We start from the raw sequence: 144,179 nt of genomic DNA on the forward strand, positions 1-144,179 counted from the left end.
CTTCTTATTTACTTTTTTTTTTTTTGCATATATACACGTGCAATTTTTAATTAAATTTTAAGTTAACGCTGTCACAGGATAAATACCTTGAATGTGACCCATGACATCACTTTTCCCATCTTAAAATGATAGCAGTTCTCTATATTTTTAGTCCTCAAAATTTCAAGGCTACAATACACTGAAACTGGATCTCTTGAAGCAGTATTGGAGGAGAAAATGAGACTAATATAGAAGTTTCTAGAATACCTTCTTTTTTTTTAAATAGAAACTCTTTTTGGAGAAAGGTTTGCATTGACTGTTTGGAAGTATAGGAATACCACAATGACTTCTCATTACATAAGACTATTCAAATCCATACCAAAGTGCAAGCGTTTTGAAATACAGAGGGTATAAAATTCCTCAATCGCTGCAACATCTTCCTTTTTCCCCAAAAGACTGACCAGTCTTCTAAATTCTTGAATTTCTGACCCTCTGTAAAAAATGTTATTTATTCTCCCTTTTTTAGTGCTACTATCTTACATCTCTGTCATTTCTTACAAACATAAAAATAGTTATATTGACCTTTCAGATGAAAGATTAACTATGACCAGAGTTCTGTCTCAAAGGTGAGCAGCAGAAAAGGCAGGAGATATCACCAGCACAGAACAAATATGAGACTATATTTAACAGCATTCACTCTCAAGCTGTTTTAAACTGTGCATCAGAGACTTAGTTAGCTAGAGGTGGTGATTTCATACTTGTAGAATGTTTTTTCCTCCATTAGCTTATGAAGAATTTTCTGAATGCAGATAAGTACAATACTGTATTAGTATACAGAATACAGTATTAGACCAGGAGTACAGCTGTGTGGTAGTTTGTTGTAAGAGAAGCCACACAAGCTACCCAATGGCATGACATGCAAATACAATTATTTCCTTAACTCCTCTCCTAGACCCAAGTTATTTGCAGTTACCCTCAATGGATTTACTTATGTACTTAGTTACCCCATCTGGATTCTATTTCTTGTTAAACCTTGAGTGGATATAAACTTTAAGCATCTTTGCAGTGTCTTTGGCACCAAGTTCTGTTTGTTTACTGATTTTTCTGTAAAGAATCATCTTTTAGCACTTCTCTTAGATGCTAATGGTCTCATTTGATGTTCCCTATTTCATATATTAGAATGAACTTTTGACCTATCTGTACTGCTGCTTCACCAGGCTCAGAATTGTAGATTTCTTCGCTATCCCCTTCACTTAGCTCTTTCCAAACAGGGGAGTTTACCACTCATTCCTCACGTGGAAATTGTTTTGTGACTTTGGGTTGTCTTTCCTAATGGCCATATTCAAGATGTGTTTGAAACAAGAGTTTACACTCAAAAATAATTTTATTTTTTATTTGTTTCCTTATAGTTTCCAACTTTTGCTTTGATTTTTTGACCACTACTGAACTGGTGCCGGTTTTTCATTACTACAAGGTCACCTCTGAGGTAATAGCCAGTGCAGGGTGCATATGTTATATGTTTGCTTTTTTTTTTTTGTTATATGTTTTCATTTTCCATGCTGCTGCACAGTTTCTTGATGTCATAAACTCTGTTTTTGAAGGTCGTTTTGCAGTTCTGCACAGTCTGGTTGTATGTCTTTATTATCTAGAATAACTCCTTACTAAATCCTTACTATCAGCATATTGTCTGCATTTGTTGCTTACATCTGGTTCAAGACCAGGTTGGATGGGGCTTTGAGCAACCCGGTCTAGTGGTAGGTGTCTATGCCCATGGCAGAAGGGTTGGAACTAGATGATAACATCCCTTCCAACCTAAACCATTCTATAATTTGTGAATATGTTAAACAGCACATATCCCAGCACAGACCATTAGTAAGCTGTAGTGCACTCTAGTGACCATTTATTTTTACCACATTTCCTGACTTTTACCCACTTATTTATCCATTCAAGGCCATTGCCTCCTATTCTTTGGCTGTCTAGTTTCTTTAGAAGTCCTGAATGAAGGGATGCGCAAGAGCCTTGTGGAAATCCAGTGAGACTGACTTATCTTTATCCACATGCTTGTAGATCATTTCAGATTATGTCAATAAGTTTATAAGGCAAAACTTCCTAAAAATAAAGCAATTATTTCATTCCCACTAAATCACATTTATGAAGGTATTAACTAATGCAGTTCTTCACGGTGTTTTCTACTAATTTGTTAGTAGTTCTTCAGAGTTCCCTTTAGAAAAAATTTTAATGAATTGGCATGACATTTGCCACCTTCCACCTTCAGGTGTTGAGGAAGTTTTAAGAGACACCAGTATTAAGCCATTGCATTCATAAATTGTCTTAGAGTTCTTTGATGAAGAGCGGTAGATTCCCACAATTTGTTATGGCTAATTTTCGGTTTGTTCCATGACATCTTCTGCAATGACTTTATCTGATGAGTCCTCCACAAGTAAGGATTAGGGCATGGGGAATAAAGTTTCTTTCACAGTACAAGACTAATGTGAAGAATGTTTTTTTAGCTTCTCTGCAACAGCCTTGTGTCCCCTGAGTGCTCTATTATGTATTTTGGCCTTGCAGACTCTCTAGGAGCCTTTTTTTCCCTTTTGTATTTGAAGAAAAGTTCAGTACTGGATTTTATCCTTTTTGATATCTGTCCTGAAAATTATTTGTGGAGTTCTTCATTGCATTCTGCATTTAATCTGCTATAATGTTTTTCTCTGTTTTCTTAAGTTGAACATGTTATCAGAGTTATTTGAAGTCTGTCTTCTTGTTTCTACTAAGAAATTAACATGAAAACACTTCAGGCTTCAGAGCCATCAGAAAACTATTTACCATTGCAAACTGGTTCTGCTTATACTGTGAAGAAAGAGGACATACAATGAAAATACACATAGAAGAATCTATTTTCATTTTACAGGGTAGGTTTATGTTCTGATACTAGTTTTTCTGAAGAGGATTTCATTATTACTGTTAGCTACTTGTAAAGACAATACTTAAAATGACAGTTATGTTAGAACTTTGGGCAGATGGCTAAATCTGATATTTTTAAAGCTCTATATATTGTTTTACCACACTGCAATAAGTGTTGTTATTTCTACCAGTGTAACAGGGTTGGATGCAAACCTGAGAGGAGATTTTTTTTTTTAATATTAAGAAATTTAAATTTCTGACATGGTATTAAACCACAGTGTCAATAGAAACAACAACAGCCGTTCATAATTCTAAGATAATTGGGGGAAGAAAGTTCTCAAAATTTCTAGATTCAGGCTTTCTTCAGGCCTGAACCTCTTTCTGTTTCCTGCATTAAATTAGAGGATTTTATTATCATTGTTGATGGTCATTTTTTCTGATTGTCCATTACATATTGGAGTGTCCTTAAGTAAATTATCTTAATTGAAGCCACCGTGCAACAGTGATAATTGCTGGGCCTATATCGGGGCCAGAAGGGAAAATATGTTGTAGGTACAAAATGAGACAAAGAAAAAAGAACATTCTAAAATTATACCATTGCTAACACTCGTATTCGTATTTTAATTTTCTGTATTTATTTTTGTTGTGTACATTTATTTAATTCACTTTCACCTCTGCATAATTTGTTATGCTAAACTGTATACCAATTCATCATTTTTCTTTTAGCAAAATGCATTACCATGGCTGCATAATGTGCACAGTACATCTATACTTCCGAGTAACGAGGTTTGTAACATTTTTTTGTAATCCATTATTGGTACATTGTAATACCACTTAATAGCATAACACATGTTTTAAGCCTCTTCCAGCTGGCATGGTCAGCTACTGCTAACTCCCAAGTTCCCAGATAATGTGAATTTGATGATCATTCTCTGTTGCAGAGATACAGGAGTGCATAGAAATGGAGCTAATCACTAGTTCTGTATCTATAATGTTCCTATAAAGATTTGTCACAATGACATAGATAGGGAAGGCCTGACTCTCATTTAAAATGCCAACTCTCTACTTCTCTGCAATTTCAACCCTATTTAACACAAACCAGAGGATTCTGATGAGTACTAGCAGAAAGGAAAATCAGGCCAATATGATGTGAGAATATGGAGAAACATTAATGGACTTTAACTTTTTCTTTTTCCTGGTAGACATAGCAGTGACTTACATGTGTACCTGGGTATATATCTGCTGTCTTACTTTTCAGACGGTCTTTGCAAATTTGTGTCATCCAAGTATAAGAAGACACTCATAAGATTAATAGATTAAAAGAACCCCTTGGTCAATTAAAAAGACAAAATTTTTTTTCAAATTTACGTATGTGTAAAGACTTGAAAGACATATTAATGATGGATAATATGAAATCTCCAATGCTAGTCTAACTAATTCAATAATTTTATTAGTAGAAATATCAACATGTCCCTATCTTATCTGAAAAAAAAAAAAAAGTAGTTAAAAAGATAAAAATGTCTCAACTGTAAATATTCTGATAAAAAAATTGTGCATATTTGATTGCTTATGCAAGGATGGCATAACAAAGAAAAATACTGGGAAAAAATGTTTCAGTAAGTGCATTAAAGTTTTGATTAATAGAAGCATCCTTGATATCATAGCCACATTCATTATAAATGTTAACTTTATTTTTCATTAATTATTTATTTGCTGTGATTATAAATGGAGCATTCTGGGTCAACAGAAATTCTTATTATTTGACCACATAATTGGAAAATAGCTGCACTTAGTCCTAAGATACATCTGTAAAAGATAACATGTTATGCTGGGGCTTCATATTTATTTTTGAGTAAACAAAATTAAAAAGACACTTTAAAAATGCAAACACTCAAATAAGAGATCTGGGGTAAGGTTTCTGGCAGAATATTTTAATATAACATTAAGTTGTTTCTAACGCCTTCCCAGTTTCAGCTATGTAGATATCTGCATCTTGATTAATCAACTAGATTCTCTTTATAATTCAAGGAGATACATATCACTTCCAAAAAAAAAAAAAAAAAAAGTTCTTTTAACCATTTTAGATATCTATATTATGATGAGATTAATCTTGTTCTTGAAGTGCCCATTTTTATTCACGGAATAAAAGCTCTAGCTGGCAAACTTGGATGTAGATGTCTGCATCATAAAAATTTAAAAGTAGATGAGATAAATCCCACTGTATTTGACTTATCTCAGTGGAAAATAATATGAATTGCTACATAATTCTTACTAAGCATCTCGTGTTGTAGAAGGAAATTACATTATCAATTGTATTAGAAATAGTGGAGCTAAAGATAACTTTTTGCTGTGTATGGTGACTGCAAATGTTACATCTATTTCCTCTATTCTACAGCATCATTTTTAAAGTGAAGCAGGTGTTAAGATCCTGCCTGAAGAAACCTAAGGAGGAAGAGGACTCATAAGTTATTCCTGCTCCATTAAATTACACGTGCCCCAAGCCTGTTCTCTGACTCTCTCTCTCTGTTCTCACATAATGACTGGTACCTATATAGCTAAACATGCTGATATACACACTGCATTTTGTTAAAGGTCCCTGGCCTATACTAACTCCTGAACCATGTCCAGGAATTACGTGGAAAAGCATTAGCAAGAATGGACAACGATCAAGCAATGGTCTGTTCTACAAGTTTGACTTAGATCAAGTCCCAGAGTCAAGGAATATCCCCTAACACTCTTCGTACCTCTAGCATAGAGATTCCCTTAGATCCCATGAATACCTCTGTTCCATACTTTTAAAATGGGAATAATGGGTGCATCATACTTTTTTATGCCATACCTTGTTTCTTGCTTGCATCTTAGATATAAATACTGTGGAAATGGAGAGTGCTTCATGGGTCAGTCTTCTTTACTCACTTGCCACCACTCCTAAAAAATAACTCTATATTTTTTTTACATTCTTAAGTCCAGTTGCTTCAATGTATCGAAAAGAGCGTACTTTCGGGAAGAAGGAAACAAGATTAGTATGTCTCCCACTGTTAAGGGTTGTGAGTAGTCATCATGTAAAAGAAGAGAAAAAAAATACAGGTGGAAAGGGAGGTAAAAATTAAAATAAAAATTCAGGAAACAGAATATTCTGGTGAAGCAACAAGGGTATGGTTACTGTCAGGAGTTTTTGGTATGAACCACGAAGTAATCTTTGTAAAACCCAAGCCTTGATCTTTTTTGGCAGCAGAAAATGGTTGATTGGAGAGAAGAAGAAGGAATTATTGGGGAATATTAAAAAATGACAGGTTCAACACATGTTCAGTTAATATGTTACATCAAATTCAAGTTTCTTGGGATAAATTAATTTATACATATGCTTCCTAAAATATCATACATCATATTCAAGAATAATTTTTCCCTATTCATAGATAAATTATATAGAATATTCATTGGTAATTAATTTTGTATTCCATAAAAATTAAGTCAGTTACCAAATTTTTGCAATTTGAAAGCAATGCCTTTTTTACCAGAGTACTTTTTCCTCAGTTTTCTTTTTCACTGTTGTCCTGGTTTGAGCGACACAGGACTAATTTCTCTTCTAATACTTGGGAAGACTGCACTTCTAGAAGACTCCGGTGTCTGAATTTGTGAAAATATTAACTTTACAGATGGCTATGGTGTGTGGGTTTCAAGTTCTCAGTGTTTTCGAGCTAGCCAGGTACAGGGATGGAGAGGAGCAAGATATGAGCACTTGACCCAAGCCAGCCAACAGGATTATTTCATAACATCAGTGTCACATTCACTATGAATAAGAAAGTTTGCTGCAAAGTTCTCTCTCTCTGGATGGCTGCCATCCTGAGAACTTCATGCCCTGGTGCCAAAACCCTGAGCCCTTCCCTTCCTCCTGAAGCCATAGCACTCGCAGTGTCCGTCATTTGCTGTCCACTGCTGGGAGTGCACAGCTTCCTACTGATAGAATTGGCTGAGTATAATCTTTGCGTATTCTGTATTGGTATCGGGATCAATATTGGTTCTTTAGTGCTATTAATGTTAATTCCCTAACCTTACTCTGTTAAATCTGGGTGAGAGTTCTGGAAGAGTCTGGAGGGCAAGTCTTATGAGGAACGGCTGAGGGAACTGGGGTTGTTTAGCCTGGAGAAGAGGACGCTGAGGGGAGACCTTATCACTCTCTACAACTGCATGAAAGGAGGTTGTAGAGAGGTGGGGGCTGACCTCCCTGGTGACAAGTGATAGGACAAGAGGAAATGGGTTCAAGTTATGTCAGGGGAGGTTTAAATTGGATATTAGGAAACATTTTTTCACTGGAAGGGTTATTAAACATTGGAATAGGCTGCCCAGGGAGGTGGTGGATTCACCATCCCTGGAGGTGTTTAAAAAAAGGGTAGATGTGGTATTTGGGGACATGGTTTAGAAGTGATTTTTTCAGGTTAGGTTGACGGCTGGACATGATGATCTTAAAGGTCCCTTCAAACCTCAACAATTTTATGATTCCATATTTCTATAAATCTGTTTATACTTCTACTTGTTTCCTTGCTTTCTTCCAATTTCTTTCTCAGGTGGGGAGGGGTCATTGGGTGATAGAATGATTGTCTAAACGACATAATATGTGTTTCTCAAACCATAACAACTGTTCAATGTCAAACTTTAACATATAGAGAAGTACAGAGTAAGGAAAATGGCTTCAGTTTTGGCAAATAAAATATAAATATAAAATGCTCAGCTTTTTTTTTTTTTAATCTAATTTAAATTAACGTTGATTAAAATGATGGTTGAGCTTTTCTTTTTGATTATGTCTAATGCCTGTTCCTCAGCTGTTATTCAAAAATGTTTAAGATTTTATACTAGTATAATTTGACTATGAAGATTTATAGGGTTTTTAGAACTGCTCTCAGTTTTTCCAAATAAAGATGATTTGTAGTAGATACTGCATGTTAGAGGAATTAAGTTAAGTCTCTTTTTACAACTCCTTCACAGTATTTTCCAATAATTCTTTTTTAATATCCTTTGCTTATTGAGGAAAAGTTTTAATTAAAGTTTTAGATCATATCACTTAGATAACAGTAAAATCTATTTTCTGAGGACTATGCTGCAGCATATTTCTGCTTAATTCACAATCCTTCTTTTATTTGATCATATTCTACTTTTTTTTTTTGTGACATGGGCTTTTTGTTTGTTAATTTCTCTATTTTAGTTTTTTTGGGTTTTGTTTGGTTTTTTTTTGGTTTTTTTTTTTTTTCTGGTATTATGTGCAATACATATAAAAAATTGGATACAAACATAATAAATGTCTGGTATATACTACCCCAGAAGTCAAGCATCGATACTAAATGTGTACCACAGATTAAGAAAAATTGATACAATAGTTAGGTTATTATTTGACACTTAATCCAAAATTTTACAAAAAAATAGATGTTTAATTTAAATTGTAAGATATTTATCTGCTTTTATACAGGTTACATATTCTTGGTCTCTAGGTCAGCCATGAAAGTTCTAGATCAAGACTCTGAGTTTCTTTGTGTTGAAATTTGACATATTTATTTTTCCTAACACAGTAAACATAAATATTAGGATGCTGAAAGATCACCTAAAAGGCATTGAAAATTCTGTCTATCATGTCTAGGTTTTGGAGATTTTTAGCAGAAATCTCTTAGGAAACCACTATAAACATATAATCCAATTGATTTTAGTCTTCTTTAGAAGCATATTTCCCAGCTGATATTGTAGGATGATCTTTCAATTGATTTTAGGGGGAATCTGAATTAGCCCTAAAGTTACTAATGAGTTCTTTTTACTGTAGTACTGTTTCACTTTAGATTTACAGCCCTTTGGTGACATCACTGAGTCAGGAGGGACAAAATGTTAACTTTCACTTCTGACATAAATCTCTGAGAAGACAGAGAATTTTGTCCTGTTCACTTAGTTATAGAAAACATTTCAGCCAAAGCTTGAAGAAGTGCTGGCTTTGGACCACTTGAATAAATAAACTTGACCAATATTTTAGTAAGTAAATACGAATAAATTTTGTTTTCCTCAGATATTCATCTTTTGTTCGAGAATAAAATTCCCTGTTTCTTGGAAAACAAAGCACACTTCCTCAAATCAGTAGCATGCCATTTTTGGAATTACATGCAGTGTCTGCAGTCTGACTCACACATACAAATCAGCTGGAAAAGGATTATTGCTTATTATTTAATGAATCAGAGTTTTAGTGTACAGTCCACAAGGTGATTTATAGCTTATAATTTTCTACATATTTTACTGTTTGTTAATGATAAAATATGTATTTGGGGAGAGCAAGAGAAAAGTTAAAACTGGATAAATTTTTATTGCAGAAATTACTTGCAATATCTTGCCCTTTTAATGTCCTTAAATATGCCCCAGACCCCTTGTATAAGTTTATGTGACTTCTCTCAGCACTACAGTCCATATGTCTCTTAATATCAACAAATTAACAAGAATCGTTATACCAAGCAGTCTGGCAAACTATTGTCTATATTTGAGGGAATAATTTATCCCTATGAAATGCAGTAAAAGGCAGTTTTGTCTAATTACACTGAGCATATTGAAATGTTAGCTTTTCCCTTATGGATACTAACACCAGATTTGTAATTGTTGATGGTATTGCATTTAAAAGGTCCCTCCATTTGGGAATTAGAAGACGCAGGTTTGCTCTTGAATATATGATCCTTACTTGTAAAAGTCTGAAATATGCTTACTGTGTTCTTACAGGCGTCTTTATGTTAATATGAGAGAGACATTTTGTTTGTTTGAAGAGTTTCCAGGTTTTAGTTTTAATCTGTTTTACTTGATAATCCGTACACTTTTTTAATCTAGTATAGAAATAAATAAAAAAATAAATCAGAAGTGCAAATATTTTGTAACAACTTTTTTTTTAACTGATGATTCACTGAAGAGATCATACGTGAAGGTACACAGTAACCCCTATGTGCATACCTTCACGCATACAGTCCTAGATGATAAGATATGAGCTATTTGTTTTAGGCTAATGAAGTAACCTCCCCTCAGGAAAAAAAAACATGCAATTTACATTGGTTTTCCCCTAACAACAGCACAACTCTACTGTCTTCTTCACGAAAATCAGGAAGAAAGAGAGAGGAAGAGAAAGAGAAAACAAAGTGTGACAGCACGCAAGGTATTTCCCCCTCCAAAACAGTAGTTCCACTTATTGAGCTGTGTGGTGGTAACTGAGTTTCCTAAGCAAATGAGTGGGGTTTTTTACATGGTGTTCATGGTAAAACTGCTCATCAGTATGATTTGAAGAGTGGAATTTCAGCCAACCAATTTTTACTGAAATAATTATGTCAAATACGGCTTCTTAATTTTAATTCATAAACTGATCCATTAACTTTATAGCAATCAATATGTAGCTGCAAGAAATAACTCAAAAGAATATATTAGCAATGGAGCTTTATTGTGCTTATCCTTTCATGTGATAATGTGCTTACGTAATAGAGAAATAAAACAAAAACTATAGTGGCCTACCCAAAGCTAATAATCCCGTAGTAATTAGTTCAGCAATAAAAATAATAAAACAAACTGTTTTCAAGAAAAAAGGAAAACAAATATTTTTAATATTTGTGATTAATTTATCTATACATAATATCTAATGTAGGTTGACATTTGTTAATTATTACAATTAAATTGCTTTTTTTTTTCTTCTAGTTTGCTATTTAAAGCAAAAAACCTCCAGCATTCTATTAAGTGAAGTGATGTCTGGAACACTTTTAAAAACACCTTATTAAAAAGTAGTATAATTTAAAGAGACAACCATGCCCCCATTAATCTAGGATCTAGTGATCTAGTAAGATGAGGTCTTTTCTTATTGCACTCAAAAAAGTAGTCTTCATCATTCTCCTACTGATACATTGCAATAATGTTCGAGAAGGCTTATGCTCAAATCATGCCCCTATTTTAATGTATATTATATATTTCTGTATTTATCCGTATACATACAATGAAGATCATTCTATTCTTTGTTCCTTGCACTAGGGACATTATGCTTCCAAGTGTCAACAAGTATAATCTTTGTGCAACTGCGCTTTCATGGGCCTCCATCCAGTAGCACAAAGATTCAAAGGAAGATCAGTGAAATTAGAATAAGTCACAGAATGAATGGAGTAGCTGAGGTAAGTTCAGAGACAAGCTGTTGTCCAAATTCTAAATGGATCTATTTTGATGCTTAGGATGCTTAGGAAATTTTTCTTTGCTATTTTAAATTTTTTTCTCTATGATTATTATCAGTAATATTTTTACTGATCCCACACTTATCTTTGAGATAAGGATTGACAGAGATAACAGATAAAAAGATTGCTACAACAACTCAAATATATTTATGTACTATTTCTGGCTACTATATATCTGTAAAAATGGAAATATTTCTCTGTAGGTTAATCAGCAGTTAAAAAAACTCCATCAAAATATATTTAAAAAACTATGAAAACCATGAATAAGAATGAGAAAAACTCATAAATCACACTGAGAAAACCCAGATGGAAATATCTCTATGTCAGCTATTTAAAAACAACAAAACCCACACACCTCCACAGGCACGCACAAAGTGAATATGTGAAAATGTGCTTCATGATAATTTCTATTTTAGTTGGAAAGTCAAATTGAATTGTTCCTTCTATTTACTTTTCATCTTTCAGAGTGATGTTTTAAAATATAATAGTGAGAATATGCTAAGACTTCCTCTAGGGCAGAGGAAGGTTAGTGCAAATAAAATAGACCATTCTATTAATTGCTGCCCTAGTTAATTAATCAGATAATTCAGGTAAGGTTTTGTGCATCAGAGTAAAGAGGACAGTAGAGTTACATTACACGGTATAAGAAGGACAAGCTTCAACTGACTCAGAGAACATTCTTTTGGTAAAAATGTGAAAGAGGAAGGATGATTTCCAGAATGTTCTAGGCATCTGGTAGGTGTATGAATTAAAATGTCTGTCAATGCACTTCTATGTCACATTCTTTATTGATTTAAACTCCCAGTGGCTTAAAATGGTATTGCACATGCGGCCCAGTCCACCCTGTAACGGGTAGGTTGGACTGAGAGGAAAACCAGGCATTTCCTAAAGTTGTAACTCTCCATGTAATGGAGGAAAGTATATTTGAAGAATGTGTTTATGTCCCTCTGTGTGGAAATGACAGGAATATTGATCAGAGGTTACTGAAGATTAAAACCGCTCAGATGTCCAACTGTTTAATTCCGAACATGCTGGAAGAAATCACAGAGCTCCTTCAGCACTTCTTTGAATCTCTACTGATATTAAGAGTAAGGGTGAAAGAGCAAGAGTTTGAGGTTTTGCTAGCTTGTGCCACATACAATTTTAAAAGAAGAACTATTGTTAGCAAAAGTTATAAAGGCATACACAGGAAATACCTGGAAATCTTGAAGACACTACAGTTATTGAACTTTTCAAAGTAAACATTTTTTCCTACAGGATTATTTAAACCTTGGATTCTAGAAGGTAATCACTGATCTGCATGATTGAAAAAATGTAATGAAAATAGTGAAAATATCATTTAATGCATAGTTCCAAATCCATATTGTACACAAAATTTTAAGATGTCTTTTTATCTGAAATATATTTCCATGTTAAGTTTTATTCTTGTGTGAACTGAATAAATATTTTCACTTATGTTCCTCTTATTTCACTACCTCACAGGAGGTCAAGCAATGAAATATATTTTCTTCATTATAGTGTGACTCTCTCATGAGTAGAAATATTGTAGTCCAATCTGAGCTGAAAATAGTCTCAATATTTAATACAAATACATCTCTATATAGGTATACTAGTATGTATGCTTCACATTTTTTCCCATCACACCTGGAATAAACGTTACTGCTGTTACAGCCTTATTGAGCAGTGTATTGGTTAAACACAAGTTCTACGTTAAGCTGCTTATAGATGTTTCATGGACTGCCACAGGCCAAAAGAAGAACACTCTGGAAAGCCTTTTCCTCCATCCCAGCTTTTTGTCACCTGTTACCCTATTCTGAGAACTGTATTAGCATCCTCATATTTCCTAAACCAACTCAAACTTTTACATCATCATATGTAACTGTCCACTGCAATTCTGACTGTTAAGGCATTTTGCAGAGAATACCTACCAAAGAAGAAATAAACACCCTTATTTTTTCATGTTTCATTATATGAGCTACAATATGCGTAGTACTTACCTTTTCATAGCACTTAAGAGGTGGAAGGATGCTTGGCCTGGCCAAATCCTTCTGAAGTGCATAGAAAGTTTCCTGCCAACATCAATAGGCTTTGCAGCAAAGCCTGTGTAAATCACTCTGGCTGTTCTCCCGCTTTGCTGCACAAAGAAGGTCTGTTCAGGGAAACAGTTACAATAAGACACATTTTGTACTTAAATAGCAGATGGGCACATCTCTTATAAGATGAGATGATAAGAAAGCCATAGTGGTTCAGACCAATCTTACCTTATAATAGGCAGCAGGAGAAAGAACAAAAGAAATAGGATAACCATGAAGTGATCTTTTGTCACCCCGTTGCTGGCACTCATTGTTTATAGGACTTTCTGGTAATGAATCTAATCCCTTTTTCAACACTTTTGTTTAGTATTGTATGTATAAAAAAGAACTTTCCTTTTCTTTTCAAGTTCTATGTGCTAATTTTGCTATTCTGAGGAATAAACCAAAACCTTAAAAAAAAGTATCTGTTTACCTTCTCTAATCATACACATTTATACAGTTCTTTGCCGAGCTGAAGAAACCTAAGCTATTTATTCTCTCTCTGTGAAAACTATTCCATGTCCCTGGTTTTCTCTTACTTTTTCTTGTTCCTTTTCTTCACTTTCTTTCCTGGACCTAGAAAAGGGGCAGATGGAAATCTGCCTACTTAGTCTGGTATAGAATATTAATAAAATTCATTTCCCCTTCTTTATTTACTATAACATCATGAGATCTAATTTTTTTGTGAGATATGATGACTAATACTTCACCCTGTTTTTAAAGTATGGATGAAATAGAGACCTATCAAGCACACAATACGCCTATAAATTTGTTATTTAATATATAACTCCCTAAGATTTCCAGGTACCTCTTACCTTTCCACAAACGTGGAATGTTGAGCTCATTTTTCAGATAATCATCCATAATGAATTTAAGATCTGGGGTTTTTTTCAGTGGTAATGGAAAACATGGATATCATATTTTGTGTTGTTTTACTTTCCTTTTCACAATTAACATTCATTTCCTTCTGTCATTTGTGCCAAGTGTTTTATTACTAGGAGATTCTTGTAGATTTTCGTCACCATTTTTTTATCTTCTGAAAAATATTTTTGATCATCAGCATGCTGTGACTGCTTTATTCATTGCTTTTTCAAATCATTTTTGATATATTGAAGTACATTGAGTGTATGTTCAGACAGTAAGCTAGTCATTTTGTTCTTACCTTTAATTTACCATCTTTTTGAATTCACTAATCTAAAAGGAGGTATTTCCTCTTATCTGAATTTCTATAATATAGCTATATCTATATCTACATGTACTCTATATATTTCTCATTTTGCTAGTAGCTCTTGCCTTATCTTCATATTAAACTATTAAACGAGGCTTCTGAATTTAAACAGATTAATAAATTTAATTACTAGCCATTTCCAAGTGTATTGAAAAAATTGCCTGCAGCAACTTATTGGACAGATATATTAATAACTTTTTTCACATAACTGTAGAAGTCCTAACATGAATAAATACGTATGGAAATTAACCTAGGCACACATGCATATATCCCTTTAATGTTATAACTTATTTTCTTATACAAATAAGAAGGTAATTCAGGCAGATCTACCTTATATCTGCAAACTTGTACAAATAGAATGTGATCTATGCTGCTCTACCCTTAAATACTCAAACTTGTGGGCATAGAAAAGCATATGAGAGTCTCTTGTGTGTGTATGTGTGTGTGTGTAAGTTAAAACAGCCTGCATTCTCAACATAGTGAAGTTAGAATTCATGAAAGAATTCATGTGACTAAAGGCAGACGAATGCCAAGGCTGTCTTTATAGTCAATAGGGACAAATCGATGTGTTTAGGGTGTGGTTCTTGTCATCACAGAGTCAGTATTTACATTTAAGCAGAATAATCAGACCGACAACATCTTGTTTCTCTACATTGTCTAGAAAGTAGACAACAAAGTTCCTGCACTGCAATTCAGACATGAAAGTTCACATTGCTTATGTCTAAAATTAGAAATGGTAAATTGTGCTTCAGGAAATTGTACTGAACGGAATGAAAGCTGCTATACTGTTGAGACCTTTCAATGGGATACCTCAATTAGAAAATTAACTGCAGATCCAAAGAACAACATTCTAAAATCCTTGCCAGCATATTAATGTGATTACAGTTCTTTTCTAGAAAATTCCTTTCTATAAAACTCATATAAAAATAATTTAATTAATACGATGTTAAAAAAGGTTAGTTTGATTTTATTGTTTCAAAAAATAAAATAAATGGATGATACTATGAACATTTAAAAGCATATTTCTCCTTTTGGATGGCACAGAGTATAGACTGATTATACATTTTTACTTTTTTGTTGTTTTACCAAAGACTAATAAATTTTGTAAACATATGTTAAAAACGTATGTAAAAAACATACCTGTCCATCAATACTTCTATCAGAGGGTTCAAGTTAAATCTCCCTTCCACATATGGTAATGGAGCCAGAGAGAGATCTCAATTTCATTCCACCTGTTTGTACAAGAAACTACATAGTTGTATAAGTATAGTTTAAACAAGTATTTCTTGTGATATCGTAAGTTGAAAGAAGAAAACTATTGCTACAGGTATAAATGACTCTGAGTGCTTTATACGCATGTCATTTTATTCTCTTCAGAAACCTTTTCACCCTCTGTAGCAATATCATTGCAATTGCACTGCTGGTAGCAGGGCAGAGCGTTAGGGGATGCAGTCTTTTTCCCCCGAAACCACACAGAGTGCATGGCTTCAGGAAAAAGTGGTTAAGCACTACCTTGCTTGTAATGTTAATTATCCAGGTAAGGTCCAAAAGGCATGGGACTCTCCAGTTCTTTGAGTGTGCTGTAAATCACATATTTGCACATAAATTTACATGCACATGCAAAATGTTTTCCACATAAAATGTGTATGCAAATCATGGAAAAATTTAATGAAATAGCTCTCAGTGAAGTTAATGACTAGATAAACTTAAACATAGAAACCGCTTGGGTTTTAGGGTGTTTTTTTCTTTTAATTTTTCAACATTTGTTCCCCATTGATCATTTAATTTTGTTAGAAATTGAAGAAATCCTACTTGCTTTCAGCAGGTGAGGTGAAGAAGAAAAAAAATATCTACAAGAGTTTGTCAGATCTGCAAAAGTTTTCTGGTACAATTGAAATGATATACCTAGAAACTGAATCTTAGTATTTAAGAGGATAAATCAAAGAGAAAGTACTTGTTGAGAATATTTTGTAAACTTTTATAGGGTGAGCGTATGTTAGTCTCCAATGTGTTATTCTCCATTGAATTACTTGAGCAACTTTCCTGCCCTTGCCACTGAAGGTGTTGAATATGGCTTATAGAAATGCAAAAATGGTAGAATCACACACTCATTTGGGTTGGTAGGGTCCTCAGGAGGTCATCTATTCCAACCTCTTGCTCCAAGAAGGATTAGCAGTGCATTCAGACCATGTCGCTTAGGGGTTTGTTCAGCTGAGTATTGAAAAACTCCATGGATGGAGATTGCACAACCTGTCTGTGGGCAACCTGTTCTGCTGCTCAATTATCTTCTGGCTGAAAGTTTTATTTCTCTATATCCAGTTGGCATCCTCTTTTTTCAGTTTAGGACCATTGGCTCTTGTTCTCCTGCTATGCATAACAGTAGAGACCCTGGCTCTGTCTTCTCAGTAACCTCCTGACAGGTTCGGGGGAGGGGACTGATGTTAGGTGTCCCACAGCTGGCTCTTCTCCAAGCTGAAAAAGGCCCAGGCCCTCAGCATCTCCTTAAAGACCAAGTGCCCCAGCCATGACTATCCTGGTGGACTTGGTCCAGTTTATCGATATCTTTCATGTCTCAGGGGGCCCAGAACTACATGCACTATTTGTGATGTAGTACAAAAAGAGACAAAAAAATAATCATGTCCCTTGATCTACTGGCTATGCAGAATTCATTGGAATGAGTTGTGATGCTGAAAAGGTTTGAAAATCAAGACAACTATTCATGACAGCAAGTTAAAATACTTAAAATAATTCTTCCTTGAGTTAAACCAATGCAAATTATTTTACCATATTATATTTATATGAAAAGTTTAATAGAGCATGAGGTTTCATGTGTATTTTTAGTTTATTCTGATTTCCCTTTGACAACTTTGCCTTTGAGAAAGCTTCTAGCTCAATATTTAACTTTATCAGTAATATAAATGCTGTGAGAATAAATGTCTAAGTACTCTCCTAACTGCCAGCCCCTGTTGCCAGTAAAATCACTTAATGCCTTTATAAATTTTGCAGATACAGCAATGTTACAGCAGCAAGCTATCTTTCTTTTTAAAGTAGTCCTAGTACTTTGTGTGGGCAATTGTGGGTATACGTGCATATACAAGCATTGTATAATGTTTGCAGTGTTTTTGACAGAGGCACAAACTAAGCCTTAAATGTCATTACTATTCAGTTAGTACACACAACTAATAAAATTCTTTAAATCTGTTTGGAAAAGGTTAATGGCAATGAATTTTCACTGAAAAATAGAAATAACAATTTGATGACTGTACCTAAGATGCATTGTGACCTCCTACAGGCACAGGCCATTGAGTCTGCTTGGAAAAGAGCCATCATAAATAAATTGTGATTAGTATAATAAATAAAATCATAAATAAAAGTGTTAGGGCATATTTGCATTAATAAGAACTTCAATTCAAGTTAAAATATGTTCATCACTGCAAGGAAATACTGCAAATGAAAGAAAAATAATGACGGAATTACATATAAAATTAATTACTGAATTTCTGTTAAGAAGTGATGCATGTAGGTGAGTATATTTTTTTATATACATTCTTGTCAGTCACAGTATATACTGTACTCATTTGCCTTCAGTGAGCGCCGAGATGCTGGTGTACCTGTGGTGGATAGCCTTAGCTAACAGCCAGTTTCCCACTCAGCTGCTTACTCACAAGAGTTTACTGTGGGTTTACAGCATATAACTTGGTGGAACAAGAATGCCTGTGAAGACATTGAGAAAGAAAGTCCATAGTGGACACCATGCTCTGAATCTGTACTGCTAGAAGTGTGTGCTCATGTAAAGGCGTTGGTTAGGATGGTCTTATGAATAACTTAAGTGTGCAGCAGAATTAATTAGAGTTGAAAATAAATTCAGCCTTAGGATTTTTTGCTACATGGCTTTCCTGATATCTACCAGAGCAATCTCATTGCTGAGATATAAACCATATACCAAGTAGATATGGAGGAAAGCCTTACCCTTTCCCCTACTTTTTAATAGATTCTGTGCAAAATCTCTGACCCTTGACTGTTAGACTTACAAAGTTTCATGTGCCAGCCTTAAAGGAACAGATACCTTGTTTAGCAGGTAAGTCTGAAGCAGCCCATTACATTCACAGAATCACAGAATGGTTTGGGTTGAAAGGGACTTTAAAAGATCATCTAGTTCCAACACCCCCTGCCACGGGCAGGGACACCTCCCACCTCCCACCAGACCCATTCTGTCATGGGATTATTTTAATCCCCCCCAGCTACTTCCTGCCATCAAGATTTAGAGCTTCAGTTAATCAGTATTAATTTCTATACTTCACTTTGACTTAAGTTGGACTACTCTTGTATTTTCAACCAATATTAAAGTATAGTGCTTTCCATAGTATTTTGATAAACTGTATGTCAGAAACTACTCAGTTCAACTGCTTTAAGGCAAATTCCTAATCAAAGTGACTTATGAATTTATTAATGACAGTCAGTCATTTATTAACTGACAGTCAGTGAACCATACATTCAGGATCGATATCAATAATAAAACTTACAAACCATAACATTAGTTTTGCACAGTGTTACTGTAGAGAACCAATACCAGATGCGATATTGTATCAACATTGCCACTATGCCACCATCTTCCGGGAGGATCATCTTCTTCACGGTTTTGGAAGTGGACGACCTCATGCACCTGCACAGGGACCAAGGGTGCAAAAAGAGCAGGAAGAGGCTTGTAGGGGAACAGCGCTTCCGGTCAATTTACGCATGAGCAAAAGCCCTATATAAGGAGCACGTGTCCTTTGGTGGGCTCTCTTTCCTTTTTTGTTCTTCCCTTCCCTTGTTAACCCCATGCAGCAGTAGAGGTTGGGGGCTGACCTGCTGGAGAGCAGCTCTGTAGAAAGAGACCTGGGAGTCCTGATGGACAACAGGATGACCATGAGCCAGCAATGTGCCCTTGTGGCCAAGAAGGCCAATGGCATCCTGGGGTGCACCAAGAAGAGTGTGGCCAGCAGGTCGAGGGACATCATCCTCCCCCTCTTACTCTGCCTTGGTGAGGCCACATCTGGAGTACTGTGTCCAGTTCTGGGCTCCCCAGCTCAAGAAGGACAGGGAACTGCTGGAGAGGGTGCAGCATAGGGCTACCAAGATGATTAGGGGACTGGAACACCTCTCTTATGAAGAAAGACTGAGGGACTTGGGTCTCTTTAGTCTGGAAAAAAGACGGTTGAGGGGGGGACCTGATCCATGCTTATAAATACTTAAAGGGTGGGTGCCAGGAGGATGGGGCCAGGCTCTTTTCGGTGGTGCCCAGTGACAGGACAAGAGGTAACGGGCACAAACTTGAGTATAGGAAGTTCCACCAAAACATGAGGAGGAACTTCTTTACCTTGAGGGTGGTAGAGCACTGGAACAGGCTGCCCAGGGAGGTGGTGGAGTCTCCATCTCTGAAGACATTCAAAACCCGCCTGGACGCGTACCTGTGCAACCTGCTCTAAGGTGGCCCTGCTCTGGCAGGGGGGTTGGACTAGATGATCTCCAGAGGTCCCTTCCAACCCTATGATTCTATGATTCTCCTCACCTCCCTACCGTGCGCCTCCCTGGACCCCAGACTATATGAAACGTGTACCGATTGAAGACTTCAGACAGAATCAGCAGAAAACCGTTGGACTCAGGGTGGTAGTAGTGAACTTTCTCCCTCTTTCTTTGTTTTCTTCCTTACCCCCTTTCCTTTCCCCTTTTCCTCCCCTTCATCTCTCTTTTTACCATTTCTTCGCGGTTTGTTAAGAGCATTAAATAAAAGGTTGTATGGCATTTGACCGACTTCAGCATCTCATCCTTGGGATTATAATGAAAGCTTCCTGATACTGGATCGGGACAGTTGCTAAACACTTGAGTGCTGTCACTCTGCTAACTGGGTGCAGGCTTCTCTCAGTAACCCATGGGGAGGCTGCCCAACCAAGCCTGGGCAGTGTTTGGGTACCCTGGGGTCATTGCCAGCAGGAACAGACATCCTTGATGCTTCCTTTCCAAGGTCTCCATCTCCGTGCTAGAAATGTTCATGCTTCTTCTACACTTTTTATCAGACTAATTCCTCCTTTGCTTCAAAAGTAATTTTGGTATTTCCTAGTTACTGTTGAATCCAGCTGATGATCACCATGACTTTGGGGATGATGGTCTTCTTCATCTTTAACAAGATGCGGTTTTGGCAAATGACATTGGGACAGTTTTGTTTATTCCATAGAGACACACACAGACACACACAGCCTTATGTTAAAGCTGTTTTTATGCAGGCCAATTGCTACAGGTGGGTCACGTAGGCACCCCCACATCCTCATTACCCAACCATTTTTTTGTAATTCACAAGTTATCCTAAAGTTACACAGATGAATGATAATGCAAAGAAATGCATGAGAAGTAGGATCCTTTTCTCTTGCTCTCTTTCTCTTCTCAAACCTGTGTGCACGCATGCACACAGACACACACATGTTCTTTGAGCTATCTGGGAATAGTAGAAATATTGTATTAATAGAAATTGAGCTGATGACCTAAAATAATGTAATAGAATAGAACCTATAATACTATTTAAACTTAAAATTTAGGTAAGTTTACTTAGTTGTGTGTAGCCAACACCTGTGAAATCAGGAAAATTAAGTTTAATTTCATGGTGTCATAAATGCTGAACAAGGTTTTATAAATTCATAAGGAGGAATGGGAAAGAAATAACAAGAAGAGAAAAAGACCTTACTTTTCATCCATTTTGTTGCAGAATACTTCTGAAAATGCGTACAGTTCTGTAAGGGAAAAAAAGAATCTAAATTAATTTCATATGTAGCCAGAGGAGATCTTTTTATAAAATTTTGAGACAACAAAATATCATCATTACATTTTTTATATTTTTTACTGATTTTATTTTCTATATTTTACAGAGTTTTTTATCTGATCCAGCTGCACTTTGAATGACTGTTAATGGAAAGAAAGGAGCTCTTCAGCCAAGTGCAGTAAGGTTTATCTCGTTGATGAACACTACTAAACTTTACATCAGAGAAAAGAATAGACGTCATAAAAGAATACAGATAAAGATACACAATTTTTTCCTGCCAGATTGATAAATGTGTTTATGATCATGTATTTAGAAAGTAAACAATGAATAGATAGATTTAGAACCATGAACCACTCAAAGCAACACGTTACTAAATATTATTGTTTTCTTCCCTTTTTCTTGGAACTGCGAAATGTAGGTAATATTAACGGATATTTTGAAATCCCATCAAATAATACTGACCTTTTAGAATCCAAACCCAGAAAGTTCACATTTCCTTTTTGGTATATTTATACACACACACACACACACACACACACACCCCACACACATGTGATTTTGAACGGTTATTGAAAAGAATGTGTGCTTTTTCAAGATGATATTTGAGTAGCAACATGAAATGTGTATCAGTTACTTATTCATCAATGTCTGTTCCACTGGACAGTCTTCTGAAGTAAAATCTGGATATTCATTTTAAGTGCTGGAACATATAAACTTTTTTAAAAGGAACTTTTCTCCAAGGACAAAATTCCAGGAAGAGACTTACAGAAAGAAGTATAAGAACTAACTGAAGTGCTCAACACACATTTACAGAAAATTGCCAAAGGCAAGGTTTAAATGAACAACAGATTGGTGCTGTTTAAGTTCAATGGACACAGCATGTCACTTTGAGACACTTTCTTATCCCGTTAGTGGATTGATCAGAACAGAGCTCTGTTCCTGGTTCTGCCATACAGGATAAATGACCTTCTCTGCCTTGTCAACCTGTCAACATGGCTTGACCTATAATATAAACCTAACTTTCGCACTGAGTAACTTTTAAGTTATTGATTCCCCAAAAGAGACGTAGATGTCACACAGTAGCTGGGATTGATTCTAAAAAAAAAAAAGGCTGTCACATTGTTAAGACTCAGAAGCATTTTCTGACCCCTTAGCAGGGAAATAAGAGGTGTGAAAAACATAAAAGCTTTTTTTTCAGTCTATTTAGTGGGCTGCAGCTCAAGATGTTACGTTAGATCAAGTGTCCTCAAATTTTGATCATTGACTCAACACCTCCCATCCAGGAAACACAATGCATTTCACATCACCACTGAAATATAGATGTCAGAGGGCTTAAAATTTCTTCTGATAAAGAACACAAGGTAGCATGAACTCAGCTACTGAATAGCAGAGTTTCTATTCCTTTGTAATTTTTTGTGCTCATGTCTTTTATAGCTCTAGACACATTGATTCAGACTTAAACAAAACATAAATAGTTTGTTTTTGTTTTTTTTTTTTTTTGTTTAAGCACTATTTTTGCAACGCTGCAAAATTTACCTGCATGTCAACATGAACAAAGACACAATTACAGTAAATATCTGAAAATATCTATAATGTACTAGGATTTGATTTTTCTTTTTAATGCAATTTAACATTGTTAAGAAAAAAAACAAGCTTTCTCAAACCATTCTCACCCAGTATTAAGTTGGAGAAAAACAACTAAATGAAAACTTTCTGTATATTTGGACACTTTAACATTAAAATGCACAGGAAAACTCTTGGTCCCTTTGATTCTCTTAAGTATGAATTAAATTTTTCATTCTCTTTGTCTGAAAATGAGTGACATGGAGAGGACACTTAACTATGACAAAATATATTTAAGATGTGATTTCCAACATTGAAAAAAATCCTCCATATGAAGGACAAAAAGAAATTTCAAAATGCAGGAAACAGCAAAGGTTATGGGATTTTTTCAATAGAAAAGAGAATTCTAATAATACTTGGAATGCACTCCCACTTACATAGGAGTCTAGTATAATTTTAGAAATTGTTAAAAGAAAAAAGATTTTATCTTACCATAAGAATTTAATTAATGATTTTCAACTAGATTACTTTTCCTAATTTGAGAACTTTAGTCAGATGGGAAACAGCCCAGAGGAGTGTGAAGCTTGCATAAGAGTGAGTTCTGAGACTGTTAAGAAGAGGTAGAATATTGCTCACCCACTAGAGTGAACAGCACACAGCACCATACTCCACATGGGATTGATAACACTGATATAATGGACAGTGAAGGAAACATGCTATAGCAGATCAGCTTCCTGAAGGACAGGGAAGATACCTCCTCATATATTTTCTTTGCAGCCTGGAGAATTTACATTACCAGAAAAGAGCACAGAGAATGTTGCATCTTTTGCCATTCTTCTTATTTCAGAATAACCTCTGTAGCAATTATGTCCTCAATAGAACAAGCTAAAACATCAACCCAATTATTTAAAAAAATAATATCCCTTTTCTCCTAAAATGAGGTTGGCAATCATTAGAAGGTACTTACTACACATAGGGATTGGTCTTATGGGTGTAAATATAGAACTGTTCCAAGGACAAAAGAAATGGATCTTAAGGTTGTGTATTATTGTTCATAAAGCTATCCTTCAAAATAAAGTACTCTTTTAACTGTGATTGGAACAATGATTGTATAAAATCAATGTAATCATCTATGCAATACTGCTTTTTTATTACACATTGAAGATGTGTTTGATTTTATTTTATTTTCTTTATAATGCAATAATGATATTGATAAAACAAGGGATTGCGACACTGATGAGAAGAGCAAAAATTTAAGGTAGACCTCGGCTGTCATCCCTGTAAAACAGAAAGAAAAACACAAATTAATCTTGTAGGGATGTTTTCTGAACAGCAAACAAGAAAATCCATGAAAACAAACCTAAAAAGAAAGCTCTGCTTTGCAAAAACCTAAAGGAAGGGGAAAAAAGGTCATTTGTAAGTGGTTTTTATTTCCGTTTTGTTTCATTTTGACCTATTGCTGAAAGTTACCTCTTCAAATTTCTGTTCAAACATGCTCCTGAATTTAGAAGCCTTGTGGATTTAGGAAGAGGGAAGTGTCTGTGGGTGGAAGGTTACTTACACTCTTGGCATGGCCTGGATGCATCCATATCAAACTACTCATGAATAAAAATAATTTAACCTGTATATATATAATTTATACATACACACACCACTTTCCTTATGTACGGTTTGGTCTAGCACTAAATATATGCAGTACCATGTTGCATTTACCACACCATCTGCATCTTTTCTCCACACATAGATGTGTTCATTTCCTTGTAGAGTTATCCTTCCCCTATCGTTGAATGTTTCATAGTATTAATGTGTTTATATTAACAACAGCCATAGAAGACAAGGTGCATGTATTCACCTATTACAAACAAGAAACATGAACTCTAAGCTTTGCTTTTTATAACTCTAGGGTCTGTCTGTATTATTATACCGTAATTCATGTGTTCAAAATGCTGCTCTCTTGAAATTCATTACAGCTGGCAGTACTTAACATTTTGTGAACAAAATTTTCTGGCATCAAATCCAACTCTTAAAAAAGTGACAAGCACATAGTAGCTACTTTAGAAATAGTTGTTAGAAGGCAGTTTGGTATCACTGTACAGCAAAATCACTGAAATCTCCAGAAAATAACAAAATTCCCCTTTTAAAAAAAAAAAAAAAAAAAACAAAACCAAATTTTAATTCTAAGACAAGTTCTGCAGTGCACTAGCTACAGTCCTTCCACTCATGCTGGGAAAAAAGTCAGCCTGTGTATTTAATAGTGAAAGAATCCCACAGAAAATACCTCAGGGCACACACACAAAGAGACCAGCCATGGTTTTCTTATGTCCTCAATTCTGGGTAATCAACTTCTCAAGGTCAACCTCAGAAAGCCTCACAGGACAGCTGCTCCGTGCAGTCAGGATGTCCTCATGGGGCGTTATGGCAGGGCCTAGCAGCCAGGACCATTGCACCACTCAGACAATGGCAGGGTAGATGGGGTGCACCAGGGGCAGCCCCAGCCCTGGGCATCAGGCTTCTCCCTGGGGATGGGGGTGGGCTGAGTCCAGGCCAGGACATGGGCCTGCAGGTGGGCCTGGCTTGGCAAGGCCCATAGCCGGGCAAAGCAGGGCCGTGGGGAGCTGGAGACCAGCCCTCCTGTGGCATCGCTGGGACAAGAGATGTAGGACATGGATGTGCTGGAGAGAGTCCAGCAAAGGGCTACTAAGCAGATGAAAGGATCAGAACATTCTCCTATGAAAAAAGGCTGAGGGAGGTGGGGCTGTTCAGCCTGGAGAAGAGAAAGCTTCAGGGGGATCTTATCAATGTATACAAATACCTGAAGGGAGACTGCAAAGAACAGGGAACCAGGCTCTTTTCAGTGGTGCCCAGAGGCAGGTCAAGAGGCAATGGGCAGAAACTGAAACACAGGAGTTTCCCTCTGAACATCAGGAATCACTTTTTCACTGTGAGGGGGTTACTGAGCACTGGCATAGGTTGCTCAGAGACGTTGTGGTGTCTCCCACTTCATAGATATTCAAAAGCTGCCTGGACATGGTGCTGGTCAACCAGTTCTAGGTAGCCCTGCCTGAGCAGGAGGATTGCACATGACAAACTTGAGGTCCCTTCCAATCTCAGTCATTCTGTGATTTATCCATTTTTTTTCAGTTTTCTGAACTTTCATATTTTTTATAAAGCAGTGGAAACAAATTGGGGCGAATTTTTTTACGCTCAAAAAAGTGGCCAAAGTATTTTGTTATTTCAACACCTGTAAAATTCTACTATTACTAGGAATAATGTTAAACCCTAGAATTAGTGTTACTTTGTCCTTTTTTTAGAGGTTTCCTTTTAAAACAAATTTGTTCTAAAATTAGCAGAAATGAAAGCTGCATTGTTATAAACTGAACAGTTATACAATGGTTTACTTGCTTCTGTCTCTCAGCACCTCAGAGCTGGTGCTTCCTAGTAGAGCATAAGGGAAGATTTTATGGAATAGTATGCTTTGAATTTATCAACAGAATCATAATATCATACGAAATTGGCTATTTTAAGAAATCTAATCACCAACATTGTGCCATCTAATTATGCTTATCATTCTCCTTTAGAAATATTATTATACCAGTTGTAGTTAATACAAAGTGTCTATGATTTTTGATTAAAAATCATGTTTGATGTTGACTGCATAAGACCAAGGCACATATTAAAATGTAAAAAAGCCATAAAATGTGTTTTGTGTTTGAAAACCTAATACAATATTCACTTATTCTATAATGAAGCAATTTTAAAATGGATTCTCCATTTATTAGCATTTAATGGCACTAGTAATTATCTTATGAAATGGTGAAGAACTTAGAAGAAAGATATGAATGATTGACAGCCAATGAAGATTATAAACAAATGTATGATATTTTGCTGAAGTGTCATTAAATGCTGGACATAGCTTTATTATAAAACAACCTCTTTTCCTTTTGAATAAAAAATAAGCTGAAGATTTTCCCATCATTGTATTCAGGGAACTCAGAGCAAATGCAAGAGTCATCGCTAAATAATGCTTGCTTCCCTGGAATGGGTAAACCAGATATTCCCTGATACAATCATTAACCACTCAGTTCACTGTGGATCAGTGATAATTGCACACTAAGTGTAAAGAAAAAAGTGGCGCATAATTAGCCTTTTCAAATAAAACTAATTAGAAGAAAATAACAACAACATTGTACATACGAGAGTGTGGCGATAAAAGAAAAGGACAGATAATCATACAATGGTAATTAAGTGATGTGTGATGATAGATGCTGCACGTTAACTTTTTGTATTCCTTTGTTTTATTTCACTTTCTTTTGTTTTTAAAATTCACTTTTTATATACTGAATTAACCTCTTGGCAAAAAAGAAATCTCCTACCAAGTGTACAAGGACATTTGTTGTAATTTTTTCTTTTATTTTTCATCCAACAAAGGCAATTAGCTCAGTCCTTGAGGGTCTTTTTATGCACATTTTTATTCTACTATTTTTAGACTGCTAAGAAGAGAGGAAAATAATATCTTGAAAACATGGATCCATTCTATAAAGATAACCATCCAACAGTTTTGGTAGTGGCTTCTGAGGTGCACAACTATTTGTAATTAACAGGAAAATTAGTGCTTATCTTTCTTACACAGTTTATGCAAGTGTGTATCTCACACTCAGAGAATAAAGGACAACTTTACAGTTAACCTGAAAATGTTGTCAAGGTGTTCTTAAGCTAAATTGTGTGTTTGAGAGAACACATATTTTGTATTGTATATAGTATAGTGATAGAAAGCATGTTTTTTATTAATATTCCCTTTAAAGACATCTGCAACATCAACTTTGTACGCCTGCGTCCAGGGTAGCCATTCAGAAGTACTTGGAAGTCCAGGATCCTGGACGCTTAGCAGGCAGAGATGTTTTTCCCTCCTCCCTGTAAAAGAGGGGCTACCATGCAGTCAAATGAAGATTGAAGTGTCCTGGAGCAGGTAAGAGAGAGCAATGAAGAAAGAACCTACTGGAAAACAGGGTCCTCTGGGAGGGAAAACTCCTGGATAAAGGACACCCTGAAGACTTCCCTTCACATGAACTGCAGGTCAGCCTCCATATCCTTGTATTTCTTCCCAGCATCCCCTGCATTTGCCCTCTTTGCCTCAGTGAACTTTAATTTTACTAGAAACAGCTCTTTCCCTTGGTGATGCTGCAGGACATGGTTTCTTCTTTTGAAACACCCTGTAGCTCAGGACTGATGTAACTATCCAGAACATTAAACTATTCATAGACAATACAGACTGAGGAGTGTCGAGGTCATTTTTTTTGCATTCATTTGTTACGCTGATGAAGTTCATTCTTTGAAAACGAAGATTTTTTTATAAATGGGGGCTGAAAACATATAATTATTTAATTTAATTAGAATCATAGAATCATGGAATGGTTTGGGTTGGAAGAGACTTTAAAGATCATCTAGTTCCGAACCACTTGCTGTAGGCAGGCACACCTTCCACTAAACCAGATTAGTCAAAGCTCCATCCAACCTGGCCTTGAATACTTCCAGGGATGGGGCATCCACAATTTCTCTGGGAAACTCGTTCCAGTGTTTCACAACTCTCACAGTAAAAAATTTCTTCCTAATATCTCATCTAAATCTACCCTCTTTCTGTTTAAAACCATTTCCCCTCATCCTATCGCTACACTCCCTGATAAAAAGTCCCTCCCCATCTTTCCTGTAGGCCTCCTTTAAGTACTGGAAGGCTGCTATAAGGTCTTCCCGGAGCCTTCTCTTCTCCGAGTTGAACAAGCCCAACTCTCTCAGCCTATCCTCATAGGAGAGATGCTCCAGCCCTCTGATCATCTTCATGGCTCTCCTCTTGACTTGCTCCAACAGGTCCATGCCTTTCTTATGTTGAGGGCCCCAGAGCTGGATGCAGTACTCCAGGTGGGGTCTCAGGAGAGCGGAGTAGAAGGGCAGAATCTCCTCCCTCAACCTGCTGGCAACGCTTCTGATGCAGCCCAGGATACAAATTGCTTTCTGGGCTGCAAGTACACATTGCTGGCTCATGTTGAGCTTCTCTTCAATCAACATCCCCCAAGTCCTTCTCCTCAGGGCTGCTTTCAGTCCATTCTCTGTCCAACCTGTATTTGTGCTTGGGATTGCCCTGACCCAGGCACCTCCAGTCCTCAGACACCTCTCCTGTTCTCCATGACCGTTTGAAGACGATGGAGAGTGGTCTTGCAATAACATCCGCCAGCTCTCTCAGCACTCGTGGATCCATGCCATCAGGGCCCATGGACTTATGAATGTCCAGCTTGGCCAAGTGGTCTCTGACCCGGTCCTCCTCAACTGAGGGAAAATCTTCCTCTCTCCAGACCTTCCTCTTTGCCTTCAGAGTATGGGATTTGTAAGGGACAGCTTTAGCAGTGAAGACCGAAGAAAAGAAGGCATTCAGTAACTCTGCCTTCTCTGTGTCTTCCACCACTAGGGCACCTGTCTCATTCACCAGTGGGCCAACATTTTCCCTAGTCTTCCTTTTTCTATTGATATACTCAAAGAATCTCTTCTTATTGTCTTTAACTGCGGTGGCCAAGCTGAGTTCTGATTGAGCTTTGGCCCTCCTCATTTTCCCCCTACATAGCTTTGTTATATCTTGATAGTCCTCATAAGTTGCCAACCCCCTTTTCCAAAGAATGTAAACTTTCCTTTTTTTCCTGAGGTCCAGCCAAAGTTCTTTATTTAGCCAGGCCGGTCTTCTTCCCCGTCTGCTTATTTTTCGAGACAAGGGGATGGCCTTCTCCTGCACTTTTAAGAGCACCTGCTTGAAGTATGCCCAGCCTTCCTGGGCACCTTTGCTCTTCAAAACTGCCTCCCAAGGGACACTCTCAACCATGCTCCTAAACAGGCTAAAGTCTGCCCTTTGGAAATCCACGGTGGCAGTTCTGCTGGCTCCCCGCCTTACTTGATCAAGAATTGAAAATTCTATCATTTCGTGATCACTCTGCCCAAGACGACCTCCAACCTTTACATCCCCCACAAGACCTTCTCTGTTAACAAACAGTAGGTCCAGTAGGGCACTTACCCTAGTTGGTTCCTTCACCAGCTGTGTTAGGAAGTTGTCTGCCACACACTCCAGGAACCTCCATGACTGTTCCCTCTCTGCTGCGTAGTATTTCCAGCAGACATCTGGGAAGTTGAAGTCCCCCACAAGAACAAGGGCAGATGATCGTGAAACCTCTGCCAGCTGCTTATAGAATACTTCATCGGCTTCTACATCCTGATTGGGAGGTCTATAACAAACTCCCATCACGATGTCTGCCTTATTGGCCTTCCCCTTAATTCTTATCCATACACACTCAACACTGTCATCCACACTGTTAAGTTCCAGACATTCAAAACTGCCCCTAACATAGAGGGCCACCCCACCACCTCTCCTTCCTTGCCTATCCTTTTTGAAGAGTTGATAGCCATCAATTACAGCACTCCATTTGTGTGTGTCCTCCCACCACATTTCTGTGATAGCAACTATATCATAGTTTCCTTGATGTACAATGGCCTCCAGCTCCTCCTGTTTATTCCCCATGCTGTGTGCATTAGTATAGATGCACTTCAGCTGGGCTAATTGTCCTGCCACTTTCTTGGGGGAACAAGCCCTAATTCACACCTGATCATACTCAGACACTACTGTAGCTACCAAATTATCACTACCCCTCATGTCTTTGCTGTCACACAATTCACCACCCCCCACCATCACTGGGGCAGGCTGCAAGACCTTGCTAACACTTTTACCCAGAAGCACTGGTACGCTTCTCCCAGGCACCACTTCTGTAATCCTGGTTTCATCCCCATCTCCCTTCAAACCTAGTTTAAAGCCCTATAGATGAGCCCTGCTAGCTCATCTAGCTAGCTAGAACCTCCTGTCTTTCAGTTTGTGCCCATTGTTACTGGTCCTGTCACTGGGCACCACTGAAAAAACCTAGCTCCATCTTCTTTGCAGAACTAATTTGAACACTATGTATTAAATGTTTTGTGGTTGGGGTTTTTTTGTTTTTTTTTTTTTTTTTTTTAATAAAAGAAGGTTAATCAGAGACATTGTGAAATTAATAATCCAACCAAAATGAGAAAAAAGAAAGCTCACAAGTTTGCTTTAAAAAAAATAAATGATTCATTGCTTCAATAAAGGTGGGAGCTCTTGACTTTTATAATTTTGATTAAAGAAGCAGAAAACATCCACACTGATAATACTGGGGGAGAAAAAATTGCACTAACCTTTTCCATGAACATGTCATTAAAATTAAAATGTGGCAAAATAAGGCTATCAAATGATCAGAAAATAATTGAAATTTCCCTTTAGCACATCTAGTAAAATAACCCTGGCATTTATTAGCAAAATGAATTCATATAAACAGTACCTTTACTAACTGAATTGTTGAGTATTTGTTTTCAATGTCTCAGTTTGGTAGTTCTTAGCAGACATAACTTTTTATTACTTTTCCATTTTAGAATTAATTCAATACAGATCAGATTTCTTGATCTGGAGAGATGCCATAAAGTTTATTTACCCAAGCTTTCAGAGGCAGGCTGTGCAGGAATGACTTTCACATAGACATTTGTATGTTCCACACATTTCCTTAAAAAGAAGAAATGCACAATAAAAAATGAATACAAACCAACAATTTAAAATAAAAATTTTCCTTTAAATAAAATGTAAAATAGAAAATAAATATTCAGTCCTTCTTTTTATGAGTCATTGTACCATATGTCTGAGACTTGCCAGTAACAACTCAAAATTCCTAGTTTATACATACAAATTAAACATATTAATGTGTTTAAATTCTAGAGGTATACAGGATTAAGAATGCCTGATTTTTTGGCACCTATAAGTAATATAACCTGGTTCTGGCAGATCACCCAATTTGTGAGTTACCTGAAAAAATGGTTTTAAAAAAAATATTACCTGCTAAAACCTGATAATTTTAGAGCAAGCAGTAAGGTTTGGGTTTTTTTGTCTGTCAACACACTTTCTGAAAAGTTATGCCTGTGTTTTGAGAAAAAAAAAAATATAGAAACTCAAGTTTCTGTTCACCACATGTTATTCAAGAGGTGACAGTGGAATAGTCATCAAAGATTGCAATATACTGCATCACTCCGGAGAAAAGTAGTTTGATATATGATTAAGTATGATTAAAGAACATGCAGGTAATGGAATAAACTATACTGTATGTATACTGTATATGCTGATATATACCACATAAAGCAGAACTGGGCACTTCCCCCCCCTCCAAAAAAAAAAAAAAAAAAAAAAAAGACAATTTCCAATTACTACCCAGGTTATTTTGCATAACTAACTTTGACATGATTTACCTAAACTTTTACCTAAACTTTTGTTTATCACTGAAATAGGATCTTGATTTAAGTTTGAAATATTTAAAATTTATGTATTTTAATGGCTAAATCATTCTCAATTGTACATTTCATGTTTTATATGGCAACCTGGTATTTGAGTAACTGAGAAGAAGAATTCATACTTTCACAGTGTCGGCGTACTTCCATTGGCATAATTTTATCAGATGGTTGTGAAATTAAAAAGAAAAAAAAATCTCTTGCTCTCTTCATTGCTCCTCACACAACTGTTTGCTATTCATAATCAAATCCTACTTACAAATTTATTCACCTAATATTTTATATTAAATGTGAAAATTTCAGTCTAAGTTTTTGAACTGGTAAAAAAGGTATAGACTATGCGTGTTCTGCTCTGGTGGTAGATCTGAATGAAATGCAATAGCAGTAAAAAAGAGACAGGGGAGAGGGAAGGGGAAAGGGAAGGGCAAGTGGAAGACGAAGGGAAGGGGAAAGGAGAGGGCAGGGCAGGGCAGGGCAGGGCAGGGCAGGGAAGGGAAGGGAAGGGAAGGGAAGGGAAGGGAAGGGAAGGGAAGGGAAGGGAAGGGAAGGGAAGGGAAAGCCATCCTCATGTGGCAAGATGAGTCTTACGAAGAACTTTTTCCCTTATGATTATGGCACTGAAAATTTAAATAAACATGGAACAGATTTTGGTTTTCCTGCCCTGATTTCAAAGAAATATAACTTCTCATTAGTTGTGGACTGACAAGAAGTTTTTAGAAGTATTTAATCTATAAAATGCAAAGTTTGAAATGACCAGTTACAGACACAAACAGATGTACAGTCTTCTAACTAGCCCTCTACATAATCATAGCTCATAATATTAGGTATAGGTACGCTGTCTTGTATTTATCCATCAACTACCTGGGATACAAAGTCAGCCTATGCAAGTAAGACTCAGAGTACAAGGTTATTTCTTCAGGAGTTTCCCATGTTTATCTCATTATCCCCTCCATCTTACTCTTCTTGTTTGGTCTAATGGTGTATTTCATCTATATACATTCATGTCATATGTCTGTAAGGTATCCCACACAGTTTCAGCTTGTTCCTTTACGTTCTCATTCAAACAAAAGGAAAGGGACAGTGATGAATGATCAATCTATTTGCATATTTAAATGAATAATAAACCTTGTTATGTGCAAGTATGCCTCCCATGATATAGTTACTAGTCAACAGACTGCAAGGACTTTTTCAAATTCCTTTGCTGTATTTTTTTATGACCTTTCCTAGATCTGCCACTTCAATTTCTGCTTTTTGCTCAGTTACAGAGCAAATAATTGATCTGTCCAACAAATCACATGCTTTTGGTTGTCTTATAAATGCCCACAAAATTAATGTCCCAAAAATGAATAATAAAATGAAATCAAATATTTAGAATTAATATCAATGAATTATCACAATACCAACCAATTATCAAAATTATCACCTATAAAAATAACATTTTTTCTAAATATTGCTCACTTTGAGCTAAAACTTTTATTCTTTATATGAAAAACAAAAACAAAAGTCAGAAAAAGTAAATGTTTAATGTTTAATCTTTCTATTTTGTGTCATTCTCTGAACAAAAAAAATACATTGAAAACAAACGAATATTTGTCCTTCATGCAGCTTTACTTATGAGGACAATTTTTTAAATTGCTTAATGAAGCAGTGGTCCTCTAAGCAGGGCTTGGGGATAGAAATGTGTAAAATTAAAAACTGTATAAGGTTGGAATTGGGATGATAAGTTTCTATTCCTATCTGCTACTTCATAAATTGGGTCTGTACTCAGTTAAGCAGATGAAACACATCATGTCTCCTCCTATTTGTCATAGAAAGTAGCAAAACTCTGTGTCTTGCAAGGACAGTGGGCCACACACAGCGAAGACAGGTTGGAAAACAGATGGAATGCATTTAGACTTATATGCACTGACCACACAAAAACAACTTTTTGTTTGTTTTTCAGGAAATATGCTATTGTCTGGAAGAAATTTGTTCCATTAGCATCTCTCTAAGTCTACAATAAGTAGGACAGAACACAGACTTTGTTCAGGAATCAGAAAATTCTAGAACTTGCAGTTTGCAATTTGTTGATTAATATATTGTTTTTTGTATGTTTTTTTTAAGGTGACCTTATTTAAATCTCTTTTTCCTCACACTGGTGATCCTGAGGGAAACATCCAGAAAACCATAGAACTCACAAGACTGTGGAGAGTAGAAGAGGTTTGGATGGGCTGAGTGACAGGGGAAGGAACTGCACAAGACCTGTTGTTTGCAAACAGAGAAGGACTTGTGGGTAATGCAGTGGTTGGACGCCATCTTGGGCACAGTGATCATGAAATGATAGAATTTTGATTTCTCAGAGAAGTAGTGAGGGGGGTTAACAGAACTGTTACCTTGGACTTCTGGAGGGCAGACTTTGGCTTGCTTAGGAACCTGGTTGACAAGAGTCCCTTGGGAGGAAATCCTGAAGGACGAAGGAGTCTAGGAAGGCTGGATGTTCTTCAAGAAGGAAATCCTAAATGTGCAGGAGCAAGCCTGTCCCCATGTGCCAAAAGACAAGCCGGTGATGAAGAAGACCGGTCTGGCTGAACAGAGAGCTTTGGTTGTAACTCAGGAGAAATCAGAGAGTTTATGACCTTTGGAAGAAGGGGCAGGCCACTCAGGAGGACTACGAAGATATCAGGAAGCTAAGCAGGGAGAAAATTAGAAGGGCCAAAGCCCAACTAGAACTTAACCTGGCTAATGCTGTAAAAAGCAATAAAAAATGCTTCTATAAATATATTAACAACAGAAAAAGGAGGACTAGGGATAATCACCATCCTTAATCGGATGTGGGGGGAAACATAGTGACAAAGGATGAGGAAAAGGCTGAGGCCTTTTTTGCCTCATCTTTAATTGTTCTTGGGGTATGCAGCCACCTGAGCTGGAAGACAAGGGTGGGGGGCAGAATGAAACCCCCATAGTCCAAGGGGAAATGGTGAGGAACCTGCTACACCACTTAGACATGCACAAGTCTATGGGGCCAAATGGGATCCACCTGAGGGTACTGAGAGAACTGGCAGAAGCACTCACCAAGCTACTTACCAGCAGTTATGAGCAGTCCTGGCTAATCAGGGAGGTCCCACTTGAATGGAGGTTAGCAAATGTGACACCCATACACAAGAGCTGGAAAGAGGACCCAGGGAACTATGGGCCTGTCAGTCTGACCTCGGTGCTGGGGAAGATTATGGAGCAGACCATCTTGAGTGCTTGTCTCATACTTTGTTATTGTTTTTTAAAATATATCATTTAATAAAGTGGTAATGAAAGACTGTATGCTCATTTATTGACCAATACTAGTAAATTATGGTTTAGATTCTTTGTTCTCATAGTTCTTTCTAATAAGGACCTGTCAAGGGCTAAATCCTGAAGTATTTTTATCTGGAGATTCAAGGGTTGGAGTATGGTTTTCCAGTGGGATTTGTGCTTTCAGTTCTTAATGGATTTTATTTTGTAATTCTCCTGGAGTCTTACAGTACATTTACGTTAAAGATTTGTTTGCCCACTACTAAAAATTTACCCCATCAAACAATAATTCCAAAAGTATTTGTTGTATGCAAGTTGTTGATAACATTTCACATTTTAAAAATGATGAACTGTATCTAACTGAAGCTAAAGAAAATACAGTGCAAAACCCATAATTTTGACACTAAAGAAGAGTAAAGACGTTTTTGGTTTCAATTCCTTAGTAAACAGGATGCTTTTCTTAAGAACAGACAGTCTAAGTCTACAGTGAGAATCATCCCTCTGAAAAACATAGACTTCACCAATGAAATGAATATGACTGTGGCAGGATATGTTTAACTTAAAGGATTAAAAAATAAGTATAGCCAAAAATATATTTTTCTAATCCATATTAAAGTGAAAACATCCTTCCATAATTGAATTTCTTTGCTCCCCTGACCTGAGAGGGTATCAAAATTTAATGTGTGATTTCTTCATACTGGGTTACTTCAGTTTTCTATTTGCCAATGCACAGTATTATTATTCCTCAGCTATTTGCTTCTAGTCAGATCAAGATGGTTTCAAGTTCTCTGGATTTTAAGCATCTGTTTCTTAAAGAATGGACTCAATTATATGGAGGATGTTTTACAAGATTATTCACTGTGAAAATGGCATGCATTTTTAAAAAAGACAATTTCTGAAGATAGACTAATTAATTTCCTTTATCTCTAGCTAGAATTCTGGCTGGTTTATTAATTCTTTTGCAGTGACTGAAGCTTGCAGAACACAGCTAATCTTCTACACGGTGACTGAACGTTTTGCCAAAGGAGTTCATTACTATGTTGGGTAACACCACAGTGAAAATACTGTTAGTCTTGTTATTGTAAGTCTAGATTTATACAGTTTTTATATTTCTGCACTGGGTTTACATTGCAAGGCTTTTATAGCAGGGGTGGAGGGGCTGCAGGGGTGGCTTCTGTGAGAAAATACCAGGGCTGGCCCGAAACAGAACAGAATGGAACGGAAGAGAAGAGAAGAGAAGAGAAGAGAAGAGAAGAGAAGAGAAGAGAAGAGAAGAGAAGAGAAGAGAAGAGAAGAGAAGAGAAGAGAAGAGAAGAGAAGAGAAGAGAAGAGAAGAGAAGAGAAGAGAAAAGAGAATATTTCAGTTGGAAGGGACCTACAATGATCATCTAGTCCAACTGCCTGACCTCTTCAGGGCTGACCAAAAGTTAAAGCATGTTACTAAGGGCGTTGTCTAAATATCTCTTAAACACTGACAGGCTTGAAGCATTGACCACGTCTGTAGGAAGCCTGCTCCAGTGTCTGGCCACCCTCTTGGTAAAGAAATTCTTCCTAATATCAAGTCATCTACCTTGACTTCAGCAAGGCTTTTGACACTGTCTCCCATAATATCCTCATTAGGAAGCTGAGGAAGTATGGGCTAGATGAGGTGACAGCGAGGTGTATTGAGAGTTGGCTGTGGGACAGAACTCAGAGGGTTATGATTAATGAAGCAGTGTCAAGTTGGAGGCCTGTAAGTTAGGGGTGGACCTGCTGGGAAGTAGTTCTGAGGAGAAGGATCTGGGGATCCTCGTAGATAGTAAATTATCCACGAGCAAACAATGTGCCCTTGTTGCCAGAAAGGCCAATGGAATCCTGGTCTGCATAGGGAAGAGTGTGGCCAGTAGGTCAAAGGAGGTCATTCTCCCCCTCTACTCTGCACTGCTGAGACTGCAACTGGAATATTGTGTCCAATTCTGGGTTCCCCAGTTCAAGAGGGACAGGGAACTGCTGGACCAAGTCCAGCGTAGGGCAACTAAGATGATTAAGGGATTGGAGCATCTCCCTTATGAGGAAAGGCTGAGAGAGCTGGTACTCTTATAATAAAAGACCTTAATAATAAGAGACCTTAATATTGCGTACAGGTATCTAAAGGGTGGGTTGAAGGAGGATGGAGCCAGACTCTTTTCAGTAGTTCCCAGTGACAGGAGGAGGGGTAATGGGCACAAGTTGGAACACAGGAAGTTCCATTCAAATACACGGAAAAACTTCTTTACGGTGAGGGTGACGGAGCACTGGCACAGGCTGCCCGGGGAAGTTGTAGAGTTCCCTTCTCTGGGGATTTTTAAGACCTGCCTGGATGCAGTCCTGAGTAATGTGCTTTAAGAAACTCTGCTTTAGCAGGAGAGTTGGACTAGATGATCTCTAGAGGTCCCTTCCAACTCTGGAAATTCCATGATTCTGTGATTCTGTGAAGTCCGAACCTCCCCTGACACAACTTTGAACCATTCCCACATGTTCTTTCACTGGATACTAGGGAGAAGAGCTCAGCACCTCCCTCGCTGCTTCCCCTCTTCCTGAAGCTGTAGAGAGCAATGAGGTCGCCCCTCAGCCTCCTTTTCTCCAAACTAGAGAAACCCAAATTCCTTAGCTGCTCCTCATAGGACATTCCTTCCAGCCCTTTCACCAGCTTTGTTGCCCTCCTCTGGGTGCATTCAAGGACCTTAACATCCTTGTTAAATTGTGGGGCCCAGAAATGCACATAGTACTTGAGGTGAGGCTGCACCAGTGCTGTATACAGTGGAATAATCACCTTTCTTGACCAGCTAGTTATACTGTGTTTGATGCACCCCAGTATGTGCTTTGCCCTCTTGGCTGTCAGGGCACACTGCTGACTCATATTGACCCTGCTGTTGACCAGCACTCCCAGATCCCCTTCTGCAGGGCTACTCTCCAGCCACTCCTCTCCCAATTTATACTTGTGGACAGATGGACAGAGTCAGCTGCAGCCAGCTCCAAAACACACCCACTGCAGGACACAGCTAAAGCTATCAGTCATGATAGTCACACCTCTGATAACATATTTACAAAAGGGTATGTGAGAGAGAGGAGTGGGAAATGTGTGATGCAGAAACAAAAAAAAGCCCTGCAGACACCAAGGTGAGAAAAGAAGGAGGGGGAGGGGATTCTTCAGGTGCCAGAGCAAAGATTCCCTTCTAACCCATGGAGAAGACCATCATGAAGCAGTTTGTCCAGCTGCAGCCTGTGGAAGCAACCATGCCAAGGCAGATATACAGACTGCAGCCCATAGAGGTCCCCACATCTCAGCCAGTGGATGGGTGCTGAAGAAGCTGCAACCTGTGGAGAGCCCACGCAGCAGCAGGCTCCATGAAGGAGCAGGTTTTCTGATAGAACCTGTGGCCTGTGAGGGGCCCATGCTGGAATAGTCTGCTCCCGAAGAACTGCAGCCTGTGGGAAGGACCTATGCTGGAGCAGGGGAACAGTATGAGGACTAAGGAATGGCAGAGAGCAGTTGTTTTGTACTGACCGCAGCCGCCCATTCACCGTCCTCTCCATGCTGCTTTTAGGGGGTATCAGCATCAGAAACAAGGAAGTGAAGTTGAGGCTGGGAAGAAGGGGGGTGGGGGAAAGACATTTTGAGTTTTGTCTTCAGTCAAGTCTGAAATTTGAGGGTAAAAGTGACTGTGTCTGATACAGATATACCATGTAAGAGACAGCTGAACACAATATTCCCCTTTTCTCCCCCTATTTATACCATTTTAAGTCAAGTAGATGGGAAGGGTAAGGCACAAGAGGAAATAACTTATGTTTTATCCTCATGCATAGAATAACAGAAATTCTTCCTCGCATGAATTGATTCTTTTTCAAATGGTGTAGTCCCCTACAATTATTAATTTTTCTCTTTTTTTGTGAGGATTTCTGAGGACATGGTAAATATCCAATATGAATATCTGATTTGTTTAATTTTGATCCAATTATACATTTTATAATATGAAAGACAGAAATCATATTTACTAGGAAGTAGGACAGAGATGAAAAATATCCCTAGGGTGGGGAGGTCCACTAACTCCAGTCCAGATTGCAATATTTAATGTCTGAATTTATTTTCATTGCTTACACAAAATACGATTCATCTAGGAAACTAAGAACACTAGCTCTTTGTGTATCTAGTGAAATCAAACTCAGCAGGCTGACAAGATGAGATGAGAATACCATCAAAACCTGTAGCGAGAAAAAGCTACCCTAGATAATTAAAAAAAAATGAAATTGAGGGCTGAATTTGTTGGCAAAGTCTTTAAACAGCCCCAGTTAAACAAGTCTGGTCCTGTGAAAAAAAATAGAGGACTATCCTTTTGCAGAAGAATGAATTCGTGGCTCTAAACATGATCTGAGCTTCCTAGGCCCTCAGTAAACACCTTGCTGACAATTTGCATAGAAAACGATCATGGCCAAGAGAATCTGATTTTTGGTTTTTTTTTCCACATAAATTCCCAGCTGCTGGCCCAGTCTCTAAGCATTGTCAGCTGCATATGTAAATCAGAGGGTCCCGTTAGCATATAAAAAATTGTTCTGTATTCCTTGGCCACTGGGTCAATGTAGATTTTAAATTGCTTTGTACGAAGTTTTAGCAGGTATCTAATCTAGCTGTCACTGGCAAGCAAACATAACATTTTATTTTCAAAAATATGAATGCATGTATGTATTTGAATCTATGAAACAGAGAACACTGAAATCATCCTTTCTGAGCCCTTTTGTAACACATAAGTCATTCATGAATAAAATCTGTCCAGGCTACATACTAAAAAATCACAAACATCTGCTAATTAAATATGAAATTTGGAATCATTACTTTTTAAAATAACATTAGATATTTTAAATAGATTTCTTAGGCTTTATCAATAATGGTGGGATTGCATTTGTTAAAATGGATTATTTGAATCACTGTTAAAATGGAATTAATGATTTGAGCTGTCTCGTAAGAACTGTTAAATGAAAACTAGTGAATGACACAGGGATTCAGAAGAAGACAATAGTACATGAACTTAAAGATATGAAAACAATAAAATCTATGATGTTAAACAGGGGGGATAGCCATTTAAATTTGTGTCCAGCTATTATATCATTTTCTTGCTTATTTCTAATATCTATCACAATCACAGCTATATATATAACTATATTTCTTTAAAAGAATTACAAGAGGAAATTTCACAGTTATGACATTATTATACCAAAAATCTAATCAAACTAATTCTTGTCTAGCTTCTGCCTTTAACTCCAGAAGGCAATACTAACTGGTGGTCTGTATTTTTATCATTTACAATGTGTTACCAGATGAGCCACTCTATGCATGCAAAATATTTTAATGCAAGTTGTTTATAATCAGGGTAAATTAAAAGAGAAATTAATCTTTCCTGGAACTTGTTCTAAAAATATATTCAAATAAATGTTAGTTACTTCTGGAATAACTGACACTTAAGCATATGAATTCTCAAATGCTAATTATTTAAAAGAAATTTCTTGCCTGAAATAGATTTGCAATACATGGTTCCTACTGAACTTTATGGTTGTTGAATGTTGCATAAGCATATACTTAGCTCAATACCAAGGAAACCTAAGACCTGCCTGGTTGAGTTCCTGAGTCATTATATTGAATAGTTCCAGGTCATGATAATTATTATCATTGCCAACAATTTGTATCTTTTTTTTCTTAGCTGGCTCTGCTGCTTGCTGTAATGTGTGGTTTGCAATAAAAATTAACAGCAATACTAAAAAAAAAAATAATCCTTTTTCATCAGCAAACTATTAATCACAGAATCACAGAATGGTCAGGGTTGGAAGGGAGCTCTGGGGATCATCTAGTCCAACCCCGTCACCAGAGCAGGGCCACCTAGAGCAGGTTGCAAAGGATGGCGTCCAGGCGGGTTTTGAACGTCTCCAGAGTGGGAGACTCCACAACCTCTTTGGGCAGCCTGTGCTAGTGCTCTGCCACCCTCAAAGGAAAGTTCCTCCTCATGTTAAGATGGGACTTCCTATGTTCAAGTTTGTGCCTATTACCTCTTGTTCTATCACTGAGCACCACTGAAAAAAAGACTGTTCCCATCTCCCTGGCAGTCTCCCTTTAAGTATTTATAAGCATTAATAAGATCCCCCCTCAGTCTTATTTTCTCTAGACTAAAAAGACCCAAGTCCCTCAGCCTCTCCTCATAGAAGAGATGTTCTAATCCCCTAATGATCTTTGTAGCCCTTTGCTGGACCCTCTCCAGCACATCCCTGTCTTGAACTGAGGAGCCCAGAACTGGACACAGTACTCCAGATGTGGCCTCACCAGGGCAGAGTAGAGGGGGAGCATGACCTCCCTCGACCTGCTGGATACACTCTTCTTGATGCACCCCAGGATGCCATTCATAGCTGCCTTGGAGACAGAAGAAATTGAACAGTTATCCACCTTGCCTGGTCTCTCAGAGGACCCCTCTGTGGTAGGGTTGTTGAGGGTCAAAGAACAACAGGTGCCGATTGCTACCATAACGGTTCATCGACGGCAATATCGCACTAACCGAGACTCTGTGATTCCCATCCATAAGTTGATTCGTCAACTAGAGACTCAAGGAGTGATTAGCAAGACTCGCTCACCCTTTAATAGTCCCATATGGCCAGTGTGAAAATCTAATGGAGAGTGGAGGCTGACAGTGGATTATCGTGGCCTGAATGAAGTCACACCACCGCTGAGCGCTGCCGTGCCAGACATGCTAGAGCTTCAATACGAACTGGAGTCGAAGGCAGCCAAGTGGTATGCAACGATTGATATCGCCAATGCATTCTTCTCAATCCCTTTGGCGGCAGAGTGCAGGCCACAGTTTGCTTTCACTTGGAAGGGCATCCGGTACACCTGGAATCAACTGCCCCAGGGGTGGAAACACAGTCCCACCATTTGTCATGGACTGATCCAGACCACACTGGAATAGGGTGAAGCTCCAGAACATTTGCAGTACATTGATGACATCATTGTATGGGGCGACACAGCAGAAGAAGTTTTTGAGAAAGGGAATAAAATAGTTCAAATCCTTCTGAAAGCTGGCTTTGCCATAAAACAAAGTAAGGTTAAGGGACCTGCACAGGAGATCCAATTTTTAGGAATAAAATGGCAAGATGGATGCCGTCAGATCCCAATGGATGTGATCAACAAAATAGCAGCTATGTCCCCACCAACTAGTAAAAAGGAAACACAAGCTTTCTTAGGCGTTGTGGGTTTTTGGAGGATGCATATTCCAAATGACAGTTTGATTGTGAGCCTTCTTGGCCACCACGGCACATTGCTGGCTCAATATGCGTTACACTGTGAATAGGGTGATCTAGCAAGCTTGTCTTTAATAAAAAGACATTCAGTGAGACCTGGACAGGCTAGTTGGGCAGAGAGGAACCTAATGAGTGTAGGGTCCTGCACCTGGGGAGGAATAACCCCATGCACCAGTACAGGTTAGGGGCTTACCTGCTGGCAAGCAGCTCTGCAGAAAGAGACCTGGGAGTCCTGGTGGACAAGTTGACCATGAGGCATCAATGTGCTTTTGTGGCCAAGGCAGCAAATGGTCTTTTGGGGTGCATTAAAAAGAGAGTGGTCAGCTGGTCGAGGAAGGTCATCCTCCCCCTCTACTCTGCCCAGTGTCCCACACCATCTGGGGTGTCCAGTTCTGGGCCTCCCAGTACAAAAAGGAAAACGAACTACTAGAGTCCAGTGGAGGGCTACAAAGATGATCAAGGGAGTGGAGCACCTGTCTCATGAGGAAAAGCTGAGAGACTTGGCTCTGTTTAGTCTGGAGATGAGAAGATGTAGAGGGGATCTTGCCTATGCTTATAAATATCTAAATGTCTACCCAGATGGGGTCAGACTCTTTTCAGTGGTGCCTGGCGACAGGACAAGGGGAAATGGGCACAAATGAACACAGAAATCCCATCTCAACATGAGGAAAATCTTCTTTACTTTGAGGGTGACAGAGCACTGGCACAGGCTGCCCAGAGAGGTTGTGGAGTCTTCTTCTCTGGAGATATTCTAAATCTGCCTGGATGCATTCCTGTCCAACCTGCTCTAGGTGAACCTGCTTTGGAAGGGGGGATGGACTAGATGATCTCCAGAGGTCCCTTCCAACCCCTACCATTCTGTGATTCTGTTAAAAAAACTCATTTATGTTGAAGATGGATATGCAAGGTAGCTGAAAGTTACAAATGCAATTAGAGGCTTCTTTATTTGACAATAACTGAAACAGATGAAAGCATAACCTAAAGGCTACATGGAATACATTTAGAGGAGATAGAGAAGGATTTTTTATGATAGGTCCATTTGATCAGCTCTGTACCACATTTTCCTTTCATAGCTATACCATCTTACAGTAGCTGTAAGAGAAAGAAAAAACAGTTTCAATCTAAAATTTATCTTTAAAAATGTTAGAATGTTTGGAAAAAAATAATAAACAAATGAATCTTTAGGCAAAGTGCTAACAGGAATTGTGGATTTGGAGTTACAAGCAAAGAATCTAACTGATTCAGTTTTCCCAACCCAAAAAGTCAATCTTTTGTGTGTGGTCTTCATGTGCAAGAGCTCTACAAATGAGTACCAGATAAAAGAAGTTATGACTTCATCTTACCAGTAATTTCTAGTGCTAATCACAAAGCCTTGATTATTGATTGATCACATGGATCAAGAAGAGCACAAGCATATTCTGCTTATACCTCTTTTATACCCTATATAAAGTCTATGATTTAGATATATTTCATAACATTTTTGTTGATAAGGCACCACATAATGAAGCTGGGTATTTAAAGTCTATGGATGTACTTATACATAAAACCTTCATATAAAGCCTTAACTAATATAATCATAAAGGTAAATAAATCCCAGAATCACTAAACTCTATTGTATGAAGTAATAATAAAAGCATATAAAAATCCAAATCTTCTACCATATTCTTCAGATTTTTATTCCTCTAATTTTCTTGATCCTTTTCATTTTCTGAATAGCTATTGAGAACACCACAGTCTATGCTATCTTTCAGCCCCCTGTAAAGGCAAGTAGTCATTTCTGATTTGATGATTGTGCTCTAAACCTAGTTTAAAAATCTTACACTCATTCATTTAATAGTATATATCACGTGTTTTAATTTTTACCAAACCTCTTACTATATAGGAGATGCCTTGTCATAAAAAATGCACGTTTACTCAGAAAAAAAAGTTTTTTTTTCTGTTTTGTTGTTGTTGTTGTTGTTGTTTTTTATTTCCCTCCTTATAATAATGGCACAAGGAGCAACCATTTTTTCCTTCCTGCTTTCTGTCAGCCCAAAACAAGCTCATGACTAAATCTAAAAGACTTAGTGGCATAGAATGATTAACACACATGTAAGAAAGACATGTAAATAAATGATGGGGGAATCACTATTACTTTGCTTCCTCTTATCATCCTGATGACTTCATCATCCTCCTTCATCCAAAATTACTTGAGTAGGGATATTTTTTTCATGAGTCCAAATTAAGGCTTATAGTCAAAGCTCTTTACCCATATCAAAACACCCTAATATCTTATTTCATGCACTGTTATCAACATATTTTTAATAAACTGCTTTTTGGTTCTTAATCAAATTACATATATTTGAATATTTTAAAATATTTGAATGAATGTGATGCTCCTACTGGGTGAAAATTACTAGAATTTTTGATATCTATTTCGAAGAAGTATATTTTCAAAGAAATATAGATTTATTTCACTGAACACTGCATAAATTATATTTATTGTGTTGTCAAATTCCAATACTGAAGCTTCACGTCTAATGTTTTTTTACCTTCTCACATGAGAAGGCTTCTTACAGTGCTCAGGTTAAGTTCCTGAGACAAAACTCAATGGAAGTCAATAAAAAGACACTTTTTTATGCCAATAAGGATTTTATTTTATTACATTTTTGTCTGAAAGAAAATAAAAAATCAAATGTAAATCTTCATAACTGATATTTCAAAATAATTTATAATTATCAGTGGGTTTTCCTTTTTTAGTTCTAACTTTCCTGATCTTCACTTAAATTCAAAATTATTATTTTCTAGGTAAACCCTGATAATTGATAAGTGCTATACTGTTACATTCCCAAAGGTCTGTGATAGGCAGTCGTTTAACTTTTTACAGTTTTTGTTTTTAAACTGGTCAATTGTTTAGTTTTATTACTAATTGATATATTTCACAACATGATTTTTTTTTTCTCTGATTTCTTAATCAAAATACTAAACAGGACCAAATGAAATGCCTTTCAGAAATTATATATCAAGTTCCAACTTATTTAATTTTTATCAAGGAAACTTGCAGTCTTATCAGAAGAAAATATGACGTTACCTTGACATATATACTTGCCATAAATATCTATTAAGTTCCTGGCATTATTTATGTTAATTTAAAGAGTATTTTATTCATTCAATGCCATAGGAGTTTTTCCATATTGTGCCTGAGATTTTGCAAGACCAAGAATCTTGTGATTACAGAGATTATCCTATTTACTCTTTAAATATTAGCAAAATACTCACTCTACATCATGTTTGGATTCTAAGAGAAAAGCAAAATAAGCATTAATGGCCCATAATCTTGCAGAATAAAAAAAAGTTTTGAAAAGTTTTAAAATATATTAAATTATATATGATATTTAAGTATTTATGACTAAAATTTATGTTTAGAATCTGTGTGCATTTTTTTATTGAAAGAATTCACTATGGCATTAATATATCAATCATGTTTCACCAAAGTCAGAAATCAGTACCATCTAAGAACAAGTAATTTTTGTTAAATTTGTTAGCTCTACTATTTCTATCTGTAAATGAACCCTTTCATTCTTAAGTATTAAATATGGGATTATTGTTTTTACTTCTACTTGTTTTATACCTCAGTTTACATCTTCTTTATTTATCTAGTTTTTCATTAGAAAGTCCGTTTTATATTTCTTCTCTCTTCTATTTCTTTGCTATCCAGTAAAATACCTTCACTCATTCTGTTAATCTAGAATACATTTTTAAATCAGTATGCCTTTTGCTTTGGACGTAATTCTTTACATCATTCATTCATGATCTCATTCATTATATGTATATAAGCAGTGCAATAAATATATGATCACTTAAACCTAAGCTAAAACTCATTCCTAATTCTACAATCAATTCCTCCTTATCTGTCAAGGTTAAGTATGACATAGCTTTATCCTATGAAAGACAAAAACGTCCATGTTAAGAAAGAACCATCCATAATAAAAAAATCTCAAGATAATTTAGTTCTGTGAGCATAAGAAATCCAAGGCATGTCATTCAAATCAAAGTCATTCTGTTCTCAAATGTGATTTATTAGGTTTTAGGATGTATCATATATTGCCTCAAGTGTTCTCTATCTAGTAAGTTATCCACACTAAAATAAAGATACATTCATTTTACCACGGTAACAAACAGCTATTCTTCTGTTCTTTTCTCCATAGGACATCCTTTTTCTCCCTTTTTCCTTTTTCAGTCCTGTCCAAAGTTTCCAAACTAATTTTCCACAATTTTAATTGTTCAACCTTAAAATAGTTCCTTAATCTCTGTCTTGTTTCCAAAACCTCCAACTTACTGCTTTCCTTTGCTTGTGGGACAGAAATAATTTTAGAAAACTATTCTCTGAGCTCTGAGGGTGGAGGGAAGAAAAATGAAAACAACCAAAAAAGAAAAGTGGGAGAAAATAGTAGCTATCATCTGTCTCACTATCCCTGCCTTCAGGCTGGCCGATACTTCCTAGACAAGTGGACTAATGTATAAAATGTTCTTCTTTCTTCTACTGAAGAATTCAGAAATGAATACACAGGCGACTACTGTTATGTGTAGACTAGAGAACTGTGCAGGCATACCAGAAGCCAACCTGAGACATAATTAATTGCAGCATAACTTGAACCACAGGAGCTTTTTTTAGCATTGAGAACAGAATGGTAATTTATTTAAGAATTAGTGCCAAAGCCAAAAAAGAAAAATTCAGTAATGTATATCTCAAGTGTTTTATGTTGATTATTGTCTTTATAGTCAATAGAAGGCATGTCTTAGCTTACAGGTTCTTCAACATTTCAGTTCCTACTGAAATAGTTTTCTCCTGTGGTTTTCCTGGCTTTTGTAAATTCAACCTAAGTGTTATTCTTACATGGCCTCCTCTGTGTGTTTGCATTCTGTTTGCTTTTGTTAGCCAGTACGTTACTGGAATTGATGCTGTTGGTAGCAGCAGCCTAAGAGCCTAAAAGCAGCCTAAGAATCTAAGCCAAGAGCCTAAAAGGATCAAAACATTAAAAAGAAATGGTTTCTTTTTTTCACTCATGTTTGAGTGAAGTGTTGATAAATACTTCCAAGCTAGCTAGCTTCTATGTTTCCAAGCTAGAAGGTTGCAGTCATCTATCAGTATATGAATATACTAAAGATGGTAGCTGTCAGATGCCAATAGTTCAAATGTAATTAGTCTTGAATCAATAAACAGCAAAAGCAGTAAAAATTTGGTTTTCATTTTAATATTGAACTTCAAATCTTACACTGATCAGAATGTTATTCTAAACATATTCCTAGATATATATCTGGAATATTCCTGGAATTCCTGTTAGAATGCAATATATACAAAGTAAATTGATAAAAAACATGTCATTCAAATTAGTGGTAATTAAATAAATAATAATAATAAATAAAAAAAAAAAACAAAAAACACAAACAAACCAAAACACCACAACAGCTTATTATTACATCTTTTTATTGTCAGACAGTTCTTTCCTATCGAAGCCATGCCTAAAGTTAAACATAAACCAGCTAATAGGAAATTTAAACTCCAGATAATATAACTATTTTATTGTTGTATATTCACATTAGATGCAACCATATTTTTCTGACAAAGTTAAATCTCTATTTAGTTCAATTTGGAAAAAGGCTTTGTCACTTTGTACAATATAGACTTCATCTTCACTGAGGAGACATGCAGAAGTTCCAGAGTGTTAGGGCATACTCAAACAGGCAGTTATCTGTATCTGACTCGTGATTTCTTGAGGTAGATTGAATAAGAAAATACAATTGACACACTGATGTCTGAAATAGGTTGGCAGCTCCTATTTAAAACATTTTCAGGCAAAGTATTTCAGGCCTTTTTCTTTTGAACTAGAAGCTAAAATGTCAACATAAAGCATCTAGCATAGATGAATCTTCCTTCATTATTATATCAAAGAGGAACTAAGTTCAAGCAATCTTAACATTCCAGTTAAGGTAATTTAAATTGACAAAGACTTTAAGATTATACTATACAAATATAATCTTGTCATGTCATGTTATTTATCTAAATCTTGCTATGGTATGTTTTCTACAATTCACCTAATAAATATGTGGGACTGTGGTGCAGGTAGCTGTTTTGCACTTTTTGGAATTACATTTGCATATCAGAGCTATTTAGTTTGAAAATAAACAAGTAGTTAGCATAAAAGCTTTTTTCTGAATTCCCTGTTCAGGAAATCAAAAGCCATTCTATTAATGTAGTGAGCAATTAATTTATTTAAAAAAAAAAAATCTTTGTCAACTCAGGATTTAATGAATCTCTATATAACATACAGTAATGACACCTCAAATTTTTGACCAGTAATTTTTGGTAATTATATGTATTTTAGGGTTTGTGTGTGAATACATATTTTTTTTTCCGTCCCAGTAATTCCCTGGGGCTCTGTAATTTCCTCTATAAAATAGTAGTCTGCTGTGAAAAGGGCTAGCAATTGCTTATGAAAGAAAGAAATATTTTGATTGTGGCAAAGAATCATGGACTACATTAACAGCTTTTCTGCTTTTTTTCTATTCTGTCTTAGGTATGCTTGCAGTCATGTTGTGGAAGGAATAAAAGACGTAGAATGTGTTTTCTACCTTTTTTGATTGTATGAAACTTCTATTTTCTTTTCTGCTTCAGGGGTGAAAAATATGTATTTAATAGCACAATTTGTAACCTTAGAAAGGTGTACAAAACTGAAAACTACATCCAAAGAAAATGGTAATCCAATTTAAAGCCACCAGAGTAATTGTTCAACTGAAAGTGTTGAAAGTGTTGAAGTGTTCAAACAACTAGAGTTGTTTGAGTTTGGTTTTTTTCATTATTTTACTAAAAGTTTACAAATTACTCAAGTAAAAGAAATATTCCGTTTGGCAATAGTTCAACATGTAATGAAATAATTAACCTTTTCCCTGTTGAACCAACATGTTTCAAACAATTTCAGCATGCGACTGACTTCTCTTTCTCTCCCCGTCTGTCTCCTCTCTTTTTAAAGTATGCCCATGGAAATTTTGTTTCATGAGCCTCCAAGACCTAGCAGTGCCACAGGACTACTCTCCATGTTTGCTCTCTTGCGGTCCATATGTGGTGTACACCATTACCGGGTGCTTGGGCCGTAAGCCTTCTCCTCAAAGAGAATAAGATACCAGACAAGAACCATAACATTTCTGAGGCAATGCTCTAGAATGCTGAAATGCAGTTTAGATTTGTACTGACTTAAAATTAAATAGGTACAGACTAATTTGAACCACTTGAAACATTAAATTAATTGTACAAGTTCCATAATATACTGTATTCTCTGAATAAGCCAACTTGTATTATACAAAAATAGGAAAACATATACCCATCAAATTTTAATCCAGTTTGGAACAAAAAATATTTTGCAAGGAATGAATACTGATTTTCATTTAACTCGTTTGGAGTGGAGCATATTTATAAATATATGTGTAACTTGCTATATTATTAAGGATATAAATCTGTCATTAGCATAGGTTTGTTGAAGTTAAATTTTGTGTGCATTGCGATAATGCACAACCAGAAAAAACAGGTGAAATGAAGTACAATTATTTGCTGTGTATCTTCTGCAACAGTAAGACTTTATCCAGGATAGATGAATATGATCATACACTTATAAGAACAGGATTTGGAGAAATGGGTGATCACAGAATGCTTTGCAGAATTTTATTGATTACTAAATGCCTTAAATATCACCTAAGTATTTAAAAAGGCCACTGTTAAAAGTCGTCATCTTCAAGCTTATGACCTTAGAAACTTTTGTTTTCAAATTTGTATTCAAAAAAATGAAACCAAATATCATATAGGTTAAATATTCATATATATGGGGAAAAAAAAAAACAACTGACCAAACAGAAAAACAAACAAGTCCCCACACGTTTTATTTACCAGAAAGACAGATTGATGTTAACAAGTAAGGATTCATGCAGTTTTACTTCCTGTAAATGATTATGTCCATTACTTTGTTGGAGAGTATGTCTTATCCTTCTATCCAACTAGAACACTGCTTGATACAGGTACTTAGAAACTATAAAAAACCAAAGATTACTAGTTACTCCATTACTTGAAGTTCAAATCGAAGCTTAATTTTTGACTGAGACAGATGATTTATCTCAAACAAAAGCTATGAACTTAATGGTGAATTTCATTAATTTCTGAGGTCTACATTAAACACATGATCAAAATAGATAAGTACTATATTGGCCATATGTGTCAAGGTGTTAGCAGTGGAGGGACTGCAGGGGTGGTTTCTGTGAGAAGAGACCAGGAGCTGTCTTGTGCAGGACACAGCTGGTACCAGCTGGCTCCAAAAGGGGCCCAATGCAGGGCACAGATGAGCCAATCAGCCATCATGGTGGCATCTCTGTAATAACATATTAAGAAAGGGTAAAAACCACTGTGCAACAGCTGTGTGAGACTATTCAGAAAAATGTGTGAGAAACAGCCCTGCGGACACCACGTTCAGAGAAGCAGGGGGAGGAGGTGCTCCAAGCACTGGAGCAGGATTCCCCTGAGGCCCATGCAGAAGACCATCATGAAGTGGATTGTCCCTCTTTAGCCCATGAAGGACCACAGTGGAGCAGATATACACACTGCAGCATGTGGAAGTCCCCACTCCACAGCAGGTAGATACGCCCTGAAGGAAGCTGCAGTCCATGGAAAGCCCATGCCAGGGCAGGCTCCTGGCAGGAACTGTGGTCCATGTGAAACCCATGCTGGAGCAGTCTGTTCCTGAAGGCCCATGGAAATGACCCACGCTACAGCAGTTCTTGAAGAACTACAGCACATTGGAAGAATCCACACTGAAGCAGTTTGTGAAGGGCTGTATCCTGTGGCAGGGACCCACAATGGAGACAAGGAAGAATGTGAGAAGGTAGTGAGTCAGGGGTATATGATAGAGACAATAACACATTGTGTACTGATTGACTAGTAGTGATTCATAACCTAAAGGACAGGCCTGATAAAAAAATGGACGAAGCAAGAAGTCTTGAGACATTGCCAAGGACAGCTCCTGATAAGGAGTATGCCTTGAAAAGCGGTTGAAACCAACCCTGCGGTCTGGACAAAGACCAAAGAAGAACTGAGTCTGCGCAGGAACAAAAGGTTACTTGAGGTGATGAAGAGGAATCATCAGCCTTCATCCTCACGGCCCTCAGCGACCACCACCAGGAGGCACTGCACAAGCGCAGTTGGGAGGACTTTATGAAAATGACTTCTTAGAGCTAATTTTAATACAAAGTGGGGACAGGTTCTGCATATGTATAGGCATATTGAGAAATCTTATGATTATGTAATTAAGTACTATATATATTTGAGAAGGCCGCTGCATTGGGTGCGCATGATTGTGGTGGGGCGACCCCCTGTGCCGCCTGGCGCCGAATAAACATAGAATCATAGAATCATAGAATCAGTGAGGTTGGAAGGGACCTTTAAGATCATCAAGTCCAACCATTAACCTACCCTGATAAAAACACCACCACTCCTAAACCATGTCCCTAAGCACCTCATCTACCCTTTTCTTAAACACCTCCAGGGATGGTGAATCCACCACCTCTCTGGGCAGCTTATTCCAATGTTTAATAACCCTTTCAGTGAAAAAATGCTTCCTAACATCTAATCTAAACCTGCCCTGACATAACTTGAACCCATTTCCTCTTGTCCTATCACTTGTCGCCAGTGTCGCCAACATACCTACTTTACCTATGTCGCCAACATACCTACTTTACAGCCTTCTTGGTTGTGGAGTCTCTGGAGTCTGATTTCCACATGTCAGTAGGAGCAGTAGAGCCGAACTGTTATGAACACGATATCCTGGTCTCTAAATTGAAGAGACATGGATTCGACAAATGGACCACTTGGTGGATAAAGAACTGGCTGGACGGTCACGCTCAGAGTTGAGGTCAACGGCTCGATGTCCAAGTGGAGAGCAGTGACGAGTGGTGTTCCTCAGGGGTCGGTACTGGGGCTTGTACTGTTCAACATCTTTGTCAGCGACATGGACAGGGGGGTTGAGTGCACCCTCAGCAAGTTTCCCAATGATACCAAGCTGTTTGGGGAGGTAGGCATGTTGGAGGGGAGGGGTGGGATGCCATCCAGAGGGACCTGGACAGGCTGCAGAGGTGGGCCCAAGCCAACCTCATGCAGTTCAACAAGGCCAAGTGCAAGGTCCTACATCTGGGTCAGGGCAATCCCAAGCACAAATACAGGCTGGGTGAGGAATGGCTGGAGAGCAGCCCTGAGGAGAAGGACCTGGGTGTGCTGATTGACGAGAAGCTCAACATGAGCCAGCAGTGTGCAGTCGCAGCCCAGAAGGCCAACCGTATCCTTGGCTGCATCAAAAGAAGTGTGGCCAGCAGGTCAAAGGAGGTGATTCTGCCCCTCTACTCCACTTTCTTGAGATCCCACCTGGAGTCCTGCATCCGGCTCTGGAGTCCACAACAGAAGAAGGATATGGATCTGCTGGAGAGTGTCCAGAGGAGAGCCATGAGGATGATCCGAGGGCTGGAGCACCTCTCCTATGTGGAGAGGCTGAAAGAGTTGGGGCTGTTCAGCCTGGAGAAGAGAAGGCTCCAGGGAGATCTTATTGCGGCCTTTCAGTACCTAACGGGAGCCTACAGGAGAGCTGGGGAAGGACTTTTTACTCAGGCATGTAGTGATAGGACAAGGGGGAATGGCTTTAAACTGGAAGAGGGCAGGTTCAGATTGCACATTAGGAAGAAGTTTTTCACTTTGAGGGTGGTAAGGCACTGGAACAGGTTGCTCAGAGAGGTTGTTGAGGCCCCATCCCTAGAGGTGTTCAAGGCCAGGCTGGATGTGGCCTTGTGCAACCTGGTCTAGTGGGAGGTGTCTCTGCCTATGGCCAGGGGGTTGGAACTTGATGATCTTCAAGGTCTTTTCCAACCTGAACCATTCTATGATTCTGTGATTCTATGAACTGACTGTGACACCCAATTCCCATCACCCCTTGGGGAGCTTAGGTTCCCTGCTCACTAGCAAGTACGCTAGTGTACTAGTGAATACACAGGCACACCCCATGCACACCAGGTTTGGGGAAGAAACAGTCACTCACATCCTCTCCTGCCCCTATCAGCCAGGACCAGGGACATGGGCTGTGACCTGCAGTTCTGCTCCAGTTGCTGGCGCTGAGCCCCTTCCTTGCCTTGCTCACCCCGATTCCCTCAACAGCTGGTTTTCAGGACACACAATATTCCTGCCCCAGTGGCTGGAGGTTAAGGACCCCCACTGTCTCCAGTAGCTGAGGCTGAGACCCCATTGGTTCCAACAGCTGAAACCCACAGCCAGGGGCACCCACACCCCTGGTCTAATTCCAATAACTGGTACCAAATTTCACTCACACACAGGTTTCACCAGTAGCTGGCACTGAGTCCTTGCAGCAAACACACACAGGGGACTGAGGTTGCGCTGAGAGTGTTAAGAAAAGATTTTATAAGAAGATACAAAATGATAGGATGGACTGCAGTGATCAAGCACAGGGCTCAGCTAGACAAGCATACTGACAGGTCATGTTTTAAACATGACCAGACCCTTTTATAACCTTTTCTGTCAACCCCCTCTTTGTTTCTTCCTGCTTCCCCTTTCTCTGCATTCTGCCTCATGGGTTTGCACCTCTTCTAGTCCAGAGTCCCTCTGGTTTACAGTCTTATTAGTTACAAAGTCCAGATTGATCTTCTTGGAAGTGGCACCTGTTGTTTCTTGATAGCCCATTGATTAGTGTGAGTGGTGAGGTTTATTTCTTGTCATTGTCTCCGTGTTTATTTTGACTGATTTCTATCTCAGTATATTTTTTCTGATTTCACCCTTTTCCCTTGGTTTCCCAATTGACAAGATCCCCAATCAGATATCTTGCTGGAATAAACATTCTCTCACTCTCACATGCCCTCATCAGTGTGGCTGACCCTGGTTTGGTTCTTATCACTGCTTCCCTCATCATTTGTTGATCAGGTTTGTGCCCCTGTATGTTTTTATGTATGGCTTCCTCCTTTTCTTATTCTCCCTTGTTGCACTGAAAAAGGTCCTTGACCCTGCTCTGTCATTCTTGAGCTTACCATCACTTTTTCTCCGTTGTTTCTGTTAAAAATTCTTACTATTATTTTTAAATTTGAACTTTGTCTAGTTTCATTTTCCTCCATTTTCTTCTAGAATTTGACTCATTTTCAGTTTACTTACTAATAGTTCATATAGGTTGTCAAAATTCTCAATTTCTAACTATTGTAGTATTCTCCATACTGATCTTTTCAATATCTATGAAATCATCTTTTATTCTGTATATTTTGCAGGGTTTTTGAGTCTTTGATCTTTACAGTTACTTTGACTATGAAATACCATTTTGAGTTTTTCTATTGATTTGAGAGTATTGCAAATTTTTTATGACATTTCCTTAAAATATTGTTACTTTTTCACTCCTTAAATGTATTGTTCACATTGTCTTATCATTTCTCCCACTGTTGAGTTATATCCTTCATTTTCCTGCAAATTACAAGACATTAAGTTGTTCTTCCACATTTGTTCAGCTTGGAGAAGAGAAGGCTGAGGGGTGACCTCATCACAGTCTAAAACTACCTCAAGGAGGGCAGTGGAGGGGGAGGTGCTTATCTCCTCTTTCTAGTGACCAGTGGTAGGACACGTGGGAATGGAATGCAGCTGCATCAGGGAAAGTTTCTTCACTGAGGGGGTGGTTGGTCAGTGAAACAGGATCCCTAGGGAAATGGTCACAGGACCGAGCTTGTCAGTTTGACTAGCAGCTGGATGATGCTCTTAGTCATATGGTTTAGTTTTAGGTAGTCCTGCAAAGAGCAGGGAGTTGGACTTGATGATCCTTATGGGTCCCTTCTAACTTGAGATATTCTATGATTCTATGATTTCCCAATAAGTATGAAAAGCTAGCTCAATTAGTTATCTGACCTCATTGAAATGACTTATTTATTATATAACTGTACTTTTAGAAGAGTTGGGTTAAGGACATTAGCTATGATTTCAGGCATTATTCTGATAGAAAGAAAAGAGTGATAAAAGGTTAAATGTAAAGGGAAGTCTTGTGGCAAATTTGACATTCTGTCATTTGTACCATGTACCATAGACATTGGCTAAGACAGCGATATACCTTATTTCTGCAGTCAGAGCATATCTTACATTTAATAGAAGACCCTTAATACACGAAGAGCAAGAAGCTGATTGCATATCTGAACCTTTCCCATCTCTTAGTTTAAGTGACAGCTGAGTTTGAGTTGGTGGCATCACAAGTTTAAATTTAGTTGCCTTAAATCTTCCTTTATTATTATTTATATAGAATACAGTTTCTAAACAATTGAGAAAACTGCAGAAAGAGGAAAACATTCCTTCAATATTACCAATATTATTCCTTCAATAATTTAAAATATCTGCGGCCTTTTTGTAGATTAATAAAATTTAGAGAAATGGTATTAAAAGCCTGATAACTCAAGCCTGTATGTTTGTGATATATCCAGTTACTCACTAGGTAGGTAAGCAACCTACCTTACTAGGCAAACAACTACAAGCTACTTACTAAAAAATCTAGGTAGGTCCTTTCATCTGTAACTGAAAACATGTACAAATGTAGCATTCCTGTAATTTAAGGCATGAACAATACCAACCTGGCTTACTCAGTGACTCATGAATAACTTACTTATAGCTGTCATCTGCAATACTTTTAAAAACAATGTGAATCACATCACATTCACGTAGGTGTTTCCACAAGTGACAAAAAGTGTATATATATGTATATATTTATGGTTCAATGCATTGCTGGTATTTGTAATTTTCCATGTGTCTCACATTGTTTCTTAACTAGAATTATATGCATCTAAAAATAATACCAGATCCTTGTCTCCTATTTATGAATAATCTTGCCTACAGAATTTAAAGCCAAAATAAAAACAAAAAAAAGCCAACAACAAAAAAACCCAACACTTGCAATAAAAAATATTCCCATTGCATTTTGCTTCACAATGTTTAATATATTTTCTTGCTTGTTCAGCAGTATCTTGCAGAACAGAAATGAAATTCTTGCCTTTTTGCTTGCTTGCTTACTTTTTCCTCTTTGGTGAAATTTTGCATTTGTGAAGCCTCCTGTCTGACAGCTCTAGAGGACGTGGGAAGGTCATTTAAGCTCCGTCACACTGCCCTGTGCACTCTAAATGATTCAAATCTACCAAAAAACATGAGAAATGTTTAGTCTATTTTTCTTTTTAAATCATTGAGTTTTCACTGAAATAGTCAAAAAGACTGAAGAACTTATGGAGCCTGGGACACCCTTGTTTTATGTAGGCAACTGTGCATCTTTTTAGCCAATGTGTCTGACAGACTGAAAATGAGAGGCCTTCAGATGATTATCAGGCATAAAAATAAAAGTATGATTAGCAGCGTTCAGAAAAAGCTCCCATACTCTTACTATATAGGTCTAAACATTTCCCTTCTTATCAGCAAGGATCAAATTTACTTAGTCATAAATACGAAATAACATTGGAAGGTAAGACTGAGTAAATATGACATTTCCAATTATTAGTAAAAGGCTTTGCACTCACTTAGAGCACTGGGTCTCAGAACATGACCAGGCTTGCCTTGGTCTGATTCGGTTTCTGCTTGTTCAATGGTGGTAGCAATTTGGACAACTCAACTATCAAGTCACTAATTGCATTAACAATGAATTGTTAGCTCTGTACTTGCTTGTAATCAAATATCTATATTTGTACATAACCAAATTTTGAGTGTAAAAGAGGAGAGAAATGCCTTCAATCTGAAACCAGTGGTGTATGAATTTTACTTTCCGTAAGAGGTCATTCACATGAAATAGAAAACATTTTATTAATTTTTTTTTTTTTACTCACATTGTTCCATAAGGTATATTATGGTACAAGTCAAGCTATGAAATCCTTTTGCTGTATCAGAGATAACGTTGCAGCCCTTATGTCCCTGTGGTCCAGCTGGCCATTGTATGTCCTCTGTTAAAAAAAAAAATCAAAATGTTATTATAGCCAGAAATTTGAGTATGTTTTTCTTTATCCCACTAATGTAAAAATGATCTTGTATATGTGGAAACAATTTGTTTCATAAAAAAATTACTGTGAGCAAAGCAATGTATCTTTTATTAAAAGGTATTTAGTAATTTGGTTGTGCAAGATCTGTAGGTAATTTTTTAAGAAGGGTGAAAATATAAAATTATAGAATGGTTAGAGTTGGAAGAGACCTTGAAGATCATTGAGTTCCAACCCCTGTGCAATAGACAGGGACACCTTCCTCTAGACCAGGTTGCTCAAAGCCCCATCCAACCTAGCCTTGAACACCTCCAGGGAGGAGACATTCACAACTTCTCTGGACAACCTGTTCCAACATCTCACCACTCTCAGAGTAAATAATTTCTTCCTTATAGCTAATCTAAATCTACCCTCTTTCAGTTTAAAACCATGTCCCCTTGTCCTATCGCTACACTGCCTGATAAAGAGTCCCTCCCCATCTTTCCTGTAGGCCCCCTTCAGATGCTGGAAGGCTGCAATAAGGTCTCCCCGGAGCCTTCTCTTCTCCGAGTTGAACAACCCCAACTCTCTCAGCCTATTCTATTACTTGCTTGAGGACACTGGCCAAGAATCAAAATTTTAATATAGAATTTGGATGTCTAGAGTAGTCTTGACTGAACTACTAGTTCAGTAGCTGGCAGTTATGCAGAATGTTTACTCAACTTGAATAAAGATCTACAGCAACAGTAGATCTTTATTTACCTATGTTATAAGATTTACAGTTATAAATTCTTTAATAGCTCCTACCATCATTAAGTTTACAACAAATGTTTAGAAAACAAACAGTATGAAACAATTTTTTCAAATGAATGGAGATCATCATATGCAATCAGAACATTCTCTCTGCCTTCATTTTCTTGGGAATTGGAAGATATTAGGAATAACACATTCCTTAGAGACATTGCTCTTATGTCTGATTAAGACAACTGTTTCATATCAGAATAGTAACAGAAACTAAAATAACACTGTCTTTACCAGTGTGCTTTCAAGTTTAAACAAATAAAAGGAATATGTAGCATTGGTGGACATGTAGACTAAAAGCAGTTACATAAAGTAGGTATAAACTTACTTTTTTCTTACTGGAGTAAAGAAAGGAATTAAATACTTAAATGCAAAGTCATATTTCTTTTTTAGAACTTAGGACAGATATTTTAATTTAAAGCATAAAAAAAATGCAGAATATATGCCCCTATTGCTGCATATTCTTATTTTATGGATACAGATTATCAATGGATCTACTGAAGAGCAGGATCCTATGATCAAGCCCAAACCAAGAGAACTCTAACCATATGAGTTTAAAACGACTGAGAAGTGGAACAACTCTATTTTTAGGATTACTTTGCCTGCCATTCATTCTATTCTATAACCTTGACAAGAAACAAAACAAAAAAAATCAAACACAAAACAAGCACACAGGAACCAGTTAACTTTAGATAGCAGAAACAAAATGATCACCCCAGAAGCTGATTTAGCTTATCTTAACATGGATTCTTTTTTTTCACTTCCTCTCAAGAAATCTTAGGTACTTCTCTAAGTCTTAAAATACTACATGTTAGACAGGTTAAGTTCAGGAAAATGAATCTAACAATAAATACTTGTATTTATAAACAGCCAATACTGAATTTCTTAATCCCAATTAGTATAATTTGTTTCTTAGTTCAATAGAATGATAGAAGCATTAACTTCTTAAGTGAACTTTTATTCATACATAAATATAGACCAGAATCAAGTATGCTGGACAATCATGATTTTTTGCTTTGTTTTGTTTTTAAATAACAGTGAAATACTCTGTGAAAGGAGATATACATATATATATACACTATATATATATTATATATCTAGATATATATATATACTCTGATTCAGGATATCTAGAGACCTTTTATTTTGTCAGCATCTGTCTGCTGGAGTCCTTATCTATACACAGTGTGCTACCCTATACTCTAATCATCCCTCTATGAGGAAAGGCTGAGAGAGTTAGGGTTGATTAGCCTGGAGAAGACAAGGCTCTGGGGAGACCTTATTACAGCCTTTCAATAGTTAAAAAGGGCTCACAAGAAAGATGGGGACAGACTTTTTAGCAGGGCCTGTTGCAAAAGGACAAAGGGTAAAGGTTTTAAACTAAAAGAGGGTAGATTCATACTAGATATAAAGGGTAAAGGTTTTAAACTAAAAGAGGGTAGATTCATACTAGATATAAAGAAGAATTTTTTTTATGATGAGAATGGTGAAACACAGGAACAGGTTGCCCAGAGAGGTGGGAGATACCCCATCCCTGGAAACATTCAAGGTACAGTTGGATGGGGTTCTGAGCAACCTGATCTGGTTGAAGATGTCCCCGCTCATTGCAGCGGGGGTTGGACTAGGTGACCTTTAAAGGTCCCTTCCAACCCAAACTACTATATGATTCTATGATTCTTTATTTGTTCTTTGGGCATACTTTTTTGTGATACATGGAAAAACATTGTTCTGTCTAAATTTGGAGTACCTTATGGAATATGGACATGGGAATTAGGAAGTTATATTAAAAATGTACTCAATGCTAGATGCATAAAATCGTGTCTATGACAAATTTATACAGAGTAGCAAGAGTTGCTGTCTTTGCTAACCAATAATCAGATTCACAGTGGAGTTAAAGTCAGCAGACCTTTCCTACAAAAGCTAACAAAAGAATGGTCTCTCTCTTTCAGTTTTGTAATTAAGCTATGATTGGTTTGCCCAGCTGAGGTACTTATCTGCTAAATTTTTGGCATAGAGCATAACAATATTCTAAGGTGGTTAAATCTTTCATATTGTAAACAGGGAGACCTTAGATGCCTCCAAATGTTCCTTATTTTAAATACATGAGCTAGGGGGATTGACTCTTCATTAATAATAATAATAATAATAATAATAATAATAATCATCATCATCATCATCATCATCATCATCATCATCATCATCATCATCATCATCATCATCCTCCTCCTCTACCTTCTTTTGAATGTATTAGTTATTTTATTGAGTATTGCGGTACTTGACTGTATTGGCATATTAATGTGGATAAATTCCTCAGTAGCAATATATAAGGCAGGTTTGACACTGCCTCTAAATTTGGAGAACATTCTGGATGCTTAATTCAATCCCCTATATGACAGAATTTGTAACTCCCATAAAAATCTGTGAGATGAAAATATAATGGAATGGGGACTTTGCAGTCCATCCTATTCTACTTCAATTAGTACAATTATGTTAGTTACTTCAGAAAGAAAACTAATTACTTCCCTAGAAGGTAAAGCATTTACCTAACAGTGATGAAATTTGGGTGGCAGACCATAAGCAATTGTGTCATGTTTTGTTTCTTGAGAAACTATATTTTGCAACAAATAAAGCTGCCAGATCTAATATTTAAAGAAAAGCAATGAGTCAATGTGTAGCATAGTTATTAGATCCAGACCACTAATAGTCAAACTTGAAAAGCAAGCTAGATATGTCAGAAAATATGCTTTGCTCGGCAGTAGAACAAAAATGTCTAGTTTATTTGCTAGGTGACTGGAATATAAGGTCTGAAAAGAGCAAAGAATTAGAGGTTAAACATCAGGGGGTTGTTACTTACGTTCAAATAAAGATTTTACATATATAAAGGAAAATGTAGTGCTGTAAAGACCAAGAGTCTGTGATGCATGACTGATGCAGGTGAAGAGAGTACACCACAGAAAGTATTACAAAAAAAGGCATATAAGAAATTCATTTATTTCTATGATCCTATTTACCTAGCTATCTAAGCAGTAACATTAATTAGAAACTGCATATTTTTTTCAGATTAACTGATTAAATGAGATCTCTGCGTGCCTTTACTAGGAGATTATTAATCACTTCATGTCATATAAGGTGTTTTCTTCATAAGTATGCCTGAATTTTTCAGGTTTGTTTAAAAAACAATTAATCTAATTTTGTTTTGTCTAATGAATCAGGAAAATTTATTTAGCCTTATTAAAGTTCTGAACAACCATTTAATTTTACAAATTCAAAGCTTGAGTTTCTTCTATACATGCGTGAGTGATGTGTATCACCTGCGCCTGTATCACTTGATTCTTTTCTCTTCAGTGGAAGTGGACAGATTCTTCCAGAGTTTTTATAGGTCCTCTTCTGTTTCTCTTCAGTGGTCTTTAGTGGCTCTATGCTGAGTAGTCAATACTGAAAGATGAGATTAGCCTTTTTAAATACACTATTTGCTAGCACTGATCACTGTTCCAGCATAGGTTTGCAATTAGAAAGGGAGTATTTTCTTGTGTGGTATAAAATTATTTGACACTATTCTGATGTATTGGGTTTACACGGCAGGCTTATGGTAGCTGGGGAGAGTTGCCCGGGTGGATTCTGTGAGAAGATGGCAGGGGCTTCCCTGTGCTGGACACAGCCAGTTCCAGGTGGCTCCAACGGACACACTGCAGGGCACAGCTGAGCCCCTCAGCCATGATGGTAGTGCTTCTGGGATAATCTATTTAAGAATAGGAAACATGCTGCCTGGCAGTGTGAGGAGTGCGGGAAGAAAAAGTATGAGAAAGAGCCTGTGAACACCAAGGTGAGAGAAGAAGGAGGGGGAGGAGGTGCTCCAGGCACAGGAGTAGATATTCCCCTGCAACCCATGGAGAGGATCACACACTGGAACAAATATCCACACTGCAGCCTGTGAAGGGCCCGCTCTGGAGCAGACTTCTCCTGACAGGAACTGAAGTCCATGCAGAGGACCCATACCGGAGCAGACTTATCCTGAAGGACTGCAGTCTGTGGGAAGGACACACACTGGAGCAGGGGGAAAGCATGAGAAGAAAGGAGTGGCATAGAGGAACTGTTACAAACTGACCATTACTCGCCATCCCACACCCTCCCTGTGCTGCTTGGGAAGTGGGGGGGCTCGGCAGATAGAGGACTCGGCAATGAAGGAGTGAAGTTGAGCCTGGGTGAGGGTGGCAGGAAGGTGTTTTAGTTTTTTGTCTTTGTTTCTCACTACCCAACTCTATTTTAATTGGTAATAAATTAAACTATTTTTTCCAAGGTAGAGTCTGTCTTGTCTGTCATGGTAACTGGTAACTGATCTCCCCGCCTTTGTATACCCCATGAGCTTTTCCATCTACTTATCACATCCTGTTAAGGAGGAAGAGTTAGGCAGCTGCTGGATGTAAGGGCCTGGCAGCCAGCCAATGTTAACCCACCACATTGGGGAAAAAGACCGCAACAGAAAATGGAAGGAATAAAAGACTTCTAACTTTTGGGAAAATGCCTGTTTTTCTTCAGAAATTATTTTGCTTCAGCTGAAATATGTGAAACACTCTGACATGTTTCTTTGGTGACAAATTTTCTTCAGACCGTGTTATCATGTGGTGGGAGGGAGGGAAAGAGGAGGAATAAGCCTTTTTTAGACTTACTATGTAACTGATTTTGCAAAATGAAAGATTGCACGGATGACTTGACAGACCTTTTCCAGTTCCAGAATGGACCTAGAATTAACTGCTCTTTCTGTGGTAAAATGTTCATGATTGTCCTAGATTCAGCTCTTCCAGAAGATCGTGATAAGATACCATCATCTCATAATGCCTTAGAGGTTGCATGATCAGTTTTGCCAGGTGAGTATGACTAATAATTTTCTTTAGGAAAAAAAGTTCATAGGGTTTTCTTAACTTTAAACACATATTACAAGAAGTCATGGGAATTCTTCCCATAAGTACTTAGATTCCAAATTGACTACCTCACTGTGTTGAAGCCTGTGTGTTTTTCTCTCCCAGCCTCTGAAAACTGATGTGAAGATAAACAGCAACCAAATATTCATAGATTAAAACTTGGCACAAATTATTTTAGAAACAAACAGCCCAAACAGCCAACTGAAAAGTACCCAAACAAACCCCATAATCTATATGGGTAACAATTTTTAAAGGATAATTTTATTTTTAATATTAATTTTATTCATATTTCGGTGATACTTTCAGTGAAAATGTCATAGTTTGCCACTGAAGGAAACTGCATATTAGAGGAAGTAAGGCATATGAAGTCACCAGTATTGTCTTACTTAGAGCATTGGTCTGAAGAATTTCATCACAAGACCTTGAATCTGTATCTCCATAACTATGCTTATTCTTGTGCAAAATTATTAGAATGGTCTTGGTTTTGTACGGTGTGAAACAGGTTAAAAAAATGAAAAAAAAAAAAAAAAGAAAAAGCTGGACAGCATTCTTTATCCAGCCTTTAGGTAAGCAGTATTTAAATCAAATTGGGGGTGATGCTGTGTGCAAAATCTTCTATGGGTTTTAAAAATTACATATTGCTTGAAAGAAATTACGTACAAAGCTGGCATATTGGTCTGTGCCTGCCACTTCATATTTTCATATTTTTCATATTTTCCGTTGCTCTTCATGTGTGTTTTTTGTTTTCTCTACTATACTGATTGAAGTGCCAAATACTAACAAAAATGAACCTGGTAAAATGTTTCATATATTTCTGTCAAGGTAAAAAAGCTAAACAAACTAGAAACATTTCTTTGAGTTATGAAGAAAGGAAGGATTTTTATGTGATTATCTATGGTAGATATTTACTTTACATATTTTTATTTGTCTCGATTAATTAAAAATATCAAATATGGAAGAATGCCAAGTTACATTAAGAAGGAGAATGAGAGGAATGTGTTCTGTTTAGTCAACCCACTGAAAACCTTTATGCTATCCATTTGACTACATATAAACCTTGGTGGCATCGGGGGAAATAATGACATCCTCTGAAGCCATTAAGTGAAAAACTATACTATGTATTAAGTTCAGAGTACAGTACTTATTTTAAACTGCTTGCATAAAGTGGTTCATTAAAATAGGCGTCAATTTGAGACACAGAAATTTATGCTAGGGACTGGGGGATGAAAAAACTAAATGTGAAGACTGGTAAATAATGCAATAAAATGTTTAGGGTGTTTCTATTCCTTGTGATCTTTGAAAAGAATTTCGATAAATACTTCCCAGATATGGCAAACTATATATATAATTCTTTGGATGATGGAATGAAGAAACTCAGTTTTTTTCTTCTTCCCCCCCTCCAAATTTTTTATTGAAAAAAAAATTGACAATTTGTGACTAAAAATCTATGGCCTGTCCTGTTTCTCTTTTTCTTTCTTTTTCCTTTTATTTTTTTTTTTCCGAAATTAGAGGCAATCAATAATTTGTTTAACATTTCATTAAGAATATTGTTCTTTCAGGGGAAAAAATATTAATTTATTGCTATAGTTAAAATATTTTAAATAAAATGATTGTGATAAACCCAAGTTCAACTGCTTTCTGACAGTGTCTCTTTGGCAGACATTGTCAGATACTTGAGAATGATGTGTAAATCTAAGTGCATCTGGAAAAATAGTTATCACAAAAAGGGTTTTGTACCAGGTATTTCAGGTGATTTACTAAAATGAAGGTAGTTGTCTGGAGGTAGTTGTCTCCTGACTATGGAAGGAGCTTATATAGCTAGTTTAGGCAATATGCCTAACTAAGACAGCTGAAATTACAAGAAATAAATAGTATTCTACTTGTACATCATCTACAATGACAATGATCTATAGCTTTTTGTTTGTTTGTTTGTTTTTTATTTTTTTCCTCTGGGGAGTTTCAATAAGCCTGAACATCTCAACTGGTGCATGACAAGTTTGATTTTGACTCTGTAGAGTGTACACATACGTGAAAAGATACATATAGAAACTAAAACAGAATCTTGATCAATGATTCTGACAAGAACTAATTATGTACTGCAAAAGAAATTGAAATGAACTACATGCGACTCCCATGGTACACTTCAGAAATCTCAGCAGCATTTGTGGCTTCATATTACTGTCAAAACCAACAAATCAAAGAGATTTCCTTTACAGGTTTTCCTTTATGGGAAAACAAAATATTTATGAGTTTTGATTCAGACTTTAGCCTTTATACGCACAATTAATTATTTTCCTTAAAATTAATTATTTTTTCAGGAAGGCTGCTTAACAAGATACGTCTCCCTTGGCTGACTTGAATGTTGAGCTTTAATCTCTGTACCACTCTATATGTCATGAACAAAATACATAATAATCTGCAAAGAAGTAGACCAAACACTGATGAGAAGGCAGATGCTAGATATTCATTATTTTTTAAATACACTGCTTTCTTGTGTTTCAGTGCTAATTTTCAAATCTACCTGCATATATTACTTTGAGACCAATTACAAAGTTGTAAATGTGAGAAAGTTATTTCTGATGAATAAAAGATAAGAAATTCATACCCAGAAGATTTAGTTATGAAAGAGAAAGAGTACAGAGAAAGAATACACTGCTTTGACATAAAATTAGGCAAGAGCTTTAGTTATTGGCTACCTTACAACTCCTAGGATAAAAAAATACAAATATAGTAAAATTTACCAGAGATTTTTATTTGGAAAAACAATAATGCAATTTCAGTCTGGTGGCTTCAGTGAGAGCTGTGAAGCCCAATTAAAAGTCATAATTATTAGATTTTGAAAAGAAACCCCTTAATGAAACATATTGATAAATGATGCATTCAAGAGCACATGCAGATATTCCATTCTGATAGACGTTTTTAATAAGCAAGAGTCACTATAGTCAGTAATGCATTTATTACACAACTATCAAATGGTCCTGCACATAAATTCTTGCAGTTATTAATTAATTGCCAACAGTGATCAAAAAGCACAAAGTAGTATTTATGTTCTCTCACATACATTCTCTTATTCTGTGAGGATAGGGAAAAAAGAGCTTTGTAATGAGGACAGAATTTAATTTACAAAAGATGTATTAGCATAAGGGGAGGAGGGAGGAATTTTTTTGTCCTACCACTAGCCATGTGCTAAGATAGCTAATTGTTAGTAGAATTCTTGGATTGCTCAATTCAGCAGATATTCTCAAATTGCTCTCTTAGCGTTGTGTGGATCACCTGGGGAGCCTGTGTAGTTGTAACTAGATGTCTAAAATTTTAATTGCTCAAGTTGGATCAATCTTACTTGAAAGGCGAAAAAAGTGTAATGATTATATATTTTCCTATATATCTTGGATATTTAAGGATTCAAACACCTATGCCTTTGCCTATTACTTCTTGGTAGTCAGCTAAAAATGAAAACTGTTGATGCAGAACATTTCCTGAAAGAATTACTGACCATAAATTAATAGTCATTAACTTAGTGAGTGCCTACAGTGGGTGGATGTGGCCAGGCTTTGGTAGGGGGGTACTGCAGGGGTGGCTTCCGTGAGAAGAGGCCAGGGGCCAGACACAGTTGGTTTCAGGCAGCTCCATAATGGACCCACCACATGACATAACTGAACTCATCAGAGAAGCTGGTGGTGCCTCTGAGAAAAGATATTTAAGAAAGGGCAAAAATGTTGGACAGAGAGAGAGAAAGAGTGATACGTCACTGAAAACAGACCGAGAAGTTCTTGCCTAGAGAAGACGATTTCAGTGCTCCTCTGTCAAGTTAACTCTTTTGGTGATCTTAATGTATGTATTTTTATGGACCACTGTTAACCAAATCACTGAATTCATTCAGGTTAATGGTAAACATATTTTTGTAAAAATTAGGGGTTGGCCCATATCCTTTTAGTAATCTACTTTACGATGCTACTAATATGCTTGCTGACAATAAGGGACAGCAAATTGTGTCACTGAGACAGAAAAGAGTCCTGGAGATGGGAGGAAGACCAGAAATATAGGTTAGTTCTCTTGTTGGCAGAGTATCTTACAACACCATCATCTTTAACTTCAACAGGTGCTTCAGCTTAAACTCAGAAGTACCTTGATAGGCAAGTATCACAAACTTAGTATGGGATGCAGTTACAGTATCTTATCTTTAACAATTATGTGGCCATGCTCATCTAACTGGACACATTCATGTCTTCTTTTAGACAGATTTTGAACAATGATATACAGGAATGAAGAAGAAACCTTAAGAGAAATAATTTTTTCACTAAACAGTGTTGTAGAAAAAATATTTAGCTCTAATTTTAGGAGTATGATTAGACTCATGGCCATTCATAAAACCACTTACACTTAGCCAAAAGCAAAGTTAGATACACCTTCTACTTGAATTATAAAGTCATTTAAACATTTTGGTAATCTGGAGGCATGTTCCAAATGGCACATGATTTAATTGATCTAATTCTTTTTAGAAACTTGTATTTCCCCTTTTTGGCTTTTCTTTTCCATAGCTAATGTATATTCTTGTGAGAAAGCACAATTTCCATATAATTCAATGATTTTGATTCTTTTGTAGGATTTGGATATAAAATATATGTTTTAATCTATATTAAAAGCTTTTTCATGAATGTGCAGCTTTTGGGGGGAGTTTTACTTTCCTCTTCCTCTTCCTCTTCCTCTTCCTCTTCCTCTTCCTCTTCCTCTTCCTCTTCCTCTTCCTCTTCCTCTCTTCCCCTTCCCTTTTTTCTTTTTTCTTTTTTCTTTCTTTTTTCTTTTCTTTTTTCTTTTTCTTCTTTTTTCTTCTTCTTTTTTCCTTTTTCTTTTTTCTCGTTTCTCTTTCTTTTTTCTTTTCTCTTTTTCTTTTTTTCCTTTTTCCTTTTTTCTTTTTCTTTTTCCTTTTTCCCTTCTTCTTTTTTCTTTCTTCTTTCTTCTTTCCTTTTACTTCTTTCTTTCTTCTCTGTCTTTTTTCTTTATTTCTCTTTTTCTTCTTTCTTTTTGCTAAAAACATGAATCTAAAATGACATTTTTGTCATTTGAAATAAAGATGAGATGAATAGCACAGACATGATCATGGAACAGAACTGGGAAAAAAAAAAGTTTATTTTTTAACTTTTTCTTTTCCTCCAGCAAGAACAGAGCATTTCATAATGTTTTCTGACTGAGTTCTCAGTTTCAACCAAAGGTGATAGGAAGAATGTTATCTCTTTGATGGATTTCTCCTACAAAAGTGCAAACATCCACTAGAGAAAAACGATGGTATAATATCAGCTGAGTGGGACAGTCATTAATAGGCTTTTTTGGATTCATTCCAAAATACCATTAGGCCCACTGGAAATCACCACCAAATTATCATTCTGCAAAATAAACAACAAAGTCAAGAAAGTGAGATACTTAGTTTATCTGCTTATGGTTATTCTTACTTTTCTGGGGAAAAAAAAAAGAAAAAAAGAAGGTAAAACATTTACTTACAAAACCATTTCCAGTCAAAACTTCAGCAACTTTAGTATCTTATTGAAAATTTGCAATTAATAGCTGAGATACTAATTAAATACTAAGGGATACAGAAATCACTGTGTATAAATATGTAATTATTAAAAGTGGTTTTAAAATGTCCAAGTAATGCACCATGTTTCCCTTGTAATTACAAAAGTTTCACAAAAGCAACAAGCTAGCTAATATTCCTGTACTGTACATTTTATTCTAAGAATGTTGATCTCAAATGAGAATATCTATGCCTCCTCCTTTCTATCTTTTACAGAAGAAACTCTGTTGAGGCACGTAGAAAACAAGGAGGTGATTGGTGACAGCCAGCATGGCTTCACCAAGGGCAAGTCATGACTGACAAATTTGATGGCCTTCTATGAAGGGGTTACAACAGAAGTGGACTAGGGGAGACCAAATGATGTCACCTACTTGGATTTGTGCAAAGCGTTTGCCACTGTCCCACACGATATCCTGGTCTCTAACTTGAAGAGACATGGATTCGACAAATGGACCACTCAGTGGATAAAGAACTGGCTGGATGTTCGCACTCAAAGAGTTGAGGTCAACGGCTCGATGTCCAAGTGGAGAGCAGTGACAAGTGGCGTTCCTCAGGGGTCGGGACTGGGATATGTATTGTTCAACACCTTTGTCGGTGACATGGACAGGGGGGTTGAGTGCACCCTCAGAAAGTTTGCCGATAATACCAAGCTGTTTGGTGAGGTAGACATGCTGGAGGGGAGGGATGCCATCCAGAGGGACCTGGACAGGCTGCAGAGGTGGGCCCAAGCCAACCTCATGCAGTTCAACAAGGCCAAGTGCAAGGTCCTACATCTGGGTCGGGGCAATCCCAAGCACAAATACAGGCTGGGCGGGGAATGGCTGGAGAGCAGCCCTGAGGAGAAGGACCTGGGGGTGCTGATTGACGAGAAGCTCAACATGAGCCAGTAGTGTGCGATCGCAGCGCAGAAGGCCAACCATATCCTGGGCTGCATCAGAAGTGTGGCCAGCAGGTCAAAGGAGGTGATTCTGCTGCTGTACTCCACTCTCGTGAGACCCCACCTGGAGTCCTGCATCCAGCTCTGGAGTCCACAACAGAAGAAGGACATGGACCTGCTGGAGTGTGTCTAGAGGATAGCCATGAGGATGATCCGAGGGCTGGAGCACCTCTCCTATGAGGAGAGGCTGAAAGAGTTGGGGCTGTTCAGCCTGGAGAAGAGAAGGCTCCAGGGAGATCTTATTGCGGCCTTCCAGTACCTAAAGGGAGCCTACCGGAGAGCTGGGGAAGGACATTTTACTTAGGCATATAGCAATATGATGAGGGGGAATGTCTCTAAACTGGAAAAGGTTAGGTTCAGATTGCACATTAGGAAGAAGTTTTTCACTTTGAGGGTGGTAAGGCACTGGAACAGGTTGCCCAGAGAGGTTGTTGAGGCCCCATGCCTGGAGGTGTTCAAGGCCAGGCTGGGCGTGGCCTTGGGCAATCTGGTCTAGTGGGAGGTGTCCCTGCCTATGGCCGGGGGGTTGGAACTCGATGATCTTCAAGGTCCTTTCCAACCTAAACCGTTCTATGATTCTATGATTCTAAGAAAATTGAATATTAATCTCATATTCTGCTTTCCGATATTTTACTAATTTATTAATCACAAATTAAAAATGCAGAAAAAAATCACCATAATGCAATTTTTAGCTATTTTATCTGAAAAAAAAAAAAAAAAAAAAAAAAGAATATGTCTATCTAGGAAAACACTGAAACACAAATTTCTAACAAGATTCCGAACCTGCAATACAAAAGTAACAAGTGGAAAGTCCTGGTCCGTGCTCTCCTATCAAAAAAGAAATGTAAGAATCATGCTGCATTACTCTTTTTAAATTGCTTTTCCAAACAGTGCTATAGTAGTTGTTCACTGGCATGTTTGCTCTGAAAACACTGTACCTACTTAAATTTGTGGCATGTTCAAAGGCCAGCGTATTAATTTCAGAGAAATTAAAATTAAAACAAAACACTTTTGTGCAGGAGAGTCATTCAGTATTATTTTAGAAGGTGTTTGGTTTAATATTATATAAATACATTGCCCTACTGAAGAAAAATGTCACTGATGTGTCTGAAATTAAACTCACCTGCAGTGATTAGTTACACAACTTTTTGTGTCTTACTGTCCAAATTAGAGTCTTCTTACAGTTACTGGGACTCCAGGTCAGCCCTAACCCAAGGGAAGTCGGGCAATGCAGTCTCAAACCTGCTTGGAGTCCAGTCACAGCTGGAGCACGTGTCGCACTCAGATATTGATGGTTCCGATGATAGAGACATCGGTTTTGGACACATAATGCTGCAGACACTTTTACTGGCTTGTATCATGCCCCTGTAAGATTCTTATTCAGGTAACTCCTACAAAGGTCTGAAGAATTAAGGTTCATGTTAGTGATATTTCACTAATTGCAAGCTGGCAAAAGATGGCACATTGTATAATCTGCGAAGTGGAACGCTAGTCCTTTGAAATCACATATATTTTACAGATTACATTCTGAATTTCAGCCCCTGAGTGCACCAAAGACCATTGAAAGCAAAAGGTTTCTCTGTACGGATTTTACTAAGTTGGTCCCAAGACAGGAAATTTGATGACCCCTATAAAAGTTTTATATATTAAATATATTTTGTGTGTGGTAAAATGGGACAACTAAGTATATAGTAATGAGAAGAAGTAATTTAAAACTTATTTATTTTTAATTTTTTTCATCTTTACCTATAGACTTTGCATTGAGGGAGTTCTAGGTTCACCTATCAAATTCTGGAATAATCAACATCATCAGCTCCTTTCCTTATGGGAGTTTTGTTCATATCAGTTCACTGATATTCAGGATATATTAAAATTCTTCACTTTCTGTACTTCATATAATGGAGAAAATAGAAAAGGACAAACTCAAAACTGTCTGCAGTACCTGAGGGGGAAAAATACAGAAACTAACAGCCTTACGACCAATAGAAGTTTCTTATCCATGAAACAGTATTAAAAAACATGTCCCACGTTCAGGCCAAAATTCTTCCTCAACTTTTCCATTTGGGACATTTTGAGCACACACTTGCAACCCTGAAACATTCTGAAGGATGTAGAGAACCAATACCAGATGCGATTTTGTCTCGACATTGCCACCATACCGCCATCTTCTGGAAGGATCATCTTCATCACAGTCTTGGAAGTGGATGACTCTGTGCCTGCACAAGGACTAAAGGCACGAAAAGAGCAGGAAGAGGCTTGCATGGGACCAGCACTTCCGGTCGATAGCAAGCCATATATAAGGCTTTTGGCGGGCTTCTCGGCGCTCTTTGTTCTCCTTGCCTCCCTGCTGCGCACACCTCCGGACCCCAGACTCAGCTGAAAACCGTTGGACTCAGGGTGGCAGTAGCAAACTCTCTCCCTCTTTCTTTGTTTCCTTCCTTACCCCCCTTCCCTTTCCCCTTTGCTTTCCCTTCCCTTTTCACCATTCTTTCTCGGTTTTCGTTAAGAAAACTAAGTAAAAGGTTGTACAACATTTGACGGACTTCAGTGTCTTAATCTCGTCCTTGGGATGATAAAGAAACCTCCCCGACACTGGATCGGGACAAGGACTTGGTGAGCTACCTGGTTCCAAAGCTGATTCACCCCTAACTTTCCATTAAATACCGATCACATGAGCTTGAGCATCTCTACTGAAAATAATCTCTGCAAGGAAACACCATAACGTAGTCTCCGTGGCCTTACATTGATTATCAGTAGACAGAAAGAACAACACAGGCAGGGACTCTCGTGCCAGGTGTTCCCTGAAATAAACTGGTTCTCTCACACTAGAATCAATTACTTTAAATATTCTATGCCCATAGAGCTTTTCAATGGTTTAAAGGGGCCCCAGGGATTTACACATGTGGAAATGTCACAGAAGCTACATTTAGGCCTAACATCAACATTCTGAATCTGCCTAAATTTGACAGCAAATGTCTTTTCATAATATCGTTGATTCAAATGATATAAAAGGAGAATCAAAACCCATTCTGATTTTTTGAAATAACAGATATCCCCAGTCCCAAATTCAGTGGGAACACAGGGACAATGAAAATTTGTAAAAAAACTCATCTTATCTGAAGCAAAAATAGTGAGACTGTAATACAGCAGCTTATCTTTGAAATTATTAAGTAAGGAGACAATGAAAAAATTAATTTCATGAATTTTGGCACAAGCCTATGCATCAAGGTATTAACATATTATTTCTAGTTCAAGTCTATTCCTAAGTAAAATGTATCAAGGAGTATTTCAATGAGCTAAAGAAAGGCAAGAGCTCTCAAGAGAATTTACATTTAGCTTACTCACCAAGTGCACATTATCATGGCTTATCTTTTTGACATGAGTGAAATGTTTTACATGAATCCAATTCTCAGAACTGCACAATATTTCCACAAACCTTTAACAAGGAGAAATGGCAATTAAAATTTCATAGTGCATTTACCAGTCTTGTGGAATACTTTATTTTTCTTAAAAAAAAAAAAAAAAAAACAAACCAAAAAATCCCCCACCTTTTACTAGAGCAGAGAATTATATTCTTGTCTCACTAAGCAGACCTGGTAATGTTCTTAATATTTCACATTTCTATTTCTTAAAAAACAAACAAACAAACAAACAAACAAACAAACAAACAAACCAAAACAAACCAATAGAAAACACTTTGGTTTCGCTCCTCTTCCACATAGAACACAAGCTTTTTCTTCTTTTTTTTTTTAAAATAAAATATATTAAAAGATTAATGAAAATATTTAATCTCTTGTCTTCTGGAAGTTTTTGGTTATCCATTTGAAATACAGAGGTCATTTTCTGACACTTTATGTCACCAAATACTTTGTACCATGTGGTTGCTTCTGCTATACTGTGAAATTCAGACATATAACATGAATTTACATAATAAATATGACATGACCTTGATGGAATGAAGATGTTACTCCTCTTGTAGAGCTGTGATTAAAAAAGACCTTATCAGATATTTGCATTAAATTGCAAATCTTGTATTTGAACTGATCGTGAAAGAAAATTTTTAACGGTATTATTTATAAACATACTTGATATTTTTGTCTGCAAAATAACTTTTTTCTAAGAGAAAAATCATTCAGGCTTTAAAAAATATAATTACTCTGTATAATGAGTAAAAAGAGATCCCTTGTCCTTTTGCCTTTTGTCCACTTACAGATGAGAGAGGGAACTGTTATTCACTGGTTCAGTTTTTGTTGACGTTACAGGAAAAAACTGTTTCACTTCACTGATATTTCAGTGAAAACCTGCAAGTAGTTTCAGTGAGAAGCAAGAAGGTTAGTCACTTATTAATCAAGCAACTTTATTTGCAAAAGCAATACACATTAAGGGATCTTTAGAGGCCAGAAAGAAATCTCTGCTGCTGCATTGTGTGCCACATCCCCTCTGACTCCTATAAATGTTCTTGTGCAACATTACCAGAAACGCTTGTGGCCTCCCTTGGGCAGCCACCCACAGAAAATCAGATCAGTTTACATGACTGTTAGTAGGGAAAAAATGTTTTAGCTAAGGAGTCTGTGCAAAGTCTCTCATTTGTTCTAGACACATTTCTCAAATTGAAATGCTTTACTTTCAGACAACTCTTAACTTAAATTCCCTAAATCGAGAAAGGAAGAATGGGGACCAAATGTTTTATCTATCCAAAAGAGATAGTAAGGAATGGTGAGAGGGAAAATACTGAAATGTAAATATCAGCTACTGCAGTTCATAGCTGTGATGTACAATGGGGATGCCAGCCGCCAAGATGTTTCTGCCTCCCCATAAGCATAGCTCATGTGTTGTTAGTAACAAGTGCAAACTGTTATTTGACACACTCCAATATTTTTTTTTTTTTGCAATTATTAATTTCTAAGTACATTTTTCCCCCTGTGTTTTTAGGTAATACTGTTCAGAACTATTTGCTGACCCTTTTCAAAAGCTGTTCATTTTAGACACACTTAGTTCACAGTACTTTGTTATCCACGCTGCTTTATGTTTGCAACAATTTTCTTGAAGTGTAGTACTATTTATTGCTTGCTGAGCATTTAAGCATTTATTTTCAGAAAATCTTTAAGCTTCGTAGCAGGATCCTCTTCATAATGTATTCAGCTACCACAGATAGGGACAGCATTAGAATCTCATTAGAATAAGCTTATAAAATAAAACAATTGCAAGAGACAGTCTAAACTGGTTCAAAGTAATTGTGTAAAAGTTAATAATGACTTTAAAAGGATGGCAAGGATAGAGAAAGAAAGAAAGAACTTGAAGCAGTTACATATATAACAAAGGAGGTTATAAAAAGTAGAATATTTTCTTTCGTAAATGGAACATAAAACCTGGCAAGGAAAGCGTAAAGCTATAAGACTGTACAAAAAAAGATTTTCATGAGCAACTTGCTATAGGCATTAAAACTAATATTAAAAACTTCTTCCAGCACTTCAGAAATAGAAAATTTCCCAGAGAGCTGACAGGGGTGATAGATGATCATCTCAAAAATGGAATACTACAGGAAAGATAAAACATAATAGAAAAGCTAACTGAATTATTTGTATTAGCATTCACAGCAAAAGAGTTTAGGGAAATTCCTATTCCATATTCTGTCTTTATAGGGGAGAATCTAAGCAAATACCACACACATGTTAATAGTATAGTTTTAGAACAAATCAATAAAAGGCATAGAACTACATTATTTCACTCAAAAGTTATAAAAGAAATCATATATGAAATTACTGAACTGTTAACTGGTATGTTAACTATCATCTAAATTGGCCATATTTTCAAGTGATAGGGAGGAAGCAAGTAAGGAAATGATTTTTAGAAAAGACTTCAGTGTGGATGTGAGGAAAAGACTGGTGGGGAAAACAAGGAAGACCATTTTAAAATGTAATACAAAAGAGAATTTGTATATAAATGCAGAAATAGAATATATGGGAAGAATCAACACTGATTTTTATATCAAGAAGTTATGTTTTAATAATCTTAGAGGGCTCTGAAGGAGTCAATAGTCATTCAGATAAGCTTGATAGTATTGATAGAATGAACTTGGATTTTCAAAAAGCTTTTGACTTTGAAAGTTGCCCTACTAAGACACTTTAGGGAATTAAACTGTTGCAAGACTTATTAGACGTAAAATTAATTGCCTTCTCACAGATTGGTAACTCTACTGAAGGAAAGAAAGGGAAACCATGGACAAATTTTGCAATAGAAAGAAATATTAGCGGTGATCTGTACTGAAAATAGTCCTGTTCATCATACATGTAAAATCATGTAAAAAAACAGGATGAATAGCAAGGATAATTCTAGTATTAAAACAGCAAGTGAGTTCTAATATTACAAAATCTTCAACGTAAACAGAGCTAATGTAAACTACAATAAAATGAGCTAATGAAAAGAAATTGCCATGAATTCAAACGATGGATATATTGAGAAAAGCCTTTCTAACTGTACCTACCTTAGTTATGGACTTTAGAACTGAATTGTACAGTTAAAGTGATATTGATGTTGTTAAAAAAAAAGGAAGAATGAGATGAAGCATTAGAACTCTGACTGGTAACTTATTCCAAAACTTTGTTTTGGACCATTTAAAGGAAAAAAAAAAAAAAAAAAAGGAGTAGGGGGAACCTAGTGAATGTGGTGGGTTTGATATTAGTTATCTTTTGAGCTAGGAATTTGAATGTTGTTCTACTTCATTTAGAAATATAGACATGATGAAAATCAGTTAATATTCCTCAGAAAGATATCTTACAGATAGCCTCAATAGTTCTGTGAAAGCATATGCTTAATTGTTGGTAGCAACAAAAAGGACATAAGAATCAGGAATTACTAGTTAAGTAATAAACAAATAGCTATGCCACTCTGTATTTTGCTGTATCATCCTTTAATTCCATGTTGCATTCAAGGATATTAATCTCAAAAGTAAAACTGAAGATATTAAGTAGAGGCATCAAGGACATTTGGATGTATATTATGGCTTCCATATGATATGGAATTAAAATTAATTAGCATTAAAAAAAAACAATTGAAAGAAAATATGATTATAGGTCATAAAATTGTAACTGGCAGTCACAAGGTAAATAATAAAAAACTTGTTCATTATTTCTTCTTACACAAGAGTTAGGGGACCATGTAAGATTATCATGTTGGTGGTGCTGTTCTGTTAAATTGTCTTTATCTCAACCTATGAGGTTTTTTAATTTTCCCCTCCTTTTCTCCCTCTTCTCCCTACCCTACTTGGGGGCATAGTGAGCAAGAGGCTGTGTGGTTCTGGTTGCTGGTTGGGATTAAACCCATTATTTACAAAATTATTTACAATTTGCACCCCATTATTTACAAAAAAGAAAACTTATAGTACGTGTCTAGATCTGCTGCTTCTTTCACTGATGCCTTAACAATGATCTGCATTACTTTTTCCACATCTCATCTGAAATCTTCTGCTCTGGCCGGATAAGCAACCATTCTGTTGTCTTCCTTGGAACTCTGTTTCTTAAAGAGGTTGGGAAGACATGCGAACAAAGTAGAGAGATAGAGTGATGGCCTGAGAAGAAGTTCCTGTTCGCTATACTGTAGCCAACAATTCCTGCCCAGTGGAACATGATTGCACAGTTGACACAGTAAGACGATGAACCTCACTTGATCCCAGGGGCAGGAACGCTGCATAAGGCAGTCAACTGAGACTTTTGACATAGTCTGTTTTCTGACTGATTCAGGAAATTTAGGATGGCGATGCTCAGTATCTTCAATAGCATAAATGACTTTTCACTCGGCTTCACCAAAGCCTGCAGGTAATAATAACAACGCTACTTTCTGCTTAGGGCCTTATCGGTTTCCCTGTGATGAGCTGTAGCACTTTAGACTTGCATTTTGAATGGTATTTTTTGAGTGAGCTGTACTAATTCTGCTTAAAAGATTAATCACGGTAACTACAAAGCATGATTGGTTTTGTATTGTGCTTAGAGAACTGTAAAATAGAAAAATGCTCAAAAGAAACAAAAAAAATATCAATGAAGATTAAGGAAAAACAACAGTCAAAATGGAGGAGAAATAGTTAAACAGATTCTGAAAAAAACAAAACAAACAAACAAACCGAAACACACACACACACCAGCAACTACCCCAAAACTGTTAAACAACAATAAACCATTAAAATAATCAGTTTGTTAACTGTTAGGTTAATGTCCCTTGACACTTGATACAGTGAGTGTTCAATAAACCAGCTAGTCTTTTTTTGACTCATGAATATATTGTAATGTACTGTAACCTACTTTTTGTTAGATTTTTATTAGGATTTTTAATTGTTTTCATAGAGTATCAGAGGCTAATAAGAGCTTTATTCAGTGGGTCCATTGTGTTGTTACACTGTGCCTATATTTTATGCCTGTATGAGAAGTACATTGCATATCTTATACTGCTCTAGTTGAAGGAAAATTCTTAAAAACATGTTTCTTTGTGCCCGATGTGTGTTGCAGGACTACCTGTGTCTCTGAATTCCAAATAGGAAGACAAGCATATTCTCTGGCTGCAATGCCTATGCTACATAATTCACAAATTAATCTTCATAAGGTTAAAAAATTATTTGGAGGGTAACCTGACAGAGCTTTCAAGCTTAAGACTCTGGTTTGTGTTACTCTTTGCCTAGATGGACTGAAAATATCTTAGTCTTTAATTAAATATCTTTGAAGTATCTCTGTCCCTGACATTTCTCATATTTTTGTTCTCTCTCCCTCCTCCCAAACTCTTCACAATGCAGACTCACAATTAAAAGCTCTGTCTTACCATAAAACACGCATTTTGTTTCTCGTGTTTTTCAATTTTGTAGCAAGAATATGTTATTTTAACAGTTTGAATGTGGTGGTAGCATAACAGGTGAGAAAGTGTTTGCACTACCTATGGTGCCCCTGCTCATCTATTCCTCAGCTTAGTCTTGAAGACAATAAACCCAAGCTGTACAAGGGCAATTTTTTAAGTTCCTGTTTTCTTCATTTAGGTAGAAGAGTCTCCCATAAGCTAGAAAAGTACCTTACTGACAGTGGCAGTTATTTATCTTTCTCCCATTTCTACTATGAATGTGAAGAAAAAAAAAAAAACAACGTATTTTCCTTGAGAGCAACACTGATCTTTGAAAAGTTTTGGCTTGTTGAGCCAGTTCTTAAAAACAAACAAACAAACAATCCAAACCACCCAAAATCAAATTTCAAATAGTTTTTCTGACTAACTCTATCAAAAAGTATCCTTTCCTCACTTCTGTACTTTGATTACCACTCACAGTGCTTAGAAGTTTCTCTCATGTTTCTAATTTCACAAGATCACACAATTTGTTGGGTTTTACCCCTTCAAATGAAGGGATTAATAATGAAGGAAATCGAGGAAATTACTTGATGTTTCATCAACTACAGTATGGGAAAGTAGAGAAGAAAAAATAATGCACAGTAACCTCTCCTTTCCAGCTGCACCCTGACCACATGTATGCAAGTTTTTAACGACAGCCACCACCTCCATTGTCTTATTGTCCCTCACCCATCACTGTAGAACTTCTTTCCAACAGTAGTAGCTATGACCTATGCAGCACCTATTTGAAACAATTAGAGCGACTGTACTTTTCTGTATCACTCTCCTTTTCCCACTCTCTCATGATACTGAAAATAATTTGTAGTAGAAATGAAGCTCCATGAATCAGCTGCATCTTTGTTCATTCATATCTTCTACTCCTCCACCTGTTTAGCAAGGCATACGTTGCTGGATATTACTGCATCAGCAGATGGAACTCTTTATACTAACTTGGTGAGACATAAATACTCAAATTTGTGAGCAAGAGGTGCTCACAAATGGGGCTCCCACTGGAGCACAAAGCCCCACAAGGCTAAGGTCTGAAACAGAACTTTGCTACTTCCAGTTGGGATAGCACAGAATTAATGAAATTTTAAATGTCTGTCTGACATACAAAATAGGTGAATTTACCATTAAAAAATAGCACAGCACCATTGCTTGCTTGAGACTATTAATTTCATTAAGGTGTTCCCCTGGACCATGCAAGATAATCAGACTTTGATTGTAACTGTGTAAGTGTGCCAATTTTTTTCCTTAGGGGAAAAGACTAATGGATAATACAATTATAATAAACTGCTATGCAGTAGTATTTACCATCCTTCTAGATACTCACAGAGACAAGGAATGCTCCAGAGAACAATCATAGCTCAGTCTCAAAAACCTCATGATCAGACTACCCTGGAGTTACTTCACATTATTCCAATTTTCTTACATAGAAACTCATAAGTAACAGTCTTGAACACAGGAAATGTGATGTTAATGTTGAATATCATTAGCAATATGATAAACAACTTATTATGAAAATGGTAAGGGAAGATTTGGAAGATATGGATTGCTTCTTCGTTTTTTTTTCCAAACTATTGCTATATTTAAGAAACTCCAATCAGAGTAAGGAACTCGAGACAGGGTGCATAATCAGACTACTATTTTCTGTAATTGTTTATTTGAACTAAAATAAAAACATGACATGTTTTTCTCCTTGTGATGAAAATATAATCAAAATCAGTTTTGAATTGCCATATTATTCCTCTAGCAATTCAGTATTGGGTGCAGAATGGTTTCATCTGCCAAACTGATGAGAAGACTATGAAACAGAACTGTTCCTTCACTTCTGCCTCCTCAGTGGTTTCACTGGGTCTCTGAAAGTAATTTAAGGTCCAGTAGCACAAAAAGAAGGAGAAATAACTATTGGATCTGTAAAATGGTGAATTTGGGAGTGCTAATACTCCACACTCAAAAAATTACCAGATATATTTACCGATTTGTAAATTTCTAAGTCTCCTATTTAATGTAATCATAACAAAACTAAGGCATATGGTGCATCTCCAAAAAGAAAACAGAATTTGTAGACATGATTATGTAATAAAAGACTACCCATTCACATCTCCTATTATATTTCACTTTTATTTAAAGTTCAGTGACAAACAAGATTGCATTTTGCAGTGCTGATTAATCTAGATTTAAGCAGAGATTTTGGTTCCTGTTCCCAAGGCTACTTTAGAGTGAACACACAAAGAATGTAAAATACTCAAAAGGAAAGTAAGTTTCCCATCTGCACTAAGAAAGCTAATGCATACAGTAGCATCGTTTGTGCCAGTGAAATCGACTTGGCTGAATTCCTTGCTGAAGGTAACCATATCTGCCAGCATATTAAATATCAAAATATAATGCATAAAATTAATTGACAAAAATATCACTCTATAAAAAGGATTCATCCAGAAGCTTTCATTTAAGCTGGATGATTTGGATGCATAGGCATGACTGGTCCCACTATCAAAATTTTCATAGGTATATAGAGTGACTGAAGAAACACAAACAATATTAAAATAGTTTGTGTTTTTTTCAGTACTGTTCCCCTTCCCTTATGCCTTTTTTGACAGCTCAAATTGAAAACATGCTGTGCCTCATCTGCAGCTGATGTACAGCAGGTATTATGTCAAGATGCAGGGCAGCTGTAAGAGGTTGTGCAATTGCTGTAAGGGGAATGGAAGGGAGCAGGAGCAGCTGTTGCTGCAACATTTGTCTCTTGTCAGGAATTTAGAGAAGACTGTATAAAACAATGTTAAATATTGCTATTTTGGCCTGTTTCACTTTGAATGCTGTAAAAACTGCTTATCCACACAGTTTACGCAATCCCTGCCTAGTACATCAGCTGTGCAACAATCTTCACTCTGTTTCTCAAACTGTACCACAGACATACTGGAGGTGTTATTCCCATGGAGTTTATGGGATTATTTCATTCCTATTGGGATACTCAAAACAAAATACATATCTTTTTTTCAGTCAGACTCACAGTAAGATGAACTTGATCTCAGCTTTTTCCTGATAGGCATGCTTCTGGTGCAATGTCAATGGGAAAACTCTGTGGGTTTGTTTTGTTTTTTTTAATCTGAAAAAAAAAAACAAACCAACAAAACAAACCAACAAAAACCCAACAACCCAACCCAACCAAACAAACCAAACCAGAAAAAGTTGGAGGGATGTGAATTGTACATTTTACTATGTAAGTGTCAGAATTAATGCGGTTTTAAACATTGTGTAATACACACGGAGAATAGTGGTTAAGTATAGCTTTCTGCCTTGGCATATGGCTGCTGTCTGTATTCAGTCAGATATCCGAATACATGTATTAATATCTACTCCCAAAACATCTGACTTACATTTAGTTGTCTAAAGGCATTTCAAGTCTTTTTCATTTAATTCACATACACATTAGTCTTGTTACGCTCCTTTCAGTTCACACTTTAGTATAAATTTTGAAGGAAATAACATTTTAAGATACCATCCCATAAGTATTGTAGAAAAAAAAGATGGAAAATAAGGAAAAAAAGCAGCTATTTTACACTGCATCTGGGGTATATTGATTTCTTTCTATACCACATTTTATGGGATCCAGTAGTGTCTCTTCACATCTACAATACAGAGATCTACTCAGAATATATGGGATATATTGACAGTGAATATTGGGTTAGAGGAGTTACTTAAATCGTAACTATGTGTAAATACAGGTAAGTGTCATGTATAAGTGAGTGTCACGGAGTCCTATCTTGCCCTCAGTTTCATCAAGTTGTGGACCATTAACTCTTCCTACGATGAATTTGTCTGGAGGTCCCCTACTTATGGTTTTTGTATATATTTAAATGCCTGTGGGTACTTTCCACTGACTGAAGGAAAACAGAGATTATGGAAACTATCTCTTGAAAATATCTGGGGGGAAAAAAAAATCATCTGGATTTAAAATATTCTACCTGTGATTCGTGTGCGTAGAACAGCTCTCATGGTTTAACCCTGGTAGGCAGCTCAGGCTCACACAGCCACTTGCTTACTTCCCACCAGTACAATGGGGAAGAGAATGGAAAGGGTAAAAGTGAGAAAACTCGTGGGTTGAAATAAAGGCGGTTTAATGGGGAGAGTAAAAGCCGTTGGCACAAGCAAAGCAAAATAAGGAAATCACTCACTGCTTCCCATCAGCAGGCAGGTGTTCAGCCATCTCCAGGAAAGCAAGGCTCCATCACATGTAACAGTTACCTGGGAAGAGAAACACCAGAAGCCCAAATGAAACACCTCCCCCGCCCCCCCTTCCTCCTTCTTTCCCCAGCTTTTAAGCTTTTATTGCCGAGTATGATGTTGTATGGTATGGAAAATCCCTTTTGTCTCTTGGGGTGAGCTGTCCGGGCTCTTTCCCCTCCCAGCTTCTTGTGCACCCTCAGCCTGCTCGCAGAAGGAGGAGAAAGAAAAGAGGAGCAGAAAAGACCTTGATGCTGTGTAAGCACTGCTCAGCAATACCTAAAACATCCCTGCATTATCAATGCTATTTTCATAGCATATGCAAAACAGAGCACCATAACAGGTACTATGAAGAAATTAAGTCTGTCACAGCCAAAACCAGTACAAGCAATGAGTTTATAATGAAATATAATCTGCTTTACCTTATAGGTTTTATGAACAAAATAGGTAATTGGGCAATGACAGAATTAGAGAAAAATTGCCTTGCTGTGCTTGTACTAAAATTTTTATTCTGCATATGGTTTCTTAATAAAAAGAGAAATCTAAAAGAAGGGAGACATTTAAACTTCTACTAAGTTTGATGTCTGGGACTACTATTGATTCATCCAGTACAACCTGTAATAATAATAAAAATCTTTACTATTATACAAAGACCAACTCTTCATAGTTATGTTGCCAAAATTCAATTTATCCTTGGGAAAATAACCCCCAAAATTCCAAACCAAACCTCTGCAAGGCAGAAGCTGATACCTAAAATGGTTCGTCTGTTTCAAATGCAATTAAGGGAAAAACAAGAAAGGGACATTTTCTATGAAGAGAACAACAGAAAGGTGTAGCTTATTGGAAAAATGAAGGCTGAAAATGCTTGTATATAAGTAAACCCAGGAATTAAACACACAGACAAGAGCTACTTCAGTTAGATGACAATTTTTGCAGAAGAAAAAGTAATATGAACTCTCTGCAAGCAAAATTAAATGGAAATTTTAAAAAAGCTTCTGAACAGATCAGAGCATCTGGAATGGCCTTCCAGATTTAATGTTCTCCAGAAAGAAAGTTTGTACAGTAGACTATATTGTATGCTACCACTTATGTATTTTCCTAGGAAGAAAAAAAAACCAAACAAACAAACCCCCAAAGCCCCCAAAAAAACAGAAAGTGTATTATTATTAGGTTGCTTGCTTTGCTTTTTATGAGGTAGACATTACTATTCAGGAAATGCAAGAAATAGAAAATACAGAAACACCCAAATACAAATTTATTTATTTTTTTCAATTGTGTAGAAGAGGAATATTTGTGAAGTTTTTAGGTGGATTTTGGTCTTGGAGTGGAGGTAATTGGAAATACATACTATATGCTACTGTTTTGAGGATAGTCTTTATTCAAGTAAATCAAATAATGCAGAATGCCCTTAGTGCAAATGAGAATCTGTGGTTTTCCTAATCACATAGGATTAGCCATTAAGTAGGAATTTTAAAGGCATCAGTGGCATCAGTCCTTAAGTTCAAAAGAGATAGTATTGTTAGATAAGAAGTCTTGTTCATATTTTATTTATGGCATTTATACTTTTGATGATGTTATCACTCCTGAAAAACAGTGTTTCATTTGCTCAACACTAGTTATACCCAAAATTTATAGTTACACTTTGGGAATGTTTAAAAGTGTGTGTATGTATGTGTATATTTATATATGTGTGTGTGTACTATATTTAACACTTATTCCTGTTAGATGAGAAAAATAAATGTAATTTTTCTACAGGAAGTATCTGCAAAATGGTATTAAAGGAACATTGAAAAATAAAAACAGCTTTCTTAGAGGAATGGTTATGGTAAGTTTTATAGTGTTAAAGCTAAAAATGCACCATTAGCATTCCTAATTGATTCACAGTTTAATAGTTTGTACCTTAAATATCTCAACACATGAAGGAAATCTGTAAAATTCTTTGTTTATTTTTTCTATTGTTACCTTTGCTTCTGTGGAAAAATTTTAAAGAGTCTAGATACTTCTGAAAACAAATAAGCAAAAAAAAAAATGTTTGTTGTAATAGCCTAATATTATCTCTCTCCTGTCAGCTTTCTATTTCTTTTTGTCTCCAGGTTTGTTGCTTTTTTTTTTTTAATAATACATGTTTTACATGAAAAGGCTGACTTGTGGAGCTGGAATCAAGGAAGAAGATGAGACTTGTCTAATGTATCAGCTCTTTAGAAACTCTGAACTATTAAAAAGTCTAAAATTCAAGGTCCACAAGTAAGTTGTTTGCTTAAACTTTGATGGGATTTGTTTTCAAGACTGAAATTGTTTAGCAAAAAGGAATAGCAACTCAGCAGAAGTTACTGCAGTATTCTGTGACACACGTATATATATTTACATAAAATAACTGGAATCAGTCTAGTTGCATCACATGATGCTGGAATGTATCATTAAGAAAGGTGAAAGTCTGGTTCCGAAATAGTGATATAGCAAAAATGAATGCATGCCTTTACATGGGCAGTTCTGCAGTTAATTATTGATAAATTTTTGCTCAACTTCATTCCGTGGCTAAAGACTGATAAGGTTCTACAAAGAATTATCAAAAACAGCAGAGAGGACATGTTGCTGTTGTAAACATAAAAGAGTGTTCAAACCTGGACTCAGAGATAAGGAGCCAAAGGCAGCTACTCAGACAGATGAGTCTTTAAAATAAACAAAGACGTATTTGTTCAAGCACAAATCCTCTAAGTGTCTGCACTTCTAATGGCAAATTTAAACTTTTGAGTGGATTTCAAAGCAGCACACTGAAGCATAGGGGACTGTAGGTGGCATCTGGTTTGAGCTCATTACAACTGAAGGCCATGGAGTTTAGAAAAGTGCACTCTCAATTTGTTAGTATGATGATTCCCAAAATCTTCTTGTGTCAAAGCATGTATTATTCTAGTGTCAATGAAACATTGCCTTTGTGCTTGTTTTCCCTTTCCCTGCTTTCCCTCTTTTCTCTCCCTCCCTTTCTCCCTTCTGGATTCCTTGTCTTTCCACAGTAGTCTTTTCCTCTCACTTTTGTAATGTTGTCAGTGAGACTTTCAAAAGGTCATACCAACTCTTGTTTTTGTCTAGGTTGAGCTGTTGGTTTCAGCAGCACCATTTGACAGTGAATGTCTGAATTATTCACAACTGTACAGACATCTATTGGAGATGCCCAGTTGAGCAATACAGTCCCTGTAGGTCTTGATTCTGAAAAGCAGAAATAATTAGGAAATTCCAGAGAGTGTTTCTCAACTTTAATGACCTAGAACTTTTTTTTTTTTTTTTTTTCAGGCCTCTGCAGGCCTTACTGGCCCTGTCCAGTCTCCTCTGGGGCTTCCCACAACCCTTCCACAGCCCAGGACCCCATTTCAGCTCAGTCCAGAGGCCTCAGTCCCTGCCCCAGCGACACCACAGCAATGCCAGCCTCCAGCTCCTCACATCCCTGCCCTGCTTGGCCATGGACCATGCTGACCCTGTGTTATCACCACATTGTACCGAACTCATTATTTCTATGCATTACAAAAGTGTAGCAATACTTTTCTGAATGTGCTTGCTGCTTTGTCTAAGAACACCTCCAGTAAATCAGTTGTTCAGGGTTACCAAGCAGTCAAGGGATATCTTTCTTAAGTCAAGAATATAACACCTTCATTTCATAGATATAGTTTTACAAACTTTGCTTCTTTCCAAAAACTTTTGAATTGCAATCTTGCTTTGCAATTATTATAATTAACCATATAAAAAACTATATGTCTTAGGGAAAAAAAAAAAAACAAAAACAAAAACAGCACACTAAAGATATGTCCCAAACAGTTTCATTCTGTATGTTACTTCCTCCTATTCCAAGTTTTCTGATTGCCTTCTGCTTCTAAATATGTGCCTATTTCTTTTATTTAGTACAAACTCTTTTAAAATAGGATACCCTATCCTAAGCATTTGGATATTAAAGGAATTATACTAAGGGTATTACCTTAACTGACCACTGTTTTCATCTGCAAGGTATAATTAATTTGACAAAATCCCCACAGATAAATCAGAACACAAGAATAATCCTTAAATAGGTCAGAGAAATGTCTCTGTATTAGCTACAAAGGGCACAGTGATTAATAACCTCAGATTACATAAAAAGAATGTCACCTTGAATGCCTATTAATTATATTAAATAAAATCGAGTTCAGGATGTATTGAAAACATATTATAAGTGGGCTTTTTAATTCTGAAGTAACATCCACTGACTGCTGTGAATGAACATGCTCTCTTTAAGTTTCAAACTCTATTTGAAGTTCTGCCCTAAGAGTGTGCTGTTAAAACCTAACCTCGTATGAATTACAAAGATATTGGTAATAATCAGTTTTCTCTGTGGTTCTTTATAAGCCAAACCTCGCATAATTTTTTTGAAACAAATCTATCTTTAGAGAATTACAGTTTCCTGTATTGCACTTAAAAATTATAAGTAGGATACAGAAATCCTGAGCCTTGCAGTCTGTGTGTGTCTATTTATGCAATTCTTTGTTCCTTTCTGTCATGGCTAACGCAATAATTTATTAGCAGTAATAAAGTACAATGAAGTTGTCAGTAGAATGCTGCTATTTATTATGTTAGGTTGCAAGCAATTTTTTTATAGTTTTTATGTCTGAACTAAAGCTGTAAAAAAATGTTCTATGAGATTTGGGGCTCGATGTTTGTTATTTTTAAAGTACTAGAGTGCACATTTAAAATGCTTTCAGCTAGTTCCATGAAAGAAACCCAAAACTTATAAACCTACTCTCTCCTATTTGTGTGCTTAAGTACAAACCTAAAAATAAAAAAAAAGAAAAAAAAAAGAAAAAAAAAAAAGAAAAAAAAAACACTTCAGTATCTGCATTGCTCTTGGGGCATGTGAAATCCATAGATGCCTTATTAACCCTCTGATTTGGTCTAGGAACACAATGGGGATGAAGGACATTTCTCTTTCCTTCTTCTTTTCTGGGTACTCACCTCTAATTGAGTAACTGTTGTTTGCGTTTTGCCCTATACGACCTGTTCCCTGACACACAATATCTAAAAGCCAGGATCAGATTTATAAGATTTCTATTTTAAATGTTTTGTAAATCCTAACAACATTGAGGCAGGAGGTCACAAGTGTAGGTAAAAGAGAAAGTGGAGAAGCCACCTTATGAACTGAGAATGGTTGGTGTCTTCTGAAAATGAGCAAGGGAATCAGGAAAACTATGCAAGACAAAAACTGTCTTTTACACTGACAATTCAGAAATTGGTGTAGGGTTTATTTCAAGAATTAGAAAGCTACATTTAGGTGTCTAAAAGGAAAGTTATCTCCTTTTGGTCTTGAATCATGTTGGCCAGCCCCCTAAAATGATGTCTTTGGTATTCTATGGCATCTAAAAATGGCACTAAATGCCTAATAAATAAGTCTCCGCTAATTACAAAGAGAACTCTCAAGTCTAACACTATTTCTAGATAAGAGGATATCAGAAGTAGTGGCTGGAACTTAGTTTCTTTATCTACATGTAAAAAATGAAATTCAACTGTATCAATCTCAGTCTGAATTCTAGCTTAATGTTTTTGGTTTTGTGCTTTATTTTGTTTTTTATTTTACTAAAAGCTAATTAACAAGATCAAATATGATGGTCCTTACTTAAGAACTTATTTGCTACTGAATTAAAGACTTATCTCTTGCTGAATCAGTACATTATATATTCCTCCTCCTCTGCTTTTGAATGGTTTTGATTTAATTGACTTGCTGGTCTATGTCTAAACAAATTAGAGTGTATAGAAAGTAAAGCCAGAAAATGTGTTTTATCCTTTCTTTTAGCCCCAAGTTGTATAGCTAGGATACTATACCCAAGAAATAGATGTTTTTTTCCTGAGTGAATGTAGCTTGAAAAATCTCTGAGACTGTACTACAATGAAGAGCGTAAGTATAAAACTCAGGCATGAAAATATTTGACCTAAATCTTGGCCTACATAATTGACACTGGGGCATTTTCAAAAATAGAAGCTTAGTAGTAACTTTCCATCTGTAAATATGTAGCTGACTGATTTTCACAAATACTTAGCATCTTCATTGCTCACCTGGTTTTACCTACTAAAAGGATGTATGATTCATCTGCCTCAAACAGGTACCCTCAAGTTGGATCTCGAAGTCTGAGCTAGTCACTCAAAATTCTTATAATCTGTGGAGAGAAACAGAAGGAAATTCATTCAATCATATGACAAGCAATACTAGATGGATTAGATTATTATCTATAAATAGCTATTTCCCTCTTTTGCAATAAAAGCATCCTTAAATAACTTTATCACATTCAGAAGTCAGCCTTTTAGATACATTAAGCTAGGGTTAGTGCTAAATCTAAATTTAAGGATTCTATTTTTAATGACATCTTACTGTGTTCATAATAATTAATATTCATCTGTTAGTATTGCTGGCCTGAAGCAACTTAAAACAAGCAGCTCAATACTATAGTCATTTAGCTCAATGAAAATCCCAAGCTGACCTTTTTACTCAGATTTTTACGGAGACAATCTTTGCACTTAACATTTATCATTAAAAACTTTTAAATAAACAATTCTCATTTATGAACTGCAAAATACAAAGACAAGGAAAGGGAATATTTGATTCTTCAGTACTAAAAAGTGTGCAGAAAATCAAATTGTAACATAGAGTCTTGCTGCAGGACTAAATTAAAACCTGGTTGGATGTGTCAAGAGATTTCAAAGGATCTCTTGGAACAGAAGACTTTATGATCAGATGACAGGAATTTTTCTATAAGCAGCTAGTATACAGAATTTCGGACCAGTGGAATTATACATGCAACATTGATAGAACCCGTGTGACTATGTAACCACCATACTGTTGGACAACAATAGGAAACTCTCTTGGTTTTCTAAGATTAACTCTTTTTTTCTTTTGTAAACAGAACAGATAGCACTCTGTACAAGAGCATGTGTGGGAGTGACTGAAGATGTAAAACCAGTGCTGCACATTTTGCTAATTGTAGAAAGGGCACAGTAAAAGAAAATCCATACTGGCATATGGAGGTACAAGCTACATTACATTTGGCTCAAGTAGAACACTGCCTGTCAATGAAATAATATTCTATGCTTTCTATTTCAGTGAAGAAAAAAAAAATACGCATTGTTCATTCTTTTTTAAAAATAAATTTGGTTGGATAGCTAAACCAAAAGTCAGACCTGCTCATGTAGTTCTCAATCTTTCAGCCAAGTAATGTCTATATAATCAATTTTTCTGTTTTCCAGGGATTTCTTAACAATTTTTGCTTCTAGTGAACTTTCTCCTCTTTCTCTACAATCCCACTTTTGTGTTAGTAGTATGATGATCAGAATCAAATCAGTATTATTGATATTGAATATTCTTCTGCATATATGCTGCATAAAATTTAGTGATGTTCCTTGCAGTATAACATCCTATATGAATATCAAAAGAAGCTCTTTAGCAATTCCAGGCAATTTATGAAAATGGCTAATAAAATTGTACTTAAAAGTATAGCGCTTCATCACACACCTTCTAGTTACCTTTTATCTAATATATTGTTTATGGGTTCTTTTCCCTTGAATTCAGATTTTGTTTTGCAATAGTATAAATGAATATATTTTTTTGAAATACAGAACTGCAAACTACATATACTGGGTTATCTTCTCATCAGAATGCCTTAGTATCTGCAATAACAGAAGCAGTGAATAATAATGAAACATTATTATTTTATGGGTATACTAACTTCTTTTGTAGTTAGAGACAAAGATAATGGACACTGTAGCTTAGTATCCAAGTTTTCTTAAAACTGAAAACCGGATGCATACTCTCACCAGCCAAATGAAAATGAAGTTCAATTAGAATGATGGGTGCGAATGAGTATAGAATAGATTACTGAGAAAATTATAGCATAGGCCTATTACTCATATGTTGCACCGAGTGTAAAAAAACACTTGGAAGGGAATATATGAATGCATTTACTACTCAAGTGTGAGAATAAAATAATTTTGAAATAATTTCGAAATACTAAAAAGTCAGATAGGCCAAAAACATTGGTTACCTCTTTGTTCAGTAACTAGGAGAAAACTAAATATGGATTGCTATAAATTGTGCACTAAAAGTAGAAGGCAGGGAATCAAAGTATGCTAGCAGCTGGCCTATTTTACTTCGATTATTCATAGGTTCCAAAAAATTAACAGGTCCTAAGAAATAATTAGTTATGATGGAAGTCATGCAGAGTGCTTTTCATGTTACTTTGCTTCACAGAGTATTTTCAGCCTAAGAGAATAAAATACTATTTTATGTCTAAATAATACTAGGAAAAAAATAAGAAAAACCCCACCCATATTCAGGATTATCTATTATTACAACTATATAGTTGATAAAGCTTGCCACTGAAACACTATGAACGTTATATTTGCGGATTTTCAAGTATATTGTTTAAAAAAAGTATTATTTGTGATAGAGGTTGTTTTATTTATCATTGTTAAAATTCAAGATGACAGAATGCAAAGCCCATGAAAGCATGAGTGAAAAAAAAAAAAAAAAGGCAAGACTGAAACAAGGTAGATTGTTTTAAGGTAAAAAGTAGTAATAGATGAATGTGAGGACAGAAGGAAGAGAACAGAACTTTGTGGATGAGGACAAAACATTCAATCTTTCTGCCAAAAAGTATGACCTCCTTTTGAAACATCTGTTTGTAGAATGGGAATTAAATGTTCTGAACAGTCTGACATTTTGAAAATGAATATTTACTATTAATAAACAGAGAAATTGAAGAGAATAATTTACCGGATGAAGAGAAAAATCAGAAAAACTAATAAGCAAGAGTTAATGATTATAGACCAAAACTAAATTTCAGCCTTACATTGGTGTATGGGGCACCACAACAAACCAGAAGAATGGTGAGGAGGAATAGATTATCTTGACCAATTCACTCTGCTCTCTAGCTCACAGCTGGATGTCCCACTGTTTGAGGGCTTGGCAAGCATACAAAGACAGATAATATTGCTATGCACAGATGTATAGAATAAGTATAAAATAGCTCGTATTTAGTGCCTATATTTGGTACATACATAAATCACTTCACTGACAAGTCATTGTATGCTTATGCCAGAGATGACACAATCTCCCTTTAGGAAAACACCTCAGAAATTTGCAGCCACTGAAGCCTCAACCATGGGTACGTGATCTGCCAGGCCTGGGTCTTCCCTGCTGCGTCCCTGCAGGGTGATCCCAGGACTTCCCCCAAATATGGGATTTGTGAGTATACAGAATAGAAGAACATTAATCTCAACATTGTTGTTCATTTCTGAATGTAAATCCATTTCTGATATTTCACTCAACAACTGGTGAAAATGGAGAATAAAAGCCACAGTAACTGAGCCACTACAGAAAGTAAAATGACAAGACTTTCAAAGTGCTTATTTTGAAGTACAGAATGTGAAGAAGTCAAGAAAAAATGTTAACATTGATTTTTTTCTGAATTAATCATAGGGTGAATTTTCAGACTGTATTTGAGGAGCTACCTGATTACAACTTAGGTTACCTACCTGGGAAGCTGAAGAACATTCATGTGGAGGTACTATGAATCTGAAAAGTATGAAAATGTATAAAACAGAAAGAAGCTGAATGAGGAGGAAGACACTTTGTAGCATCATCCACAGGGATATATAAGTGAAGTGGATGCCACGTGATGGTGCTGAAGAAGTGGAAAGGAAAATCTGTAGGGAATACTAACAAGAAGGAAGATGAAAAATAAGGGAAAACATCCAAAGAGTCACTGAAAAAATACAAAAGACAAGGAAAGGTCAGTTACAATATCTCCCAGACAAGAAGAAGCAGAGGCAAGATTAATTGCACAGGAATTTTAATTGAGCAGGAAGGTTGTCGTGTGCAGACTAAGGGTCAGTTTCAGTAAAATGGAAACCTGCTTATGTGGGAGACAGTCTGGTGCTACAGGCTATCTTCCAGTGTTGCTCAACAGAGTGCAGCAGCTTCAACTCTGGGAAGGTGACAAGGAGATATGAGCTATTAGAGAATATAATTTAAATGGTTTATTAAACAGTAATGACTTTGCTGTGATTACACAGGGTCAATCTTTATTGTCTACTGAAAAGCAGGGAAGATGCATGGTTTATGTAATGTATATACTCTATCAAAATGGAGAAGACATATCTAAGAAAATGAAACAAAGAAGATGGTAAGTGTAGCAGAAAAATTACAGTTGTGATATACTTTCCTTAATTAAAACAGCAGATGCATTACAAAGGCAGCTTTAGAAATATTTTGAAAATTTTTGAACTAAATTTTATGTGAACAATTATGTGATTAAATGTATTTTATCATGCACTTCAAAAGTGTTATTTTGTAATATGTGACACTGCTTTTATGTACAAAATAAAAACTTCTGAGCTATCTTGATTTATATCAGACACAGTAGATCAGTAGCTTGTCGTTTGTTACTATATAGTACTAATAACAGCTATATTGCCCCTATATGTCAGAACATTTCACCCTTTTGAATTTTGTCTAGCAAAATAAAATTTTCCAATTTCAAATGAAAATTCTGATGATGAATTCTGAGTTCATCTATATTTCACGTGATTTCAGTGTGTTAATTTCCTTCTAATGATATCATAATTTATAGTGTATTCCATTCAGACAAGGGGTGTGCAGTATAAAACCACAGATTGACCGGAAGAAAATACTAGTAAACAATATCTGTGTGTTTTGCTAATGAATAATCAAGAGGAATTTTTTCAGTATGCTTACCTTTTGTACTTTTGTATACTTGTTTTTATGTATATATCATAGAATCCTAGAATGGTTTAGGTTGGAAGGGACTTTAAAGATCATCTAGTTCCAAACCCCCTGCCATGGGCAGGGACATCTTCCACTAGATCAGGTTGCTCAATGCCCCATCCAACCTGGTCTTGAACACTTCCAGGGATGGGGCATCCACAATTTCCCTGGGAAATCTGTTCCATTGTCTCACCACCCTCACAGTTGTCCTGGTTTGAGCAACACAGGACTAATTTCTCTTCTAATACTTGGGAAGACTGTACTTCTAGAAGACTCCGGTGTCTGAATTTGTGAAAATATTGACTTTACAGATGGCTATGGTGTGTGGGTTTTTCAAGTTCTCAGTGTTTTCGAGCTCGCCAGGTGCAGGGATGAAGAGGAGCGAGACCCGGGCACTTGACCCAAGCTGGCCAACAAGATTATTTCATACCATCAACGTCACATTCACTATAAATTAGAAAGTTTGCTGCAAAGTTCTCTCTCCGCCTTGATGGCTGCCATCCTGAGAACTTTGTGCCCTGGTGCTGGACCCCTGAGCCCTTCCCTTCCTCCTGAAGCCACAGCGCTCACAGTGTCCCGCATTTGCTGTCCACTGCGGGAGTGCACAGCTTCCTACTGATAGAATTGGCTGAGTATAATCTTTGCATATTCTATATTGGTATCAGGATCAATATTGGTTCTTTAGTGCTGTTAATGTTAAGTATCTAATCTTACTCTATTAAATCAGTTTATACTTCAGCTCCTGGGTTTCGTTGTTTTTCCCAATTCCCTTTTCTGAGTGAGGAGTGGTCATCGGGTGATAGAATGATTGTCTAAATGACAATAAATTGTTATGAGTCTCTCAAACCATAACAATTGCAAAGAATTTCTTCCTAATATCTATTTTAAATCTCCCTCTTCCAGTTTGAAGCCATTCCCTCTCGTCCTATCACTACATGCCCTTGTAAATAGTCCCTATCCAGCTTTCTTGTAGGTGCCGTTCAGATACTGGAAAGCTGCTATAAGCTATATACATCTAAGTATACAATATGCTTGCTGTGGAATAAATTTATGCTTAATATTTTTACCTGACTTTTAATACTAATTTGTTCCTGACAAGTATACTTGGAAGTCTTTAAAGCACTAGTAGCTCCACCAATGGAAATAGTTGGTGAGTATCTGAAAATTAAATTTGTTTTGTTTGTTAAAAGATACACTGAATTGCCTTAAAGAACTATTGCTGATCATTTTAAAGTACTGGATATTATGACATAGGAGAAAAGGCTGAGAGTGCTGGATTTTTTCTGGATGGAGAAGAGAAGGCTTCTTAAGTTTCTGGGGAAACTTAACAGTGTGTGTAAATACTTGATGGAGAAAAGTTAAGAAGACATAACCAGATTCCTCTCATTTGTGTCCAGTGAAAAAATAAGAGGGAAAGGGCACAAAATAAAACACAATAAATTTTTTTTTAAATGGTTTAAAAAAGCTTTTTCATTGTGAGGCTAGTCAAGCACTAGGGCAGCTTTTACACGGAGGATGTGGAGCCTCCGTCCTTGGAAATATTCAGAACCTGACTGGACATGGTACTTGGCACCGTGCTGTAGCTGACCCTGCTTTGAGCTGGGAGGTTGGACAAGCCGATCTTCAGAGGTCCCTTCCAATCTCAAATATTCAGTAATATTGTGTTTTGGGTTTGTTGGTTTTGGTTTGGTTTGGTTTGTTTTTGTGTTTTGTTTTTTTGTTTTTTTTTTCTTCTTTTTAGTATTATACACAAAATGTCTTAAACTTAGAACAAAATATTTATTTTGAACTTACATTTTTGCCCATATAGAAATATAGGAAATAGGGATCTGATCTAAAAAAAAGTTTACTGAGTTAAGCAAGGTGATATCCACTGACATAAAATAGTAATTAAGCTTTCACTAAATATTATGAAGCTATCCTACATACAGAACAGAAATGAACAATATCAAGTAAAATATTCTAGAATTAAATTATCAGTCCCTCTCTCCTAATGTATTAGACTTTCATAAATATTTACTTTTTGTAATTGTTTTCACAAAAAAATAACAGACTTGGGGCACAGCTGAGCCCGTATTATTAAAAGGAAAGATGGGAATTTTTACTAGGTGTATTCTGTTGCTCTGTGGAGGAGATGTAGATTTGTCGTTACAGCTTGTACAACACAGTTTTGTTCACACTTATTGTGATTAGATTGGACTAGTTTTAATAAATGACTTGTGCTAAATAATATAGTATTTCAACTGAACAAAGAATTAAAGTGGAGATGAGTGTCGTTTGCTTGAATAACAAAATGTTGCTTACTAGAAGAAAACAGAGCTTCAGTGACTTCAGCTCCCAAAAATGGATGTTTTGAATAAGGTTAAGAAGCCTTTATTAATTCCATAATTTATTTATGTAAAAAATTCCCTTGAAATAAATGAAGCAACTGTAGATTTCCAGCCTTTCCTTAGGAATGTTACCCTAAGGGAAGCAATTGCAGAACCACCCTGTCACACGCATCTCTGCAAAACAGATGATTTACCATAGCTAATAACCAAATGGAGATAAATTGGTACAAAAGTGTTTTCTCATTTAACTTTTTCTCTGACTGGTTTGAAAGGTTTGGTAAAAGATTAGAGACAATGAGGCACAGAAATAATGCTTCACTCACAGTTTAACTATTTCACAGAGGCATTAATTACAACTACCAAGAGGTTTATATTGCTTATCTTTTGATGACTATAAATAAATGTTAAATTTGAAATTTCCACCTTAGGCTCTTTTTTTTGGCAATATGCTTTTTGCCACAGCATACTAGACTTCTTATTCACAGGTGCACCAACCCCGGTCACCAAAGCTGAGAAGCTAGCAATAATAATTCCTTATAACTTGGTATTCATTCTCCATTTTTACAGCACACTATATTTACTGTTGAACAAGTAAGAAACATCAGAACTTCTTTTTGCAAACACACCTAAGATATGAAAGGTCCATCCTGTTTCAGCTTGGTCAAGCAGGAAATATAGACTATTCCCGTAAGTGAGAATTTTATATTCCTGCTGATACTGCAAGTTGTCTTCCCAGTGCAGCTCTGCTGAAGATTTCAAGATCTTTTGCAGTACAGATTAAGTAACTACAGAGTGTGTAGAACTGTTGCATCTTTTAAATGTTTAGTCTCGGTCTGTAGTGTTAAAGCTGATATTCAGTCATGGAAGAGAACATAATAAATTCAAACGATCTGCTGACTTTAACAGATTACCATAAGAAAAAAATCCTGACCTCTTAATCTGCATAAATAAGTTCATGTAGACAATGCGTTTCTGTCACACATTCATATAAAGAATTATTTATTTATGTGAAAAGTCTGTGAAGTAGTTCCTTGATCTGTAGGTAGCTAGCTACTCCCTTATTTCATTCTTAGTTCCAGTTACTAATTAAATTAAAAGATAGATAAAATTCCCTTAGATTTTTATTTTTAATATTCCTCTTGAGATCACCAGTGACAGTGTAGTTACTAATGAGAAAAGTTTTGTAATTAAATATAGTGTTTGCATTAAAAGAGTGCACATTGGTGGTACGCATCTTTACTTTGAGATGTCTGAGTAGCAGTCTATAAAAAATTGATTTTGGGATGCTCTACTTAAGAAGAAAAAAAGAGATCTGAATTGTATCTTGTACCACATGCAGTCACTTAAAGAGAGAATTGATGGCATAGCTGGTATAAAACATTAACATCCTGATTTAGTAGACTTTCAAATCTATTTTGCACTGAAAGAAATGCAGTACTGAGCAAAAGAAAATCAAAGCCTAAATGCAAATACAGAGGTATTGGGTATTAAATTATTTCTTTTTTTTTAAGAAATCATATCTGAGATACCTTACCTTATAAGCAAAAAAAGAATACATTCATAACATGAATGAAGAAAGAAAATTACCAAAGTAAAATTTTAGGTTTTGATAAATGTCTTTTGATAAATGATACCACATGAGCACATTACTCAGGACTGCATCTAGGCAGGTCTTAAAAATCTCCAGAGAAGGGGACTCTGCAACCTCCCTGGGCAGCCTGTGCCAGTGCTCTGTCACCCTCACCGTAAAGAAGATTTTCCTTGTATTTGGACAGAACTTCCTGTGTTCCAACTTGTGCCCATTGCCCCTCTCCTGTCACTGGGAACCACTGAAGAGACCCTGGCTCCATCCTCCTTCAACCCACCCTTTAGATACTTGTAGGCATTAATAAGATCTCCCCTCAGCCTTCTCTTCTCCAGGCTAATATTTTTATAATAATATTTTATAGTAATATAATAGTCAATAGTAAAAATTGGGAATATTGATTACTATGTAGCTGTAACTTATTCAGAAAGGAATACGGTTTTGATAACCATTTTTCAGAAAAGATAGATTTGAACACAAAACTGTGTTAATCTGTTTGACTGAGGAAACTGATGTCAGAGAGAACTTACAGACTCTCTTTTCATCTGTGGAAAACCTTTGGAAAGTCTCTGGAAGAGCTTTTTTAGTTAAGGAAAGGCTTTTTAAATTAAGAGCAAATGCTTCTTAGAAAAAAGTATATATTCTGCCATTAATACATTGAAGTTGAAAATGATGCATCTCTAAACAGAAGAATTCTATCCTAGAGGAGTTTTAGTAAGGGTACTTGTGTTTTAAAATGAATGTCAACAAATTTATGAAAACTATTTTGTGATGTGGACATAATTAAAACGTTCCTCATCTTGTTTTCTTCACATCTAAATTCTTATACAGCTTTTCTAGCTCCTTTCCCTTTCCTCTTTTCACTGACACTTCAGATATAAGAAGTGTAACATGCACTTGGAATGGAAAATTTCCAAGACATGAGAGAATTAGTTATCTTAGAATGGCAAAGCTGAAGCAAGCTACAGCTAAAGAGAAAAAGACCCCAAACATTTCAATGACTTATTGCTACACAGAGTCATAATAATTGAATAAAACCTTATATCTGATATCTTCGTTAGTAGGTTGTAATTTATCCATAAATTTACCACTTGGTCTTTACTATTTGGCTCATTCAAACTAAATGCTGCTGATTGTGGGCAGACTGGCCTGTGCCTTGTAGAGCATACAGGTCCACTGTGTCTCCATGCAACAAACCAATCCTCACAAAGTATTTTAAGAAATAAATATAGCTATAAAACTCTCAAACTTGCTACCATTTGATATTGTAATAATTAAAGGATGCTTTTAAAGAAGAAAGAACTTTTTAAACTCAACTTTTCCACAATGAATTCAGCCAATTTCAAACAAGTACCCTTAGCACGAATCTGTCTCTTTCCTCTGTTTAGCTCTTTTCCAGAACAGCCTCCCATTGTCCTTGACTGCTGCCCATTAATCCTACTCTCTATAAATCTTAATTGCACACAGCAGTGCACCACTTACTTATAAGTCTCCAAAAACCTAATTAACTCTTTAGGAACCGGTACATAATATTTTTACCAAGTCCTTCACACAATGACAGGGAAACATAAATAGGGATGGAGGAAAGTCCTTAAAGGGAGAAAGCAGACAATAGCTATCACTGGAAAAGACAGAGAAGAAATCTCATAATCAATTTTGTATGTTTGCATGTGTATATTTACATTTACATAATATAATTTTTATGAGGGTAATATCCCCAAATGCTTTGGCTTAAATCTTGGCTCGGTTCTACTGAGCATCATGCACATAACTGATATCAGAACACATACTGACACTTGAGAGGACTGAATTGATTTGTCTACGTTAAACACTATGACAGTTGTCATATTTTATGCATGCCTAGTAAAAGAAAGAACACAGGCCTCTCAAATCCCATGGCCCTTCACTAAACTGTTTCCTCTTTCAATGGTATACAAATAATTATGATTATTATATCCATAGACAAGAATGCATACATAATATTGTCACTAAATGATCACACATTTTTTTATTTCATTTTGTATCTTTCTTGCACTAGAATTCACACTTACCATATCCTTCCTCTGTGTGTGTAAGAATGCTACTTTCATAAGTACAAAATATACACACTGTCATTGCCATAGTACTTACCCCAATGAATCAAACACAATCTGCAAAAGCTGCATCTTTGACTTGTGAAGACAATTTTTCCAAGACATCTCTGAAGATATTATGGATAGCTACATTTTAGAGAGAAGGTATGTAGCCCATAGGTGTTATATACATATAAACTTGCAAAAAAAAAAAATAAAAAATCTGACAATAAAATACTGCTAAAGCAAAGAAAAACAATAATATATTTTCTAATCTACTTCCATTTGCCCGGAGAACTCTTCTTAATACAACACTGTGGAACAAAAACTAAGTTCTTTAATCCCAGACTGTGTCTTGTACATAGTTAATATTCATATTGTTTCTATGCAGTTCTTTTTAAACATGTGGAAACAAGAACTTTCTCTCCACCCCGGAAATAGACCTAAAGTACTAAACACAACTGGACTCCAACTCATTTAAGTTCTGTGGAGACTATTGCAATTCTATTTACAGTCAGTATTGATAACCCCTAAATAACATTTCCAGTTCATCTGACAGCTCTCTAATAGATTAAGACTGCATCTTATACAACACCTATGTGTACTATTCAGCACGAATGCCCCACAGGTTCTGTATACCAAACAATGTTCTGAATATCCTACGGCTCACTTGTGCTTGTGTCAATAAACAGACACTTAATGAAGCAAACCCGAAAGTCACAAAGCTGTCCCAAATGACTTCTTCCACCTCCTTCAATATTATACATATCACAGAGGAAAGCAAAAACTAAAATCTATATACAATTTGTGCAGAGACATACTAAACCTGCAGGGTGCTATTATTGCTTTCTTAAATCCTGTGTACTCCTTTCACAATTAGATAAAAGCTGAGAATACATAAAAAGACTATTGTACATCAGCAGTCCACAGGCAGCACTGCTCGGCTGAGCCTAGCCAGTTGGCCACTGGATGCTGCTGTTGCCTCAGTGAAAAGTAGCAGTAAACTCATTAAACTGGCTGCTGATCCTATAATTTATGAAGACAAAAAAAATTCAGAACTGTTTTTTTTTTCAGGACTTTGCTTGGTTTTAATTACCTTTATCTTGTAGTGTCAGATGCTGCACATGAGGTTTGAGAGCCTGTAGTTTGTATATGTTAAAAGAAGATCAACCATGATTTTTTCCAACTACTAACACTATGCCACCTTTGGCTTTCTACTGCTTCTTATACCTTTTATTGAGGAAGGAGATATTTATTCCTTAAGATACACATGCAAAAAAAAGGAAAAGAAAAACACAACTTTTTTTTTTAAATCAGTCATTTCTCATAGTCAAAGCATAAATGCTCTATTTTAATTTTTTTTTTTTTTCTGCTCTTATTTCCCTTATTTCTACTGTAGTATGGGGCCTACAGGAGAGCTGAGGAAGGACTTTTTACTAGGGCATGTAGTGATGGCATGAGGGGGAATGGTTTTAAACTGGAAGAGGGCAGGTTCAGATTGAACATTAGGAAGAAGTTTTTCACTTTAAGGGTGGTAAAGCACTGGAACAGGTTGCTCAGAGAGGTTGTTGAGGCCTCATCCCTGGAGGTGTTCAAGGCCAGGCTGGACATGGCCTTGGGCAACCTGGTCTAGTGGGAGGTGTCCCTGCCTATGGCAGGGGGGTTGGAACTCTATAATCTTCAAGGTCCTTTCCAACCTAAACCATTCTATGTTTCTATGATTGATGATCTATTATGAATTATAAATGGAACATGTAGACACTGTGTGATAGAACATTAAAGCATCTATTTTTGTGTCATGACTCTATCACTATCTAAGCGATGTATGAATACTGAGATATATGATTGAATTTGATGTGAGCAAGCTGTCTGCTTTTCCCTTTATTGTAATATTTCAATGCTACATTGCTACATAATGTACTTATGACCCTTGCTATCATCATTTATCAAAATGTCTCTGTTCCACAATAACTGAAAAAGAATGTAATCAAGGATCCTAATTCTATGACACCAAAGTTAGAACAGCTCAAATATCTTAGATAACAAGTCTACACTTGAGTTACAGAAAAAGGAATATTCTTTAGATATATTAAGAAAATCCATCAATCATACGTATAAAAAACTTAATACTCCTATTAGTAGATGTTGATTCGGAAAGACAGAGAGGGAGGAGGATAATTCTGCCTAGAAATAAAGCACATAAAGTAGCGCATTGAGTTGTTTGGGTTTTTTTCCATGAACAATGGGGAACTGGACTGCTGTCCCATACCTGTCCTTTTCTAAAACAGGTTAAGCATTTTCAGTAAATAGTCAAATGGGTTAAACACCTACAAATGTAATTCTCTCAATAGCTCTTCTTTCCAAGTCTGGTCCCACCACCAAATCAAATTTGGTCAGTACCAGGTCACTGTCCTTACTTGTTCCTTTTTGACATAGGTAACAAACATGTTCTCTCCTACTTCCACTAAAATTAACTGAAAAACAATCAAATCAAGCAGAGCCTTTGCAAGATATATCACAAGAAACAATAAGGACAATTTCTGCAGAGAAAGAAAACATAGACCAGACAGAGATTGGCAGCAGTAGAAATATAGGAATAGTAAATTTACTGCAAAACTCTCCCTTCTCCCTCTTCAATGTGCAAAGGATAACAAGGATAAGATTCTGGTTCAGTTCATTAGTAAACGTAACAATTTCTTAACCTCATATGTCATGATTGATAGAGCTTTAATTGGCATTTTAAGTAGCATTCAATGTAGAACAGACTGTGATTGATGAGAAGTCAATCAATCAAATCTTGGTCGGAGACAAAGCATGAAAGAAAAGAAATGGACAGTTAGTATTCATTTCCAATGAAGATAGGAACCTTATTAAATTTCATGGGAACTAGCAAATTCTAAGAAATTCCTACACAGAGGTTTCTGGATTTGGGGCGGCTTGTTTTTTATGTTTTCAACTGCATTGTGCAAGCATAGCACTAAAGAAAATGGAACTATAGACATGAATACTGTTTTTTCTCTGTGATAGTTTGGGCAATACACATTTCTTGAGAGGACTGGAAAAGCAATAGATGGTTTTGAAGATTAGAGACATGGTGAGCTCTCTCTTTGTGTCTCCTCCCCTCCTGTCTCCCAGTAATAGAACCTTAAGTACCAGGGAGTTACTTACATTTCCGTCTCAGAACAAGTGTTAAGCAGGAACAAGAAAACCCTATTAAGGAGTAGAAGAAACCAATAGATCTCTCGAAAAATACCTACTTATTAGAAAAGTCTGTTCCTAAAGAAATTTCTTTTAAAAATAAAGGAGAGGAATAAAGGTAAAGGCTGAGGAGAGGCAAGTAGTAAAGAGTTCCTGGCATCTGATCTCACTTAGTCATTACTAATACATACTTCTCACTTTTATTTGAATGACTAAAAAATAATAATAATATAAAAAAGAAAAAAAAATCCCAGCTATTGAGTGACATAACCCTGAAAGAAAAATCACATATTTTTTGTGAATGTTATGCATGTACAAAGTTGAATTTGGGAAGAAACTAGTACGACTTTCCTTTTAAATATATAATCACTGTTTCTCAGTTAAAGAAGCAGCATGCACAGAAATCTGAATACTTGACACAGGTCATTCATGCCAACGTTAGGCTAAGTGGATTATGCATTCCTTTTCAAACTCTGTTAGCCAGGGAACTGTGAAAATGAACAGTATAGTTACCAGGACCTGGGAGTTAAAACTACTGTACAGCTGTCAGTAAGGTTTTATCTATTATCACTTTTGATTCAAGCACACTTGCCATGTTTTTAACTTTGGCCTTCCTTAAAAAGAACATCCAAAAGTTTTAACACCTCATTGCCATACTGCAGATTCATTTTTAATGAGAATCCTGTAAAATGGATTCATGAATTCTGCTGCATTATTATCACTGCTGCGAAAAAACAGCTTATCTTTTAGCTTTTTTTCCTCAGGTAAAAAACAATGTCATTTTTGTTTCATAAATGCTTTAATGTGGACCAAGATTTTATTCCCTGGGTTTTTGCAGCAACGTGAGAGAACAAATACTACTTGGCTTTCAATGTATGTGGCTGTCTTTTCCTTTAACATGTCTGAGAACCTTTTGAAATTTAAATAGCATGTAGACTTTAATACCAAATTCTTAATGCGTTAACTCTCTCTCGTGTTATTTGGTTTGGATTAAGATTTTTTTCTTAGATTATGGCATTATTCAGAAAAATGTACAGAAGGAAGATGGAAAATCCTGAGAAAATTTTAAAATTAATTTAAGATTACTTTTTAACCTGTCTTCTTAAAGACATAATAAGCACAGAACTCAAAGTTACAGACAGAAGTTTGGATGTTTCCATGGATAGCATTAATACCAGAGAGATTCAACTGCTCTGAAAGATTAGGGAAGAAAATATTTTAAGGCAGCTTTAAGGAAATTATGTGAAAAGTTCCAAACATAATCTGAAATAGCAATTACAGATAACAATTTTTCTATTGTTTGACAATAGAATGAGCTTCTTATTTTCTTATTAATTCTTGCTGAATTGTTATTAATGTGTTTATTTCCCAAGAATTTAGAGACCAATCATCATTCCCAGGGAGAAAAGGTTGAAATGGGAGATTGTGCAATAATAAGCAAACCACATCTCTAACAAACAGAAAAAGGAACCTAAACTAAGGTGAAATCTGAGAATAATACCATTTAAAAAATGTCCTTAGTGTCATTTCCCAATTTTAGAATAACAGGGATGTTATATCATGCAATTGTTAAAGTAGGGAGACAGTTAAAGAGACTTGATTAATAAAATTCTTGTAATAATTATACTTGGCCTTTGAAATGCTTCCAAATTACTTTTCATAACAATGCATAAATAAAGATACTAACAAACCAAAGAATAGACTTTTATCAGCTTCGGGTTCCTTGTCAGATTTCAGTAACAACACATTTCTGCAAAAAGGCCTTAGATTACAGTTACTCATTCTTAGCTTTCTCCACATGTAATATATATCCTTTTAATTTTATCTCTAAAACTAACTTGACATGAAATTCTTTTGAAGATAAGACAGAAGTAGTTTTTACTTGGGAGTTGGTAGAAGTGAATTCTGGATTTCTTTTTCATGTATGCTTAAGAAAGGAAAGTAAAACCTACAGCTGTATTGGTCAAAGGATGGCTTTTATGATGTCATATACACCTGGATAATCTTCTAGGGTATTAGACATAAACCACAACTACAACTCAGTCATAAGAGGAAGATTCAGTTTAGATGTTTGTAACACTCAGGAATTCACTCACTAAGATTGTTGAGCTATTTTTAAGCAGTAAAGCAAAACAAGTCTTTTTTCCTCCCCTTTCCTTCCCTCCCCTCCCATCCTCCTCTCCCCCCCCCATCGTCGTCCCCCCCCGTCCCCTCACTTGTTCTCCTTGGAACAATAATGTAGCTTCTTTCCCCTGCAGTCTGTACTGTCTTCTAATTAAACCCCATTTCCAATTGTTTTCCTGGGTAATAGGTCTTTATATTTTGTGCACATATGTGACAGTCTGAGTGCCAGCAACTGGAGGAGAGGCCGTGGGTCACAAGGGCCCATAGGTCTGGGTACCAGCAACTGCATACGCCGGGCTGTGTGTATGTTTCCTTTGGGAACATGAGTCCTGTGTGTATGCATGTACGTATGAGCAATTCACTAGCAAACTTCAAGTCAGAGCAGTTGAAAAGTTACTGGTAAGTAGGATAAGAGGTCTAGGAGCTAGCTTCCAGAGAGTGCTGGAAACACTGGGAGTGTGAAAATCAGCAATAGGGCAGACCATGGGGCTGGACCAGCTGCAGGAGAGATATGGGGGATCGGAGGTGGTGGTGTTCATGTCAGGGTTGCAGTGGGTATAGGTTTGAGTACCAGAACTTGGGGGACTCATTTGTCCTGGTGTCAGCAACTAGGAACACCCTTGCCATTTCTTTACTATTATATTCTTCTACCAACATAGTCAACCTGTACAGTTTTTAAGATATTGTTTTTTCTCTACATATCCTGTCCACTACAATACTAGAACAAAATAGAAACATTATAAATTCCTCCTACCAGTAGCTTTTTTTTTTTTTTTTCAATAGATAACATACAGTGAATGAAAAAAATGTTATTTCAAATCCAGGTGCTGGTCTCCAGTATGCTTGCATTTCCTCTTTATGTGAACATCCTCATCAGCTTTGCCAGGATAATGTTCCAAAGCACAAGGCAATAGAGGTGCCTGGATCAGGGCACAGTCTTTTCTTCCCATTAATGTCAGTCTTCCCTTTGGCATAAAGTTTACACAGGAGTTCCAGATTCAAGCTGAGAAGGCAAACCAGAAAGAAACTAGTGATTTGGATTGTCAGATAGCAGAGGATGGCCTTCAGTGCTGCTTCTTCCTTTATGGGTAAGATATACATACCCCAGTTTCTTCCTCTGGGTAAGCACCCTAACAGGACTTATTTTGATAGTAAAACAGAGAACAATACAAGGTTGGTAGGTACCATCACACACTGTAGTTGAAGAGAGAACTCCAAAAATTGACTTTGACTCAATTCAGTTGTCTTAATATGGATGCCTGGTTTTATATGAGACATTGAGATGTTTTCATGGAGCAACTGCATATAGCACAGGACACAGAAGAGAGCTGGACTCATAGTTGGAGGCCAGGCAAATGGCACTAGACACATATGTTCAGTCAAACAAAAGAAGCCCTTAGTAGATAATAAATTGAATCCCAGTTTATTATCTTGATTAAACATCTGTTAACTATAAAAGGAGTTTAGAGGCCTGATTTACACATAGATACCTAAATCTAGGAATCTTGATATCAGATTGAATCCTACCTGAGTGAGCTCTAACATAGACATTTACATGTGGGGTAGTTGTCTGGACTTATAATCAGTGAAGAGAAGTAGTCACTCCTAGTGACTGATTCCTATCCTCCTCAAGCAGACGTCTAAATAGATCAGAATAATTATCCCTCTAAAAGGTACATTACTTTCTGGTGGCTAACAAAATAAAATAGGTCTCAGCTTGCTTCTTAAGCTTTGGAGTCCATTACCAGTATAGACGCTTGGGGCACCTAAAATGCCTTCACGGGAGTGCCAGGTATGATTCTTAAAGATGAGACCAGCTGAAGTCATGATGGAAGCCAGGGGGAATATTGCAGACAGTTAAAAAAGAAATTTAGTATTTATGTTAAGGCAATTGAATCCTGCCCAGAGAGGCTAGCTCAGACACAGATGTCTGATTTTAAGTGAGCTGAATCCCATTCCTTCTGTCCTGAATAATCAAGCTGTGCGCTAGCTTGGGGTTTTTTTGTTGTTGTTTTGTTTTTGGTTTTGTTTTTTTTTTTTTTTATTTCCCTTGTTAATGAACTACTCAATTTAGATATTGTCTCAATGAAGTATTCATTCTGGGCAAATAGACAACTGCTCTGGGGGAATTACTTCTGAGTTTTTCTGTTGGGTCATTATTTCTATCCTTATGGATAAAAACTTAAAAAAAATCTATAGAGAACTAAGAAGTTGTTTAAAATGTATTTTGTTTTCTCAATAATATCTGTAAGGACCACCACAATTTCTGGAAGATTTCTCTCCTGTAAGAAGAAAGAATTCTTTGTAGCTTTCTTTTTTTTTTTTTTTCCTTTTTACAAATGTCAGTATTGATATCAATGTGAAGTATCTGAAGTTCAGTATGGTAAAAACACAAGCGAAAACTACCATTCATCCAAAGTTGTGTTTCTATTGCTCTTCTCTGAGATAAGTGACAATATGGTCTGAATTAAACAAACAAACAAACAAACAAACAAACAACAAAAAAAAAAGAAAGCAGCTGTATAAACATATATTCCTTGAAATGAGTCTTAATATAATGATGTAAAGATTACCTGCATTAGCTTGCCACAAGATGTCAATGTATCCATGATTAAACTAGAACACATACATGATTTCTTCAGAAATTTAAATAAATATTGCTATGTTTATACGTAGTTCTGCAAAAGCTCTACCAAAGGTATGACCAAAATAATAATGTGAAAATGAACCTTCATCAAACTAGTGTGTGTGGGCCTAATAGCTTAGAGCAAAACTGAGTGAGAAAACCTGTGTTAATCTTGACATCAGTTTGGAAAGATAAAATAGTTTCTAGAACTATAGCGTGAATTCCTCAAACTATGACTGAGCTATAGCTCTAGCATCTTCATTGAACTATAACGTCTTCACTAAAGACTTGTCCTAGAAGCTTCAGGACTTTACTTGGAAGGAAAGATATACCAAGAACATCTCCCACTTGTCCTACTTCATAAATCAAACTTAACAGTGTTATGCTGTTTGATGTTTCTTCCCCCACAATGACAAGGGGTAAACAAGGCTGTTTCTGAACGTGTCCTAACATTATCTTGTACAAAGAAGAATATGTAATCTGGAATTTCAGCAAAACTAAAATTGCAAAAGAAAAAATTCAACATATTTCTTAGAGATAATGATATTACTTTGTGCTGACTCAATAAGCAAAATGAGAGAAAATTGAAAGAAATTAAAACGCCTTTTTTTCTCTCCCCTTATCTGAGAAAGGACACTTAAAAATATTAGATATTAGACATGCAGACTCCATATAAGAAAAGGCAAATATAGTTTATACTAAGAGAAGAAAGATGAAGGCTTCATATACACAAAGATACTCTTATTTAATTGTTATATAAGCAAGTTACTCTGTGAATAGTGGGACTGGTAAAATCTGAATAATGGCATGATAAAACCTGATTTCTTTGGAACCTTTGCCACATCTTTCTAATGTATGCAGCACCCCTCCTCTTTTGTTGTGAAATGTTTCTTTTTTCCTCATATCTTTTATCTATTTGTATGACCAAATAGCAGCACATGCTGTGGTTTGTTCATTTTTGCAAAAAAAAAAAATTAGCTTTTTTTCAGTGACATTCATTAGTAATTTTTATATTGGCTACTGATTTCATGAAACCTTTTGTCTTTGCAAATTCTACTACTTTAGCTGTAACTGACTAAGGGATTGAAGAGTTATTTAGGAGGCATAATAGACAAGCAGAGTGATTACATCTGATTTGTAATTCATTCCCCAAATTAAACAGATTATGGGGCCTTGCACATAGTCATCCATTTGTTCATCATAAGAAGTTCATCATTCCTTCAGACTGTTACCCCAAGTTGCCAATGAGGACCAGCAAACTTTAAGATGTGATTTTCATCTGCAGTGTTAAAGGATTTAAAAATACTATCTTGCTTTTCTTATTCATGATTGACTTGCTTTTCTCTTTGCTTTCTTTGCACATAATCTCAGTAATATAATTTGCTGGCCTACTCATTTCCTCAGGTTTCTGGATCCTGAGTTGTGTATGCAAATTAGCACAGCTGCACAATGAAGAAGAAGCTGTAATATAAAGATTATTAGTATTTACATTTCAAGGGGTAAACTGTTCTCTTACTGGTCAGAAGGAAATTTTGCCATATTATGCACATTAATATTTCACATTTGCTGAAGTTTTCCTTATACAACAGACTTCAAGAATAGTTCTTATGTAGACTGATGAAGTATTAAAATGGCTAGTTTATTGAAGTTTTTTAATGTCTTTTCTAACATTTTTTATTTGAATGTATTTTTGGACATGTAATTATACCTTGCATTTACAAATGTGATATTCCACTAATATTGCATATACCCAATATGTAATGAACTAAAAAGAGGTATCCTGGGGTGTAGAAGTGAACATTATTCATATCAATATCTGTACCTTGGGCACATGAGTCAAAAACAATCTGAGAAGATATGGAATGGTACTTAGTGCATATACAAAGCAACCAGAAAATAATCTTTAGATCTTTGTCATTTACAGTGAAAGCAGACAGACTTTGACTTTCAAGGCCCCAAAAAAGGGGATGTCATACAACATCACATTTTCCCGTAAACCATGATAGCGTAAGCCTTTTTACATAGAAGATTTTTAACAGAACTTTATCATCTGTAATGTTTATCTTTTATTAATTCCATTCTTAAACTGTTCAAGTAGTAAAGTATTATGGGTTAAAGGTGCAGTCATAAATATGAAGTTTGTGAAGTATCCAAACCTCTCAGAAGTAAGGCACTGTACTTTTCAATGTCTGTAATTAAACATTCACATGTATAAAATTGCAGTTGGACAAAATTGTGGGTGTAGTTCCATAATTACTCTTCTTTTACATATACAAACACTACTTAACCAAGGTTGCCTCTAGGAAGGCACCTTACTGCTTTTCTCACAATCTATTGCTCAGTGAATCCTACTTCAACTTCTTTGGAAGTCCATATGACTTCTAATGATAACCACAGGCAGTGAAACAACCTTCATCTGGCAGCATTAATCTTCTATGCTTTGCAGCACATTTGACCTATTGTCTTTACTAATACTTTAATGGTGATGTCATCATTAAATAGATCTGGAATAATTTTTAATTTCAATGGTGCTGAGAATCAATAAAAAAATCTGATATCTGAATTGTATGTGGTTTTGAGACCGTAATGTAAATGCAACATTGGTGAACACACAGATGTGGAGGTTTCTGAGGGCTGGAATCACCTCATCCAATTCTATTTTTCTGGAATTTAGCCATGGCATTTCACTTAGTCACAGTTAGTTAAGAGAGGCAGGAGAATAAAAGAAACTGGGAGAATAACTCACCTTGTGGTGTGACTGTTGCCACTGATTATAAAAGGAGCCTATATGATTAGTTTATGTGAGATATTCAACTTCTATATAGCTAAAGTTAAGTGAGATTAATTTCACCTTCACTCTTGACAAGACATAAGATAAGCTAAACTGCTGTGAAATAGACCACTTGTCTTCTGACATCAGTACGGCAAGAAAGTATCTTAGTCACATTTTGTGCAACATGTTTAAATGAGACAGCTTTTTTCTCACTTTTTCCACCACTCCCCTTAACAAGCTTGCTACATTCTTAATATATAAGAAATTATTCCCTTTTTTTATAATTTCAAAAGATATACAATACTGCTGGCATAATTTTATGTACTTATTGTTTTCCTTATGAACAGAAGGTTCACTGTCTTCTGGTCATTACTGAAAAATACAGACATGCTAGCCTTAATACTAATTATTTTATTTCTAGCAAAGAACACAGTAGTGGATGAGAATTATTACATTTAAAAGTTCAGCCTTCTGCTTAAGAAATCAGCTATGTTTTGAAGCAATTTGAAATTATCATTATTGCTTTTCCTTTTGGAAAGATAATGGAATGTATTCCAATCACATTTGCAATCAGTTGTAATCAAAGGTTCTGTATAGGCTGACAATTTTCTTTCGAAGTTCATGGAAATTCAAACTGATTGTAGTTTATATTGGCTATATATTAACCCACCTCAATTAGGGTAGTTACAGCATATTAGATTTAAAAGAATGTTCTAAAAGGAGGCATATAATCTTATACAGTCTGTAATGGACTGTATAGTTTGTTTGTTGTTATGTTAAAGGGAAGTCATATAGACTGGGTGAGAGGCAGATCGTGTGCTGCAAGCCTATAGTTTGTGGAGAAGGGAAGACAGAGAAAGGCTATGAAAAAGAGCAGGGTACCGGCATGTCATGGTCCAGTATGCTCTGACCACGTTCTTTAAGATGTTCTACATGTGGAGTGTTCAATGTATAACACGAAATATAGTTATTTGAAGCTTTTTGAAGTTACATGATATTTTGATTTAGCAGAGAAATGCAGTGATGTTACAAGCTACACTTAGTAGAGCGCAGCAATGGCCGTATGTAGTTGAATCACAATACAAGCTTGATACCTCCTGTCTGTATCATGTGACCAATGTCACAGCACTGGTTGTCCCCACTTGCCAGGAAGGAAGGTATGGGTTCAAACCAGCTCAAGCCTGTTGATCTCCTCAAAGTTCTTTCTGTTGGTTGGTTGGTTGTTATACTCTGTTGGGATTACTCACGTATACACTTCCCCTTCACATGTTGGTCTGGCAGACTAAGGAAGACATTGTCACTTTTTTGATTAACTCAGAGAAAAGCAGTTACACAGTTGCTTGATTCACTTAGCCAATATAATTGGTTGATTCCAGAGCACTGGCACAGGCTGCCCAGGGAGGTTATGGAGTCCCCTTCTCTGGAGATTTTCAAGACCCGCCTGGATGCAGTCCTGAGTAATGTGCTCTAGGCAATCCTGCTTTGGCAGGGTAGTTGGACTAGATGATCTCTAGAGGTCCCTTCCAATTCTGAAAATTCCATGATTCTGTGACTTGCTCAACTGATCTAGCCAACTGATCTACTCAATTGTTATAGCTGTTTAGGCAGACCAAAGGCCACCCTACAGTCCCCTTTGTGTTGAGATAAGTTCAGCTTTCTCTGCAGTAGCTGTGGTCAGTTACTCCATACAGCCTTCCCTGAGCTTTATGTTCACATTGCCCTTGCCCATCTCCTCAGGGGCTTCTTCCACTACTTATTGATTGGTCCCACAGCATCAAGCAGCCAGGACTGACAGCACTCCCAAATAAACTTCAGGGACCACATGGGAGTGCACAGAGTTTACTGAAAAGCAGAAAACTGCTGAACTGCCTGGCAGCAACAACCTGTTTGTAAAAATAGCGGGAGATTTGTTTATAAATGCATCCTAGTTCCACCCAGTTTCATCCATATTCTTTGAATTTTGGTTATTTAAAAAGTGAAATAGATTTGCTTATATTCTAGTAGACATCTTCCCATCTGCACACCACCACCAGGTTTAAAAGCCTTTGGTCTTCTTTGAGGAGATGAACATAAAGAAACTAGTCTGATCCCCTGAAAATTCTTATTTATTATGACCTGTAGATAAATCCCTGTTTGACAGGAATATAGGATGTACTGCACTTTCAGTGCAGGTTTGGTTGTACTGCACTTTCAGTAAGGTTTGGTTAACTATGTGGAATTAATTAGGAATTTGCATCAGTTTCTTCCCACCCATCTAAAACTGCAAATTTTTGTTCAAAAGGTAGATATATCCTTTCCCCACCAGCTCATTTGAATGCATATAAATAGTCATATACATATATATATTCATATACGTAAGATAGCATGTACAATTAGTAACTATTTTCACCATCAGAAATAGTGGATTTGATGAATAATAAATTTAAAACAGTTAAAACAGGATGTAATATCATATTCTCATAAATTTCATATTTTCAGCAAAATGAAATGGCATAGTACTTACACGTACAACCTGGTAATGTCTTGGCTTTCCTTATAAAATTACTATTAAGCTTTTTATTTGCTTTTGCTGTTTAAGTATTAGAATTGCAAGATGATCTGAAAATACTTTCTTAAGTCTAACATTTGATTTTTTTATTCAATATTTTCAGGCATAATCCAAGACTTTTTTTGATAAACACTTTACAAACATCTGGCCCATTAGTTCCATCTCTTTCTGTTATACATAAGTCACGAAAAAAATCCTTACCTGAGTAAGGTGAGGTAACTTCAGCTGCGTGAAGTTCTTTGTCTCTTTTATATACTACAATATATACTTATATACTTTATATAATACATATAAGTCTGTTGAGGTTTATCACTGATGAAGCTAGAGACAGAAATTCCACTTCACTGCCCGAGGGCCTTGAAGTGAAAAGTTATCAACATGTACCTTTAATCATATTTTTTAATAGTTCATATTTGCAGTAAGTTTCTTCTACATCCAGCTGCGGGGACTGTGGAAATAGATCATTGCAATTGCCAAGTGATATAGGAAAGGACCGCTTAACACTGTTAATTTGTTGAAGGTTTATTTTGAGGAGAACTTTTGAGAGTATCTATTCAACAAGCTGATGGCACCATTGCAGAATCATAGAATTATAGAATTGTCTAGGTTGGAAGGGACCTTGAAAGTCATCAAGTCCAACCATTAACCTTACACTGCCAAAACCACCACTAAACCATGTCCCTAAGCACAACATCTACCTGTCTTTTAAATACCTTCAGGGATGGTGACTCAACCAATTCCCTGGGCAGCCTATTCCAATGCTTGATGACCCCTTCAGTGAAGAAATTTTTCCCAATATCCAATCTAAACTTCCCCTGGCATAACTTGAGGCCATTTCCTCTTGTCCTATAGCTTGTTACTTGGGAAAAGAGACCAACCCCCACCTCATTATAATCCTCCTTTCAGGTAGTTGTAGAGAGCAATATGGTCTCCACTCAGCCTCCTTTTCTCCGGACTAAACAACCCCAGTTCACTCAGCCACTCCTCAAAAGACTTGTTATTGAGACCCCTCACCAGCTTTGTTGCCATTGTCTGGACTCACTCCAGAATCTCAATGTCTTCCTTGTAGCGAGGGGCCCAAAACTGAACACAGGATTAGAGGTGTGATCTTACCAGTGCCGAGTACAGGGCGGCAATCACCTCCCTAATCCTGCTCACCACACTCTTTCTGATACAGGCCAGGATGCTGTTGGCCTTCTTGGCCACCTGGGCACACTGCTGGTTCATATGCAGCCACTTGTTGACCAATGCCCCCAGGTCCTTTTCTGCCAGGCAGATTTACAGCCACTCTTCCCTAAGCCTGTAGCGTTGCATGGGTTTATTGTGACCCAAGTGCAGGACCCGGCACTTGGCTTGTTGAACCACACCAGTGGTCTCAGCTCATTGATCCAGCCTGTTCAGATCCCTCTGTAGAGCCTTCCTACCCTCAAGCAGGTTGACACTCCTGCCTAACTTTGTGTCATCTGCAAACTTACTGAGCATGCACTCGATGCCCTCATCCAGATCATTGACAAAGATATTAAACAGAATACTGAGCCCAGTACTGAGCCCTGGGGAACACCACCTGTGACCAGCCGCCAACTGAATTTAATTCCATTCACCACCACTCTTTGGGTCTGGCCATCCAGCCAGTTTTTTTACCCAGAGAAGAGTACACCCATCCAAGGCATGAGCAGCCAGTTTCTCTAGGAGAATGCTGTGGGAAGTGGTGTCAAAAGTTTTACTAATGTCCGGGTAAACAACATCCACTGCCTTTTCCTCATCCACTGAGAGGGTCACGTTGTCATAGAAGGAGATCAGGTTAGTCAAGCAGGACCTGCCTTTCATGATCCCACGATGACTGGACCTGATCACCTGGTATTCCTGCATGTGCCTTTTAATAGCACTCAGGATATCTGTTCCATAACAGATAAATATTTTCACACTTAATAGAGAAAATCATACATAAGTTGCATCACTGCTCACAAAGGTAAATTAGGCCATTAAGTAAAGTGATGTTTTTAACATTCGCCCACTGCATGACAAACTAGTAGTCTGTAAACACACACAGACACACACAGACATGCACACATGTTTTCAGAACATCTTTACAGAGTTTTGATTTATTGTGTTGAAAACAAAGTAAAAATATTTCTATTTGCTTGGTTAGTATTCCATCACACAGTAGAATTGTCTACCGCTGACAATATTTCCCATTTCAGCTGACATCCAGCACCCTCCAAGTACATTCTGCTTTGTTCAGTACAAACAGTTATTAAATCCAGCCCTAAGATTTCTGGAGCTTATAAGGCACAGAACTACATAGTTACAAGGACCACCAAAAGAAGCCATTTTTTAAAATTTGCAAGTCTTAATGAGGACCCTGGTGGAACCAGTGATCTTTCAGTGTTTCAGGAGATCTGTGATGACTCAAATTAGAGTGCTTTAGTTGCATTTTAAGTTGACTAAAAAAAAAAAAAAAAACAAAGAAAAAAACCCCAAACCAAACAAATAGAAGAGCAAGTTTTCCCTGAATGTCATCTGCAAAACTATTGATAAGAAATAATAAGAATACTGATTTTACGAAGTCAACTTACAAAGCTGAGTGAGTTTCTTTATCTCCTAGATGCTGAGTTTTTCAGGAGCACAAAGGTACTACTATATAAATTCTGTCAAATATAACTCTATAAACAATTCCAGCAAAACTTGCCAAACTGTCAGGCTGCTTTTATATTTCTTGCACTTTTTTTCAGGCAAGACATAAACAAAAGCCCTGCTGATATTAAATGACAAAAAGTCCTCTAGCTAATAGCAACTTTGCGGAGCTCCTCAAAAGCCAAAAAGAAAAAAAGACGACAGTTACTATAAAAGTTTTTATGAATACTCAAAATATAAAACTCAAAAAAAGTGGACTTAAGTTATAGTGGCCTTTAAGCATGAGGAAGACAGTGAACTGGCTAGCACACTTGCTAAGAGATTTTTGCAAGATCGTAGAACAGCATCTTTTAAGAATGTTTTAAAGGAAGTTCCCAGTGGGGAAAAAAATTAGACTGTTTTATATCTTCTCGCAGTTCCTGTAAACAGGTTCTACCATTGACTATGAATATAGGAGCTAACAAGCCAAAGTCAGTGAGGAGTTTTATTTACTGAATTTTTATCCAAGCATAAACTGTCTGGTGGAAAAGTGTTTTGCTTGACATTTTGAACAATGTGAATTTTCCCTTGCTTTGACAGTATAATTCTCAGTAATACTGAAGCTGGAGTAGGTACCTTGGCAACAAAACCAACTCTTTGACACACTCAGTGATGGTTTCCCTGAAGGCTTTGTTCGTGTGGCAGTACATTTCAGTGTTTAAAGCATCAGTATCTTGTTCATTGCCTATCATACATGTTTATATCTGACATCTAGTTTGAAAAAGCAGCAGGCAGAGAGACAGCTTGCATTAAATTCATGTGCTATGAGATTTAAATATATATTAATTTATTAAGCACCATCAGACCACTCTGGAGACAACTCTTGACTATTCCCAGAATTTGAACAACACCCCTGTAAGGCAAAAGTCTGAGTAAAGCTAGCTAGTACTAGCTGAAGAAAGCAATCTTGAATTCATAAGTTTGCAACAAGCGTACAGATTCTGTTTGCATTGCATTTTTGCTCATTTGGTTGCTGTAATAGCTACCAAACTATAATAATAAAAACTAGAAGTATTTTGAAGCTGAACACTATTGTACATCTGGCTTCCAGTATTGTTAATCATTCTATCAGCAAATATTGTACAAACATCTCCAGTTACAGAAATTCTGTAAAATTACCAGTATCAAAGATCAAACAGTACAGTAACTTAGAATCAGGATGCAACTAGGAAACCCTTTCAAGTACTGACCTCAAATCTTTTCTCAATATGCCAAGAGCAAGCATGTGTTAGGATGTTATGTGTTATTTGACAGTGTGAAACATAGACAATCTTTGATGCTCCAAATAAAAAAAAAAAAAATATTATTGACTTTCTGAAAATCCTTCTAAGACTTATTTTATTTTGGCAGCACTAGACCAGGATCAAATGCTCAACCACTCAGTGAAAGAAGGAGGAAATACTCATTCTAAATACAAACATGATGAATCTCAGCAACGTGAACATAGGAAACTGCAACTTCTGCAATTGCAACTTCCACTGACAAAAGTCACACTGCACACACTTATGAATGAGATGTAAAAGGAATTCATGAGACCTTTCCAAATCCCGGTGAAGGGTAATAAAGTTATAAGTGTAATTTTTTAATATTTCATTGTCTTCTGTATTTGGCATTGCAATCCCTTGGGAATCTGAGCAACTAGGCAGGTTCAGAGCAGACCTTTTTTCTTTATTTCAGTATATTGCTGATATGCTTCTATTGAGCTCTCAGTTCTTGCATTATAGATCCAAAAGAGAAAAGAAGGAAATATCCTACTTAAATTATTCTTCTATCTTGTGGTTCAGGAAGAAAGGACAATTGTGAGTTTTCTCTCCCTTACTTCAATAATATTTCTGAGTTTTATATTGTATATATACAGCTTGAAATAACATATAAAATATTTGCAGAGAAAAAAATAATCTAGAAGTTGCATGGGGATGAAAAGACCTTAGTGTGGGAAATAATACTAAGAGACAAAAAAGGTTTAAAGAGAAAACAATGTAGAGGGATTAGCTGATTATTATTCCTAAAGATTAAATTTAATTCAAACAGAAGGGTGTGGTTTTAGCTAATATTTAGAAGAGCTGGGCATATAAAAATCAGAAGTGGCTATGAGTTTTTATACATCATACACAGAAAGAATACAGAAAATTGTCATACATTGAAGACAACATTTTGAAGATTTGTAGAATGCATGTATTAACTGTCTAGCACAATGATATGAGAAAACTAAGTTCCTGTTTGTCAGCATATCGTTTACTACTCTTTAAAACATGTTGACATTAATTATTGTTTAATATTCATGACCACAGTATTTCTCATACATAGAACAAGCTTTTGAACGGTGCTAGGAAATTGCAACTCAAATTTTATACTCAAGAGTATATAACTCTTCCCAAAATGAAGCTCAAATAATGTAGATTGGATTCTGTCGAGGTCTTCACAGGACAAAATTTTCCTTGAGAAATCAAGATTGGATTGTTCTTTTTGCTATATATGTATATTTTTAGACAGTAAATTTCTAAGTGATCCCTAAATACTACCTGTTGAGTTTGTTCAAGAACATTGTCAGGAGCTGATGTTTTCTTTCATAGATTATTTCATTGCATACGTAGTTAACTCGATCTGAGCTAACTCAGAATTTCGTATGAACAAGAGAAAAACAGAACTATGTCCGGTCATTTAATAACTCTACTGGGTTTCAGCTAATCATATATGTGCATTTAATTACAAAATATATTTGGGCATTATCTGTAAACGTATTTACGATTAAGCTAGAAGTCTGGACATGCTGAAATCTGATATTTTTCCACTTTAGCAAGGGGAAGGCAAGTCCACTGATTTCTCACAGTTACACATACTTCCAAACCCCTTGTCAAGCATCATGGTTTGAGGTAGAACAAAACCAATGTTGTTTTCAGTAACTTTACTTTTCAGTTAAGCCTTTTCTAACTATCTGCAGTGACTGAAATTAATGGCATCTTTTTCAGACAGTATCTGTTTCTAGCAGATAATGTCTGATGTTTATAATTAATGACAAGGAAAGATACGCAGAAAAGCTTGTGCTTATATTTATTGCTATAACAGCCAAGGTCAGCTAACTTTGTTGCGTGACGTATTGGAGGGTCGGAAGCTGAAGGGCATAGAGGGGTCACACCTGTGGGGAGGAGTGGACAGGACAGGTAACCCAATATTGACCAACAGAGTATTCCATCCCATCTGCCTCATGCTTAGTATAAAAGCTGAGGGATCAACACAAAGGGGTCAGCTTCTTTCTTCAATGGCTGGCATCCAAGGAGGACTCTGTCTGTTCATCTGCCTTTGATCCTGATCCATGCATTCCTGAAACCAGTTTCTGAGTTCGGCTCCTGTCCATCGCTTAATCCAGTCTGGGACTTTCCCAGTGCCTGCTGGTGACGTGATTGTCATCCTGACGGCTCGATACCGGTTTTTTATATGTTGTATATATTTCATTACTTTGTTATTATTATCTTTTATTTTTATTATTTTTAATTAAAGTAGTTTAGTTTGTTTTCAACCTATGAGTCTCTATCTCTTATTCTCTCTCCCTTCTCTTCTGGGAAGGGAGAGAGAGGGTAAAGAGAACATCTGTCGTTCATTTAGTGGCCAGCCCAGCCTAAACCATGACATCAAGAAAACTGCCAGGACCAGGAGGATTGCTGATGATTTGAAGTGCTAAGACCATCTGCTTCATACAGCTGATGTGGATCCCCAAGAAGCGCTGACTAAGTACAGCCTAAGTAGGTTGAAGTGATTTTCTGATGAGCTAATATGAATAATATGGCATAAGTCTGGAGACCTGAGAAGTTCTTATTGTCTCATATAAGGGCTCAAAATAAAAAAAAAAGTATCTTATGAATATAAATGGGTTGTTCTAGTGTATGAGACATAGAACAGCTGTTTCAGCTGAAACTAAGACATATCTAAGAATTATAAATCAGAAGATAGAAGCTTTTTCAGGTACCGGTAAACATTGTTAGCTTGCTCATGTACAGTAAAAGAAAGTGATGTGGGAACATATACAACTCAAGTGGCTGCAGTGCTCAAGAGTTTTCTACTTAAAAATTCTTGGTCTTTCAAAAGGAGGTTTATTCTACAGAGGTTTTGTTTTGGTTTGGTTTGGTTTGTTTTTTTTCCACTTTTTTCATGAATGTTGAATGACTTCATGCTTCTTATGTTTAAATGTTTTTCAGTATCATTTTTCTTTAAGAGTTTATGGTATTGCAAATAGGGGAACAGGAGAACCGCACTGAGGAAAAGAAACTCTGACAAGGTCTGTATGCTCTCCAGTCACTTGTGACATTTGTGTTGCATCAACATCCAACACGTAGTTATCTTTATATGTTTAAAGGTATACTTAGGGCTAAATTCTCCATGTATATGCATGACAACTTTGTCAGCTAACCCTCTGTGAAGACTGATCACCTTTCAGCAGCAACTTTTCTGCCATCTCCATACTGCTGTCTGCAACTGTTGTTATTGTACTTTGTCTTTCATTCACTGTTAATATCCCACCTGAACCTCTCTGAAGTGAAGATCCTAAGCTGAGATTTGAGTTCAACTACTTGTACAAACGCACAAAATATTTTTATTTTAACCTTTGAGTTAAAAGTGGTGCCAGGGAAAAAAAACAGAAAAGAAAACAGTAACAAAATTTAAGTAAGCTTTAGAGAAGCACAGAGTAGTGGCATGGTGGAGACAAATGGAATGTTGAGATATAACAATAAAACAATTAAAATTTAGAATTATGACAAGAGAGGAGAAATATGCACTGGTGACTGTGCTGTCTTCTTGGTATCGCCTGTGAATAAGGGACCTGGGGAAAAGGTATTTACGGCTCAGCAGTTCTTGGCTTGACATTCATTGGGATATAGAGGTGTCTTCGCTTCCAAATTTCATTAAGAAATGTCTTTAGTAATGTCATGCAAATGTGACACAAGGGTGTCTAGATATGCAAATGAGACATGAATAAAACACATCACAAAGATGAAGTGCATCAAGCTCTGAAGTGTACATTGTTGTGTATAAGGAGAAATTAGCCATCTGGGACATCTGCATAAGGACCAGACCTCGTACTCCAAGCACCACTTTGGAGAAGCTATCTGCCATCACTTTGAGCGTCTAAGATAAATCCTGCATGACAGATTGACATATTTACTCTAGAAACTGTATTACTGTCCTGAATATTCTTAACATTTTAATTTTAGGTGGGACTTCTATCTGTGAAGTAAAATATCTCATTTTATGTAGAATTAGATTGATTCAAGCAAATGGGTCATGTGTTTCTACCTTTTAATTTGGAGGATACTCTACTGAAATAAACTAGTGTGCCTATATTCTGTTCCATACATTGTAAAAGTTAGACTGCATGGAATTCTATTATGGGTTTGATTAACTTAATATAAGAAAAACATTGTTAGTTTGGTAAATACTTTGGCTAAAAAAACTGACTGAGATTACAACTGAAGAGCCCCTTGGGATTTGCCCTTTGAAAAGTGTTGTGTACTAAAATTTTGCTTGAAAAAATTACCATATTGTTGTACTTTAGTAGTATAGAATAGTATTTTTTAGTCATGATACCACAGACAACTTGTAATAAAGATAGGTTATCCTCTACACATTTTATTTTTTTTTACTGCTTTTGAGTGTTATGAACTTTTCGAAACTTTTACTACACTCCCTCAGAATGGGAGGACATAAAAAATTTCCACCTCCTGCTGAGAATTAATTTTCAGTTTAAGGAAGCAATCAATACAATGTCTAAAATGAGATTTCTCATTCTATTAAATTTTTTATTGAGAAATTTTTAATGTACTAGCAGTCTGATTACCTTGCTAGATGTCAAATAAGATTTACAAATCCCAAACCTAGCTCCCTAATAAGACCACTATTGTGATTTATTCCTTACTGTGAGGAGTATTGACAAGTTGTGGAGAACATCCTTTTTGAAACAATTCAGGCAATGGATTCATATAATGGGTTATCATGACAGTTGCCATCATGTTCAGAAACACAAAAACCTCTGTAGCTTGAAGTTGATGTTTGTAACAAATAAACATCCTCTCTTCCCTGCACAGAGGAAATAGTTTGCAAGCTACCCAGAGGGTTACAAAACAGTTCCATGTTCAGCTTCCTTTGCCTTTCATATCTGAAAATCTGAAACCTCAGAAATATTTAAATCCCTCAGATGCTGAGAGTCTCTAAAGAAGCTAATATCCTCTTAGCCATAAGAAAACTGTTAAAAGTTTGTCATGCATAATAACTCGGTGTCTTGTGCAGCAAGGCTTTTGAAAATCTTTAGTTTGATTGAATATTTAAAATAAATTATTTTACCTTGATGAGACAACAAATTTATGAAGAGCAGTATATAAAAATAACCATTAATATCCTAGCTGTTTATAGTAAAATATGATACCAGAAACATTTTTGAACAATAAAGTACCATTACTCTACCATTTGGCTGTGAAAATAATGGCAAAATTTTAAAATGGTAGCTTTGTTAAGACCACATTATTTGGAAATGGGATTAGAATTTTACTATGATTAATCATTTTTATCATCTAGGCACCTTTGTCACTCACTAAGATTGCTTTGGCGTTGCAACTGCACTAACATGGAACAAAAGCAAACATCAAAGTAAACAGTGTACAACAGTAGCAATCTGGAGGTTGCAGTGCTGCTGTGGAGTCATAGCATATAATGAACCATAGACTTGACCTAATGTTTTCAGAATGTTTTTTACATATAAACCCAAGTCTTGCTATTACTGAAATAAATAGAAAAATCATGCTTTATAAGGCATTTTTGTATCGATTCATCTCTGCATTCAAAAACATAATAGTGTTAGATGAATGAGAAATCTTGATTGCTTCAGGCTTGATTTTTCCTTCCAGCAAATTTCCTGAATATTCAATTCCTGACCAGTAAAAACTTTTCATTCAGAATCACTACTCTTGTAGTCTGAGTCGCTTTGCTACAGTAGGTTTTGTATTTTAGTCTGATTTTGCTATGTGTATTCCTATAAAACTGAAAAAAAAAATTAAGTTAATGAACTGCTAAAGATGGAAAGGCATGGAAAACTCATGTCAATGAGCTATTTGCTAACTTTAGCACTAAAATAATTGTCACAAATCTTTAATTCACTACTATTTGCCATTACTTTCTTGTGAAGAAAGTTAATAGGTGGACTGATGGTGACTCTCATCATGGAAAATACATTTTTATTCATAGAATCATAGAATCATAGAATGGTTCAGGTTGGAAAGGACCTTGAAGATCATAGAGTTCCAACCCCCCTGCCATAGGCAGGGACACCTCCCACTAGACCAGATTGCCCAAGGCCACACACAGCCTGGCCTTGAACACCTCCAGGGATGAGGCCTCAACAACCTCTCTGAGCAACCTGTTCCAGTGCTTTATCACCCTTAAAGTGAAAAACTTCTTCCTAAATGTGCAATCTGAACCTGCCCCCTTCCAGTTTAAAGCCATTCCCCCTTGTCCTATTGCTACATGCCCGAGTAAAAAGTCCTTCCCCAGCTCTCCTGTAGGCTCCCTTTAGGTACTAAAAGGCCTCAAGAATATGTCCCCAGAGCCTTCTCTTCTCCAGGCTGAACAGCCCCAACTCTTTCAGCCTCTCCTCATAGGAGGGGTGCTCCGATCATCCTCATGGCAATCCTCTGGACACGCTCCAGCAGGTCCATGTCCTTCTTCTGTTGGGGACCCCAGAGCTAGACGCGATCCTCCAGGTGGGGTCTCATGAGAGTGGAGTACAGCAGCAGAATCACCTCCTTTGACCTGCTGGCCACACTTCTTTTGATGCAGCCCAGGATACGGTTGGCCTTCTGGGCTGTGATTGCACACTACTGGCTCATGTTGAGCTTCTTGTCAATCAGCACCCCCAGGTCCTTCTCCTCAGGGCTGCTCTCCAGCCATTCCCCACCCAGCCTGTATTTGTGCTTGGGATTGCCCCGACCCAGATGTAGGACCTTGCACTTGGCCTTGTTGAACTGCATGAGGTTGGCTTGGGCCCACCTCTGCAGCCTGTCCAGGTCCCTCTGGATGGCATCTCTCCCCTCTAGCATGCCTACCTCACCAAACAGCTAGGTATCATCGGCAAACTTGCTGAGGGTGCACTTGACCCCACTGTCCATGTCACCAACAAAGATGTTGAACAGTACAGGCCCAAGTACCAACCCCAGAGGAATGCCACTCGTCACTGCTTTCCACTTGGACATCGAGTCGTTGACCGCAACTCTTTGAGTGTGACTGTCCAGGCAGTTCTTTATCCAACGAGTGGTCCATTTGTCGAATCCATGTCTCTTCAATTTAGAGACCAGGATATTGTGTGAGACAGTGTCAAACGCTTTGCACAAATCCAAGTAGACGACATCAGTTGGTCTCCCCTGTCTACTGACACTGTAACCCCTTCGTAGAAGGCGACCAAATTTGTCAGGCCTGACTTGTCCTTGGTGAAGCCATGCTGGCTGTCACCAATCACCTCCTTGTTTTCTACATGCCTCAGAAGAGTTTCCAGGAGGATGTGCTCCATGATCTTGCCAGGCACAGAGGTGAGACTGACTGGCCTGTAGTTCCCTGGGTCACAAACAGTAAGGCAAACATTCTGCCATAAAGTTATCATCACATACTCTTCGCTTATGTTTCAGTAAAATTTCCAGTTAATTTAGATGTGACCTTCCAAGCTCATAAGGAAGATTTTTTTTTTTTTACGATGAGGGCAGTGAAACACAGGAACAGGTTGCCTAGAGAGGTGGGAGATGCCCCATCCCTGGAAACATTCAAGGTCAGGTTGGACGGGGCTCTGAGCAACCTGATCTAATTGAAGATGTCCCTGGTCATTGCAGGGAGGTTGGACTAGATGACCTTCAAAGATCCCTTCCAACACAAACTGTTCCTTGATTCTATGACTCTGTGATAATATAATAAGCAAAACCCATATTAAGTGCTAAGTAACTTATGCTTCCCCGCTCCCCCCCTGAACTTAGGCACTTAATGTGACTACCCAAACTGTTATCTATAAGTATATGTTTATTTCACCCTGTTTTATTTGATAAATTAAAAACATTCTTTATCAGTTCATTGACACTCAGAAAAAATGAAAGAAAATAAAGAAGAATTCCTTCCAACAAAGGGCAATCAGAAAAAAAATATTTTAACTTGGTAAAACCACCAATCACTCGACTGGAAAAAGATAATGAAAAAGACTAAAAAGCAATAAATTATTCATTTACGTGTGTGTGTCATGAAAAATGTTCATATATGCCCTAGGAAATCTAACATTGTCTGTTTTCTGGCCTTTCTGGTTTCTGGTTAGGTTTAGTTAGATTTGCCACCAACACTATTTATTTTTATGTTGGAAGGGACCTTAAAGATCTGCTAGTTCCACACCCCCCTGACATAGGCAGGGACACCTTCCACTAGACCAGGTTGCTCAAAACCCCATCCAACATGGCCTTGAACACTTCCCCACAACTTCTCTGAGCAACCTGTTCCAGTGCCTCACCACCCTCAAAGTGAAAAATTTCTTCATAATATCTATTCTAAATCTATCCTCTTCCAGTTTGAAGCCATTACCGCTCATCCTATCACTCACTACATGCCCTTGTGAAAAGTTCCTCTCCAGCTTTCTTGTAGGCACCCTTCAGATACTAGAAAGATGTTATAAGGCCTCCCTGGCGCCTTCTCTTCTTCAGGCTGAACAACCCCAACTCTCTCAGCCTGTCCTCATAGGAGAGGTGCTCCAGCCCTGCAAATATCAGGTTCTCAGTATTGTTTCACTCATGAAATCAAAGCATCATTTAGTTTGGAAAAGACCCTTAAGATCATCAAGTACAACTGTTAACCTTACACTACCAAGTCCAATACTAAACTTTGTCCCTAAGTGACATATCTACATGTTTTTTAAATACCTCCAGGGATGGTGACTCAACCACTTCCCTGGGCAGCCTGTTCCAATGCTTGACAACCCCTTCAGTGAAGAATTTTTTTCCTAATAGCCAATCTAAACTTCCCCTGGCATAACTTGAGGCCATTTCCTCTTGTCCTATAACTTGTTACTTGGGAAAAGAGACCAACCCCCACCTCATTATAATCCTCCTTTCAGGTAGTTGTAGAGAGCGATATGGTCTCCACTCAGCCTCCTTTTCTCCAGACTAAACCTCAGTTCACTCAGCCACTCTTCAAAAGACTTGTTGTTGAGACCCCTCACCAGCTTTGTTGCCATTGTCTGGACTCACTCCAGAATCTCAATGTCTTCCTTGTAGCAAGGGGCCCAAAACTGAACACAGGGTTCTGAACTGAAGCAGTGTCAAACACAGAGGGATGATCACCTCCCTAATCCTGCTCACCACACTCTTTCTGATACAGGCTAGGATGCTGTTGGCCTTCTTGGCCACCTGGGCACACTGCTGATTCATATGCAGCTGCCTGTTGACCAACACCCCCAGGTGCTTTTCGGCAGGCAGATTTCCAGCCACTTGTTCCTAAGTCTGTAGCGCTGAATAGGTTTATTGTGACCCAAGTGCAAGACCTGGCATTTGGCTTGTTGAATCTAACACCACTGGCCTCAGCCCATTGATCCTGCCTGTCCAGGTCCCTCTGTAGAGCCATCCTACCCTCAAGCAGGTCGACACTCCCACTCAACTTTGTGTCATCTGCAAAATTACTGAGGGTGCACTGAACCCCCTCATCCAGATAACTGATAAAGATATTAAACAGAATAGGCCCAAGTACTGTGCCCTGGGGAACACCACTAGTCACGGGCCACCATCAATTGAATTTAACTCCATTCACCACCACTCTTTGGGCCTGGCCATCCAGCCGGTGTTTCATATCCAGTGAAGAGTACACCCTTCTAAGGTGTGAGCAACAAGTTTCTCCAGGAGAATGCTGTGGGAAACAGTGTCAAAGGCTTTACTAAAATCTAGGTAACCAACGTCTGCAACATTTCCCTCATCCACTAAGTTGGTGACCTTGTTATAGAAGGAGATCAGGTTTATCAAGCAGGACCTGTCTTTCATAAACCTATGCGCCTGATCTGACTCAGCAGAGCCTTTTCTATTACACTGCCTTGCTTGCTCATAAAGCCACGGCTTATGATAGTCTAGGATATCTAACCTCGTAGGAAATGGGTATGTTTAGCAATATAGAGTCATAGAATAGTTTTCATTGGAAGAGACCCTTAAGATCATCAAGTAAAACTGTTAACCTTACACTACCAAGTCCAACACTAAACTTTGTCCCTAAGTGACATATCTACATGTTTTTTAAATACCTCCAGGGACGGTGACTCAACCACTTCCCTGGGCAGCCTGTTCCAATGCTTGACAACCCCTTCAGTGAAGAAATTTTTCCTAATACCCAATCTAAACCTCTCCTGGTTCAACTGGAGGCCATTTCCTCTTGTCCTATCACCTGTTGCTTGGGAGAAGAGACCAGCCCCCACCTCGCTACAACCTCCTTTCAAGTAGTTGTAGAAAGCGAGATGGTCTCCCCTCAGCCTCCTTTTCTCCAGGCTAAAAAACCCCAGTTCCCTCAGCTGCTCCTCATAATACTTATGCTCTAATATGTATTTTTTTAATGTGTGTTCTTGAAACAAATACCTAGTAGCGAAAGGAAGTAAATGTTCTCTAAATATGCTTTGGAATGGAACTTGGGAGAACATGGATAAGCCTGAAGAGTACTGACTGTCATCGTTTCCTGAAGAGTGTGCTAAATATCCATAAGTATATTGATATTTTCATCAGTGTATAAATCTCCAGAACCTTATTATTTTATCACAACAATTTTTTGTTTGCTCAGGATGTGACTGAACCTACATTTTGTGTAGATGCTTGCCAGCTCATAAGAAAATCACATTTTACTGTGGTACTTTGTGGCAAGCAAAAACGGAATGCTCTCAAACTCAATCTTTCATCACAAAAATAGTACTATTCTCTTTGCATTTCAGAGAGGTTTCCTCCAATTTGATGGGGAAAAGTGGAAAATATTTACTTTATATTTCTGTTTTAAACCAAAAGCTTTTTACCTAAGCTGCAAAAATAATCCATCTATTGTTTCTCTGTGATTTTGTACAATTACACGGAGCTTTCAGATGCCAACCTTTATCATCATAATAATTAAAAATCTTATTACATATATACTTAAATATTTACAGCTTAAATTTTCTAGGTTGTATTGTACGAATGTACATATGTAAATATGTTGCTTTGTTACATATATTGCAGTTATTTAAACAATGGGTCATGCTAAAAAAAATCTTAAATTCTTTCATATTTAATAAACTTCAAAGTTTTTCATTTTAGGATTAAGTCAGAATTTTGTGGTTAGCAAATAAAGCATTTAAATATATTTTTCTGAGTTAGTAATTCTATAAAGAGAATATAGGCTAATAGAATACATTTGGATTTGAACATTCCTGTTGTGTAACAGATGGTGTAGCCTAAGTACTATGATGGTAATTATGACAGCTTTTTCCAACATTATGTGTAATCAAAGAACTCTTCGACATAATTTGTGATTTATTCCTTACAAAAAGGAAACAGTGTTCTGTTAGTGACCAGCTATCATTCAAAGACATAACAATAACTGTTCAGATTCGTAGAATAAAATATTTCCATACCCTCTACAATTCCTTTAACTCACAGATACAAGTGCATTCAGTATTTTGGGTTGTATGTTTTTAGGGGCAATAATATTTTTATAAATTTAATACATTCTAAAATAAGGAGTGTCTTATCCTCATTTGAACCAAATTTGAATGTTTTCATAATGCTGGCAATGGAAATACTAACCTAGACCAGAATCACAGTTTGGATCTGAGCCTTCCAGAGCTTGTAATTGTAATAGACATTTAAGGAGAGAAATGGAAAGAAGTGGAGAAATTTGTTTTGAATGTTTCTGAGAGAGACAAGCAGCAAATCCTGATCTTAAATCAAACTTCCCTTTCCTTTTCTCATTTCCCTTCTTCCTAAGATATGAGTAAATGACATTTCAGAAACCCGGTAACATGATTAACCAGGATAATCAACATTTCTGTCTTTTTTCTTTTTTTTTTTTTTTTTTTAATATTAATAAAACCTGAAGGAGAAAATACAGTGAAAATTCTTTTTCAAGAATCACCAGAACTTTTTGCAACATTTTGGAGTTTTCTTTGTCATTTTGTATGTGTTTTGCAAAACATTAACAGATGAACAAAGTTCTGAAAAAAAAAAAAAGAATAATTAAGTCAACATAAATTTTACGGGTTCATAGTAAAAGATTTATTCTTTTTGGGATGGTAGTTTTTGCTCAGAAATATAGTCATAGAAAAAAGAAAAGACAAGATATTAATATTTTCACTTCTGCAAGTCTGCTGTGATACAAAGCTAAAACAGGTGTTAAAAAAAAAAAAAGACTCAATGTTTCTGTTACTTCTTATCCCCTTCTATGTGTTTCTCCCTTTGCTCTTCCACCTCACTGTACCTGAACGACCATCATTTGTCAAAATGTTGATTGAAATGGACATAATTAATGAAAAAAAAAAAACATGCTGTTCATAGACCCACACATTTCAAAGTTACAATGAACAACAAAAGACCTCCAGAATAAAAAAAAATCATTAGAAAAAAATAGATGAGGGGGAAATAGTTTTTGTGAATTGATACTGGCATTTCAATAAACTGCTCTGGCATAAGGTCACAGTGATTTAACAAAGAAAAAAAAATAGTATCATAGAAAACTTTTATCCTTAGGAATACAGAAACAAACATCCCTTTGTGGCACAGATCTTGATGTCACTGAAGTCAACCGTAAAAAAGTGACAAATTCCAGGAACAACATCTGTAATTCCAATGATCATAAAATACAGACTTCAAAACTAGTGACTATGATACAAAAAATTGCAAGTATCAAATATTTACTGAAACAATGACAACAGAGAATGAAGAATGGATTTTAGACACATATAATTATGTTTCAAACCCAGGGCTTACCTATACAAAGATGAATTTCTTTCAGGGTATTTTATTTTCAAATTATTTTTTTCAGCATCATGAATCACAATGATTACATCCAGATGTCTGACTTTACCTTACTTCCTTAAAATCATGTCCAAATGACAGGAAATCGACATAAATAGATGATATATTGCCAGTTATTTTATAACATTACGGTGCAGGTATAACTCACAAAAACTAGTCTGATTTGTGCTCTGAGTACTTTTGCACCCTCAGCCAAGATGGTGTGACAGTCTAAAAACTAAAAGCTTGATCATGTCTTATAATTTAATTAGGTGTTTCCAGTTCCTTGATGTTTACTGTGCGAGTAGTCAGCTAGGTTTTCTAAAACATCTGAAGCAATAAGCACATGGCTGATCACTAGTGCTGGTCACAGGTTTACAAATGGAGAAAAAAGGAAGTGACAAAACTCTGCTGGCCCCTCTGAGACATTGCCCCACACAAGTAACATCTCCAAATCTTGATTAAAGAACAACAGAATCATGAGATTACGTTGAGGCATTACCTTCAGAGGGAGGTAAAGGCAGAAGTTCAGTCAGCAGAATTGGATCACTCTGCCTTTGCTTCTGGTTCCATTCAGCTTGCTTTGGAGCCCTGATCTGTCGCTTCTCCAGACTGGTACCCAGTTAGAGTACATTGGGGTTCTCCTTTCACAAAGTGGTGGGATGCTGCTTCTTACACATTTTGGTCAGTAAAATGAACTGAGTTCCTGAGCGTTGTATTATAGTTGTAAACCCACAAATCTGAAAATGAGATAGGCAGCTCACCACATCAGTGTGATACTGAGAAATTTTTAATTTTAAAAACTTTAAAGTAAGAAGAAAAAGAAATTACTGTCTTGTTTGAAGGTAGATAGTGTCTATTAGGTATTTTGTGCAAAAATTGTGATAGATTTCTCCATAAATAATTTTAAATTAATGATAGTTAAAAATTACAGCACTTTTCTTTATATTTTTTTAGAAAAAAAAAAAAAAGTCTTAGAATCAGTAAATACTAATTTTCTACCTTCAGCTTTTCTTCAGCTCCTCCAACATCCATGTCCTAATTCCAGTGGAAGTCAAAACCTATCATACCTACTGAATTCATATGTTAGTTTTCAACATTATGATGCGATGACAAATTTCAGAAGTCATGCAGGTGAATCATCCAGCACTGCTCTGTCATGGACTAATTACAGTGCTTTTTAGATGTTAACCTGGGCTTGTCATAACCTAAAGGGTTATGTGGCCTGTAGTATATAGAGTTCGAGACCATAGGGCTGTAGGATTCCATAATACATGCAAAGGCTTTATCCTCTAAATTTCTCTGCTTTATTGCCACAAAAATCACTAGCAATTGTACCCATGATTAATAAAGTGAATGTATGTATCGAGCTATTACAAATTATTATCAGCAAAGTAGCAGTGATCAATAGTAGAGCAGCAACCAATTATAGCAACAATCAATTATATCAACACTCAATAATAGCAGCAACAAGGTATATATAATATTACAGTTTACAAATTTATCACTAGTGAACCAAACATAAATAATATAACAGCAGATATACTTATCATAGAATACTTTTATATATATGTGTGTGTATATGTGGGAAAGTAACAGAAGATTGGTGAGGAGGATTGTAAACGTGTTGAAATGACTTACACTTGTGGTGCTGGACAACACATATATCACACTAATTGTCGTTCACCCTTATGTGCTCGCAAGTAGTACATCCACACTTAGATTAATATAAGCCTGGGATGGACTCAGGGACACATTATCTAGCACACCTGAGACTGCTGCCTTGCTGTTGAAGAAGATAAAAGCACAGTGGAAAACTACGCCTGCTTAAACCCTTGAAATACAGGCGAGTACAGCAAGGCTGGGCTCTCACTGTTTCACTCTCTCGCTAACGAGGAGTCTTTTGCTAATAAGGACTTTTTCACTCTGCGGTGCCTGTGCATCAGCACAGGTGCTGTTTTGGAGATCCCCCGATCTGTGAGGTACTGACATTAAATTTGTTCTTTGCCTTCATCCGTGGTTTTGTGGTTGTTCTTACATCCTGCCTGCATCAGCTCACACAGTATATATATATGGTAACAAGTGCATTAATCAGATTCCAGAAGGGGGCCAAACTCTACAAAAAGGGAGGACAGACATCCCAGAAGTGGGAGGACAAACCAAACAGACCCCAGAAGTGGGCCCAGAAGGGGACTGGTAAAATAACAGACAGAGTCTCACTTTAAAGATGATCTGCACCACAGGGTTTGTAGTCAGCCAAGCACCCCCAGAGAGGGTCCAAGATTGTGTAGAAAGTTCATGTAGACCTATTTAGGAAAGGAAAAAGTACATGCAGCACAGGAAGTCCACAGGGAGAAAAGCTCCATTTTGGACAAAAATTAAGTAATTTTTTATATTATAGAGACATAAGACGGTGTATGACATTACCACTTTGAGCAGCCAGTAGCTGGTGTTAATTTCCCGTTTTGACCTGGAATAGATGAAGTTCTCTATGCTCTCAGACCAATTTTTATTTTTCCAGATTGTTTTCCTGTTCTTGCAGTTAAAACATCCAATGGCAGTTACTGATTCTTACTTCCTCAGGGTGTTTTCTCCTTTTTCCAGACTATTTTTCACTCTTTCTGTCAATAAGATGCAGTTACAGTTCCTTGTCTTTGGGCTTATCAATGGCATCCCAGGATGTCCCTGTTTTCAAGGTACCCGGCTGTATTTCAAAGATGCTAGCTGCGCTTTTCAAGGATGTTTCTGCTTCCCAGGCTTAGTTCCCAGGCTTGCAGTTCCCAGGCTGGCAGGCATTTTCTCTGTCAGTATTTCAGCAGACTTTTTATTCTGTTTAGTAATTTTCCCCTTATAACCAGGTCACCATTATGTCTGCTCACATTAGGCCTATATACGTGTTTATGTAGTCACACCAAGGCACCTACAATGACACTTAATAAATTAGTGAGTCAAAATATTTCAGCTGTGTAGCCATTCCAGGCATGCTCCAGGGATTCAGATGAGTGTCAAAACCACAAATCTTTGGATTAATCTTTGACACTTTATCAAATCGTAGTCAGTCTTCCTAAAGCACATTAAAAAGGAGACATGAGTAATTTCAGCATGAAATAAACGTGCCTTGTGAGCAAATGCTAAATCTCATATTAGAAAGCATATGTTAGACAGGAAAATGAGAAACAATACTGAAATAGCATCTGTTTAATTAAAAATAATATTGTGTTAACTGATACATCCCAAAGTCTAATTAAAACATCAGCATTCTACAAACTATTGCAAATTAATCTGAACTGAGAAGAGGGGAAAAATGTTTCAAATATTACCATAGGACCTTGTAATTCAGTAGTTGACAGTCTTAAATTCTGAAAAAAAAATACTAGAAAGAAGTGGAATTGCATTCCAGAACAGGTGTAAGAACTTGTTACTGTCAGTCAAAGAATGCAATTTTAACAAAATATCTTACTGAAAAAAAAATTGCTGAACATATTCACATTACCCACCTTATAAGCCTGCAATAATAGCTTGACTATGGAGCATTACATAAATAAATTAATCCAAAGTCTTTCTGTAGACCTGAAGATACAGCTTAGAAGGATGTTCATATGTACTGACATGTGTGGGCTGTCACATAGATCTTAGAAACGTCCTGGAGATGAAAATGCATGACAAGTGGGAAGCTAGGATCCTTGAAAAGTTCAAGGTGTCTACAATATCCACTTTGATGGATCACTGTAAGAAACACTAAAACATACAGTCTTGCCAAATCATGGCAAGGCTGCAAAATAATGTTCTAAAAGCTAGTATTATTTTCAGTTATTACTTCCTTGAACTCCTTGATATCAAACAGGAAAAAAACCTAGTTTTTAACAGCAGTGCATAGTGGAAGAGAGTTTAGCTGTCTGAAAAAGTGCACAGAAGATGATGTGGAGAAAAAGGATGAACAGTGACATGAAAAAATATAACTAGTCTTGTAGAGCTAGGAAAAAGTTTCAGTAAAAAGCATCTGCCTGTTGCCTGATAAAATCCTGGTAGTCTTTTGAGACCTTGTAAAGTTGGCTTATCTGCAGGACCAGTAGGGATATAGTGGGTATTTTGCTAAACAGTATTTCTGATTCTTTTTATCTCCAGGATGGTGTCATGTCTTGGCAGTACTAATTATCACTTCAAAAAGTGTCTACTCTCTTGGTCTAGTATAACACTTCTGAGGCTCTCAGTGTGGGAGAAAGGGGTCTGAGAAATACAACTGGGCACTGAAAATCATGAATCTAGTGCTTTGTTCCTAGGGTTGCCCTCATTCCCTCTCAACTGCATGGTGTCATTTCCTCCTCTTTATTTCTCCTTGTTCCTTCACACTATGGAAACCACACACACATGTGTAAAGCAGTCTTTCAAAGCTTAGCTAAATGTTAATTCATCAGATAACAGACACGCTAAAGTGCAAATATTAACAATGATTTTAAAAAGCACATTATTCGGTACTGACTGCACATTTCAAGTGATATTTTCTTCTGGAAGAATGCAGCAGCTCTAGGAATAATAATGTAATGACCAAACACTACATCTTGCCAAGAAAGCTTGGCTAGCTGTTTGATATTTGAGTGTAATGTCCAGCAGCAGAGGAAAAACACTGATAGTTTTAAAGATGTAACTGGATTCAGGGGTACAGAGTTATTTAAAATCAGCAGTGTGTTCAGAGCAGCTGAAATCTGAAATTATCACTTTTTCTGAAGCCAAGTAACCCCACTCATGAGGGTGGTTTGATAAGTGTTGCACTGTTAACACCTCACATAATACATATTGGACTGCATATAGGTTAATGATCACAAGTATATATTTAGTTTACTAGTGATAATTCTGTAATAACTTGTTTTATATATATATAAATATATATATACTTACCCTACCAGTGGTCATTTCGTAGTAACCTGTTTTATGTATATATACATATATATACACACATTTGTTTTACTAACAGGAGTATGTAATAAAGAAGTTCACAGAAACACAACTTCCAAGTCCTTTTGTATTATGGAGTCCTGCAAAACCCACAGTCATGATGTTTATACACCCACAGGTTGGGTAACCCTCATGGGTCATGACCATGACAGAAACAACCCTCCCACCCTGCAGCATGAGCCACAAATCTGCTGAGAGTGCATTCCATTCTATTATCTGAGATATGAATGAAATTCTTAAACAGCATTTGCCCCAGTATCAGCCCCTGAGGATGGTTAATAACTGGCCATCAGTAGGATTCTATACCACTAATCATGAGCCCAACAGTTCAGCCAATTCCACAGTCACTTAGTAGTCCCTCTGTCAAAGCCATACCTCTTCAGTGTGCCTCCAAGGATAACACAAGGATAGGTGTTCATCTCAAATGCCTAGCTAAAGTCAAAGTAGGCAATATCCACTTTTCTATCCTTTTCCACTGAACCACTCGTTTCATCATAGAAGGCAATCAGGTTGGTCTGGCACAATTTGCCTTTGGAAAATCCATGTTGGCTTCTCCAAAACACCTTTTTGTCCCTTAAGTTTCTGAACTTAGCTTCCAGAATAATTAGTTAATTTAAGTTAAACTGATCAACCTGTAGTTTTCCAAATCCTCCTTGTTCCTCTTCTTGAAAATGACCATGACGTCTCCCTTTCTTGTTGTCAGATATCTTCCCAGATCACCAGTAACTCCAATAATTGACATGAATATAGTTCATTCACAGTTATTGGTTGTGAAACTTGTATTAATTATGGGAAATCTCATGACCCAATTAATACAGTAAGTCAGAGTGTCTTATCAAAAGTGCCCTGTTAATCCTACCATGTGTAAACCTATATTCTTCTTACTCATGAAGATTTGAGGACTCACAATAGTGACCTGAGGGTGATCAGGTCCAATACACAGCTCCATTTACATTTGTTATTAAAATTAGAGGGCATCTGTGGGAGGTGTCTGTTAATTCTTAATCTCTGACTGGCAGAGCAAAACAATGTCTACACAAAGGGAGGCTGCACTCTTAGCTTTACTGGACTATTGAAGCAATGGAAGACACACAATACTTCAAACTATCCAGAGAAAACCAGGAATTTATATAACTCATATTTATATAGCATTAAATGAAATGGATAATAGAACAACATTACATTAGGAGTTCTAGTTTCATATTAAATTAACCGAATTGGTGTCTTATTTACCAGAGTAGTATACAATAACTCCCAGAAGCGGAAGACAGGGCAGTATGAAATAAAAAACACCAAATAATGTGATACTACTAAACTCAATTTATGAAGTGGACCAAGCAAGAGAGAAACTGTGTCAAGGGAAGTCTTACAAACACACACACATGCACACATACACGCATAGTTAATAGTTAACAGAGACCTGTCCCAGTCACCACACCAGCGAGTTGAAACAGCCCACCCTGAGGAGACACAACCCTGACTCTCACCAGTGTCTGTGTAAAGCTCTGGGCAGGGACCAGCTCTGACACCTCAAGTCACCTGTTTCTATGCATGTTCAACATCTTTGTTGGTGACATGGACAGTGGGGTTGAGTGCACCCTCAGCAAGTTTCCCAATGATACCAAGCTGTTTGGTGAGTTAGGCATGCTGGAGGGGAGGGATGCCATCCAGAGGGACCTGGACAGGCTGGAGAGGTGGGCCCAAGCCAACCTCATGCAGTTCAACAAGGCCAAGTGCAAGGTCCTACATCTGGGTCAGGGCAATCCCAAGCACAAATACAGGCTGGGTGAGGAATGGCTGGAGAGCAGCCCTAAGGAGAAGGACCTGGGGGTGCTGATTGACGAGAAGCTCAACATGAGCCAGCAGTGTGCGATCGCAGCCCAGAAGGCCAACCGTATCCTGGGCTGCATCAGAAATGTGGCCAGCAGGTCAAAGGAGGTGATTCTGCTGCTGTACTCCACTCTCGTGAGACCCCCACCTGGAGTCCTGCATCCAGCTCTGGAGTCCCCAACAGAAGAAGGACATGGACCTGCTGGAGCGTGTCCAGAGGAGAGCCATGAGGATGATCCGAGGGCTGGAGCACTTCTCCTATGAGGAGAGGCTGAAAGAGTTGGGGCTGTTCAGCCTGGAGAAGAGAAGGCTCCGGGGACATCTTCTTGCGGCCTTCCAGTACCTAACGGGAGCCTACAGGAGAGCTGGGGCAGGACTTTTTACTCGGGCATGTAGCAATAGGACGAGGGGGAATGGCTTTAAACTGGAAGAGGGGAGGTTCAGATTGCACATTAGGAAGAAGTTTTTCACTCTGAGGGTGGTAAGGCACTGGAACAGGTTGCTCAGAGAGGTTGTTGAGGCCTCATCCCTAGAGGTGTTCAAGGCCAGGCTGTGTGTGGCCTTGGGCAACCTGGCCTAGTGAGAGGTGTCCCTGTCTGTGGCAGGGGGGTTGGAACTCGATGATCTTCAAGGTCCTTTCCAACATAAACCATTCTATGATTCTATGTTGGGCAGCTGCTTGACAGTGTCCCCCAGGTCTCTACTATTATGTGAGTTTTATAGTTCAATATCAGCACAGACTGTTGACCATATAGGTTGATATCCTGCTATACCTCTCCAGCAAGCGCAGATATTGTTCTCCTGCCACTTGTCGATCCATTACCCATGCCAAGGCTCATCACTCAGGTTTTGTCTGCATTGTTATATTTGGCCATAGCCCACTGCACCTGTTTGTGTTGCAATTGGCTCTTGACCAAGATGGCCATCGTAGGCCCATATCAGATGCCCTAAGAATCTTACCCTGCTTTCAAGATCTGATGCTTGGGAGTCTCACTGTTGTAGTAAAATTGACATAAACTGGGAAAATGAAATGTAAAATGTAATTTAAGCAACCAAGGAAACCAGCTGCTACTCAAGTCCTATATACTGCCCCAACCCCATTTATTTACCTAATATTAAAATAGAGAAAAAGTGACTAGACATGATTTATCTGTGATTCAATTAAGGAACTAACCACCAGATAATGTAGCATTGTTGATAAGGAGGCTATTCCTGTCAAGAGAGTGATGAACTGTAGGCTTGGTCAGCAAACCAAGAAAACCACTTGCAACTGCCAAGATCAGAGGAGAGGTAGGTAAAAGGTAATTCTGGCAGGGGGAGATCACAACCATCGACTCACTGACCACCTACCCAAATTATACCAGCTACTCAAAAGAAAACAATGGAAGAAGACGACATGGGGAGTGAAGAAATCTTGACGAATCATTAAAAAGAATAACAATTAATATGTATTAATTGTTTGAATATGTAATATTGTGTGTATAAAGGAGGAAATTGGAACTAAGCTGTGCTCCTGTTTCAGGGCAAGCATCCCATTTCTGTGCATTAGTGGAATAAACTTGGAAATACCTCTGCTCTGTGTGTTATTGGCTTGCACACCAGGTAAAGAACCCAGATTTGGGACAACATCATCTCTTCTTGAATGGACATATTCCTGAATATTTATTGCTGGGAGAATATTATTTTTCTCTGTGAGAAATTAGCTATGCAACTGCTCTATGGAAATGAGGAATGTTATCAGATCCATCCCTTTGCTACATACCTCACCTTGGTATTAAACTATCAAACTAGCTAGGGGCAGTATTTGCCATTAGTAGTCACTCTGCTAAAATTGTTGATGGGAAGTTTCAGGTTGCTGGTGACCAAGGGTGTCTTGAGAATAGATTATCTCTGAGTGATTTGGGTAGAAAAAAAAAACCATAATTCTCCACATAACCTTCTATAAGCACATAAATAATTTTTCTATTTAGTTCTGTAATAAAACCATTTTCATTTTATTACAATAGCCTCCCAATTTTCATGGCTTATTTTATTCAACACAAAATCTCTGAGTCTGAAGTCTTGCAGCTGAAGAGGAGGCTATAAGCAGAAAATTCCCTTCCTGCAATAAATTGTTGCAGTATAGTAAGTTTAGAGATTTTGAGTATTCTGAAAATGGGAATTTTTAAAGTGCAGCTTTTAATACCAAAATAGATAGCGTTATTAATATTTTATCTGGTAAGTTTTCAGGTGATCAAAGTCACTGCTAATCACTTAGAAAAACTGTAAGGAATACATGGAGTATAAAAGTAGCTTGGCATTTCTAAATCTCTTTTATCTCCCTTGTAACTTTTCTTCCTTTATTCAGAGGATGCTTTAGCCACAAAATACTTACTTATATGCCACAAATTTTACTCACAGCTGGAAGCGTCCTACATTATGACCAAAGGAAGAGGTTTCCAAAACATCATAAGAGAGTTAACAATAAACACTGAAAAATGTGCTTCTATCACAAACGGCTTGGAATACAGGTTATATTTTCACAACATTCCTGGCAATTTAAGAATGTACGAATGACTGCCTTGCACCTAGGTCGACCGACAGTCTATTTTGAAGAGCAACTGGCAGTACAAACCAAGTGAATGAAAGCAAAATGGGGCACAGAATATATTCCCAAGAAATAATTTCATTAATTCTCCAAACTTCCTGTAGTAATAGACTTCTTTTTTTGTTTCTCATTGAGAAGGTTATTATAAATTTGGGTTCAATAACCCTTTATGATTTTTTCCATGAATTAGTGCAATCACACTGAAACTACCTAAACTTTAAGTTTCTGTGTTTTTTACTGTTCACTGGAAGTTATTCACTTGAAGAGAGGCATCTTTGTACATTGGAGATAAAGCAGGAGTCTTTAGAAACATATATTTTTCTTTCTCTTACTGTCACTAATAGACCTGCATGTCACCCTGATCTTTTTTCTTGGACTGTAAGGTATGAGTTAAAACAAATGAAAGAAAGAACAAAATGGGAGAGGGGGGAAGAGAGAGAATATAGAATTGGAAGAAATCCGAAACATATTATGCGAAAAAGAGAAGAGATGAAGTAATAATTCTTAGAGGAGAAGAAAACAGATGATACCAAGAAAGATTTATTAACAGTTAATCAAAAAAGAAATAATATTGTGTTAAACAAGGAGGAAATCCTGACAACTGATATATATTCCTTTATCTGCAATTGCAGTCGTCTTGTCAAGTTAAGCTAACAAAAAACCTATAATAGGTATACAAGAAAGAAATTAATGCTGAGATTAAAGAAAATATGGAAAGGTTTTTTTTATTTTTTTTTAATTACATTAATACATGTATAAATTATGGACACGATTCATGATGTTGCCTTGTATTACCACAGATATAGGTTAATCTGTATTGTGCTCCATTATAATGTAATAGAGATGAGTAAAGAAGTAATAAGATTTTTACAAAAATTACTGAGATGTTACCTGAATATGAATTCAGCTAATAGAGGCAGCCTACAGGTGTAGCATTTTGCACAGCAGTTTGCAGAGAGGGGCACACAGAAGGGGGCCAACAACTGTGCTGAGGGCAGTGCATGTGTTCAGCAACGGTGGTGATGCACTGCAAGGACTGGTCTCCAGCATGTGCTGAAGCAACTATCCCTGTCACATCAGAGGCCTCAGCCCGGACCCAAGGAGGATGCAGCTGTGCAGTTTCTGGGCTGCTGGGACATCTGGAACCACCTGCTGAGGTTGGGAGAGCAGGAGGTAGGTTCTTTGCCTGCAGTGGGTGGGCCGGGGTGTAGGGTCTGTGTCACCAAGCGAGTTGCAGGAGGAGGTCAGCAGTTTGTGCAGCAGCAGAGATCACCAGAAAGAGATAACCAGATCTTCTTCAAGACCCTGCAGCTTCAGGAGCCCAGACCTCTGGCTGTAACAAAAAAAAAAAAGGCAGGCAAAGTCTGTGCCTGCCAGGGTGGGAAGTGGAGACTCTTGCAAAGGCTGGAATCTTGTGGCTTCCAGCACTAGGAGGCAAAGTCTTGATTTGCCTGCAGGTCTGAAACAGATTTGGTGCCCTGATAGCAGGCAAGGGACTGGAGCTGTGTCCAGTGAAGCATCTGAGCTGGTTGAGTGATACTGCCAGGAGAGACCTGAAAAGTATCACAGGTGGCTAAATGTGTCTCGGGGCAATACTCAAAAGCGTCATGGACTAGATGTTTTTTCTACTCAATACTGCCAATGAGATGAAAGGCCTTAAGAAGGAAGCTGAGTGTCAACAACTGTTTGGGCAGCTGGTGTCAGCAGTAGGGCTGCAGTTTCTGTGATCAGGGGACTCTCTCTTTGAGGATCAAGGAAGGCTGGGAAGAGAGGGGATTCATCTGACTAAGGGGGACAAAACCATTTTTGCTAGCAAGCTGACCAATCTGATGAGGAGAACTTTAAACTGAGAATGACAGGAGAGGAAGAGGATGACAACCAATGAAATGAGGAAGTGGTAGACCAGGTTGGAAAGATAGGGGTCACCCCAAGTGTGTGCATCATAGTTGGGAGATTAATCTGAAGACCTGCTACAGAGATAAAATTTTGTGGCATCATTTGCCAAAGCAATACCTCGACAGAATCAGACAGTAAAGGTTCAGTTAAAATTGCATGTAAATATTTGTACTGGCACCCCCTCCTCAGAAGAAATTAATCTCTGCTGAGGTCCTGGACAAGGTACAAAACAGACAGTCACTAATGGTGTACACTGGGGCCAATTTTGTTTAACATCTTTATTAATGACCTGGATGATGCAGCAGAGTGCACTACCAGCAAGTTTGCAAATGATGTAGAACTGGGAGAAGTGGTTGATATAGCAGATGGCTGAGAGGGACCTTAACACGTTGGAGAAACGAGTAGAAAAAAAACCAAAAACTCATGAAGTTCAATAAAGCAAAATGCAAAGTCATGTCCCTGGAAAGGAGTAACCCCAGGAACCAGGATAGGCTGCAGAAAACAGCTGGAAAGCAATTTTGCATAAAAAAACCCTGCAGGTCCTGCTGAAAACCAGGTTGACCATAAGTCAGAAGTGTGCCCATGTAGCAAAGAAGGTCATCAGTTTCCAGGACTGTGAGTATCAGCAGCAGATCAAAGAAAGTGATCCTTCCCCTTTACTCAGCACTGGTGAGGCCACATCTGAAGTGTTGGATCAAGGTCTGGGCTCCCCAGTACATGAAAGACAAGTCCAGTGAAGGGCCATTAAGATGATTAAGGGACTGGAGCATCTTATATTAAAAGAGACTGAGAGAATTGGAACTGTTAAGCCTGGAGAAGAGAAGGATCAACAGGGATCTGATCCATGTGTGTAAATGCCAGGTGGAAGGGAGGAAAGAATATGCAGTTAGACTTTCCACAGTGGTGCCCAGTGACAGAGCAAAGGGCAATGGCCGCAAACTGAGATAGAGGAAATTACATTTAAATGTAAGAAAAAACTTTTTTGCTGTAATGGTGATGGAAAACTGCAACAGATTACCTCCCTGAGATGTGGCGGAATCTCCTTCTGGAGAGATATTCAAAACCTGACTGAACACAACCCCAGGTAATGTGTTCTAGGTAATCCTGCTTTGAGCAGGGTGTTTGCATGCAATGACTTCCAGAGGTCTCTTCCAACTTCAACTTTTCTGTATTCTGTGACTTCTTTTATAAAGGATTGGTTTTTAGAAGCTCTGACTTTTGATATTATGATTTTTCATCAGAATTTCCTTTCTTGTAACTTGATTTTGCATTCTTTCTTATTCCACTTTATAAAAATAATAATTTCAACTTGAACTTGTTTTCTTGCTGTAACACACTGGCTTTTCCTCATCTCCTGTATATTGCCACTCATCACTGGTGTCCACTTGGATATCGAGCCATTGACCAGACCTCTTTGAGTGTGACCATCCAGCCAATTCTTTATCCAATGAGTGGTCTATCTGTCAAATCCATGGCTCTTCAATTTAGAGACCAGGATGTTGTGTGGGATAGCGCCAAATGCTTTGCACAAGCCCCAGTAGATGATGTTGGTTGCTCTTCCTGTATCCACCAACGTTGTAACCCCACTGTAGAAGGCCAGCAAACTTGTCAGACATGACTTGCCTTTAGTGAAGCCATATTGGCTGTCACTGATCACCTCCTTATCTTCCATGTGCCTTAGTATAGTTTCCAGTAGATGTGCTCCATTATCTTGCCAGGCACAGATGTGAGACTGACCAGCCTCTAGGTCCCTGGGGTCTTCCTTTTTTCCCTTTTTCCTACCATGTCTCCACCTCTCTTTCATCTGTTACCACCTGCAAAAAAGATATATTGGGGCAGACGTACTTCATACTTTTACTTATATATTTTTATCTTTAGTTATTCAGTTAAAGAAAACACATATTCAGTTACTTTTTTATGGAAATATCTGTGCTTTTTAACTGCATTCCTGCAAGAAATACATATTTTTGATGTTTTTTACTGTAAAATACTTAAATGTGTGCATGATCATGTTGATCAGAAAGTGAATTGATTACTAATAATTTGAAAACAATTTTGATCTGTTCATTACAATGAGATGCTATGTTACAGCTTTGCTAATATCCTTGTTAAAAAAGAGATCTTCAAAACATTTCAGCTGTTCCAAATGTGAAACACCTAAGAATAAGTATATGATTATACACTAATCATTTAACAAGCTGTACGGTATGACTGTAATTTGCTACTCAGAATTTAACAAATTACCTCCTCAAATCAAACATCTGCTACTGTAAGTGACAGTGATTACCAAAAAGGGATATTAGGCATCTTAGCCCATAAAAACATCAGAGAAGCTTGATATACTGTAATGGAGAAAGTATGAGGTTTTGTGATTTTAACACCTGAAAAAATACATATTTTTCTGAAGCTTAATAATATTGCTCTGAGTTTCTTATTCTAAGATTCTGTTCTCAGTTGGTTAAGTCATAAGTTTTTTTAGAATTTAACTATAATCCTATCTGGATGACAGCATTAATATATATTTTTAATTATTATCATTTTCCAGCAAACTGTTTAGCCTTTTCTGACACTAATGTTGAATGGAATGGGTTTTCTTTTTTTTCCTCTTTATTCCAGTATCTCCATGTTACAATTACTTTTGTTCCCCATGTTGTGAAGAAAAGGACTTGACATTTAATAAGCAACAGTTTTTGTGTTAAAAATAAATCTTTTCCTTCTCCTACAAAAGTCTGCCCAAATCTAGTGGTATTATGGCTTTTGAGATGCTTTTCATGTCATAAACACAATGTATATACCATTTTTGTAAAACATGAGTCAAGGACAAATAGTCACCAAATCAAGCAGTTCAGATTGATTAACATCCTTGTAGTCAGCACATCAAAGGTCTTGAGCCAAGTTGTGCTCTGCTCCAGGTCAGGCTTCTTCACCAAAAAAACTGCTTTTCTCTTTCCAGATTTGAGTCCAGGAGTGAAGAAACATGTAACCTATCACGCATGGCTTTGTAACTCTTTCGATATTTTTTTTCTTTATTGCAGGTACAAGAAGGCAGGTTTCATATTCATTTCACCATGAAGGGTCTCAGGACTTGCCAAAACTCACTTTGGCCAAGGTGAAGTTTACCTTGCTGTAACAACTTTCTGTCACTGAAGTAACCATTTCCTGCCCTGCTTGA

The sequence above is a fragment of the Vanellus vanellus genome, assembly GCF_965231255.1.
Source record: "Vanellus vanellus genome assembly, chromosome: 1".
NCBI lineage: Eukaryota > Metazoa > Chordata > Aves > Charadriiformes > Charadriidae > Vanellus > Vanellus vanellus.